This window comes from Cetorhinus maximus, chromosome 13 (assembly GCF_964194155.1).
Source record: "Cetorhinus maximus chromosome 13, sCetMax3.hap1.1, whole genome shotgun sequence".
Lineage (NCBI taxonomy): Eukaryota > Metazoa > Chordata > Chondrichthyes > Lamniformes > Cetorhinidae > Cetorhinus > Cetorhinus maximus.
Window position 1 is genome coordinate 196,130 of NC_135891.1, and position 144,179 is coordinate 340,308.

Consider the following 144,179-nt stretch of genomic DNA (forward strand, 5'->3'; position numbering starts at 1 on the left):
CCTCCCCCTCCTCCTCCCCATCCCCCTGCACCTCCTCCTCCCCCTCGCTCCCTCTCCCCTGCTCCCCTCTCCACCTCCCCCTCCCTCGCTCCCTCTCGCTCTCTCTCCCGTTTCCCTCTCCGTCTCGCTCCCGCTCCCTCTCCCCCCACCCCCTCTCTCTTGCTCCCTCTCTCACCCCCCCCCTCTCTCTTGCTCCCTCTCTCACCCCCCCCTCTCTCTTGCTCCCTCTCTATCACCCCCCCCTCGCTCTCCCTCTCTCACACCCCCCCCTCGCTCTCCCTCTCTCACACCCCCCCCTCGCTCTCCCTCTCTCACACCCCCCCCTCGCTCTCCCTCTCTCACACCCCCCCCTCGCTCTCCCTCTCTCACACCCCCCCCTCGCTCTCCCTCTCTCACACCCCCCCCTCGCTCTCCCTCCCTCTCTCACACCCCCCCCTCTCCCTCTCTCACACCCCCCCCTTCTCTCTCACACCCCCCCCTTCTCTCTCACACCCCCCCCTTCTCTCTCACACCCCCCCCTCCTCTCTCACACCCCCCCCTCCTCTCTCACACCCCCCCCTCCTCTCTCACACCCCCCCTTCTCTCTCACACCCCCCCCCTTCTCTCTCACACCCCCCCCTTCTCTCTCTCACCCCCCCCTTCTCTCTCTCACACCCCCCCCTCCTCTCTCACACCCCCCCTTCTCTCTCTCACCCCCCCCCTTCTCTCTCTCACCCCCCCCTTCTCTCTCTCACACCCCCCCCTTCTCTCTCTCACCCCCCCCTTCTCTCTCTCACCCCCCCCCTTCTCTCTCTCACCCCCCCTTCTCTCTCTCACCCCCCCCCTTCTCTCTCTCACCCCCCCCTTCTCTCTCTCACCCCCCCCCCTTCTCTCTCTCACCCCCCCCCTTCTCTCTCTCACCCCCCCCTTCTCTCTCTCACCCCCCCCTTCTCTCTCTCACCCCCCCCTTTCTCTCTCTCACCCCCCCCCTTCTCTCTCACCCCCCCTCTCTCTCTCACCCCCCCCTCTCTCTCTCTCACCCCCCCCTTCTCTCTCTCACCCCCCCTTCTCTCTCTCACCCCCCCCTTCTCTCTCTCACCCCCCCCTTCTCTCTCTCTCTCACCCCCCCCTTCTCTCTCTCTCTCACCCCCCCCCCTTCTCTCTCTCTCACCCCCCCCCCTTCTCTCTCTCTCTCACCCCCCCCTTCTCTCTCTCTCTCACCCCCCCCTTCTCTCTCTCTCTCACCCCCCCCTTCTCTCTCTCTCTCTCTCTCACCCCCCCCCTTCTCTCTCTCTCACCCCCCCCTTCTCTCTCTCTCTCTCTCACACCCCCCCCCCTTCTCTCTCTCTCTCTCTCACACCCCCCCCTTCTCTCTCTCTCACACCCCCCCCCCCTTCTCTCTCTCTCACCCCCCCCTTCTCTCTCTCTCTCTCTCACCCCCCCCCTTCTCTCTCTCTCTCTCTCTCTCTCTCACACCCCCCCCCCCTTCTCTCTCTCTCTCTCTCTGTTGTTGATTGGGTGACGGATCTTGCCTGTATCTGCGCTAAAGCAGCTGCATCCGGGGACCCTCCAGCGGAAATAGCTTTGCGTCAGTATCCGGGTGAAAGGTGGCCCATGTGAAAGCGGCTGATTGGCTGATTGTGAGGAAGCGGAAGTGGAAGTGACGGAGCCTGCGGAAGCGGCGTTGCCGGGGAGCACGTTGCCCAGAGACCAGAGAGCGACCCCTGACCCCCGGCTCGGCCATGGCTGTCCGCGCCTCCTTCGAGAACAACAATGAGATCGGCTGTTTCGCCAAACTCACCAACACATACTGCCTGGTGGCCATCGGCGGCTCCGAGAACTTCTATGGGTGAGAGGCCCGGGGCGGGGGAGAGGCCCGGGGAGGGGGAGAGGCCCGGGGCCGGGCTGGGGGCGAGGCCCGGGGCCGGGCTGGGGGCGGGGGAGAGGCCTGGGGCCGGGTGGAGAGGCCGGGAGCTGGCGGGCGGGCTGGGGGATAAGCTGTCGGTGCTTAAAGTTGATAAGGCACCGGGACCGGATGAGATGCATCCAAGAATATTGAAGGAAGTGAGTGTGGAAATTGCAGAGACACTGGCCATAATCTTTCAATGTTCCCTGGATTCGGGGGAGATGCCGGAGGACTGGAGAACTACAAATGTTACGCCCTTGTTCAAAAAAAGTTGTAAAGATCTGCCCAGCAATTACAGACCAGTCAGTTTAACTTCGGTGGTGGGGGAACTTCTAGAAACAATAATTAAGGACAATATTAATAATCACACAGACAAATGTGGGTCAATTAAGGGGACCCAGCATGGATTCCTTAAGGAGAAATCATGTTTAACTAACTTGCTGGGGTTTTTGGAACAGATATCGGAGAGGGTTGATGAGGGCAATGCTGTTGATGTGATGTATATGGACTTGCAGAAGGTATTTGATACAGTCTTGTGAGAAAAGTTATAGGTCACGGAAAAGAAGGGACAGTAGCAACATGGGCACAAAATTGGCTGAGTGACGGGAAGTAGTGGTTAATGTATGTTTCTTGGACCAAAGTAAGGTTTGTAGTGGAGTTCCCCAGGGACTCCGTGTTGGACCCACTGATTTTCTTTATGTATTAATGACTTTGCCTTTGTTGTGCAGGAGACAGTTTCAAAATTTGTAGATGATATAGAACTTGGAATGGTGTGAACTGTGGAAAGGATAGTGACTCATAGACATTTACAGCCCATCGTGTCCGTGCCGGTCAACAAAGATCTGACTACACTAATCCCATTTTCCAGCACTTGACCCATAGCCCTGGAGGCTATGGCAACGCAAGTGAAAAATTCAAGAAGGTATAGACAGGCTGGTGGAACAGGCAGACACGTGGCAGATAAAATTTAATGCAGAGAAGTGTGAAGTGATCCGTTTTGATTGGAAGAACATGGGGAGACAAAATAAAGAGTACAACTCTAAAGGGGGTGCATAAATCATCGAAGGTGGCAGGGCAGGTTGAGAAAGTTGTCAACAAGGCAGTTGGTATCCTGGGATTTATAAATGGGGGCATAGAGTACAAAAGCAAGGAAGTCATGGTGAATCTTTGCAAGACACTGGAATATTGTCTAATTCTGGGAAACCACACTCTCGGGAGAATGTGAAGGCATTGGACAGAGTGCAGAAAAGATTCACAATTGTTTTCAGGTTTTTAGTTACTTGGGTAGATCCTACTTAAGTTCTTAAACTGAAACCATTCTCCTTAAAGCTTTTTTATGCAGAGAATAGTTATGAACATATGAATTAGGAGCAGGAGTGGGTCACTCAGCCCCTGAAGCCTGCTCCGTTATTCAATAAGATCATGGCTGATCTGAATGTAACTTCAACCCAACATTCCTGCCCACCCCCCGATAACCTTCATGGAATGAACTGCCTGTGAGTATGGTGGAGGCTGGTTCAATCTTGGTCTCTAAAAGCAAATTAGATTATTAGCTGAGGAGAAAGTAATTCTGGGATACAGGAGAAAGGTAGAGGGTGTAGGGATGAGCTGAATTGCTCTCACTGAGAATCGGCACAGACACAGCAGGCCAAATGGCCTCCTTATTTGCTGTTACCATTCTGTGATTCTAGTCTGGTAACTCCAGCTGCTGAGAGCCAGGCCCTCACCTGAACTGTTCTGGTAGAGGGATATCTGCCATAACCCTCCCCCATCCCCCCCCTCCCCGATTCCCACCATCCCCTTACACCCACTTTTTCCGCCCATCTCTCCCCTCCCCCTAAAGAGGAGGTGCCTTGATGTTTGGCTGGTAGAAAAGTCGCCCAGTCTAGGTGGGATATATCCTTAGTTGTTGAACACAAGAGCAGGAGTAGGCCACTCAGCCCATCGAGCCTGCCCTGCCATTCAATATGATTATGGCTGATCATCCTCTTCAATGTCTTTTTCCCACACTATCCCCATATCCCTTTATCTCATTGGTATTTAGAAATTTGTCAATCTCTGCTTTAAACATACTCAGTGGCTGAGCTTCCACAGCCCTCTGGGTCGAGAATTCCAAAGATTCACAACCCCGAGTAATGAAATTTCTGCTCATCTCGCTCCTAAGTGGCTTCCTCCTTATTTTGATATTGTGTCCCCTGGTCCTAGACTCCCCAACCAGGGGAAACATCTTACCTGCATCTATCCTGTCTATTCCTTTTAAGTATTTTGTAGGTTTCAATGAGATCACCTCTCATTCTTCAAAACTCTAGAGAATACAGGCCCAGTTTCCCCAATCTCTCTTCGTAGGGCAGTCCCACCATCCCCGGAACAAGTCTGGTGAACCTCCGTTGCACTCCCTCTGTGGCAGTAATATCCTTCCTAAGGTAAGGGGACCAAAACTGCATGCACTACGCCAGGTGTGGTCTAACCAATGTTCTGTGCAATTGACGCAGACTTCATTACTCCTGTACTCAAATCCTCTTGCGATAAAGGCTAACATTCCATTAGCTTCCTAATTGCCTGCTGCACCTGCATGTTAGCTTCCAGTGACTTATTGACAAGGACACCCAGATCCCTTTTTACAGCTACACTTTCTAATCTCACCATTTAAGAAATACTCTGCGCATCTGTTCCTCCTATCAAAGTGGATAACTTCACTTGTTTTCCACATTATATTCCACCTGTCATGTTCTTGCCCATTCACTAAGTCTGTGCAAATTCTCCTGTAGCCACTTTGCATCTTCCTCACAACACACATTCCTGCCTAGTGTTGCATCATCTGCGAACTTGGAAATATTACATTTGGTCCCCACATCGAAATCATTGATATATATTGTGAAGAGCTGGGGCCCCAGCACTGATCCTTGCAGTACCCCACTAGTCACAACCTGCCAGTGCTTCGTTTATTCCTACTTTCTGTTTTCTGCCTGTTAACCAATCCTTAATCCATGCCAGTAAATTGCCTCATATCCCATGTGCTTTTATTTTGCTAATCAACCTCCTGTGGGGGAATTTATCAAAAGCCTTCTGAAAATCCAAGTATACCATGTCCACCAACTCCCCTTTATCAATTCTGTTAGTAACATCCTCAAAAACTCCAACAGGTTCATCCAATGTTGATTTCCCCATTCGCTAATCTATGCTGGCTATACCCAATCAGATCATCATTATCCAAGTGTTAGTTTGTCACATCTTTTAGAATAGATTCTACCATTTTCCCTACTGATGTAAGGCTAACATGCTGTAGTTTCCTATTTTCTCTCTCTCTCTCCCTTATAAATAGTGGAGTGACATTTGCTACCTTCCCATCTGCAGGAACCCTTCCAGAATCTATAGAATTTTGGAAGCTGATCACCAATGCATCCACTATCTCCATAGCTACCTCTTTCAACATTCTGGGATGTAGAATATCAGGACCTGGGGATTTATCGACCTTCAGTCCCATTAATTTCTCCAATGCAACCTTCTTACTTATACAAATTTCCTTCAACTCTTCATTCTCCCTAGTCACTCGGATCTCTAATTCTGGGAGATTTTTTGTATCTTCCTCTGAAGACAGACACAAAATAATCATTTAGCTTCTCTGCCATTTCTCTATTCCCCATTATGAATTCTCCTGACTCTGCCTGTGATGGACCCACATTTGTCTTAACCAAACATTTCCTTTTCACATACATACAGAAACTTTTACAGTCTGATTTGTTTTTTGCTAGTTTACATTCATATTCTATTCTCCCTTTCTTTATCAGTTTCTTGGTCCTCCTTTGCTGTTTCTAAAATGCTCCCAATCCTCGGGTTTACTACTTTTTCTGGTAACTTTATAAGCCTTTTCTTTTAATCTTATACAATCCTTGACTTCCTTTGTCAGCCACGGTTGACTGACTTTTCTTTTTGGGTTTTTTGTGCCTTGAAGGAATGTATAATTGCTGTAAACTATGTAATAATTCTTTAAAGACTATCTATTGCCCTGTTTACGGTCATACCTTTTAATGTATTTTCCCAATCCACCTCAGCCAATTTGCCCCTCATACCTTCATAATTTCCTTTGTTCAGATTTAACACCCTTTCTATCATATTATGGTCACTCATCCCTAAAGGTTCTTTTACAACAAGATTAATTAGCTCTTTTTTGTTACATAATTCTTGATCTAAAATAGCCTGTTCTCTATTCAATTCCTCAACATACAGCTCCAGAAAACCACTCCTAACACACTCCAGAAATTCGTCCTCCACAGCATTAGTGCTCATTAGGTTTACCCAGTCAATAAACAAAGTGAAGTCACCCATGATTACTTTATTACCCATGTTACGTACTTCATTAATCTCCCGATTAATACCATCCCCCACATTACCGCTACAGTTTGGTTGCTTATAAACAACTACCAATGTTTGCTGCCCTTTGCTGTTTCTTAGCTCCACCCAAACAGATTCCACATTTTGTTCTTCCGATCTGAGATCCTCCCTTACTAATGCACTGATCCCATCCCTTATTATCAGCGCGAAACCACCTCCTTTTCCTTTTTAAACAGAATTACCTGGAAAAACTCAGCAGGTCTGGCAGCATCGGCGGAGAAGAAAAGAGTTGACGTTTCGAGTCCTCATGATCCTTCAGCAGAAGTCTCGAAACACAGATCAGCCATGCTCTGATTGATTAGCAGTACAGGCTGAAGGAGCTGAATGGCCTCCTCCTGTTCCTGCATTCTTATCAGTTTGAGCTGAGTTTGACCCCAGCTCAAGGGGTAGGTAAGATAAAGATCTGTGTCCAACTCACTACATCATCCAAATCCCATAGAATTGTTCTTGGCCTTTCCTGCACCCTCTCAGCCTCTAGTAGCAGAGACTGAGTGCAGGGATAGTCTGGAATGAAGTGAGAACCATTTTGCCCCCTCAATGCAACAAAGCTATTAATTCCCTCGTAGATACAGTGACTGAGTGCCTCTTAGCTTGTTTCTGGAGCGCTCTATTTAGATATTTTAAAATATTTAACAAACAGTGGTATGTTTGAACAAATTGTTTCCTCTGTTGGAAGTACACAGTATAAAGTCTGCCTGTGACCTATTGTGGGTGTCTCCATGGTGCAGTGTGAGTCATACAGTAATCTGACTACTCACTCAGTCCAAACACTGCACTGGCATTTCACATTATAGTGATGATCTGAGAGACTGCATTTCATCCTCCTGTTATTGCTGCAGGTCTCAGGATAACCTCTTCAGATAATGTGGAGGTTTAAATAAAATTACGTTTTCCTATGCCCTTTTCTCCCAGAAGTGTTGTCAAAAGGCTGGAGTACAGTGAGTGCATGTTGGGCACTGACAGTCGCATCATACTGTTCAACCACAGGGGCATCACAGCTGGATTGGGAGCTGTCTATACAAGAGATTACCAGCTAAAACAAATTGACAGCATTAGAGGCAACTTCATGCATGACCAGGAAACTTGTTGGAAATAGAGAGTAGAGATGGGGTAAAAGGCATGTTCTCAGACTGACGGGCAGTGACAAGCGATGTCTCCAAGGGTTCTGTGCTGAGCCTCTGCTTGTGCCTCTACAGATAAATGACCTGGATTTGGGAATAAATAACAGTAAATCCAACTTAAACTGCAAGGTATTCTTATGAGCACAGAATTGCAGGCAGGTCTGGCATTGGCGAGTGGGTGTAACAAAATGAGGGAATGTACATCTTGTAAGAACAGGTATGTGGGATTACAGTGTAAACAAAGAAGCAATATGGTAGTTAAATGAACATAGGGGCTAGGCCTATCAGTCAGGAGAGCTTTCCTTGCAAAGAGAAAAATAATCAAACTGTAGACCCAGGTAATTTCACTTCATACGGTATAGAATTTAAAATGAAGAATTGGATTTTGCGATGGTCAGCCCTCCTCTCCAGTGTTGTGTTCAGTTTGAAAAGGATATGTAGCAGTATTCAGACTGTCCTGGATAATTCACCAGGAGGATACCTGGGATAAAGGTGCTGTGCTATGATATGAGAACCAGTGAATCGGGTAACATTTGCTGGACATTAAGGAGTGATCTGATTGCATGTCTATGGTAACTTGCAAGATAGGTATTGGAGTCCAGGATAACTGTTTCACAGAGTTGAGAATGTAGAACATCTTGCCAAAGGTCACAGGTGCAAAAACAATGGAGGTGCTTAAGAAGAAGTGATGGCATTGAGGAATATGGGAAAAAAGACAGGAAATTGGGGTTAGAAATAAAGCTCCATGGCTAATAGATGGAGGAACAGCCTAGATAGGCTGAGTGGCTGGACCTGCCCATATTTCAAAAGCCTAAAGTGCACCTTCAAGTTTAAGCTGGCCTGTAAAAGTAGAATATTGGTATTTAACATTTGTTCTGCTGTTTAACAGATGCCCTATAACCTGTCACAAAAACACCATTGAGGAGGAGGACCACCACTGGTGGTGTATCCCAACTTGGTAATGCTCTGGTGTATTTCACATCAGTGCCTGTGCACTGACACCCTCTCAATGCTTGGGCCTCCTCTCCCCGTTTCTGACCTGCAATTCCTAGCCACAGGTTATACTGTATTTTATTTCTCTCAGATTCCATATATTACAAAATCCGGACAGGACATTTCCGCTTTAAAATGGACACTTCTGCTGATTTACAATGGCTATTGCCACCCAATCCCCATCCATCAGTTCAGTGATGACTAATGGACCGATTATGTTTGTCATATGCCAGTTTTATTATGCAGAATTGTAGTATTTCTTTACTGGTGTTTTGGGATTGCATTCTACTGCTTAGTCATATAGAAATGATCAGTAACTTAATGAGAATAACTCCTCCTCCATGTTGACTGGCGCCCGCGCAGCTGCGTTGTGCTGGTTCAGTTAACCCCCCCCACCCCGAGTTTACCTGGGCTCCTCTCTGCTAAGCATTTCGAAATATGTCACTAACTTTGACCCATTGCTCATATCGCAGTCAGGTTCTGTGCTGCTGGATCTGAATCATGTTATTTTTCTTTGCTCCTCTGCTGGTGCAGTTCCGCTGCATCTCTCAAGACCAGTTCCCCTTGTGTGTGCCCGAGCTGCGAATGTTGACAGTTTGTTATTTTTGTCCTCACTAGCATCAATGCTGCTTGTGGTAGGAGTCTCTGAACGATGTTTGGAAGACCTGGCAATGACCATCTCCACCAGAGAATCTAACCATCACCCCATGACATTCAACGATATCACCATCACTGAATCCCCCACTATCAACATCCTGGAGGTCACCGTTGATCAGAAACTGAACTGAGCCATATAAATACTGTGGCTACAAGAACAGGTCAGAGGCTAGGAATCCTGCGATGAGTAACTCACCTCCTGACTCCCCAAAGCCTATCCACCATCCACAAGGCACAAGTCAGGAGTGTGATGGGAATACTCCCCACTTGCCTGGATGAGTGCAGTTCCAACAACACTTAGGAAGCTTGACATCCAGGACAGCATCCCACAAGTCTGGCATCACATCCATAACCTTAAGCATTCACTCCTAGCCAGCGACGCCCACATCCCACGAATGAATAAAATTAAAAACTCCCTCCACCACCAACGCACAATGGCAACAGTGTGTACCATCTACAAGATGCACTGCAGCAACTTGCCAAGGTTCTTTTAACAGATTGATACCATCTAGAAGGTCAAGGGCAGCAGATAGATGGGAACACCACTGCCTGGAAGTTCCCCTCCAAGTCACCGTTCCTTCACTGTTGCTGAGTGTCGCTGGGTCAAAATCCTGGAACTCCCTCCTTAACAGCACTGTGGGTGTACCCACACCACATGGACTGCAGCGGTTCAAGGCAACTCACCACCACCTTGAGGGCAATTGGGGTCGGGCAACAAATGCTGGCTTGGCCAGTGACACCCCCATCCCGCGAGAGAACACTAACTGATTATCCCCGCCCCCAACCCACATTCCATCAAGCATGCTGATATCACTTACCAGTTGCCAAGTGCTACTGAGGCTGAGACCACAGATGAGAGGAGAGCCCATATGGCTTATTGTGCAACAAACACCACTGTAACATGTAGCATAGGTATTCCACATTACACTGGCTCTCTGTGGGTACTGACTCAATAGGTGATTTTTGTAAAGAGTTTGGATCAAAATGTGCACCTTTGAGTCTTCACTCAACAGAGATTAGGGTGGAGGTGATACAGAGGGGTTTAGAGAGTTGTTGTTCCAGGTTGAAGGAGTCAGAAGGCTCTACCATCAGTGGTAGAGGGGTGAAGGGAAGGGGTGCACAGAAGGTGAGAGTGTTAGCAATAGTATCAGGAGAAGACTGTGCGGCCCTTCAAGCCTGCTCCACCTTTCTATTCGATCATTTTTTTTTCAATTCATTCATGGGATGTGGGTGTCGCTGGCTGGGCCAGCATTTGTTACCCATCCCTAAATGCCCTTGAGAAGGTGGTTGTGATCTGCTTTCATGAACCGCTCTAGTCCATCTGGTGCAGGTACACCCACAGTACTGTTAGGGAAAGAGTTCGAGGATTTTGACCCAGCAACAGTGAAGGAATGGTGATATATTTCCAAGTCAGGATGGTGGGTTACTTGAAGGAGAACTTGCAGATGGTAGCATTCCCATGTATCTACTGCCCTTGTCCTTCTAGGTGGTAGAGGTTGTAGGTTTGGAAGGTGCTGTAGAAGGAGCCTTTGAGTTGCTGCAGTGCATCTTGTAGCTGCATCGGTGGTGGAGGGAGTGGGTGTTTATTGTAGTGGATGGGGTGCCAATCAAGCGAGCGACTTTGTCCTGGATGGTGTCAAGCTCCTTGAGTGTTGTTGGAGGTGCACTCATACAGGCAAGTGGAGAGTATTCCATCACACTCCTGACTTGTGTCTTGTAGATGGTGGACAGGCTTTGGAGAGTTAGGAAGTGAGATGTTCACTGCAGAATCCCCAGACCTGGGACAGTATTTATATAGCTAGTAGAGTTCAGTTTCTGGTCAATGGTAACCCCCAGGATGTTGATAGTGGGGGATTCAGTGATGGTAATGCCATGGGACTAATGGGGGAATCTTGAACTAGGGGACATAGTTACGGAATAAGGGGACGCTCATTTACAGAATCTCAGAGTACAGAAGAGGCCCTTCAGCCCATTGAGTCTGCACCGACACAACTGAGATGCGAACAACACAGGACTACTTGCGTGCCAAACAGTGGAAGCAGCATGCTATAGACAGAGCTAAGTGATCCCACAACCAACGGATCAGATCTAAGCTCTGCATTCCTGCCACATGTATCCTGAGATTTAAAACTGAGATGCGAAGGAATTTTTTCTATGAGAGTAGTGAATATCTGGAATTCTCTACCCCAGAGAGTTGTGGAATCTAGATCACTGAGTATTTAAAGAGGGGTTAGATAGATTTTTGAAATATCGAGGAGTTGAGGCCTGGGTCAGATCAGCCATGATCTTATAGCATGGCAGGGTAGGCTTGAGGAGTTGAATGGCCTACTCCTCCTATTTGTTATGTTCTTATCACGTCACTGATGATCAAGAGTAGATTGCGGGGGTGTAATTGGCCGGGTTGGAAATGTCCTTTTTGTAGACAGGACATACTAGAGCAATTTTCCACATTGCCGGTTAGATGCCAGTGTAGGATCAGAGCTTAGATCTGATCCGTTGGTTGTGGGACCACTTAGCTCTGCCTATAGCATGTTGTTTCCACTGTTTGGCACGCAAGTAGTCCTGTGTTGTATCTTCACCAGGTTGACACCTCATTTTCAGGTATGCCTGGTGCTGCACTCTACATTGAACCAGGGTTGATCCCCCAGCTTGATGGCAATGGTAGAGTGGGAGATAGGCTAGGCCATGAGTTTGCAAATTGTGCTCGTATACAATTCTCCTGCTGATGGCCCACAGTGCCTCATGAATGCCCAGTTTTGAGTTGCTGGATCTGTTTGAAATCTACCCCATTTGGCACGGTGGTAGTGCCGCACAACGTGATGGAGGATATCCTCAATGTGAAGGTGGGACTTCATCTCCATAAAGGACTCTACGATGGTTACTCCTACTGATACTGTCATGGACAGATGCATCTGTGGCAGGCAGGTTGGTGAGGATGAGATCAAGTATGCTTTTCCCTCTTGTTGGTTCGCTCACCACCTGCCGCAGACCCAGTCTAGCAGCTATGTCCTTTAGGACTCGGCCCGCTCGGTCAGTAGTGGTGCTACCGAGCCACTCTTGATGATGGACATTGAAGTCCCCCACCCAGAATATATTCTGTGCCCTTACCACCCTCAATGCTTCCTCAAAGTGGTAATCAACATGGAGGAGTACTGATCCATCAGCTGAGGGAGGGTGGTACGTGGTAATCACCTGGAGGTTTCCTTGCCCATGTTTGACCTGATGCCATGAAACTTCATGGCGCCTGGAGCCGATGTTGAGGACTCCCAGGGCAACTCCCTCCCGACTGTATACCACTGTGCCACCACTTCTGCTGGGTCTGTCCTGCCGGTGGGACAGGACATACCTTGGGATAATGATGATGGTGTCTGGGACATTATCTGTAAGGTATGATTCCATAAGTATGACTATGTTAGCCTGTTGCTTGACTAGTCTGTGAGACAGCGCTCCCAATTTTGGCATAAGCCCCCAGATATTAGTAAGGAGGACATTGCATGGTTGACAGGGCTGGGTTTGCCATTGTCATTCTGATGCCGAGGTCAATTCTGAGTGATCCATCAGCTTTCATTCCTTTTTGTAGACTTTGTGGCGGTTTTTGAAAGAACTAACTGGCTCATTTCGCCATTTCAGAGGACAGTTAAGAATCAACCACTTTGCTGACCTATGACTTCAACTCCATTTTCCTGCTTTCTCCCATATCCCTTGATTCTCTGAAAGACCAAAACTTTATCTGGGCCTTAAATATATTTAACAATGGAGCATCCATAACCCTCTGGGTTGGAAAATTCCAAAAATTCACAGCCCTTTGAGTGAAGAAATTTCTCCTGATCTAGATCCTAAATGATTGGTCTCTTATCCTGCGATTGTGTCCCAGATTTCCTGGCAAGGGGAAACAATCTCTGTGTCAAGCCTCTTCAGAATATTTTGTTTCACCTTTCATTCCTCTAAGTCCAGCGAATATTGGCCCTGGTTACTCATACTGTCATCATCGGGCATCCCTCTCATCCCAGGATCCAATCTAGTGAATGTTCGCTGAACCTCCTCCAATGCAAGTTTATCCTTCCTTAAATATGGAGACTGGAACTGTGCACAGTATTCTAGGTGTGATCTCACCCAAGTCCTATACAATTGTAGCAAGATTTCCTTTTTCCTTGTACTCTAATCCCCTTGCAATAACAGCAGACGTGCCTTTTGCCTTCCGAATTGCTCGCTGAACCTGCTATACTAACTTTGTGTTCCTTGTACGAGTATACCCAAAACCCACTGAACATCAACATTTAGAGGTTTGATGCAATTTAAAAGATATTCTGCTTTTCTGTTCTTAATACCAAAAGGATCAACCTCACACTTGCCAACATTCTATTCCATCTGCCACCTTGTTACCCACTCACTTACCTGTCTATATCTCTTTGCAGTCTCTTTGTGTCCTCCTCACAGCTTACATTCCCACCTAAATTGCATTAAATCAAACTTAGACAGAGTGACAGAGAGCACTGTATCCCAGACAGGTAGACTGGGAACAGCTACTTGTGGGGAAATCTACAGACGAGCAGTGGGGGGTTCAAAAAGGAAATGGGGAGGGTAGAGGCTCAACATGTTCCCTCTAGGGTGATAGGAAGGAGCAACAAGCCCAGAGAACCATTGATGACCAGAGATATTCAGGATACAATGAGAAGGAAAAGAGAGGCTTTTAGCAGGTACAAAGGAAGCAAATCAGCGGAGGCATTAGTGGAGTACAGACAGTGCAGGGTGGAGCTTAAGAAAGCAATTAGAGCAAAGAGGGGATATGAGAAAGCTCTGGCTGGTAAAAGTAGGGAAAATCCCAAGATATTCTATAAGTATATCAATGGGAAGAGGATAACCATTTGCTAACTTCCAATCTGCTGGGACCATTCTAGAATCTAAGGAATTTTGGTAAATCATAACCAGTTCACCCACCATCTCTGCAGCTATCCCTTATAGAACATTAAGATGTAGGCCTTAAATCTTGATGATTTGTTAGATTTTAGCCCATTAGATCCCTCCAGTGCTGCTCCTCTGCTGATACTAATTACCTTAAGTTTCTCACTGGCCTGTAGGTTACCCCCTATTTCTGGTATGTAACTTGTGCCTTCTACTGCAAAGACAGACACAAAGAAAGGTGGATCTTTCTTGCTGAGTTTTTATTTTTAATGGAATATATTTTTGAATTTAAGCAAAAGCTTGGCAGTTAACTGTTCCCTGGTGCATTCTCCATGGCAATGCCTCTACCAACCAAAGTCCTCTTACCAACCAATTAGCACCCTCTTTGCATGAAGTATAAATTGTTGTTTATTTTACGATTGGTATTCTTCCGAATTTGTCCTGATGAGTGCAAGACGAGAAACTTCGACAGCATGTGTCTGTTTCTCAGCAATATTCAAATTCTATACTACCGAGTGACCATATAAGTATATTTTTATTGAACACTTTGAATTGTTTTTTTGAAATATTTCCCACTGTTTATTCACCACCATTACCTTTTTAATCTATTTACCCAATCAACCATAGCCAGTTCTCCCCTTGTACCTATGTGACTGGCTTTAAGTTTAAGATTTTTGTTTGTGATTGGGGTGTGTCATTTTCAAACTTAACATGGAATTAAACTGTATTGCGATCACTTTTTCCCAGCGGCTTTTACTATGAGATTGCTGAGATTAGGAGCTTAACCCTGCCTCATTGCACAATACTTGGTCTAAAATAGTTTTGTCCCTAGTTGGGTTCAGAACACATTGCTCCAGGAAGCTGTCATGAAAACAGTCTACAGACCATCTCTGACATTGGTCCCTTAAGAGGCAGAGACAGGAGAAATGATCATGGGGAATGAGGAGGTGCAGAGACGTTGAACAAATACTCTGTCTGTCTTGAATTGTCCAGTCTATGTGAAGGTTAAAGTTCCTACAATTATTACATTGCCCTTGGTACAAGCTCCAATTATTTCTTGCTTAATGCTCTGTCTAACACTATTAGTGCTATTGGGGCACCTGTGAACTACTACTACCAGTATTTTCTAACCCTTATTGTTTCTAATCTCTACCCATACTGATTCTGTTCCTTGACCTTCTGAGCCAAGATCCTTTCTCAGATCGAGCGTGGGGTTGGGGGGTTGAGGAGGGTATGAGGAGTTACAGATGTTAGCATTAGCAATCTTGGGTGATGAATGGGATCTGGGGTTTGACATTCAGCTGTATGTAGCACAGCTTGCTTAAGGTTTCACATGGCCTGACCATGAAAAAATGTTGGCTGAAAATGTTCCTCTTGAGTTCACTTTGTACGATCCATTTCTCTGTTTTCTCGACTGTGTTAGTCAGAATAATGTGTTGATCAACCTGCTGAGGGTTTGCTGCTAACAAACTGTGTTTTGTTTTCAGTGTATTTGAAGGGGAGTTATCGGAGACTATTCCCGTGGTCCACGCCTCCATTGCAGGATGCAGAATCATTGGAAGAATGTGTGTTGGTAAGCTGTTTTTTAAATATGCAGGAGCCAGGTTATTATGACGTATTACAAGACAGAAACGGTCCATGTGGGTATTTATGCTCCACGCAATCCTCCTCCCATGCTAATTCACCTCACCCTTCTATTTATAAGGTGACTATTTTATATTTATGGCCCCTCATTCTGTACTCCCCAATAGGCGTAAACACTTCCACCTCTATCCTAGCGAACCTATTCTTTACCTTATAGACCTTTATCACCCCTCAGACTTCTCTTGGAACTTGCTGCTTACGCGGGCGGTGCAAGCGGAAACCATAAATGATTTCAAAAGGAAGTTGGATAGACACGGAAGTGAACTTGCAGGGCTACTGGGATAGAACAGGAGAATGGGCTGACTGGATTGCTGTACAGAGAGCATGGACCCGATGGGCAGAATGGCCTCCATCTGTGCTGTAATGGCTCTATAAAGAAACAAATCCCAGCCTGTTCAGTCTTTGCTGATGGGTATAACCCCTTAGAGTTTTTGCACAGTATAATGAAGTGTCACTGTCTCAGAAACATTCGTTCTCCTTCCTTTCCCTATTTATCATGACCAACTACACAAGTTGTCAGCTTTGTGATGATGGTTTTGCTTTGCCCTGAAGGAAACTCTTTTGAGTTACCAACAGTCACAGATTGCAACTTCTTTCGAGTACAATCACAGTTCTTGGTTTTCCGGGAGTGGGACATGAACCCACCACCCTCTGATTCAAGGGCGAGGGTGCTATGAACTGAGCCACAGCTGACACCTCCTTGCCCTGAAGGAAACTGCGCTAATCGTTGTTGGTTATAACACAAGATTGACTCACCTGGTAGTGCTCGTGCCTCGGTGTCGTGCACTTAATCCCCCATCCTAATTTGAGCTCATAATCTAGATTGCCTGTCGTTAGTTATATATATATATATATTGTCTGAGGCTCGTTGCCTGATTATATGTCCTGGCCACCAACTTCTCACTCTTTCTCTGGTTGCTGGGGTTACCCACCTGACACTGCCTGCACTATTGACACTGTCTGAAGCCCTGGAATAGTTTTCACCATCTGTATCTTTTGATTTAATGTGTCTCCATTAGTAAGAAGGCTTTCAATTTATAGAAACAGGTAATATTTCAGATAATACAACTGTCAAGCTGTTTGCAGTTAGGGGGTGCTACACCATGTTCCTAATGAGCCTGGTGATTGGACTATTCAATCCTAGGAAAAGTTTTACCCGTTGTCCCCCTGTTGGTTAATGTTATAGCTGTGCTCGCATCTCATAGTCCAGTAACAATCATTATACCATTGTGTGCTATCTGGGTTGCATGTCTGGCTGCTATTGATCATTTCCTGTGCTGGGATGTGTATTTTGCATTGGGAAAAATAAAGGAGGTCTTGCATTTATATAACGCATTTCACAACTCCAGGATGTCCCAAAATGCTTGACAGCCAGTGAAGCAGCTTTGAGGTGTAGTCAGTGTTATAATGTAGGAAACACAGCAGCCAATTTGTGGACAGATTACCTCCTTTGGTTGTTGTCAATGAGGCCCACTCAAGAAATGGACTGCAGCGATTCAAGAAGGCAGCTCACCACCACCTTCTCAAGGGCAATTAGGGATGGGCATTAAATGCTGGCCCAGCCAGTGATGCCCACATCCCGTGAAGGAATAAAAGAAAATTGTCTGCATTTTGAATTGCTGTCCTATTGCTGACCATTATTTTATTGGAGTGTTTGCAGATGGAATGAAGCGGACCTGAAATCAGCTCTTTAAGTGCATCAATCTACTTAACATTTACATGGGAATCTCAGGTTTCACCCGCTCTATGCCTTGACTATTAAATAAGCAACATTCCTGCTTGGTGTTACTGATAGAAAGTATTGGTGTTTTTACTGGTATGTTATCAGAGAATCACAGTGCAGAAGAGACCCTTCGGCCCATCAAGTCTGCACTGACACGTGAGAAACACCTGACCTACCTACCTAATCCCATTTACCAGCACTTGGCCCATAGCCTTGAATGTTATGATGTGCCAAGCGCTCATCCAGGTACTTTTTAAAGGATGTGAGGCAACCCGCCTCCACCACCCTCCCAGGCAGCGCTTTCCAGACCGTCACCACCCTCTGGGATAAAATGTTTTTCCTCACATCCCCCCCTAAACCTTCTGCCCCTCACCTTGAACTTATGTCCCCTCGTGACTGACCACTCAACTAAGGGGAACAGCTGCTCCCTAACCACCCTGTCCATGCCCCTCATAATCTTGTACACCTCGATCAGGCCGCCCCATAGTCTTCTCTGCTCCAACAAAAACAACCCAAGTCCATTAAACTTCTCTTCATAACTTAAATGTTTCATCCCAGGCAACATCCTGGTGAATCTCCTCTGCACCCCCTCCAGTGCAATCACATCCTTCCTATAATGCGGCGACCAGAACTGAACACAGTACTCCAGCTGTGGCCTCACCAAGGTTCTATTCAACTCCAACATGATCTCCCTACTTTTGTAATCTATGCCTCGATTGATAAAGGCAAGTGTCCCATATGCCTTTTTCACCACCCCCACTAACATGCCCCTCCGTCTTCAGAAATCTATGGGCACACACGCCAAGGTCCCTTTGTTCCTGCTTGGTGTTACTGATGTCGTGCCGTTCATTGAATACTTCCTTGTCAAATTACTCCTTCCAAAGTGTATCACCTCACACTTTTCAGGGTTAAATTCCATCTGCCACTTATCTGCCCATTTGACCATCCTGTCTATAGCCCAAGACACACAACCTCACTGTTAACCACCCATCCAATCTTTGTGTCATCTGCAAACTTACTAATCCTAACCCCCACATAGTCATCTATGTCGTTTATATAAATGACAAATAATAGGGGACCCAGCACAGATCCCTGTGGTACGCCACTGGACACTGGCTTCCAGTTACTAAAGCATCCTTCTATCATCACCCTCTGTCTCCTACAACTAAGCCAATTTTGAATCCACCTTATCAAATTACTCTGTATCCCATGTGTATTTGCCTTCTTTATAAGCCTCCCATGTGGGACCTTGTCAAAGGCTTTGCTGAAATCCATATAAACTACTTGAACTGCACTACCCTCATCCACACACCTGGTCACCACCTCAAAAAATTCAATCAAATTTGTTAGGCATGACCTCCCTCTGACAAAGCCATGCTGACTATCCCTGATCAAACCTTGCCTCTCCAAGTGGAGATAGAAACTCTCCTTCAGAACTTTCTCCAATAGTTTCCCTACCACTGACGTGAGACTCACTGGCCTGTAGTTCCCTGGCTTATAAAGAGACACTTTATCACTTTCATTACACAGTGCCATTAAGTGTCAGTACGGAGGGAGTGTGTGATTGGAGGGTCACTTGCTCTTGTGCACACATTCACAACTCAATGTGACTCGCATTGGCAAAGATCTGGAATCCGAACTCCTAACTACTTCCCTCCGTCTGTTTCTGCACCCTGGGCTGGCCGGTGCACCCTGGGCTATGCAGTTGTGCCTTCATGTAACGCACTCCATTTATCTGATATTGTGAGTGGTGTGGGGGCAGGTGCTATCACTCAAAGCTTATCCTCTGCCTCAGCCAGGAAAACTGCTGTGAGATAAATACCTACGTTTAAACTATTCAGTTCATTTGATGCCTTGGGAGTAACAGGGCTAGAGAGGGGGGAATGGAAATCTTTGGGTGGATTGAATGAAAGAACCTGTTTCAGGGAACCTGAAATTCTTCATAACTTTGCCTTTTAAAATGCATTCATTTGCACCCAATCTTATCTGCTCACTAACCTCTCCAATAATGCTGCTTTGCCAATCCTTTCTCAATTAGACATCACCGGTGAAGTTCTTTCACCCTTAAATGAAAGCAAAATACTGCGGATGCCAGAAATCTGCAATAAAAACAGACATGCTCGAAAAACTTAGCAGATCTGGCGTATCTGGAGGGCGAAACAGAATTAATGTTTCGAATCCGCATGACTCTTCAGAGCAAAAGAGAAGTAGAACTGTGATGGATTTTATACTCTTTAAGAGGGGGTGGAGCAGGTGAAGCAAAATTGAAGGTCAGGGATAGGTGGGAACTCAGGAGGTAGTGTTAAAGACTAAAGGTGCTGATCGTGGTATAAAGGTAAGATAGCAGAGTGCCTTAATAGCTGATCAAGGGTCTGCACTCTGTGAAAACAAAACATAAGAACAAGTGACTGATGGCCCTGTGGGGGTGCGGGAAAAAAATGGATGATAATGGGGTCAAGATGGTGGAGAGAGTTTATGACCTGAAGTTGTTGAACTCAATATTCGGTCTGGAAGGCTGTAAAGTGCCTAATCGGAAGATGAGGTGCTGTTCCTCCAGTTTGCGTTGGGCTTCACTGGAACATTGCAGCAGGCCAAGGACAGATATGTGGGCACGAGAGCAGGGTGGTGTGTTGAAATGGCAAGCGACAGGGAGGTCTGGGTAATGCTTGCGGACAGACCAAAGGTGTTCCACAAAGCGGCCACCTGGTCTGCGCTTGGTCTCCCAAATGTAGAGGAGACTGCAATGGGAGCAGCGAATGCAGTAACTAAATTGAGGGAAGTGCAAGTGAAATGCTGCTTCACCTGAAAGGAGTGTTTGGGGCCTTGGACAGTGAGGAGGGAGGAGGTAAAGGGGCAGGTGTTGCACCTTCTGCAATTTCATGGGAAGGGGATGAGGAGTTGGGGTGATGGAGGAGTGGACCAGGGTGTCACGGAGGGAACAGTCCCTATAGAATCCTCACGGCGGTGTGAAGTGAAGGTGTTTGGTTTTGGCATCATGCTGGACTTAGTGGAAATGGCAGAGGATCTTTTGAATGCCGAGGCTGGTGGGGTGAAAAATGAGGACAAGGGGGACTCTATCATGGTTCTGGGAGGGAGGGGAAGGTGTGAGGGCAGAGGTGCAGGAGATGGGTTGGATGTGTTTGAGGGCCCTGTCAACTACCGTGGGGGTGGGGTGGAACCCTCGGTTCAGGAAGAAGGAAGACATGTCAGAAGCGCTGTTTTGCAAGGAAGCATCATTGGAACAGATGAGACTGAGGTAGAAGAACTGAGAGAATAGGATGGAGTCCTTACAGGAAGCGGGGTGTGAGGAGCTGCAGTTGAGGTAGCTGTGGGAGTCGGTAGGCTTGTAATGAATATCGCTAGAGAGTCTATCACCAGAAATAGAGAAGTCAAGGACGGGAAGGGAAGTGTCAGAGATGGATCAAGTGAAGGCGAGGGGTGGAAATCAGAAGCAAAATTGATTAATTTTTCCAGTTCCGGATGAGAGCAGGAAGCAGCACCGATACAATCGTCGATGTACCGGAAAAAGAGTTGTGGGAGGAAAAAAAGAGTTGAGTAAGGAATGTTCCACATACCTTACAAAAAGACAGGCATCACTGGGGCCCATGCGGGTACCCATAGCAACACTTTTTATTTGGTGGAAGTGAGACAAGTTAAAGCAGAAATTGTTCCGTGAGGGAATAAGTTCAGCCAGACGGAGGAGGGTGGTGATGGATGGGGATTGTTCGGGCCTCTGTTCAAGGAAGAAGCAGAGAGCCCTCAGACCATCCTGGTTGGGGATGGAGATTTTTTCTTTATCCATTCACGGGATGTAGCTGGCTGGGCCAGCATTTATTTATGAGGGGAGGCGATGGCGTAGTGGTATTGTCACTGCACTAGTAAGCCAGAGACCCAGGGTACCATGGCAAATGGTGGAATTAAAATTGCATAAAAATCTGGAATTAAAAGGACCATGAAACCATTGTTGATCCTTGTAAAGACACATCTGGTTCACTGATGTCCTTTAGGGAAGGAAATGTGCTGTCTTTACATGGCTTGGCCTACATGTGACTCCAGACCCACAGCAATGTGGTTGACTCTTAAAATGCCCTCTGAAATGGTCTAGCAAGCCCAAGCCACTCAGTTGTATCAAACCGCTACAAAATCACAGTGTAGAGGGATTGGACGCTCATGGTGAAGCGGAGACAGTTAGGGCCAGGGAACTGAAAATTGTTAATATGACGTAGGGCATCAGAGGAATCATGAATGTAGGCGGGAAGAGACTGGACAAGGGGGGAGAGATTGGAGTCGACATAGGAAGAAATGAGTTCCGTCGGGCAGGAACAGGCTGACACGATGGGTCTTGTGGATTTTGGGAAGGAGGTAGAAGCGGGCTGTGTGGGGTTGGGAAACTGAGGTTGAAGCTGTGGAGGGAAGATCTCCAGAGGAGATGAAGTCAGTGGCAGCCCTGGAAACAATGGCTTGACGTTCAGTGGTGGGGTCATGGTCCAGTGGGGGAGGTAGGAAGAAATGCCTGAGAGTTGGTGCTCAGCCTCTGCAAGGTAGAGGTCAGTCCGCCAGACAACAACAGCACCCCACTAACCTGAGAGAATGGAGTGCAGCAAGTTCAGAAGGAGACCGGTAGAAGTGGGTGAGAGGAGAAGAGAAATTAAGATGGCCGATGTCACACCAACAGCTCTCAATGAAAAGACCAAAAGCAGGTAAGAACCCAGAGGGTGGGGTCCAGGTAGAGGGAGAATACTGGAGGCGGGTGAAAGGATCTGTTGAACGGGAGGAGGAATCCTGCCCAAAGAAGTGAGCACGATGATGACGGTGATGGAAGAGTTCAGCATCGTGCCGAGCCCTGAATTCATTGAGGTGAGGGCATAAGGGTATGAAACTGAGTCCTTTGCTGAGTACAGTACGTTCAGCATCCGAGAGGGAAATGACATAGGGCATAGTGAATACACAGCAAGGGCTGGGATTAAGAGGGATGGGGTCAGAGGGACAGGAAGGGGTTGAGGGTCCTGGATTGACGTTAGTATCAATAAATTGTTGGAGCTTGCATACCTTAACACCTGAAAGGAAGAGAAAAATGTCTTAATCCTTAAGGTAGGTTTTGTACAACCTACAGTTCTCAGACCTACTTGATATGCTGCTGATGGGGTGGGACGAGGCTCGTATGGAGCAGAAACAATGGCCTATAACTGCTGGGTTGAATGGTCTATTCCTGTGCTGTGGTGAAGTACATCCTTATTTTGAATCACTTCGGTTAATTTGGCTCTCAACCAAGACTTTGGGTTTGAAGGATCAAATCAATGACAGTTCATTGATTGGGGAGCAGAGTGATGCTGAGAGTCTGCAATAGGCTCAGATCAATGGTTGAATGTGCCTGTAATCATGGAGGCTTATTGCGAGACAAACCAATAATTCATGTCATAAGGATGTTGAGTGTTTCTGCACTGTCTGCCTTTAGAGTTCTATCCAGCATGTCCCCTGGACAGTGAGTGTCACAGTCCTCCCCAGCCAGAGTCTTGAAGGATGCAATATCTCAGAAGTACTAACAATCCGATGATGTATTTGGTGGGTCACGGGTGAAAAATTGCAGGTTCCAATAACCCTTTCAAAGAAAGGTCTGAAATTGGATCCACTTAATCCTGCCAGGCAGGCTGCAGAATTGAGGTCACCTTCTCCTGGGTTTTATCCTGCATGAAGCAGCTGCTCAATCTGCTGCTGCAGTTGTGTTTTATCTTAAATAATAGATGAGTAGCCTCAGACTCTAACCTGCCTGTCTGTCTGTAGGCTGATAAAATTGCAAACTCTGCCAGTGAATGAAGAAAAGCATTTGTTTTCTGTGTTGGTGAAGGAATTAATTTTTTTATAAAGATTTTTTTAACATGCAGTTGGGGGGACCAGTGCCACGCTCTGCTCTTTCCTCATAGCCTGCAGAGTTTCCCTTTTTAAATATATATCCAATTCTCATTATGCTTTCAAAATTATGGTGTTTTTTTCTCTAAAATCACTATTTACCCAGTCCTCTTCCACAGTCTGGCACTAAGGTTGTGTTCCCATCTCTGTAGCAATCACGGGCTTGTTGTGCACTGTGTGTCTCTGCATCTAGCCTGGCTTGCTGCTGTATAATTTATTCCTGCCGATTGCAGCACTACGAACAGAAGCTGATGGAAGTGACAGCCATGAATATTTTATCAATTCTGTTTACAAGGCTCAGTGGCTGACTGGGAAGGTGTGTTGAGAAATTGCATGCGAATTCTCCTCCAAGCTGTGATCAGAATTGGGTTCCACGCTTTCTCTTTTCAATATGTCACTTTTATAAAGATTGTCAATTTGCGCGTACTAAGTGCTTATCCACAGTGAGCGGTTTGAATTTTCTATCCTCGTGCTGCTTAATGGGCAACAGGAATCATTAATACTGTAACTCACTGTTCTGGTGACACTGAACATTCTTCAGCTTCATCAGCTGGTCTACATTAGGAGCCTCGCACACATCCAGTAGAATCTGCAGTGTCATGAGGGCTTCTTCCTCTCCTCAATTCCGAGAGTCAGGCACAGTGCAGTGCTTCTACCTCATTATGAATGTTTAGCTCTTTCTATATAACCAGTTAACAGGAAGTGCTACAGGTTTCAGAGAACATCTGGCCTTATTTGCAAGGAGGGCCTCTGTACTGGGACAAAGGTCCTTGGTTCTATAATCTCTGTAACTGCTGTTAAATATGGTCTGTTGTCCTTTTATTTTCTGAAAATGTTGGATTAAATTAAAAGATTAAAGAAAATTAATGAATAGCAGTATAGGCTGTGTTATGATAAAGCTACAGTACCAAGATGATGTTCAAATTCAAAATTAATTCATATAGGAACAGGAGGAGGGCCATTCAGCCTCTCCAGCCTGTTTGCCTCTCAACTAGATCATGTTGATCTGTATCTTAACTCCATCTACCTTGCCTTAATTCCATATTATTTAATACTCTCAGCCATCAAAAATCAGTCAATCTCGGTTTTGACACTTTCAATTGACTTCTGCTCGATTCTGAAATCTGGCTAAAAACCTAAATATTAAGAAAACAGATTGAGCAATAATGGCCCAGGCATTGTACCATGGCTGGGATGGTGGTCTTAGCCCAGGGAGCCTTCAACATTCGCCAAACCTGTGAAGTCCTCAGCAAGTTCATGTAATTCCTGTAGTGGTGGTATTCGCTGACAAAGTAAATGACCCCGTGGGCAGCCATTGTTTCTTGTGCACAATGGAGCTCTGTTTCTCAAAAGTTCATGAAGTTATTAAGAACAGAGTCCAGTTTAAAAAAAGCAATCACTTCAGATCCAGCTAGTCCAAAAAAACTTTTTGCAGAATAACACTGACTGTACTCCAACAGCTGACATGAGTACTTTATATTGAACATCGTTTAAACATTAAGATAAAAGCAAAAAACTGCGGATGCTGGAAATCCAAAACAAAAATACCAGGAAAAACTCAGCAGGTCTGGCAGCATCTGCGGAGAGGAACACGGTTAACGTTTCGAGTCCGTATGGCTCTTCAACAGAACTGTTAAAGAGTCATACGGACTCGAAACGTTAACTGTGTTCCTCTCTGCAGATGCTGCCAGACCTGCTGAGTTTTTCCAGGTATTTTTATTTTCATTATCGTTTAAACATTGCTTGGGAAGATGCAAGAGCACAGAATGTGCTGTGGGTGGTAAGAGGTTTCCACTGAAAGAGAAGACTTTGAATCGGAATTAACCTGCTTGGTCTCATCCTCGTGGGCATACCTGCCGTAGGTGTGTCTTCAGGATTATGTTGATGGTGGTAGTCACTGCACAGTCCTTGCGAAACCTCTCATTTTCATGGTGCCCTTCAGTTTACGGTGGCACTACAATTGCAGACAAGCGGATCCAGCAGCCTAAACGGTTTTTTTTTCTTTATTCATTCACGGGATGTGTGGCTTCACTAGCTGGACCAGCATTTATTGCCCATCCCTAATCGCCCTTGAGAAGGTGGTGCTGAGCTGCCTGCTTGAACTGCTGCAGTGCCTGTGGTGTAGGTGCTCCCACAGTGCTGTTAGAGAGGGAGTTCCACGATTTTGACCCAGCGACAGTGAAGGAACAGTGATATATTTCCAAGCCAGGAGTGACTTGGAGGGGAACTTCTAGGTGGTGGTGTTCCTATCTATCTGCTGCCCTTGTCCTTCAAGATGGTAGTGGGTTTGGAAGATGCTGTTGAAGAAGCCTTAGTGAATTCATGCTGTGCATCTTATACATGGTACACACTGCTGCTACTGCGTCGGTTGTGGAGGGAGTGAATGTTTGTGGATGTGGTGCCAATCAAGCGGCTGCTTTGTCCTGGATGGTGTTAAGCTTCTTGAGTGTTGTGGGAGCTACACTCATCTATGCAAGTGGGCAGTATTCCATCACACTCCTGACTTGTGCCTTGTAGATGGTGGACAGGCTGCGCATTGAATATCAAGGGGCAGTGGTTGGATTCTCTCTTGTTGGAGATAGCCATTGCCTGGCACTTGTGTGGCACGAATGTTACTTGCCACTTGTCAGCCGAAGCCTGGATATTGTTCAGGTCTTGCTGCATTTGGACACGGACTGCTTCAGTACCTGAGGGTCACAAATGGTGCTGAACATTGTACAATCATCAGCGAACATCCCCACTTCTGACCTTATGATGGAAGGAAGGTCATTGATGAAGCAGCTGAAGATGGTTCGGCTGAGGACACTATCCTGAGGAACTCCTGCAGTGATGTCCTGGAGCTGATGTGATTGACCTCCAACAACCACAATCATCTTCCTTTGTGCTAGGTATGAATCCAACCAGCGGAGAATTTTCCCCCTCATTCCTATTGACTCCAGTTTTGCTAGGGCTCCTTGATGCCACACTCTGTCAAATGCTGCCTTGATGTCAAGGGCAGTCACCCTCACCTCACCTCGGGAGTTCAGCTCTTTTGTCCATGTTTAAACCAAGACTGTAATGGGGTCAGGAGCTGAGTGGTCCTGCCGGAACCCAATCTGAGCGTCAGTGAGCAGGTTATTGCTAAGCAAGTGCTGTTTGATAGCACTGTTTATAACCCCTTCCATTATTTTACTAATGATCGAGAGTAGACTGATTGATGGGGCGGTAATTGGCCGGATTGGGTTTGTCCTGCTATTTGTGTACAGGGCATACCCGAGCCGCCGCCTCCAGTGAGTTGCTTGACTATCCACCACCATTCATGACTGGATATGGCAGACTGTAGATCTGATCTGTTGGTTGTGAGATTGCTTAGCTGTGTCTATCACTTGCTGCTTATGCTGTTTGGCACACAAGTAGTCCTGTGTTATAGCTTCACCAGGTTGACACCTCATTTTTAGATATGCCTGGTGCTGCTCCTGGCATGTCCTCCTGTACTCTTCATTGAACCAGTGTTGATCCCCTGGCTTGATGGTAATGGTAGAGTGGGGGATATGCCGGGCCATGAGATTGTGTTTGAGTACAATTCTGCTGCTGCTAATGGCCCACAGCGCCTCATGGATGCCCAGTCTTGAGTTGCTAGATCTGTTTGAAACCTATCCCATTTAACATGGTGGTAGTGCCACACAACACGATGGAGGGTATCCTCAATGTGAAGGCGGGATTTCATCTCCACAATGTGCAATGGTCACTCCTACCAATACTGTCATGGACAGATGCATCTGTGGCAGGCAGGTTGGTGAAGATGAGGCCAAGTATGTTTTTCCCTCATGCTGGTTCCCTCACCACCTGGCGCAGACCCAGTCTAGCAGCTATGTCCTTTAGGACTCGGCCAGCTCGGTCAGTAGTGGTGCTACTGAACCACTCTTGGTGATGGAGGTTAAAGTCCCCCATTCAGAGTACGTTCTGTGTCCTTGCCACCCTCAGTGCTTCCTCAAAGTTATGTTCAACATGAAGGAACGCTGATTCATCAGCTGAGGGAGGGTGGCAGGATTTTTCCTTGCCCATGTTTGACCTGATGCCATGGAGTCCGGAGTCAATGTTGAGGACTCCTGGGGCAACTCCCTCTCGACTGTATACCACTGTGCCGCCACCTCTGCTGGGTCTGTCCTGCCAGTAGAAGGTAAGGTATCATTCCGTGAGGATGACTATGTCGGGCTGTTGTCTGTCCTGTCTAGTCTATGAGGCAGCTCTCCCAATTTTTGGCATAAGGAGGTCTTTGCAGGGTCGACAGGGCTGTGATTGCTGTCGTCGTTTCCGGTGCCTAGATCAATGCCATGTCTGGCTTCATTCCTTTTTTGTGACTTTGTAGCAGTTTGATACAACAATTTCAGAGGGCATTTAAGAATCAACCATAATTGGTGTGGGTTTGGAGTCACAGACCGGCCTGACAGATTTCCTTCCCTCATGATCCAGATGGGCTTTTACAATAATCATTTAGACTTTTAATTCCAGATTTTTTTATTGAACTCAAATTCCACCATCTGCTATGGTGGGATTCGAACCCAGGTCCCCAGAGCATCACCCAGGGTCTCTGGATTACTAGTCCAGCGACGATACAACTACTAACCAATTCATGCTAGGATGAAGGACCCCACAAACTGCCGTTCAAGATTTAATGGATGGAACATTAACAATATCAGGGACCCAGACAAAGGAATACACACCCTTTGTCAAAGACATAGTGGAGAGGTGGAGTCATGTGACATGAGCTCCTAGCCGATGGAACCAGTAATATTGCCTTGTGGTACTGAAAAATCTCGGTCTGCCATTTTTCATCTCCAAGCAGTAGTATAGAAAAGGAGCTCTTCCCAGGCTTAAATACCTGGCCCCTACCTACACTGTTTCTCTTGGAGCTTCTGCACCCTCACCTACAAGACTGATTCATGCCTGCATGGCTATCGCCTCTTCTGAAGTCAATTCCACTGGAAAAGGTAATTATACAGCATCCGTTTTCAGCCTGTCGACCTCTGTGGAGGAACACCCTTGTTGGATTTTGATTCTGGACTCTGGCCACACGTGAAACAATAATCCTGTGGCCTTTGCCCTGTAAATCTTTATTTCTGTATTTCTGTATTCCTGTCTTACTGTATGAGTGCGCAGGGAGCTACTGAGTGACCCCCGTGAGTGTTGAGTGTGTGCAAATAAACTAACCCTCTGAGTTCACCTATCTCGAGTCTGCTGTGGGGTTATTAATAGAAAATTGGATCATACCAAAACTGAGGGGGTGGGGGGGGTGATGGGAAACCCATCAGTTAAAAAGAAGGAAGCAAATCAAAACACTTTTCTGTTTACAGACAGACAGTGAAAGGAGAAATCAATGCTGTTTAAATTAACCCCTTCCTGTCTGTAACGGTCTTCAGAATCTGTGACCTCCTTACCTGTCAAATCCTTCACATGCCTCTGTCATCAAGCAAGGAACTCCATAGGGATTATAGGAAACCATGTCAGATTTCACTAAGGATGAAGTACCACTAACAGGAAAAGGCGGCTACATGAACTTTCTAAAATCCAGCACGTGACTAGGCTGAAATGTTGGCAAGCAGGATAGGGTGGATAGGGCAATGGAGTTTGAGGATGAGCTGAAAGTAGAAAGTGGAGGAGGGTTGAGAGGAGTAATGCTGCAGGCATGGGTGAGGATTTCACTAATGAAGGAGGTGAATGATGTTCAATGAATACAAGTTGTTGCTATAATCTCCAAGCCTCCATGGAGGTCTGCTGTATTAACATCAACTCACACATGGGAGGCAGGTACCCAATCGCAACCAAAATGGCAATTCATCATCGAAAATGGTGTCAAGACTTTCCCGTCAACAAGAGGAGCCACTGAAAACAAATGGCAAGAGAGGGCAGCTGCTTAAGCCAACAATCCATCACCACCTCTACTGGCTGACAACTGAAAACCTCACTGTGCGAGAGCCTGTAAGGCTAAGATAGGACTCCTAAGACATCTGCAAGCTCACAGCGAACACTGACATCTCACTGAAACCAGCCGTCCACAAGGAAATATCATCCTCAACACAAGGAATTGCTAATGACGATGTTGCTATAGAGATGGAGTAAGTGATTGTTTTTACAGCATGTCGGCATACATCAGTGGGAATTCAGCTGACTGAACTAACAAAGTGTCTGGTTCAAGTGGGGTTGATGATCAGGAAGGGAGGTGAAGCCTGTGGTATGTGCAGAGTTTGTGCTGGGGGTCAATGGGAATGGACCAGCCTTAGCTGGAGAAAATTACGGTTCAACCAAGACTGGATGTTCAAACATCGGTTTGATAACACAAAAACAATGGAGTAATCGGGGAGCAGATAGAGAAGGAGAGCTGGGCGTCGTCAGCATGTTTGGGGGACTCCGTGTCTGGTGATGATGTCGTTGGGGACCACGAGGAGACATGGCCGAGGATGGATCCTTGCGGGATTTTCGAGGCTGAGCAGAGAAGTCTTTGCTTGACATGCTCTGACTATGTTTGGATAGATAAGAGTGGAGCCAAAAAGATGTACTGCCTGCAAGATGCTTTGCAGATGAATTGGATTTATAATCACATCTCCTTCATTGTCATGGGTCAATAAACTGGAAATCTCGGAACACATCATGGAAGCACAGGGACTGCAGAAGTTCAAGGTTGAAGGCCCACCACAACTTCTGAGAAGCAAGCTGCAATTTCTCTATCTCCTCCCCTCTCCACCCTCTCCTACCTCTTTCTCTGCTACCCCACTCCATCTCATCCTTACAGTTTGAGTAAGTGAGATTACCCAATTCACCCTGAATCCTGAGCGTTGGAAGTGCTATGACTATGTTTTAAATTGTTGCAGTTTGACCTTTTTATAATCTTCAGAGAGGGAGAAACTTTTATCACCACGGAACTATTTTTGCACCCCAGTTTTGAAGATTGTGGGGAGTAAATTATTCATTTCAGTACCTGGGAACACCACAAAGACCTGTCTGTAAATGTCGGTTTAATCTGATTTGGCACCTTAGGATGTCTGTTGCAATTTTAAAGTGGAGCTAATAGTTTACATGGAAGGATTTTATATTCCCCTGGTAAGCTAGATACCAGTCTAGTGCCTATTTATAATTGTACAGTGTTACCACCAAGATGGGAGGAGTGCACTGTCTGTCTCTTAATTCCACTACTCCAGGGGTCCCAACCTATATTGAAATGATTTCTCCAGCTAGCTGTACGGCCAAATTTGTGCTTTACCGAGTAATCTCACAATGACCACTCAATGCCCAGATATCTTCAATAAACAACAATATTATTAGTCTATTATAAAAGCCAGTCTTGTCAAGTTGACAGGCAAAGCTTATTAACAATAACAGTATGAAATGTGAAAGTATAATTATCACCCTTTCTAAATACCCTAACTCTCACTCTTGTGCACTGTCTCCCTCACCCTCACTCTCGCACGCTCTCTCCCTCATCGTCTCGCCACCTGAGATTAAAGTTTTTATGACAAGTAACCTGCTCATTGACGCTCAGTTTGGGTTCTGCCACTCAGCTTCTGATCTCATTAAAGCCTTGGTCCAAACATGGATAAAAGAGTAGAGCTCCAGAGGTGAGGTGAAAGTGACTGCCCTTCACATCAAGGCAGAATTTGACCAACTGTGGCATCAAGGAGTCCAAGCAAAACTGGAGTCAATGGGAAGTGGAGGTGGGAGGAACCTCTCCACTGTTTGGAGTCATACCTAGCACAAAGGAAGATGGTTGTGGTTGTTGGAGGTCAATCATCTCAGCTCCAGGACATCACTGCAGGAGTTCCTCTGGATAGTGTCCTAGGCCCAACCATCTTCAGCTGCTTCATCAGTGACCTTCCTTCCATCATAAGGTCAGAAGTGGGGATGTTCACTGATGATTGCACAATGTTCAGCACCATTCGTGACTCCTCAGATACTGAACCAGTCCAAGTCCAAATGCAGCAAGACCTGGAGAATATCCAGGCTTGGGCTGACAAGTGGAAAGTAAAATTCATGCCACACAAGTGCCAGGCAATGACCATCTCCAACAAGAGAGAATCTAACCATTTCCCTTTGACGTTCAATGACATTACCATCACTGAATCTCCCACTTAATCCCAGGATGTTGATACCTTTGGCCAGAAACTGAACTGGGCTAGCCATAGAAATACTGTGGATACAAGAGCAGGTCAGAGGCTAGGAATCCTGTGACAAGTAACTCACCACCTGATTCCCCAAAGCCTGTCCACCATCTGCAAGGCACAAATCAGGAGTGTGATGGAATACTCTCCACTTGCCTGGATGAGTGTAGCTCCAACGACACTCGAGGGTGGACACGTCCAGGGCAAAGCAGCCTGCTTGACTGGCACCCCATCCTTTAGCATTCACTCCCTCCACCACCAACACACAGTGGCAGCAGCAGTGTGTACCATCTACAAGAACTGCAGGAACTCACCAAGCTGCCTTAGATAGCACTTTCCAAACCCATAACCACTACCATCTAGAAGGACAAGAGCAGCAGATGAATGGGAACACCACCACCTGGAAGTTCCCCTCCAAGTCACCCACCATGCTGACCTGGAAATATAAGACATAAGACGTAGGAGCAGCAGTAGGCCGTTTGGCCCATCGATTCTGCTCCGCCATTCATTGAGGTCATTGCTGATCTGATAATCCTCAACTCCACTTTCCTACCTTTTCCCCATAATCCTTGATTCCCTTACTGATTAAAAATCTGTCTATCTCAGCCTTGAATATACTTAATGACCCAGCCTCTACAACCCTCTGCGGTAAAGAATTCCACAGATTCACTACCCTCCGGGAGAAGTTCCTCCTCGTCTGTTTTAAATGGGCAAAACCTTACACTGAGATTCTGGCCTCTGGCCTTAGACTTTCCCACATGGGGAAACAACCTCTCAGCACCTACCCTGTCACGTCCCTTATGAATTTTACAAGTTTCAATAAGGTCGCCTCTCATTCTTCTAAACTCCAATGAGTGCAGGCCCAACCTACTCAACCTCTCCTCATAAGAAAATCCCTCCATACCTGGGATCAGCCCAGTGAACCTTCTCTGGACTGCATCCAATGCTAGTATATCTTTCCTTAGATAAGGGGACCAAAACTGTTCAAGGTATTCTAGATGTGGTCTAACTAGTGCCTTGTATAATTTTAGCAAGACTTCCCTATTTTTATACTCCATTCCCTTTCAAATAAAGGCCAACATTCCATTTACCTCCCCTATTACCCACTGAACTTGAAAGTTAGCTTTTTGGGATTCATGCATGAGGACTGCCAAATCCCTCTGTGCTGTAGCTTTCTTCAGTCTTTCTCCATTTAAATAATATTCATCTCCTCTGTTCTTCCTGCCAAAGTGCATAACCTCACATTTTCCCACATTATATTCCACCTGCCAAGTTTTTGCCCACTCACTTAACCTGTCCATATCTCTCTGTAGACTCTTTGTGTCATCCTCACCATTTGCCTTCCCACCTATTTTTGTGTCATCCGCAAACTTGGCAATAGTACATTCACTTCCCTCATCTAAGTCATTAATATATATTGTAAATAACTGTGGCCCCAGCACTGATCCCTGTGGCGCCCCGCTAGTTATAGGTTGCCATCGTGAAAATGCCCCCCTTATCCCAAGTCTCACTCTTCTATTAGTTAGCCAGTTCTCTATCCATGCTAATATACTACTCCCAACATCATGAGCTCTTATCTTATTAAGTAGCCTTACCTGCGGTACCTTATCGAATGCCTTTTGGAAATCCAAATATATTACAACTACTGGTTCCCCTTTATCTATCCTGCTCAAAGAATTCTAACTCTAGCTCTTATTGTCTGTTTTTATGTTACTTGCTAGTTTATCCTCGATGTTTATTTTCTCCCTCTTTTATTTTTGGTCATCTTTCATTGGTTTTTAAACTTTCCCAATCCTCTGGCTTGCCACTAATCTTTGCCACATTGTATGTTTTTTCTTTCAATTTGACAGTATCCTTAACTTCCTTGGTTAACCATGGTTGGTTTGTTCCTTTCTTGGAATCCTCCTTTCTCACTGGGATGTATCTTTGATGTGAGTCATGAACGATTTTCCCAAACGTCTGCCATTGTTGATCAACCGTCTTATCTGCTAAACTCCCTTCCCAGTCCACTCCAACCAACTCTGCCCTCGTTCCTTTGTAATTACCCTTATTTAAATTTAGCACAGTTGCTTCCGACTCAAGTTTCTCACTGTGAAACTGAATGCTAAATTCTACCATGTTATGGTCACTGTTTCTTGGGGATCTTTTACTCTGAGATCATTTATTAAACCTGCCTCATTACACATTACCAGATCCAAAAAAGCCTGATCCCTGGTTGGATCCACAACATATTGTTCTAGGAAACTGTCCTGAATACACTCCATGAATTCTTGCTCGTGGTTACCTCTGCCAATTTGATTTTTCCCAATCTGCATGAAGATTAAAGTCACCCATAATTAATGTACTGTCCTTTTTACATGCCCTCATTATCTCCTGATTTATTCTCTGCCCTACAGTATAGCTACTGTTAGGGGGCCTATAGACTAATCCCACCAGTGTCTTCCCCTTGTTATTTCGTTCCTCCACCCACATGGATTCTACATAGTCCGATCCAAGATCATTTCTTGCTATCACACTTATTCCATCTCGTACTAGCAAAGCTACCCCACCACCCTTTCCTTCCTGCCTGTTCTTTTGAAAAGCCACACACCCCTGAGCATTTACTGCCCAGCTTTGAACTCCTTATAACCACATCTCCATAATGGCTATAAAGATCATACCCATTAACCTCTCTCTCTGTGCAGTTAATTCATTTATTTTGTTCCAATTACTACGTGCACTTAAGTAAAGAGCTATTATTTTGCCTTTTTACCATTTTTTCCCCTTTGACCCTATTTGCTGCTGTTTTTTTATGTTTGTACACTCTGTCCCTTCCTGTCACACTCTGGGTATCAATTTTTGGAGGAGGCAGTGGCACTAGTGGTATCGTAATTGGACTAGTGACCCAGGGTAATGCCTGGGTTTGAATCCTGCCACAGCAGATGGTAGAATTTGAATTCAATAAAAATCTGGAATTAAAGGTCTAATGATGACCATGCAAACGTTGTCCGTTGTTGTAAAAACCCACCTGGTTCATTAATGTCCTTTAGGGAAGGAAATCTCCTGTCTAGCTGGTCTGGCCTATGTGCGACTCCAGACCCACAGCAGTGTGGTTGACTCTTAAATGCCCTCTGAACAAGGGCACTTAGGGCTGGGTAATAAATGCTGGCCTAGTCAGCAACACCCACATCCCATGAATAAATAACAAAAAGAAAAATACCTAAATAGCTGCCCTGCAATGCTGCCATATCCTTTTTCTTTGTAAGCCTACATATCTCCTCTCCAGAACCACTCCTCCCCCCACCCCCATTTAGTTTAAAGCCCCCTCTACAGCCCTAGTTATTCAGTTCACCAGGACACTGGTCCCAGCACAGTCCAAGTGAAGCCCGTCCCACCAGAACAGTTCCCTTCTGTCAGTGTCCCATGAGCTGAAACCCATTCCTCCCACACCAATCTTTGAGCCACGCATTTGACCCCTTGACTTCATTTACCCTATACCAGTTTGCCCGTGGCTCAGGTAGTAATTCTGAGATTATTACCTTGGATTTTCTGTTTTTTAATTTAGCTCCTAACTGTTCAAACTTTCAGCAGAACCTCCTTTCTAGTCCTATCAACGTTGTTGGTACCAACATGGATGACGACAGCTGGATCCCTCCCCTCCCACTGCAAGTTCCTCTCCAGCCCTGAGGAGATGTCCTTAACCCTGGCACTGGGCAGGCAACACAGCCTTTGGGAATCACGCTCACGGAGAACACTATCTATCCCCCTAATTATACTGACCCTACCACTGCTACCTTCCTATTTCCTCCCCCCACTTGAATGGCTCTCATGGTGCCGTGTTCAGTTCCCTCATCCTCCCTGCAGTCCCCGCTCTCGTCCACACAGCTTGCAAGAACCGTGTAACTGTTGGACAGATGCAGGAGCCGAGGCTCCTCAGATGCTATCCCCTCGGTCCCCATACCTGTCCCACCTGCAGTCACACCCCCCTGTCCCTGATCACAGAACAAATTTGAATTCCCTAATCTGAGGGGTGTGACCGCCTCCTGGAGCAAAGTGTCCAGGTAACTTTCCCCCCCTCCCTGATGTGGCGCAATATCTGCAGCTCAGACTCCAGCTCCTCAACTCGGATCCGAAGCTCCTCGAACTGCAAACACTTACTACAGATGTGTTCGCCCTGGTAACCTTGGGTGTCCAGCAGTTCCCACATGCTGCAGCAGCAACACCTCACCCGTCCTGCCATCGCCATCCAATTTTATTCAATTTATTAATTACTCTAGTATTCCCTGCTTTTTACACTTCATTACAATTATTTACCCACCAGTATCGATCTTATACTTGACGAGCTATTTTTAAGAAGGGATCAAAAGAAAATAGATACTGGAGACTTAAACACAAGACCTTACTTTTACTTTAAAGACTAGAAATACTCACCAATCAGCTGCTCTCTGCACTCTCTAATGGTCTCTCACTCCTTTCGCATTCTCACTGTTAATGGCCACACTGCTCCTCTCGCTCTCTCTCACTCTTAATGGCTCTGCTGCTTCTCTCACGCGCTCTCTCTCTCTGTTAATGGCCAAGCTGCTCCTCTTGTTCTCTCTCACTGCTATAGCCCCACTGCTCTTCTCACTCTCACTTAATGGCCACACTGCTCCTCTTGCACACTCTCACTGTTAATGGCCACACTGCTCCTCTCGCACTCTCTCACTGTTAATAGCCATGCTGCTTCTCTCCCTGTCTCACTGTTAATGGCCACACTGCTCCTCTCGCACTCTCTCGCTGCTAATGGCCCCGCTGCTCCTCTCGCACTCTCACTGTTAATGGCCCTGCTGTTCCTCTCGCACTGTCACTGTTAATGGCCACACTGCTCCTCTCCCTCTCTCACTGCTAATGGCCCCGCTGCTCCTCTTGCACTCTCTCACTGTTAATGGCCCCGCTGCTCCTCTTGCACTTTCACTGTTAATGGCCCCGCTGCTCCTCTCACACTGTTCCTTCAAGCCGCTCACCATCCTGACTTGGAAGTATATCACCGTTCCTTCACTGTCGCTGGGTCAAAATCCTGGAACTCCCTCCCTAACAGCACTGTGGGTGTACCTACACCACATGGACTGCAGAGGTTCAAGAAGGCAGCTCACCACCACCTTCAAGGGGCATTTGGGCAATAAATGCTGGCCCAGCCAGCAACACCCACATTCCATGAATGAATTTTAAAAAAAAACAACCCTGCAACCCTGACTAGTGTGCTGTTGATCACACCATGATTGCTGTTTGAACCTGTTCAGAGTAAGTGGTCCATTATTCATTCTTGACTTAATCCATGCATTTGTCTCCTTCAGGTAACCGACATGGCTTAATGGTCCCTAATAATACGACAGATCAGGAGTTGCAGCATATCCGCAATTGCCTTCCAGACTCCGTGGCCGTCCAGAGAGTCGAGGAACGTCTTTCTGCACTCGGAAACGTAATCGCCTGCAATGACTATGTGGCCCTGGTGCACCCAGACCTCGACAGAGTATGTATGCTTTACTGGGGCTATTTTATGGGGAATACTTATTGAAAAGTGCACAGAAGGATGCCAGTTGATAGAACAGGCAGACAGGGCCTTGGTTTAATGTTTCATCCAAAGCGCACCTTCTGACAATATCAGTTAAATTACATGCTCGACTACTGGAGTGAGACTGGAACCTACAACCTCCTGTCCCTGAGGCATGAACTGGAATCTGCAGGGCCCTTGAAAGCTATCCACTTCACATTGCAGAACCTCCTCGACAGGCAGCCAGGTACCTTTGTCAGTGGATGCATAGAGTGTACATCCACAGTCAACCCAGGGATGGCCATTGCCTCTCTGCCTTCACTCTGGGAAAGCCTGTTGCATTCGAACATGATAGTAAATCTGTGAATGTGTTTACCTGATACGAAAGGAAATGTTGTTTCTGGAGCAAGTGCTGCTTCATGAATAGAAGCAAAATATTGCAGCTGCTGGAGTTTTGAAATAAAAGCAGTGCTGGAAAAACTCAGCAGGTCTGGCAGCATCTGTAGAAAGAGGAACAGAGTTAATGTTTCGAGTCTAGTATGACTCTTCAGAACTGACGACAGGTAGGAATATGATGGCTCCTTCATGAATGTTATTTTACCATTGGAGCCTTTTACCTTTAACTGCTGTCAGTCTATTCAACATGTGGGTTATTTAAAAGAGCTTTGCTTTACACTTCACCTTTGTGTCTCAGCTGAGCAGCCAGCGACCAACATCCTGGAAATATCTGGGACTCTGGTTTTATGTGAAAGTTCCCATCCACATTGTGTGATTTGAGTTATGAAAGGAGCCAGTTTTCTTTGCTTGCCAAATTGATTAAAATGAGTTGCGACTCCTATTCCTTACGCTGATGCTACCTCCTTGAGTAAAAGGATTTGGAGTGTGAAGATTCTCACATTTTTGATGGAAAGTGTTGGCTGTTGTAACCATGACAACTACTTTGCAGAAAACACTTAATTTGGGTTGGGGAGAGGATTCATTCTCCTGCAATCTGAAACTGCACCGAGGAGCTGCTGTTTGGATATGATGCAGGCCCCAGGACTGTTAATTCGGTGAAAATTAGGAGTTTTCATGAGAACACAGACAGAATTATGGAGTGCAAAGTCTCATTAAACTAATGAAAGTAGCATATCCTTGTATTGCAGGCAAAGCTGCTGCTTTTCCAGCATTTACCAAAGTTACAAACTAATCATCTTTCTCCCTGATTGCCATCAAAATATGTAAAAAATTCTACAATACCTCTGAAACTGGAATTTGTCACTAAATGGGCTCCTGGTTATGATGATTTAACTTTGCTTTGTAGCAATGTGCTGTTGTTTCAGTACCCATTAGTGCACTGCTTAAAAGATAGCACTGTGGATATATGTTTGAATGCAGATTTTCAAGACCAGTTTGTTATGACCTGATTTATCCCAGAACTGAATGTGAGTGGAATGATGGAGGATTGGGTCTGATCACAGGCTTGTTGGAATAGTGATTGAACTGTGGAGGAGAGGTGATGCCTCACTGCATCAGCATGTTGGGGATTTGGTGGACCCAGTAGTGTTATTTTTATAGTACTGAACAACCTACCCAGAAATTTGTTCAGATCAGATCAGACCATAGCACACTGAATTCAGTTACAGTTCCTGACCGACCCCAGTAAAGAAAGACCATCATAGATGCTGGTTTGCTGTAAAAACTCAACTGTTTCGTGAATATCCTTCAGGCAAGAGAGCCTGCAACCCCTGCTGGGCCTGGTGTGCACATGATTCAATCCTGCACCATAAGGCTGGCTTAGGCTCGATCTGAAAAGGATCGAACACAGTTAAAACAACTGCTGGAGAAGGGGTTTTGATTTGTGGGGCATTGGCATTTGTACTCAGGGAATGAGGGAGCTTTTCCCTTTGAATTAAGCTCCACTTAAACCAGGCTGAGATCAGTGTCCTACAGAATTGCATAACCAGGGCTGTGGTTAGGGCTTTAAACTAAAAGAGTTGGGAATAGATCAAGTGAAGGGAGATTTAGAAATCCAAAGAGAAAAGTTAAGGCAATAAAGCCTTCAAGGGAGTAATAGTGTATCAGTGAATAAGATCCATGCAGGGAATAGTAAAAAAAAAAATTAAAACTCTTTATCTGAATGCATGAAGCATACAATAAGATAGATTAACTAGAGGGACAAATAGAGATAAATGATTTATCTCTAATTGCCATTATAGAGACATGGTTGCACGGTGACCAAGTTTGGGGAGTGAATATTTCAGAATACACAGCATTTTGAAAAGACAGACAGAATGGAAAATGAGGAGGGGTAGACCTGATATTGAAGGATGACATAAGGGCTTTAGTGAGAAAAGATTTTGGTTCAGAAAATCAGAAAGTAGAATCAGTATGTGTGGAGATTAGGAATAACATGGGTTAGGAAACACTGGTGCAAGTTTTTTATTATTATTCATTCATGGGATGTGGGCTTCGCTGGCTGGGCCAGCATTTATTGTCCATCTCTAATTGCCCTTGAGAAGGTGGTGGTGAGCTGCCTCCTTGAATCGCTGCAGTCCATGTGGTGTAGGTACACCCACAGTGCTGTTAGGGAGGGAGTTCCACAATTTTGACCCAGCAACAGTGAAGGAACGGCGATATATTTCCAAGTCCGGATGGTGAGTGGCTTGGAGAGGAACTGATTTGGAGTAGTTTATATATCCACTAACAGTACGGTTATGACCACAGCCAGTGTTAATTGCTGTGCAAACCAAATCCCAGAGGGAAACTTGGCTTATGGGCCACAACCTTTTTTTTGTATTCTGAAACTGAGAAGATGACATACTGATCTCAGCAGTAAGAGGTCCAGTAACACTTTTAGGATTTTAAAAATTAAAAGTAAAAGTTTTTTATTAACTAAAAATAAAAGAAAACTTAAGCACACAAGATTACAGGTACACAATTAAGGTTAGCCTTACAAAACATTTCCCCAAAACACGCTACTTGGTGAAAGCTACAAGTAAGCACCTTTCAAGCAACACTTCCTTTAAGATACTAACTATGAAATCCAGTAATATTACACAAGGTAAACTGCTGTAGCTTCAATAAAGGCATACTTCACGACCTCTACCCTCTTCCACTGTACAGTGTAATGCGCTTCAGAATAAAACTGCTTGCTGCAGATCAAGATTTTCCTGGCTTAACTGGATGGGTGATTCAACCTGCATCCTCCTCCAGCCCAGGGTTCCAGCTACCTCAATAGCTCCAGCCATCTCTAGCTCTCTCTTCCCCAGCTTAACTGCTATCCACAGTAACGCTAATATATCTTTTCCTGCTTTCATCTTCATTCCATTGTTCCCACGCATCTTTTTGAAACTCAAACCTTTCCAAATATAAGATCTTTCATGTTTCCATCTTGTCTTTGCTTTGGGGTCAATAAAATATATCCCCACTACTTGTTTACCTATGATCTCCTGCAAGATGCAAACATTTTCTTGCTTCCTCTTTGATATTCAAACAAACTCTCAACTTATCTAAAAATGCAAATGTTAGATCTAATCTATTTACTTGTGCCTCAGCTTAACATCTCTATCCTTTTCATGTTTCTAAATCCCCAGACAACCTGATTCCTATTGAACTCTTGTCCAGCGTAATTAAATCTCTCACACACGGACACAGCCACCCAGCCTTCTTTACAGAATAACACAATATTCCCCAAAATATTTTTTAAAATATTCATTCTCACAATAGCTGTACCATTGGACAGAGCATTAAACAAGGTAATTGAAGCTTGTAATTTAAGGCAATGTAATAATTGTTGGGGATGTAATCTCCTGGACAAATCGAATTGGGAAAAACTTTAGTCTGGAAGATGAGTTTGTAGAATGTTTTTGTGACAGTTTCCTGGAACAATACGTTGTGGAACCAACTAGAGATAAAGCTATTTTAGAACTAATATATTCTTTAATTCTTTCATGAGATGTGGGTGTTACTGGCTAGGCCAGCATTTCTTGGCTATCCCTTATTGCCCTTGAAAAGTGGAGGTGAGCTGCCGCCTTGAACCAAGTTCGTATGGTGTAGGTACATCCACAGTGCTGTTAGGGAGGGAGTTCCAGGATTCTGACCCAATGACAAGGAATGACGATGTATTTCCAAGTCAGGATGTGAGTGACTTGGAGAGGAATTTGCAGCGGGTGGTGCTTCCATACTTCTGCTGCCCATTTCCTTCTAGTTGGTAGAGGTCGTGGGTTTAGACAGTGCTGTCGAAGGAACCTTGGTGAGTTGCTGCAGTGCATCTTGTAGGTGGTACACACTGCTCTACTGTGCATCGGTGGTGGAGGGAGTGGATGTTGAAGGTGATGGATGGGGTGCCGATCAAGTGGGCTGCTTTGTTTTGGATTGTGTCAAGCGTTTTGAGTGCTGCTTCCACCCAGGCAAGTGGGGATTATTCCATCACAGTCCTGACTGTGCCTTGTAGATGATGGGCAGGTTTTGGGGAGACAGTGAGGTGCAAAATTCCCAACCTCCAAAGGTGAAGAAACAGCTGAAAGATGGTTGGGCCATAAACAAAAATTGCTGGAAATACTCAGCAGCTGGTCAGAACCCATTTTGAACCCAGTTCTGATGAAAGGTCATTGACCTGTGTTATGGACAGGGGAGAGAGGCAAACCTGAATTCCTTTTCTTATTTCATTCTGTCTGTAAACAGAAGTGGTTTAATTTTTGAACTGGCTGTGGTGAGTTTCCCCAGGCCCTCTGTTTGAGAGGTCAATTTTTAAAAGTGGCTCACAGCAAACTCTCTTCAGGTTAAATCAGAAGTATAGTTTATTCATACATTCAAACCTGGGGGATGATTGCAACTTTATACACGCACACAATAAGAAGATAGGAAGGAGGAGTTATTACATTTATTCTTTTTTTTATATTTTTTTCCCTCACAAAAACCCCCATCCCCAGAGGCCCATCTGTGATTTGTTTCTATGTTTTGCTTTCACAGAGTGCATGGCCTTGTTCTGCTATTAACACATTCTGCCACTACCAGTACCACCTTTAGTCCTTACCACTACCATTAACACTTGCTTTGTCTTGTGTCCATGACATTTGTCAATTTCTCCTGAGCTCCCACATATCCCTGACCTTCTATCTTGTTTCACCTGCTCCACCCCCTTTTAAACAGTATAAAATGCACCGCATTGCTACTTCTCTTTAGCTCTGAAGAAGAGTTATATGGACTTGAAGAGTTAACTCAGTTTCTCTCTCCAGAGATGCTGCCGGATCTGAGTTTTTCCAGCATTTTGTTTTTATTTACTACCATCACCATCCCTGGGTATGTCCTATCCCACCAAAGGGACAGACCCAGCAGAAGTGGTGACACGGTGGTATACTGTCAGGAGGGAGTTGCCCTGGGAATCTTCAACGTTGACTTCAGACCCCATGAGACCAAGCCTAATGGCATCAGGTCAAACATGAGCAAGAAAACCTCCTGCTGATTACCATGTTCCATCCTCCCTCAGCTGATGAATCAGTGCTCCTCCATCTTGAACACCACTTGAAAGAAGCACTGAGGGTGGCAAGGGCAGAGAATGTACTCTTCGTGGGGAACTTCAATGTCCATCACCAAGAATGGATCAGTAGCACCACTACTGACTGAGCTGGTCGAGTCCTAAAGGACATAGCTGCTAGACTGGGTCTGTGGCAGGTGGTGAGGGAACCAACGAGAGAAAAATATACTTGGCCTCATCCTCACCAACCTGCCTGCTGCAGATACGTCTGTCCATGACAGTATCGGTAGGAATGACCACCCCACGGTCATTGAGGCGAAGTGCTGTCTTCACGTTGAGATACTCTCCATCGTGTTGTATGGCACTACCATTGTGCTAAACGGGTAGGTTTCGAACAGATCTCCTCCTAACTCAACTGAGCATCCATGAGGCGCTGTGAGCCATCAGCAGTAGCAGAATTGTACTCGAACACAATCTGTAACCTCATGGCCTGGAATTTTCCCCACTCTACCATTACCACCGAGCTAGGGTACAACTCTGGTTCAATGAAGAGTGCAGGAGGGCATGCCAGGAGCAACACCAGGCATACCTAAAAATGAGGTGTCAAGGAGATGAAGCTATAACACAGGACTACTCGTGCGCCAAACAGCATAAGCAGCAAGTGATAGACAGAGCTAAGCGTTTCCACAACCAACGGATCAGATCTAAGCTCTGCAGTCCTGCCACATCCAGTCGTGAATGGTGGTGGACAAGTAAACAACTCACTGGAGAAGGAGACTCCACAAATATCCCCATCCTCAATGATGGAGGAGCCCAGCACATCAGTGCAAAAGATGAGGCTGAAGCATTTGCAACAATCTTCAGCCAGAAGTGCCGAGTGGATGATCCATCCCAGCCTCCTCCGGAGGTCCCCAGCATCACAGATACCAGTCTTCAACCAATTCACTTCACTCCACGTGATACCAAGAAATAGCTGAAGGCACTGGACACTGCAAAGGCTATGGGCCCTGACAATATTCCGGCAATAGTATTGCAGACTTGTGCTCCAGAACTTGCCGCGTCCCTAGCCAAGCTGTTCCAGTACAGCTACAACACTGGCATTTACCCAGCTATGTGGAAAATTGCCCAGGTATGTCCTGTACACAAAAAGCAGGACAAATCCAACCCGGCCAATTACCACCCCATCAGTCTAGTTTCGATCATCAGTGAAGTGATGGAAGGGGTCATAAACAGTGCTATCAAGCGGCACTTGCTTAGTAATAACCTGCTCACCGACACTCAGTTTGGGTTCTGCCAAGATCACTCAGCTTCTGACCTCATTGCAGCCTTGGTTCAAACATGGACAAAAGAGCTGATCTCCAGAGGTGAGGTGAGGGTGACTGCCCTTGACATCAAGGCAGCATTTATCCGAGTGTGGCATCAAGGAGCCCTAGCAAAACTGGAGTCAATGGGAATTGTGGGGGGAAGTCATACCTAGCATAAAGGAAGATGGTTGGGGTTATTGGAGGTCAATCATCTCAGTTCCAGGACATCACTGCAGGAGTTCCTTAGGGTAGTGTCCTGGGCCCAACCATCTTCAGCTGCTTCATCAATGACCTTCTTTCCTCCCATCATAAGGTCAGAAATGGGGATCTTCGTTGATGATTGCACAATATTCAGCACAATTCAGAACTCCTCAGACATTGAAGCAGTCCATGTGCAAATGCTGCAAGACCGGGACAATATCCAGGCTAGGGCTGACAAATACCAAGTAACATTCTCACCAGACAAGTGCCAGGCAATGACTATTTGCAACAAGAGAGAATCTAACCACCACCCCTTGACAATCAATGTATTGCAATCGCTGAATCCCCCACTATCAACATCCTGGGGATACCACTGACCAGAAACTGAACTCGACTAGACATATAAATACAGTAGCTACCAAGAGCAGGTTAGAGGCTGGGAATCCTGTGGCGAGTAACTCACCTTCTGACTCCCCAAAGCCTGTCCACCATCAACAAGGCCCAAGTCAAGAATGTGATGGAATACTCTCCAATTGCCTGGATGAGTGCAGCTCCCACAACACTCAAGCTTGATACAACCCAGGACAAAGCAGCCCTGCTTGACTGGCACCCCTTCCACAAACACTCACTCCCTGCACCACTGATGCACAGTAGCAGCAGTGTGAACCATCTGCAAATGCACTGCAGCAACTCACCAAGGCTCCTTCCAAACCCGCGAACGCTATCTAGAAGGACAAGGGCAGCAGATGGAGGGGAACTTCCTGGTGGCGGTGTTTCCATCTAAGCCACTCACCATCCTGACTTAAAAATATATCACCGTTACTGCACCATCGCTGGGTCAAAATCCTGGAACTCCCCACCCCCTCAGCAGCACTGTGGGTGTACCTACACCACGTGGACTGCAGTGGCTCAGAAGGCAGCTCACCACCACCTTCTCAAGGGCAATTATGGATGGCCTAGCTAGCACAGCCCACATCCCTTAAATGAATTTTTTAAAAAGCTCACAGCCCTGCATTGTTTGCCAATATCTCTCCAGTTCCCTTTTGAATTTGCCAGCGCAGTTCACCACCTCAGTCTCCGCAAGTAATTTGCTCCACATGTGTCTGCACTCTGTGAAGTGATTCAACATGCATTTCAAGGAGTGTGAAAGTAGAGCTGCATGTTTTGGAGACAAGAATGTTTGTGAACTAATATCCACAGCATTGCACATGATTGAGAGCAACAGTTTGATTTATTTATGGATTGGGATTCTGCACTTGGATTCAATCACTTTATCCACATAGGAGCCAAATTATGAAATATTTGCTTTGAAACCAGTATCAGCAAAAAAAAAGCCAAATCTGTTAATGGACATGCAGCGTGATTCCGGTACTAGATCACCTCAGGGCTGTATCTCCTCAATACTGGCAGAACTCCAGTGACTGTAGCCATAAGCAAGTAGTCAGCACATGTCCAGAGTAGCAGTAGCTGAAGGGTCATGAAGACTCGAAACGTTAACTGATTTCTTCTCCACCGATGCTGCCAGACCTGCTGAGTTTTTCCAGGTAATTCTGTTTTTGTTCCAGAGTAGCAGTGAAGCATTTAAAAGAGACAAACCTCAAGTACTGGAATTCTGAAACAAAGCTACAGGTAGGAAGTAGCTCTGACACAATTAACATGAAGTCAGCATTGGTTCTGATGACTTGCCTTCTGAAATCTCTTTCTTTCCCTCTGATGTCGATGGACTCGCTTTACATTCTATTTCCACATATGTTCTCTATAGTTTATAGTTTAAATATGAGTTCCCCTTTGTGGATGTCGCACTGCGGAAGCTAAGGCCAGGTATAGTGTTCAAGTGAAATAGGGTCAGAGAATGGATGTAATGGGACCACAGCAAGGCAGGAGCGGTGGGGGGGTGTAGGTTGGAGGGCAGGGGTTAAATAAGATTGAGGCAAGGGGGGGGTCAGGACAGATCTAGCACCTCAAAACTGTGCCTCCATAAGGTGCTGTGGGCCATCAGCAGTAGCAGAATTGTACTCGACCACAATCTGTAACCTAATGGCTTGGCACATCCCCCACTCTACCATTACCACCAAGCCAGGGGATCAACCCTGGTTCAATGAAGAGTGCAGGAGCAGCACCAGGCATATCTAAAAATGAGACATCAGCCTGATGAAGCTATAACATAGAACTGCATGCATGCTAAACAGAGTGCTGTAGACAAGGTTAGGCAATCCCACACCCATTGGATCAGATGAAAGCTCTACAGTCCTGCCACTTCCAGTTGCAAATAGCAGTGAATAATCAAACAACTAACCGAAGAATGAGGCTCCACTAATATTCCTACCCTCAACGATGGGAGAGTCCAACATGTTGTGCAAAAGTCAACTCTGAAACATTTGCAACCAGCTTTATCCAGGAGTACTGAGTAGGTGATCGATCACTAACTCCTCCGAGATCCACAACATGGACAAAAAAGTTGAATTCCAGAGGTAAGGTGAGAGTATTGCCCCTGAAGTCCAGGCAGATTTTACCAAATGTGGCATCAGGACTACAAGCAAGATTGAGATCAATGGGAAAACTCTCCACTGTTTGGAGTCATACCTAGCACAAAGGAAAATGGCTGTGTTGTTGGAGGACAAGCCATCTCAGTTCCAGGACATCACTGCAGGAGTTCCTCAGGGTAGTGTCCTAGGCCCTACCATCTTCAGCTGCTTCATCAATGACCTTACTTCCTTCGTAAGGTCAGAAGTGGAGATATTCATTAATGATTGTGCAACGTTCAGCACCATTCACAACTCCTCAGATACTGAAGCAGTCTATGTCCATATGCAGCAAGACCTGGACAGCATTCAGGCTTGGGCTGACAAGTGACAAGTAACGTCAATGCCACACAAGTGCCAGGCAATGTCCACCTTCAATTAAAGAGAATCTAACCCATCACCCCATGCCATTTAATGGCATTACCATCGCTGAAATCCTGTCATCAACATCTTGGGGGTTACCATTGACCAGAAACTAAACTGGACTAGCCATATAAATACTGTGGCTACAAGAGCAGGTCAGAGGCTGGAAGTTATGTAGCAAGTAATTCACCTCCTGATTCCCCAAAACCTGTTCACCAGTTACAAGACCTAAGCCTGAATGAGTGCAGCTTAAACAACACTCAGGAAACATAAACACTATCTGGATCAACACAACCCTATTGATCGACACCTCATCCAGCGCCTCCAATGTTTACTCCTGCCACCACTGTCGCACGGTGGCTGCAGTGTGTACCATCTACAAGATGCACTGCAGAAATTCACTAAGGCTCCTTAGACAGCACCTTCCAAACTCATGACCACTGCCATCTAGAAGGACAAGGGCAGCAGATAGATGGGAACGCCACCACCTGGAAGTTCCCTCTAAGCCACTCACCATCCTGACTTGGAAATATATCGCTGTTCCTTCATTTGCTAAATCAAAAAGCTGCCTCCCTAACAGCACTGGGTGTACATACTCTATATGTAATCCATTTGTTCAAGAAGATGGCTCACCACCACTTTCTGAAGGGCAATTAAGGATGGGTAACAAATGCTGGCCTAACCAGCAACACCTGCATCTCATGGAAGAATTTTTGAAAATGCAATGGACCTCATCGAAGTGGGAAGAGTATTGGGGGGGTGGGGTGTGACAGGTCGGAGAATGGGGTTGTTAATGGAACTGGGAAGGAGGGGGTCTTTGGAGTACGAGATGATAATGGAACTGGGGGGATAGTTTTAGGCAGGTGCACTGAGACTTTGAGGGTGAGGAATAATGGAATCCTATGGGGACCAGAGGGCATTGGGGGTGTTGGAGTTTGTGGATTAATTGGACTGAGGCAGGGGGGTCAGAGGATTGGGTTAATGGAACTGGGCAAGAAGGCAGTTAGTCCCCATGTCCTTACTGTAATATAATTCTTCCTGACTTTATATTAAAGTATGCTCAATGACAGTGGAATGTCTAATTTGAAATTTCAAAATTGCTCTGTAATTTTAATGACTCTGGAATGTTGATTTTTTTTTCCTTGCTGGCTTCTCCTTGTCTTTTCTCTCCTGAAAACCATCCTCTATTTACTGGAAGTAGGATGAAGCAAGCAGTTGAGTTAATATCCCAATTCTTGGCCCACCTGAAAATTTGCTGGCAATGCCTGCAGCAATTGTTAGCTGATGTGGGTCATGAAATTCTTTGCAACAATCACTGAGGGGGGTCTCATATCAACTAGTGAAAGACTAACTGGATTTGAACATTAGACTAAAGTTACTGGCACTTATGCACATTAATGTAAATTCAAGGTTATTGTTGAATGGCAGTACTTTACATTCTAATATATAAATAGTTGTTTAATAGTACAGAACTTGAGTATTGCTGAAAAAAGACATGTTGAAGCTTTTTGTCTTGTGCTCATCTGGACACTTCTGCAAGAATACCAATACAAGGGGAAAACAACAATTTATACTGTATGTGAAGAGAGTGCTGATTGGTTGGCAAGTGGACTCTTGATTGGTAGAGGTGAGAATGCACCATTGAACAGTTAACTGCCAAGCATTGTTTGAAATTTAAACCTTGGCAGCTTGACCCTGATTGGCCAAGGCATTGCCCTGAGGAATGAGTCAGTGAATGGCTGTCACTTATTTTGTTTAGCTGAAGCAGGCATGAGGTGTCTATGTGTTCTTTGCAGACAGAAAAAACGTGTATTAATGTATGTAGTTTCCAGTACATGCAAATGTGCCACATTGCAAGCCCGACTGACATTAAATTGGTTGTCAGTGTAATTCTTAGCGCACTGAGGATTGTTTAGCAAATGTTGTCCAATCACGGAATCACATCTAATGTTGGACACTGTTTTGAATTTTGCAAGCACGGGCTGGTTGGGTACAGCCTGTACCTTGCCCATTGTGAACAGCGGCTGGGACATATTGTTGCTACAATGCGCTAGTCTTTGGGACATACGGCCTAGCACCACACTGGCGCTGAAATTCATATACCACATTACTCATTTGTGTGATAGGCAGAATGTCTTTCTGACTTGACAGTAACATCCTGTTAGTGGTGGATACCACTTGTGTTGCTACTGCATAGTAGCATCGTGAAACGGCTAGCTTTACCTGTTACTCAAATTTTTGAGATCGATTACCCTGGAATGGCAAGGTGAGGTAGATTGGGCGCTTTTCAGGGCCGAAAGTGGCGTGAAAGTGAGTTTGCATGATGTACAGCACGAAATGATCTGATCAGGGTAGCCATTATCCTGCAGGGTATCTTTGATGTGCCCTATTTCAGCATCAAGGTCCACGTGCCAACCAATTAACACTCTCTTAACATATAGCTTAATTATTGTTTTCCCCTTATATTGGTATTCTTGTGGTGTCCTGATGAGTGCAAGATGAAAAACTTTAACATGTCTCTATTTTTCAACAATATTCTAATGTATCTGAGTGTTAACTCCCACCGACAGCCTACAGGAGGTTACTGCCTCCAAGGATGGGGTAGTGGGTGGCTCTTGCTCTGAGGCTTTGGGTGCAGGAGGAGGGCAGCACTTGCTCCAAAGTTGGGGCAGGTGGTATTGACCTCAGTGTAGCTTGTAAGTTATATATTTTTCCTGAACTTTGCTCTGAGGACACATCACTTTCTCCAAGTGCAAATGTGAAGGAAAAATGGTGGGCCGGGGTGGGGGAGGTGAATATCTGAAATCCTGAGTCGCTGCCCCTTAACATTGTTCCCAAGATTTCCAGGGCTTCCCACAGTGTGACAACACCAGACTGGTGGGTGTTAGGCTGTCACTGGCCCCTTGCTTAAATTTTTCTTTCATTGGCGTCCTGCAGCACCCCAAAAATCTAGTGGTGGTGGGGTCTACACCAGAACCACCCTGAGAAGAGAGCTTGGCAGAGAAGGGAAGGAGCTTTTAGCGTTGACTCTCTGGATGCTCAGGTGGTTTCTGGCCATCTCTACTCCCTTATTCGACAGCAAGGCTTTATGGAGATTGGAGCCTGGTCTGAAGGCCTGGCCAAGCTATGTGATTGGTTTAATGGGGCAGTATCCACCACAAGGCAAAGCATAGAGGCATGGCTTGTTTTGGATTTGGTGGGAGGAGAAGTAGGAAAGTTGGCTGCTATTTATGTTGGAGTTGCAGGGATCAGTGCACGGAAATGACAGCAGACACCAGCTGAGGTGCCATTCACAATTAGCAGTGCCAGATCTTGCAAATATATTCCTAGTTACTGTTAATTGTTTTGAGAGCTTCATTTTTAACTTCATGATTGACAGAGAATCAACTAAAAAAGCGATTGTGAAGTTCTGTCCAGTGGAACAGGTGTGCAATAGGTCGCAGGGAAAATCAGGGCAAAATCATCCTTCACATTCACCTAAGACCTGCAGTTCCCCAAGTCCAGGCATGAATCTCCTTATCTCTCTTCTCTGCCCCTCTTTCTCTCCCTATTTTCCACCCTCCATACCCTCCCAGGATCTCTTCCCCCACCCCGTTAGAATAATGGAACTCAGTCCTTCTGAACTGCCTACCAAGCTGCTTCTGATATAGCACTCGGTCAGTTCTGAGCTTGCATGTTCTGAGGTCACCTGCCTACAAGTAGAGAGTATCAACAAATGGAACCCCACAGCCTGTGACCTATTGGTATGGCGAGCTCATCCTTAAACATGCTGACTCTTGGTATAAGGTTAGGTGCCCTGGGAATGCAATAGACAATATGGGTTATGCTGTATTTGGAGCATACACCCATCACTGTGGCAGTATGGCTGACCAGAGAATTCCTTGCTGTTGTTAAAGTATGTCGAAAACTAGGTAGGATTCCACTGCTGCACAGTGACCATTTTCTGGACACGTTTCACTCAATATTTGAAGGATTTGTCTAGTTAAATTTTTTTTAAAAATTCATTCACAGGATGTGGGCTTCACTGGTTGGGCCAGCATTTATTGCCCATCCCTAATTGCCCTTGAGAAGGTGGTGGTGAGTTGCCTTCTTGAACTGCTGCAGCCCGTGTGGTGTAGGTACACCCACAGTGCTGTTAGGAAGGGAGTTCCAGGATTTTGACCCAGCAACAGTGAGAGAACGGCGATATATTTCCAAGTCAGGATGGTGAGTTACTTGGTGGGTAACCTCCAGGTGGTGGTGTTCCCATCTATCTGCTGCCCTTGTCCTTCTAGGTGGTAGTGGTAGTGGGTTTGGAAGGTGCTGCCTAAGGAGCCTTGGTGAATTCCTGCAGTGCATCTTGCAGATGATACACACTGCTGCCACTGTGTGTCGGTGGTGAAGGGAGTGAATGTTTGTGGATGTGGCGCCAATCAAGCGGGCTGATTTGTCCTGGACGGTGTCTAGCTTCTTCAGTGTTGTAGGAGCTGCACTCATCCAGGCAAGTGGAAGTATTCCATCACACTCCTGACTTGTGCCTTATAGATGGTGGACAGGCTTTGGGGAGTCAGGAGGTGAGTTACTCGTCACAGGATTCTTAGCCTCTGACCTGCTCTTGTAGCCACAGTACCAGTTCAGTTTCTGGTCAACAGGTAACCCCCCAGGATGTTCATAGTGGGGGATTCAGTGATGGTAATGCCATTGAACATCAAGGGGCGATGGTTGGATTCTCTCTTGTTGGAGATGGTCATTGCCTGGCATTTGTGTGGTGTGAATGTTACTTGCCACTTGTCAACCCAAGCCTGGATATTGTCCAGGTCTTCCTGCGTTTGGACATGGACTGCTTCAGTATCTGAGGAGTTGCGAATGGTGCTGAACATTATGCAATCATCAGTGAACATCCCCACTTCTGACGTTATGATGGAAGGAAGGTCATTGATGAAGCAGCTGAAGATGGTTGGGCCTAGGACACTACCCTGAGGAACTCCTGCAGTGATGTCCTGGAGCTGAGATGACTGTCCTCCAACAACCACAAACATCTTCCTTTGTGCTAGGTATGACTCCAACCTGGTTATATGTTTTGTGCAGCACAGCCTAAATTCAATCATGCTAAGCAGGTTAGCTTGTCTCTGTTGGTACTGCTTTTGGCTCAGAGTCTGAAATAGGTGGGTTTAACCCTACATTGTGACTTAAATGTCCGTCCAATGCAGTAATGAAGACATTCTACATGATCAGAGCTACTATTCTTTGAACATTGCATTAATTCTTCCGCAGTCAGTTCTACTGAAAATGGATTAATTAGTTATTATTCTATTTGTGGGACAATGTTAAGCACAAAATGACTGCCATGTGCTTCTACATGTTCTGCTTTCAAGTATTTGAAATGTGATATGGTGCCAGATAAATACATGTATTTCTTGCCTTGTCCTTCCCAGGACTTGAGTCCCCTCCCCAATTAAATTGGGATAGTATAATCCAAGTCTGTATGATGTAATGCTATTGATTAAACAGTGCATTATCAAGTGAAAGCAAATGTAAATATTGTAATTTCATTAAATGAATTTTCCAAATGCTGCCTTTTTGACTGAAAGCATGCAGGAACTGGTTGTGTTCTGAGTGAAGCCCAGAGGAAGTGTACTCAGAACTGAACGCTGGCTTGGGGCACAAGATATGTTTTAACCCTTTAATTACTGGACTCACTTCATAATGTAGATGCGCTTAGTCCACAAATGATTCCCGTTTATAGGCTGTCTCGCCATAATAGTTCTGAGATGAATTACATTAGGAGTGCAGTAACTTATTGGAAATTATTTTCTGCTCATTTTTTTTGTTACCCTGCTCTTCGATTATTGTTCCGAGGGTCCCTGCTACAGGTGCCTGACCCTCGCACCAGGCTGGTACTTGATAAAGATATTGGCACTATGTGGTATGGCTAGGATTTCCCCCAGCGACTACCAGGCCCTTATTGGTTATTGAGGGAATATGCTCAACACAAGCGAAGATACAAGTAAACTGGAGGCCAAAGTCTATTGCAGTGCGCTCTCAAACCCCTCTTCTTGGTTTTCTGTTGTCTTCCTTTCTAGAAAATGTCACATTTAATAGCAAATTGAAAGGGCTTTGGCAACTTGCTTAATGCACTGCATAGGTTGGGGCAGGCAGTGAAAATCGTGCTTCTATACTGTGCTGAGTTAGCCAATCTGAGTTTCAGCTAATCTCTACAGTCCTGGACAAGACAAATGAATATTGTGTGAGGGTTGCTGATCATTGTTGCAGGCGTCTGCTGGAAGCACTCTGTGCAGGTGCTTTCTCTAGCAGATAAGGCTAGCTGTATTGGTCTGTGCTCAGAGTGACTGCTAATGAGTCACCGTACTGCGCGGGTGCACGAGGGAGGTTGCCCACCCCCCCCCAAACCACATCAAAGTCTGGACAGTGTACAGGTACAGGACCTTGAAGAGTTTTAGCTACAGACTGATCATCCATCACAGCTGAGGCTTATCACTCTTGCACCACTCTGCCTAGTGTGGTTCTACCTTGAGCTCGCTATAATCTTGGACTGCACTGCCTGGCTAGGTAGATTCTACAAATGTCTTTTGTTCTTCAGGCCTTGAGTAGAATTGAGGGTTGGCTTTGCCTGTACCAGTTAATTTTTTATATACTTCAGTGAATTTGCCCCTGAACTGACTGCCTAAAATGTAAAGCTTCAACTCCTTAATCTCTTTTTATCCCATTTTAGTGCTTGAGATCATCCTTGATGCTTTACCCTTTGCAGCGCATCTGCATGCTTTTTGAAATGCGATGGAAGAATTCAACACGCCAATTTAGCCCATATTTTGGGGAGCCTGTGTCTTTTAGTGAGCTCCTGCCATTGACTGGACCCCTGAGACAGACAAAATCATGGACATAGATTTTGTGCAATACTTTTGCTTTAAACTCTAAGATGATATGCTGCAATTGGACAGAGGAAATCACATCATTGAAAAGGACTTGGATAAATATTTGAAAAGGAGGAATTGTGAAAGATATGGAGTTAAGGATAGAAATATGGAACGAGTGTGGATTGAATTGCAATTAGCGCTGGATTGGCTACAATGGGTTGTGTTGTAGTTTCTGATTTATGTAAAGAAGGAAGATTTAGCTGAAAGACAAACCCTTATCTCCCAGAATCTGGCCCAAGTGGCAGTATCAAAGTATGTGAAACTATCTATCTAATGACCTTGGTAAACATCCGTTCCACAGTTCTGGCTATGTATCCTTATCTAATTTGACATTGTATTGAGGTCAAAGGTGAAGGTGACAAGTCCATTATCACTCCAGAGACACTTTATAAATCTCTACTGATTCCTTTCCCTTGGTTAACCATGTACCCCTGAGGATTTGGAATCATTATTTAGTCAAAGATGTCCTGAAATCTCCAGTCATTCAAATCCAATGATTTTAACAAAATAATTCACCAAAATATTACGGGAAAACTTAATACAGTATCAAGAAAGAAATAATCACTGTTATAATGTTAGGGAATGACACATCAAAATAACTATTTGAATACACGTGATTTAAACTGGGCGCAGTAGAATCACAAACTTTACAGCACAGAAAGGGGCCATTTGGCTTGTTGTATTTGCGCAGTATAAATTGTGTAATGTAAACTTAAATCATTTATTTAAATACCTTCAGCCTGTGTCCACAGAGTATTCATTGCAAAACAATTCATCAGGAACTGGCTGAGTTCTTTTCCAAAGCCTTCTGCCTTAACCTGGTTCCTTAATCTCTGGGGTGAATTTTATAGCCCCTTGGCATATTTAAAGGCAAGGAGGCGCATAAAATAAATCTGGTTGCCAATATACCACCCTCCAGCCCACCCCCGACCTGTCCCCCATATTCGTCAGGCAGTCCACCTGCCCCTAGCTCTATTGAGGCCCTTAAGCGGGCAATGAACTGCCATTTAAGGGACTCATTCTACCTCTGCTGGAATCCAGCCTGCGGGGCAAAGTTTCTTGCAAAGCAACCAACCTAGCTTTTGTTGCACGGGCCAAAGGCTAGCAGAAAGGAAGGGTACCTCCTTTGGGGGACCCTTGTGCCTATCGGGGGCACCCCACCCAATTCCTTGCTAGGGTCTCCCAGCTATGCCTGCCCAAAATCCCCCGATTTACTTAAGTCCGGCATCTGTCTTCTCTTGGGGACTGCAGTGGCCACTGCTGACTTCTGGCACCGCTGAGACTACAGAAGGCAGGACTGCCTGTCCCTGAAGGGCAGAAGACCCACTTTCACCCTATTAAGGCCATCCCCAGGGTATTAGTACTGCTGGGCAGCCAGATTTCTGGTTAGCGAGATGCTGATGGACTTCTAAATCAGGAGGACGGAGTGTGACTTTGCAGAGTGAGCTTCTGGGAGTTTGGTGAGTGAGGGAGTTTTATTCTAGGTTTGTTTGCAGTTAGCATTTATCTAAAAATTAGTGCTAAGGTTAAGTTTAAATTTAAAATCCAGTCTTAAGCAGGGAAAAACAAGCTGTCTACTGGAGAACAGCTGTATTTAGTTAATTAGGTAGCTAGCTTAATCAGATTTCTAGCAGAGCTGACTCACCTTCATCTCAGCTAGTATAAATACAGGGTTCTCAGTGCCACTTGCATGGAGTGTGACTTTAGAGTGAGCAGCTGGGAGCTCGGTGAGTGAGGGAGTTTGGGGAAGAGGGTAAGGAGGTGCTCTTTTTCTACCTTTTTCTGCCTCCTGTATTTGGTTCTTTCTTCGGTACAGAGGAAGAAGCTGTTTGGTGAGTAACTGGTAAATAGATTTGTAAAATTTAAGGTATGGCAGCTTGGCCAAGTGAAATGTGGGAAGCCATGGGCACACCATATGTCCTAGGCAAACACATCAGTCGGAAGAGTCACCGGCCGCAGAAGCTTGAGCTCTGGTTCTCGGAACTTGAGCAAAGTTTGGAGTCACTGTGCCGCATCGACGAGGCAGAGAACTACGTGGATAGCATGTTTAGAGAGGTTGGTCATACAGCAAGTTAGGAGCATGCAGGCAGAGAGGGAACCTGTGATCGCCAGGCAGTCGAAGAGAGCTAGGCAGGTAGTGCCAAGAGTCCCCTGAGTCGATCTTGCTAGCAAACCAGTTTTCGCTTTTGGATGCTGGTGAGGGCGATGGTTCCTCAGAGGAGTGCAACAAGAGCCAAGTCCACGGCACCACGGGTGGCTCAGCTGCACTGGAGGGGAGAAAGAAGAGTGCAAGGGCAATACTGATGGGGGGGGGTTCATTAGTTCGGGAAGCAAACAGGCTGCCTTATACCTGACTGCAGGATGGTATGTTGCCTCCCTGGTGCCAGGGTCAAAGATGTCAGAGTGGCTGCAGGACATTCTTCTCGGGGAGGGTGAACAGCTGGAGATCGTGGCCCCCGTTAGTACCAATGGCATAGGTAGGAAGAGGAATGAGGTCCTGAAAGTAGATTTTAGGGAGCTAGGAAAAAAAATTATAAAGCAGGACCTCAAAAGCAGTAATCTCAGGATTACTCCCAGTGCCACCTGCTAGTGAGCATAGGAATTGGAGGATTGAGCAATTGAACATGTGGCTGGAGAATTGATGTAGGAGGGAGGGCATCAGATTTCTGAGGCTTTGGAACTAGTTGTGGGGCAGGTGGAACCTATGCAAGATGGATGGGTTGCACCTTAGCAGGACTGGGACTAACATCCTTGCAGGGAAATTTGCTAGTATTGTTGGAGAGGGTTTAAACTAGATTGACAGGGGAATGGGAACCTGAGAGGGAGCTGGAATTGGAGGGAAGCAAAACGTAATGGGAAGTAGATAAGTAGTAAGCAAAATTAGAAGGCAGATGAAGCACAGGCAAGCATCAGCTAGTATCGGAATGCAGGGTAATGTGAAAAAGACAAAGTTAAGGGCACTCTATCTGAATGCACACAACATTTGCAATAAGGTAGATGATTTGAAGGCACAAATAGAAGTAAACGGGTATGATTTAATTCCAGAGACATTACAGGGGGACTGAGACTGGAAGCTGAAAACTCAAGGATATCATTTAGGAAGGGTAGGCAAAAACCAAAAGGAGGTGGTGTAGCTAATAAGGGACAAGATCAGTATGTAAGAGAGGATCTTCGATCGAAGGATCAAAATGTAGAATCAGTTTGGGCGGAATTAAGATGCAGCAAACATTGGTGGGAGTTGTTTATCGGCCACCACACTAGTAGTAACGTTGGGCACAGTATAAATCAAGAAATTTAGAGGTGCATGTAACATGGGTAAATACAGTAATAATGAGCAACTTCACTTTACAAGTAGACTGGGTAAACCTAATCACTAATGCTGTGGAGGATGAACTCCTAGAATGTGTATGAGATGGGTTTCTGGAGCAGTAAATTGAGGAATTAACTAGGGATCAGGCTGCTTTAGATTTGGTACTATGTAATTAAAAAGAGCTAATTAATAACTGATGTAAAGGAGCCTTTAGGAAATAGTGACCATAATATGATAGAATTTTACTTTAAGTTTGAAAGTCATAGTCATAGAGGTCTACAGCACATCGAGTCTGTGCCAGTCAAACAAGCACCTAACTATTCTAATCCCATTCCAGCACTAGGCCCATAGCCTTGTATGCCATGGCATCGCAAGTGCACATCCAAATATTTCTTAAATGTTATGAGGGTTTCTCTACCATCCTTTCAGGCAGTAAGTTCCAGATTCCCACCACCCTCTGGGTGAAAAAAATTCTTCCTCACATTCCCTCTAAACCCCCTGCCCCTTACCTTAAATCTGTGCCCCCTGGTTATTGATCCCTCCACCAAGGGGAAAAGTTCCTTCCTGTCTACCCTATCTATGCCCCACATAATTTTATGCACCTCAATCATGTCCCTCCCCCTCAATCTCCTCTATTCCCAGGGAAAATAACCCCAGTCTATCCAATCTCTCCTCATAACTAAAACTCTCCAGCCCAGGCAACATCCTGGTAAATCTCCTCTGCGCTCTCTCTAGTGCCGAGAATATAGTTAATAAGTTATATAGTTAATTCTGAAACTAGGGTCTTAAATATCTGAACAGAGGTAACTATGAAGGTATGAGGGGCAAGTTGGCTATGGTGGATTGGGAAAATACACTAAAAGGTTTGACAGTAGACAGGCAATGGCTAATATTTCAAGAAGTATTACATGGCCTACAACAAATATACATTCCTCTTAGACACAAAAGCTAAAAACAGGAAAGGTGAATCAACTGTGTCTAACAGAAGTCAAATATTGCATTAAATCAAAGGATTTCTGGCTTATAGGTTGCTAGAAAAAGTGGTAAGCCTGAGAATTGGGAGAAATTTAGAATCCAGCAGAGGAGAACCAAGAAACTGATAATGGTAAAAGAGCGTATGAATGCAAGCTAGCGGACTGGAAAAACTTCTTAGATGTGTGAGAAGGAAAAGATTAGAAAGCACATTACAGGCAGATAAAGGTAATTTATAATGGAGAATAGGAAACTGGAGGAGAAACTAAACAATTACTTCCTGTATGTCTATTTTGGAGGAATATACAGGAAATCTCCCAGAAATACTAGGGGACCCAAGGGGCTTATGAAAATAATAACGAAAGAGATTAGAATTAACAAAGAGGTAGTACTCAGAACAATTAATTGGATTGAAGGTTGATGAATCCCTGATGAGCTACACCTCAGAGTGTTGAAGGAGGTGGATATAGAGATAGTGAATGTATTGGTATAATCTCTTAAAATTCGATAGATTCTGGAAAGGTTTCTGCAGACTGGAAAGTAGCAAATGTAACCCCACTATTTAAGAAGGGAGGAAAACCGAAAACAGGACTACAAACCTGTTAATTTGACATCAGCAGTCAGGAAAATGTTAGAATCTATTACAAAGGGTGTGATAACTGGACACTTGGAAAATAATATGATTGGGCTATCAACATGGATTTATGAAAGGGAGTTCATGTTTGAAAAACCTTTTTGAAAAACCTGAAATCTTTTGAGGATATAACTAGCAGAATAGATAAGGGGGAACCGGTGGATGTGGCGTATTTTGATATTCAGAAGTCTTTTGAAGAGGTCCCAAGCAGGAGATTAGTAAACAAAATTAGTTCACATGGGATTGGGGGTAATATACTGGTTTGGATTGAGAATTGCTTAACAGACAGAAAACAGAATAGGAATAAATGGGCCATTCTCAGGATGACATGCTGTTACTAGTGGAGTACAAGTATCAGTGCTGGGGGCACAGCTGTCCACAATCTATATGAATTATTTGGGTGTGGGGACCAATTGTAATATTTGCAAGTTTGTTGATGACACAAAACTAATTGGGAATGTGAGGTGGATACAGGGAGGCTTCAAGCAGACTTGGACAGGCTAAGTGAATGGGTAAGAACATGGCAGATGGAATATAATGTGAATCAATGTGAAGTTATCCACTTCTGTAGAAAAAACAGAAATGCTGAGTATTTCTTAAATAGTGAGAGGCTGGGAAGTGTTGATGTCCAAAAGGACCCGGGTGTCCTTGTTCATGTGTCACTAAAAGCTAGCATGCAGGTGCAGCAAGCAATTAGGAAGGCAAATGGTATGTTGGGCTTCATCGCAAAGGGATTTGAGTTCAGGAGTAAAGATGCCTTGCTGCAATTGTATAGAGCCTTGGTGAGACTGCATCTGGAGTATTGTGTACAGTTCTGGTGTCCTTATCTAAAGAAAGATATACTTGCAATGGAGGTTTACCAGTCTGATCCCTGAGATGGCGGGATTGTTTTATGAGGAGAGATTGAGGAAACTGGGCCTGTATTCTCTAGAGTTTCAAAGAATTAGAGGTGATCTCATTGAAACTTAACAAATTCTTACAGGGTGTGACAGGGTAGATATGGATAGGATGTTTCCCCTGGTTGGTGAGTCTAGAACCAGGGGACACAGTCTCAGAATAAGGGGCAGGTCATTTAAGACTGAGGAATTTCTTCACTCAGCGGGTGGTGAATCTTTGGAATTCTCTACCCCAGAGGGCTATGGAAGCTCAATCATTGAGTATGCTCAAGACAGAAATCCATAGATTTATGGATACAAATAATATCCAGGGATATGGACATAACATGGGAAAGTGACGGTGAGGTAGGTGTTCAGCTGTGATCTAATTGATCGGCAGAGCCACCCCAACGGGTTGAATGACCTACTCCTGTGCCTATGTTCCTAATCCATCCTCCTTATTTACTGGATTTCTTACTTTCGGCCTCACTTCCAGCAGCAGTAGCAACCTACTGTACAATATCAACAATTTCCCAGACAGTCAGCAGGCCATGTAATAGGTTCAAACTAGCTGAAATGAGAATTAATTCATTGAAGCTCAGAGTCATGCATCAGTCCCTGTGTGGAATATTGCTGGTTCCTCTGCTGATGTAATGATTTATTGTGTTAGCACCTGCCTGTCGATTCTGCTATAGGATTTGGACATTTCATACAAGCCCCACAGGTGCCCACCATCAAGGCAATACCAGACTTCAGTTGGGGGTGATGCAGTCATCCCTCAGCACTACTCATCCCCTCCTTTTATCTGTGAAGCTCTATATCCATAGTCAGGCTAACACAAGTTTGTGCCTACTGATGTACCGTTTCCGCTTCAAGCTGCCCTTGTTTTGCTCTGGATTCCCACAGATTTTAGTTTAAGTAGTCTCCTGCCTGAGACTTTGTGAAAGGTCATCTGGGGGTCTAAATGAAGTACACAATAGGGATTTAACGTAGAAAATAGAAGCAGGAGTAAGTCATTCGGGCCTTTGAGCCTGCTCCACCATTCAATATGATCATGGCTGATCCTCTATCTCAACGCCATACTCCAACTCTCTCCCCATACCCCTTGATGCCTTTAGAGTCTAGAAACCTATCTATTTCCTCAAATATATTCAGTGACTTGGCCTCCCAGCTCTCTGTGGTAGAGAATTCCACAGGTTCACCACCCTCTGACTAAAAAAGTTTTTCCTCATCTCTTTGAAATATTGGGGAGCTGAGGGCTATGAGGAGCTGGCATGAAAGAGAAGTTGAGGCCTGGGGCAGATCAGTCATGGTGTTATTGAATAGCAGGGCAGGCTTGAGGGGCCGAATGGCCTACTCCTATTTCTTATGTTCTTATAAATGGCCCACCCTGTATCCTGAGATTGTGACCCCTTGTTTTAGAGCCCCACTGACCACCCCCCCACCCAACCCCAGCCAGAGGAAACATCATCCCTGCATCCATTCTGTCCAATCCCCATCAGAATTTTATACATTTCAATGAGTCATTAAATTTCATTAAATCATTCTTCTAAACTGAATACAGGCCTAGTTGGTCCTCTCGCAATGAAGGCCAATGAACCATTTGCTTAGATAAAAGCAAAATACTGCAGATGCTGGAAATCTGAAACAAAAGCAGGAAATGCTAGAAAAACTCAGCAGGTCTAACAGCATCTGTGGAGAGAAAAACAGTTAACGTTTCAAGTCTGTATGATTCTTCAATGCTCTGAAGAAGAGTCATAAGGACTTGAAGCGTTAACTCTGTTTCTCTCTCCACAGGTGCTGTTAGACCTGCTGAGTTTTTCTAGCATTTCCTGTTTTTGTAAACCATTTGCTTAACTGCTTGCTGCACCTGCATGCTTTCTTTCAGTGATTGGTGTACAAGAACACCCAGGTCCCTTTGTACATCAACATTTCCCAATCTATCACCATTTAGATAATACTCTGCCATTCTGTTTTTCCTACTAAAGTGGATAACTTCACACTTATCCACATTATACTGCATCTGCCATGCATTTTCCCACTCACTCAACTTGTCTAAATTGCCTTGAAGCCTTTTAACATCCTCCTCACCACTCTCATTCCCACCTAGTTTTGTGTCATCAGCAAACTTGGAAATATTACGAAAACAAAAATGCTGGGAAAACTCATCAGGCCTGACAGCATCTGTGAAGAGAGAGAGACAGAGATAAGAGTCCGTATGACTCTTCTTCAGATATAAACGGAGGTAGAGATGTGGTGAAATATATACTGATTAAGGGGGGGTGGAACCGTGTAACTGGATAGAGGGCCAGCGATAGGTGGAGGCAAAAGATGTCATAAACAAAAGGCCAAAGAGTTGTTAATGGTGGTTGTACTAGCTTAAGGAAGTGCTAATGGTGACATTAAGGAAGCAAGATATGATAATGGCCGGACCAGGGTAAGCACTATTACATATTACATTTGGTTCCCTCATCCAAATCATTGATCTGTATTGAGAATAGCTGGGGCCCAAACACTGATCCCTGCGGTACCCCACTAGTTAACGCCTGCCATTCTGAAAAAGACCCATTTATTTCTACTCTCCGTTTCCTGTTTGCTAACCAATTCTCAATCCGCGCCAATATATTACTCCCAATCCCATGTGCTTTAATTTTGCACACTAACCTCTTATGTGGGACTTTATCAAAAGCTTTCTGAAAATCCAAATACACCACATTCACTGGTTCGCCCTTATCTATTCTGCTAGTTACTTCCCCAAAAAACTCCAGTAGGTTTGTCAAACATGACTTCCCTTCATAAATCCAAGTTGACTTTTCCTAATCCCGTTGATATTTTCTAAGTGTCCTGTTATTACATCCTTTATAATAGACTCTAGTGTTTTCCCTGCTACTGATGTTAGGCTAATTGGCCTGTAATTCCCTGTTTTCTCCCTCCCTTTTTTAAATAGTGGGGTTACATTTGCTACCCTCCAATCTACCGGGACTGTTGCAGAATCTATGGAATTTTGGAAGATGACAACCGACGCATGCACTATTTCCATGGCCACCTCCTTTAGTGCCCTGGGATGTAGATTGCCAGACCCTGGGGATTTATCAGCTTTCAGTCCCATTAATTTCTCCAAAACTATTGTTTTAGTAATACTAATTTTCTTCAATCCCTCCTCCTCAATTCTCTAGTATTTTTGGAAAGTTATTTATATCTTCCGCCATGAAGACAGAACTGAAGTAGTTGTGCTGTTTGTTTTATTTATGCTGCCTTCAGAGAAGACATGCCCTGTGATTAGAGTAAGTTACATAAGTCGACAGAGTTAAATAATGATGCATACCAAAACCCCCCAGCAAAGATCGTCCATTTCAACGTGAAGTGTGGATGTTCACGGATGATTGCGCAGTGTTCAGTGCCGTTCACAACTCCTCAGACAAAAAATCAGTCTGTGCCTGCATGCAGCAAGACTTGGTCAAAATTCAGGCTTGGGCTGACAATCAGCAAGTAACATTTGCACCACACGAGTGCCAGGCAATGACCATCTCCAACAAGAGAGAATCTAACCATCATCCCTTGACAGTCAATGGCAACTTGAAGAGTTGCAATTAAGGCCATAGCTTTGAAATTTATCAGAAGTCAAATAGAGATGGAATCCCCTACCATCAACATTCTGGGAGTTACCATTGACCAGAAACTGAACTGGACTGACAAGTGGCAAGTAACATTCGCGCCACACAAGTGTCAGGAAATGACCATCTCCAACAAGAGAGAATCCAACCATCGCCCCTTGATGTTCAATGGCATTACCACCACTGAATCCCCCACTATCAACATTTTGGGGGTTACCATTGACCAGAAACTGAACTGGACCAGCCATATCAATACTGTGGCTACAAGAGGAGCAGGTCAGAGGCAGAGAACTCTGCGGCGAGTATCTCATCTCCTGACTCCTTAAAGCCTGCCCACCTTCTACAAGGCACAAGTCAGGAGTGTGATGGAATACTCTCCACTTGTCTGGATGGGTACAGCTCCAACAACACTCAAGAAACTCAACACTATCTAGGACAAAGATCGATTGATCGGCACCCCATCCATCACTGCCGTGTACCATCTACAAGACACGCTGTAGCAAGTTGCAACGGCTCCTTCAACGGCACCTTCCAAAGCCCTGACCTCTACCACCAAGTAAAACGGGCAGCAGAACCTGGGAGCACCACCCACTACAAGTTCCCCTCCAAGCCCCACACCATCCTGACTTGGAACTATATTGCTGTTCCTTCGCTGTCACTGGGTCAAAATCCTGACCCACCCTCCCTCCCTAACAGTGCTGTGGGTGCACCTACACCACCACATGGACTGTAGTGGTTCAAGAAGGTGACTCAACACCACCTTCTCAAGGTCCATTAGGGATGGGCAATAAATGCTGGCCTAGCTGTCGAAACTTACATTCCAAGAGTAAATCTAAAAAATCCAAGATTAGGTATATTTGTTTTCAACTTCATCCACCAGCAATTTATTTTAAACATTTTTTAAAAAATCATAGTTGGAATGTATATTAGGTAATTGCAATCATTGAGGTTTCCCAGCAAGGTAACAAACTTGGTTTGTAACATAAAGACATAGACTTTTATATTTCTCACGTCTGCATTGAAATGTTTTTAACTATGATTTCAAACAGAGACTTACCCCTCTCTCATAATCTGGGCTTTGTTTCAGAGACCTCTCATAACAATCGCACTTTGTTCAAAGGAAGCTCTACAAAGTAGCAGACAACAGCTCCCATTATGTACCTCAGTGAATGTTCTAGCCCAGAAAGAGACCATTTGGCCCATCATCTCCACACTAGCTCTCTGCAAGAGCAATTTAGCTAGTCCACTCCTCCATCCATTCCTTGTAGCCTGCAAACTTTTTCTCTTCGCCCAATTCCCTTCTGAAAGCCAGTATTGAGTCTCAGACAATGCCTCCCAGATCCTAATCACTTTTTTTTTTAAAGTTTTTCTTAACGTCACCTTTAGCTCTTTTGCCAATCACCTTAAATCTTCATCCTCTGGTTGTCAACCCTTCTGTCAATGGGAAACGTGTTCTCTATCTTATATGGATAGTTGGATCGATTGGAGAAGCTGGAGCTGTTCTCGTTACAGAAGAGAAAATTAAGAGCAGATTTGATAGAAGTGTTCAAAATCATGAGGGGTCTGGGTTTATTAGATAGGGAGAAACTGTTTCCATTAGCAGAAATATCAAGAACCAGAAAACATTGATTTAAGGTGATTGGCAAAAGAAGCAATGGTAACATGATGTTATTTTGCGCAGCAAGTGGTAGGCTCTGAAATGCACTGTCTGAGAGTCAGGTGGAAGCCGATTCAATCAAGGTCTTCAATAGAGAACCTGAAGAGAAAAAATGCAGGAGTAGGTGGCAAAACCGGGGAAGTGGGATTAGGTGAGTTGCTCTTGCAGAGAACTGGCATGGACTGAATGGCCTCCTCCTGTGCTATTGCCATTCTATGATCTATCTATGATATCTTCTCTGTCCAGACCCCTCATGATTTTGAACAGCTCTATAATATCTTCTGGCAACCTTTTCTTCTCTGAGGAGAACAACCCCAGCTTCTCTAAGCTATCCATGGCACTGAAGTCCCTCATTCCTGGAACAGGTCTTGTAATCTTTTCTGCACCCTCCAAAAAGCCTTCATACTTCCTAAAGTGCGACGCCCAGAATCGGGCATAACTCTTTAGTTGAGGCTGAAACATGTTTTATAAATGTCCGTCTTAACTTCCTTTGCACTCTCTCATACTCTTTGCCTCTTTATAAAGCCCAGAATCCCATATGGCTTTTAACTACTTTCTCAACCTGCTCTGTCACCTTCAATGATTTGGCCACATATCCCCCCAGGTCCCTCTGCTCCTGCACCCCCTTTATAATTGTATCCTTCATTTTATATTGCCTCTGCTTGGTCTTCTTACTAAAATGAATCACTTCACACCTCTCTGCATTAAATTTCATCTGCCCATTCCACCAGCCTGTTTATGCCCTCTTGAAGTCTATTATCCTCCCACAGTTCGCAGTGCTTCCAACTCTTGTGTCATGTGCAAACTTAGAAATTGTGCCCTGAATGCCCAAGACTATTTCATTAATGTGGACCAAGAAAAGCATTGGTCCTAATACTGATCCCTGGAGTACCTTCCTCCAGTCTGAACAACAACCGTTTGCCATTTCTCTCTTTCCTGTCACCCAGCCAACTTTGAATCTGTATTGTCACTTTCCTTTTTATTCCATAGACTTCAACTTTGCTGGCAAACCTGATATGGGCACTTTATCAAATGCCTTTTGGATATCAAAGTACAATACATCAACCGCGTTACCCTCATCAACCCTCTCTGTTACTTCATCAAAAAACTAAATCAAGTTAGCTTAATATCTGTCATAGGGAAAATGTTAGGAGCTATTATTAAAGATGTTATAGCAGGACACTTGGAAAACTTCAAGGCAGTCAGGCAGAGTCGACATGGTTTTGTGGAGTTCTTTGAAGGAGTCACGTGCTATGGATAAAGAGGAACCAACAGATGTACTGTATTTAGATTTCCAGAAGGCATTTGATGGAGCTCAGATTTTAGGGAAGCAAAACTGGTAAAGGGAAGTAGAAAAGTAAAAAGCAGAAATAGAAGACAGGCAAAGCATTGGCAAACAGCAAATAGAATCAGAATTGAGAATAAAGTTAAAAAAGCAGAGTTAAAGGCACCCTATCTCAACGCACGTAGCATTCACCAAAAGGTTGATGATTTGGATGCACAAATTAAGGCAAATAGGTATGATTTAATTGCCGTTAGAGACGTGGCTACAGGGTGACCAAGATTGGGAATTGAATATCCAAGGATATTCGGCGTTTAGGAGAGATAGGCAAAAAGGAAAAGGAGGTGTGTGGCACTTTTAATAAGGGACAAGATCAGTACATTGGTAAGAGAGGATCTTGGATCAAAGGATCAATATATAGAATCAGTTTGAGTGGAGCTAAGAATCAGCAGGGGCAGCAGACATTGTTGGGAGTTGTTTATAGGCCACCAAGCTGTAGTGGCAATGTTGGGCACAGTATAAATCAGGAAATTAGAGTTGTACATAGCTTAGGTAATACGGTAATAATGCGCAACTTCAATTTACACATAAATTGGGTTAACCAAATCAGCTCTAAGACTGTGGAGGAGGAATTCCTGGAGTGTGTACGAGATGGGTTTCTGGAGCAGTACATTGGGGAGCAACTAGGGATCGGATTTTGGATTTAATTTTGTGAAATGAGAAAGGGCTAATTAACCTTGCTGTTAAGGAGCCTTTGGGAAATAGTGACCATAATATGATAGAATATTGTATTAAGTTTGAATATAATATAGTTCATTGCTGATAAAAGACATATTTCATCTTATACTCATCAGGACACATCAAGAATACCAATATAAGGGGAAAACAACAATTTATACTGTATGTGAAGAGAGTACTGATTGGTAGAGGCATAATCTTGGAGAATGCACCAGTGATGGTGACTGACACTTAAATGCCAAGCATTGTTTGAAATTTAAACCAGGCAGCTTGACCTTGATTAGTCAAGGCATTGCCCTGAGGAATGAGTCAGCGAATGGCTGTCACTTATTTTATTGAACTGAAACAGGCATAATGTGTGTACATGTTCTTTCTATCTGCAAAGAACAGGGCCTTGTGTATTAATATATGTAGCTTCCAGTACATGCAAATGTGCCACATTGTGAGCCAGACTGACAATCTTAAATTGGTTGTCAGGGTAATTCTTAGCACACTGAGGATTATTCAGCAAATGTTGTCCAATCGCTGAATCATATCTGGTGTTAGACATTGTGTTTTCAGTTTTGCAAGCATAGGCTGGTTGGATACAGTTTGCACCTTGCCTGTTGCGAATAGCGGCTGGGACAGGCTGTTTGATACGACGCGCCAGTCTTTGGGACATAAGGCCTAGCATCACACTGGCACTGAAATTCATATACCACATTACGCATTTCTGTGATAAGCAGGGCATCTTAAATTTAAGGGGGAAAATTTAAAACAGTTTAAATTTTAAACAATGCTTGGCAGTTAACTGTCAGTCACCATCACTGATGCATTCTTCATGGCAACACCTCTATCAATTAGAGTCCACTTGCCAACCAATCAGCACCCTCTTCACATAGAGTATATATTGTTTTCCCCTTATAGAAAATAGGAGCAGGAGCAGGTCATTCGGCCCTTTGAGCCTGCTCCGCCATTCAATATGATCATGGCTGATCCTCTATCTCAACGCCATACTCCCGCTCTCTCCCCATACCCCTTGATGCCTTTAGAGTCCAGAAATCTATCCATTTCCTTCTTAAATATATTCAGTGACTTGGCCTCCCAGCCTTTGTGATAAAGAATTCCACAGGTTCACCACCCTCTGAGTGAAGACGTTTCTCCTCATCTCAGTCCTAAATGGTCTACTCTGTATCCTGAAACTGTGACCCCTTGTTTTAGACCCTCCAGCCAGTGGTGTTCTTGCGAAGTGTCCTGATGAGTGCAAGACAAAAAGCTTCGACATGCTTCTTTTTTTCAGCAAAATTCAAGTTCTGTGCTACCAAATGACTATATTGTTCATTCTGAAACTAGGATATTAAATCTGAAGAATGGAAATTATGAAGGTCTAGGGGCAAGCTGTCTATGGTGGATTGGGAAAATACCCAAAGGTTGACGGTAGACAGGCAATGGCTAGTATTTAAAGAAATGCTACACAGTCTACAACAGATATACATTCCTCTAAGGTACAAACACGCAAAGGGAAAGGTAAATCAACAATGGTTAATGAAAGAAGTTAAAAATTGCATTAAGTCAAAGGAAGTGGCTTATAAGGATGCCAGAAAAAGTGGTAAACCTGCAAAGAGGACCAAGAAACTGATTAGGAAAGGGAAAAGGGAATATTACTCCTAAGCTAGCGAGGAACGTGAAGGTGGACTATAAAAGCTGCTTGAGGTACATGAAAAGGAACAGATTAGCAAGGACAAATGTGGGCCTGGCACAGGTGGGGAGAGGAGAATTTATAGTGGAGAACAGAGAAACTAAACAGTTACTTTGCATCTGTCTTCAAGGACGAAGATATAGAAAATTTTCCAGAACTACTAGGTAACCAAGGGACTTGTAAAACTGAGGATCTAAAAGAAATTAGTACTAGTAAAGCGGTATACTTGAAAAGTCAACTGCACTGAAGGTAGATAAATCCCCTGGACCAAATGAGCTTCATCCCAGAGTGTTGAACGAGGCGGCTAGAGAGACGGTGGATGTATTGGTGATCATCATCTTTCAAAATGCTACAGATCCTGGAAAGGTTCTTGTGGGCTGAAAAATAGCAAATGTAACGCCTGCCAGGAAACTATAATTTTCGTAATGTTATTGGAATTTATTGTAAAGTAGGAATAGTGTGTGTCTGTGGCAGTTGTTTCAAGTTTCCCTCTGGGATTTGAACAGCTCAGCATTTACCATCCACTGTGCCATAACACTCCACTATTTAAGAAGGAGAATGGAGAACTACAGACCTATTAGTTTGACATCAGTCGTAGGGAAAATATTAAAATCTATAATAAAGGATGTGATAACTGGACGTTTAGAAAAGAATGGTAAAATTGGCAGAATCAACATGGATTTACGAAAGGGAAATAGTGTTTGGCAAACTTGTTGGAGATTTTTGAGGATGTTACTTGTAGCATTGATAAAGGAGAACCAGTGGGTATGATGTATTTGGATTTTCAGAAAGCTTTCGATAAGGTCCCACACAGGAAGTTAGTAAATAAAATTAGAGCGCATGGGATTGGTGGAAATATACTAGTACGGATTGAGAATTGGCTAACAGACAGAAAGCAGAGAGTAGGAATAAACCGATCATTCTCAGAATGGATACCACAAGTATCCATGCTCGGTCCACAGCTGTTTGCAATTTGTTGTCATGAAGAGATATTAATGCGTATAATGTTATTGGAAATTATTTTTAAATTAGAATTGTAGTAGGCTCTATGTCTGTGTGTGGCTTAATTGGATTAAAGCCGGTTATTCTGGGTGCTTTGTATAGTAGTCTGAGATGTTAATTAGATAAAAAGAAGTTAAAAGGTAAAATGTACATTTGCATTTTGTTGAATAAACCATTCAAAAGAATGGGTAAAATCTTGCACCTAGCTGGGAGACACCAAGCAATGTGTTTATATTACTAATAAAATTGGTATAATGAAAGGATTATTGTTAGGAGAGGTAAAGATTTTTTAAAAAGAACTAGTAATATAAGGAGAATTCACATTCAAAGGGACGGTTAGATATAAACAGAAAGGAGTTTTGTATGTGCAAGTCAGAGGCATCTATGATCTAAGCAGCCTGTAAGCCAATAACTGCAAAGGAACCAAATTGCAAGGGACCTCATCTGAATTCGTAAGGTCAAATGTGCTTTGCCTGGTGTCTTTTTAAAGTCTATGGGTTATTGTTGCCTTGGTGAAGATTTACCTGGGAGTGATTAATTTGGGGATTTGTTTAAAAGTTATTATGGTATTAGTTTGTAGACATGTGTATGTGTTTAATTTCTTGTTAAATTAATAAATGCTTAATTTAGTGTTATATAAAAAAAACCTCGAGGTTTGGTGGCTTTCTGCTCATTAATTCTCAATCCATGCTAGTATATTTCCACCAATCCCATGCACTCTATTATTATTTACTAACTTTCTGTGTGGGATCTTATCAAAAGCTGAAGTCAGAGCTGCATCTCAAACATACCAATTAAAAATATAGGTTATGATAGTTGTTCAGGTTTCCCTCAATTCAGCCTTTACTAACTACAGTGTCATAACACTATGTAAATGATTTGGATGTGGGGACCAACTAATATTTCCAAATTTACTGATGACACCAAACTGGATGGGACTGTAAGTTTTGAGGCTTCAAGAGGGTTTGGACAGGCTAACTGAAGGGATAAGAACGTGGCAGATGGAATATAATGTGAATAAGTGTGAAGTTATCCACTTTGGTAGAAAAAACAAGGCAGAGTATTTCTTAAATGGGGAGAGGTTGGGAAGCGTTGATATCCAAAGGGACCTGGGTGTCCTTGTTCATGAGTCACTAAAAGCTAACATGCAGCTGCAGCAAGCAATTAGAAAGGCAAGTGGTATGTTGGCCTTTATCACAAGGGGGTTTGAGTGCAGGAATAAAGATGTCTTTCTGCAGTTATATAGAGCTTTGGTGAGACCACACCTGGTGTATTGTGCACAGTTCTGATCCCCTTATCTAAGGAAGGATATACATGCCATAGAAGGAATGCGACCAAGATTCACCAGATTAATCCCTGGGGTGGCGGGATTGTTTTATGAGGAGATTAAGGAGACTGGGCCTGTTTCCTCCGGAGTTTCGAAGAATGAGGGGTGACCTCATTGAAAGTTACAACATTTTTACAGGATGTGATAGGGTAGATGTAGGTTAGATGTTACCCCTGGCTGATGAGTCCAGAACCAGGGGGTCACAGAATAAGGGGTAGGCCATTTAAGACTGAGATGAGGAGGAATTTCTTCACTCAGAGGGTGGTGAATCTTTGGAATATTCTACCCCAGAGGGCTGTGGAAGCTCAGTCATTGAGCATGTTTGAGACAGAAATCCATAGATTTCTGGAAACTAATGACATCAAGGGATATGGGGAAAATGGCGGTGAGGTAGATGATCAGCCATGATCTAACTGGTGGAGCAGCCTCAACGGGCCAAATGGCCTACTCCTGTTCCTATGTTTTCAATGTTCCCATGATATGGTGCCACACAAAGGTTACTGCAAAAAATAAAAGCTCATGGTGTAGGGGGTATCATTTTGGCATGGATAGAAAATTCGCTAGCTAACAGGAAACAGGATAGGCATAAATAACAGGGTAGGCATAAATAGGTATTTTCTGGTTGGTGAGATGTCACAAGTGATGTGCCACAGGGATCAGTGCTGGGACCTCAACTAATAAATGACTTGGATGAAGGGATAGTTGCTAAATTTGCTGATGACACAAAGGTAGGAAAGTAAGATGTGAAGAGGACATAGAGGCTACAAAGGGACATAGGTTAAGTGAGTGGGCAAATGGAGCATAATGTGGGCAAATGTGAAATTGTCCGTTTTGGCAGGAAGAATAAAAACGAGGCATATTGTCTGAATGGTGAGAGATTGCAGAGCTCAGAGATTCAGAGATCTGGGTGTCCTAGTGCATGAATCACAAAAGGTTAGTTTGCAGGTACAGCAGGTAATTAGGAAAACTAATAGAATGTTATCAGTTATTGACAGGAATTGATTACAAAAGTAGGGAGGTTATGCTTCAGTTGTATAGGGCACTGGTGAGATCACATCTGGAGTATTGTGTACAGCACTGGTCTCCTTATTTAAGAAAGGATGTAAATGCATTGGAAACAGTTCAGAGAAGGTTTACTAGACTAATACTTGGAATGGGAGGGTGGTCTTATGAGGAAAGGTTGAACGGGCTAGGATTGTATCCACTGGAGTTTAGAAGAGTAAGAGGCGACTTGATTGAAACATATAAGATCCTGAAGGGTATTGACAGGTTGGATGTGGAGAGGATGTTCCCTCTTGTGGGAGAATCTAGCACTGTTTAAAAATAAGGGGCCTCCCATTTAGGTCAGAGATGAAAAAATTTTTCTTTGAGGGTTGTGAGTCTTTTGAACTCTGGTGGAAGCAGAGTTTTTGAATATTTTTTAAGGCAGAGGTAGATGGGTTCTTGATGAGCAAGGGGATTAAGGTTTTTGTGGGTAGGCGAGAATGTGGAGTTGAGGCTACAGTCAAATCAGCCATGACCTTATTGAATGGCTGGGCAGGTTTGAAGGGTCTGAGTGGCCTACTCCTCCTAATTCGTATATTGATATATTAGTTAAACATGTTTGCTTTTAACAAATCTATGCTGGCTTTCCTTAATCTATATTTACGCAAGTAGCTGATATTTTTGTTCTTGAATGTTGCCAAAGCAAAATATATCAACCCATATATAAAAACAAAAAACTACTGCGGATGCTGGAAATCCAAAACAAAAACAGAATTACCTGGAAAAACTCAGCAGGTCTGGCAGCATCGGCGGAGAAGAAAAGAGTTGACGTTTCGAGTCCTCATGACCCTTCGGCAGAACTGGTTCCGCTGAAGGGTCATGAGGACTCGAAACGTCGACTCTTTTCTTCTCCGCCGATGCTGCCAGACCTGCTGAGTTTTTCCAGGTAATTCTGTTTTTGTTTTATATATCAACCCATGCCTGGTCAGCCAGATATTGCACCTCACATATCTAAAGAAATAGAGGCTCTAGATTATGTTGAGCACTTCCTATACCTTGACAGCTAATCTCTCAAAAGTCCACCATTGACAAGGAGATCCAACATGAGATCAGCAGCTCCAGCTCAGCCTTCTACAAACTATGGCAGTAACTACAAAAACCTCGGCAAGTCAACAGAAGTCCTAGGATGGAATTTTACGACAGTGGGATTTTACAGCCGCGTTCCAACCACAACGGGACCGTAAAATGCCAGCCCTAGTGTAGAGAGCAGTTGTTGCTACCACACACCTGTACTGCAGTGAGACCTGGGCAATGTATCAATGTCAGTATAAGAGGGCTAGAGAAATTCCATTGGTGGCGGCACAGTGCTATACATTCGGGAGGGAGTTGCCCTGGGGATCTTCAACATAGTCTCTGGACCCCATGAAGTCTCATGGCATCAGGTCAAACATTGGTAAGAGAACCTCCTGCTGATTGCCAATACCCGCACCCCAATACCCCTCAGCTAATGAATCAGTGCTCCTCCATGTTGAACACCACTTGGAGGAAGCACTGAGGGTGGCAAGGGTGCAAAATGTACTCCGGGTGGAGGACTTCAATGTCCATCACCAAGGGTGGTTCAGTAGCACCACTACTGACTGAGCTGGCCAAGTCCTAAATGACATAGCTGCTGGACTGGGTCTGCAGCTGTTGGTGAGGGTACCAACAAGAGGGAAAAACATACTTGACCTCATCCTCACCAACCTGCCTGCCACAGATGCATCTGTCCATGACAGTATCGGTAGGAGTGACCACCACGCAGTCCTAGTGGAGACGAGGTCCTATCTTCACATTGAGGATACCCTCCATTGTGTTTTGTGGTGCGACCACTGTGCAAAATGGGTTCGATTTCCAGCGGATCTAGCAACTCAAGACTGGGCATCCATGAGGCGCTGTGGGCCATCAGCAGCAGCAGAATTTGACTCAACCACAATCTGTAACCTCGTGTACCGGCATATCCCCCACTCTACCATTACCATCAAGCCAGGGGATCAATCCTGGTTCAATGAAGAGTGCAACACCAGGCATACCAAAAATGAAGTGTCAGCCTGGTGAAGCTACAACACAGACCTAGTTGCATGCCAAACAGCACAAGCAGCAAGTGATAGACAGAGCTTTGTGCTTCCACAGCCAGTGGATCAGATCTAAGCTGTACAGTCCTGCCACATCCAGTTGTGAATTGCGGTTGACAGTTAAACAATTCACTGGAGGAGGAGGCTCCACAACTATCCCCATCCTCATTGATGGGGGAGCCCAGCACATCAGTGCAGAAGATAAGGCTGAAGCATTGACAACAATCTTCAGCCAGAAGTACTGAGTGGATGATTCATCTCAGCCTCTTCCAGAGGTCCCCAGCATCACAGATGCCAGTCTTCAGCCAAGTCAATTCCCTCCACGAGATATCAAGAAACAGCTGAAGGCACTGGATACTGCAAAGACTATGGGCCCTGACAACATTCCGGCAATAGTACTGAAGACTTGTGCTCCAGAACTTGCCGTGCCCCTAGCCAAGCTGTTCCAGTACAGCTACAACACTGGCATCTACCTGGCTATGTGGAAAATTGCCCAGGTGCGTCCTGTCCACAAAAAGCAGGACAAATCCAGCCCGGCCAATTACTGCCCCATCAGTCTACTCTCGATCATCAGTAATGGAAGGGGTCGTCAACAGTGCTATCAAGCGGCACTTGCTTAGCAATAACCTGCTCACTGACGCTCAGTTTGGGTTCTGCCAGGGCCACTCGGCTCCGGACCTCATTACAGCCTTGGTTCAAACATGGACTAAAGAGCTGAAGTCAAGAAGTGAGGTGAGAATGGCTGCCCTTGACATCAAGGCAGCATTTGACTGAATGTGACATCAAGGTGCCCTAGCAAAACTGGAGTGAATGGGAATCGGGAAAAAACTGGGAAAGTTGGTTGGAGTCATACCTTGCACGAAGGAAGATGGTTGTAGTTGTTGGAGGTCAGTCATCTCAGCTCTAGGGTGTCACTGCAGGAGTTCCTCAGAGTAGTGTCCTTGGACCAACCATCTTCAGCTGCTTCATCAATGACCTTCCTTCCATCATAAGGTCAGAAGTGGGGATGTTCGCTGATGATTGCACAATGTTCAGCACCATTCGCAACTCCTCAGACACTGAAGCAGTCCATGTCCAAATGCAGCAAGACCTGGACAATATCCAGCTTGGGCTGATAAGTGGCAAGTAACATTCACACCACACAAGTGCCAGGCAATGACCATCTCCAACAAGAGAATCCAACCATCATGCTTTGATGTTCAATGGCATTACCATCACTGCATCCCCCACTATCAGCATCCTGGGGGTTACCATTGACCAGAAACTAAACTGGACTAGCCATATAAATACTGTGGCTACAAGAGCAGGTCAAAGGCTAGGAATCCTGCAGCGAGTATCTCACCCCCTGACTCCCCAAAGCCTGTCCACCATCTACAAGGCACAAGTCAGGAGTGTGATGGAATACTCCCCACTTGCCTGGCTGAGTGCAGCCCCCACAACACTGAAGAAGCTGGATACCGTCCAGGACAAAGCAGCCCGCTTGATTGGCACCACATCCACAAACATTCACTCCCTCCACTACCGATGCACAGTAGCAGCAGTGTGTACCATCTACAAGATACACTGCAGGAATTCACCAAGGTTCCTTAGGCAGCACCTTCCAAACCCACGACCACTACCATCCAGAAGGACAAGAGCAGCAGATAAATTGGAACTTCCACCACCTGGAAGTTCCCCTCCAAGTCACTCACCATCCGGACTTGGAAATATATCGCTGTTCCTTCATTGTCGCTGGGTCAAAATCCAGGAACTCCCTCCCTAACAGCACTGTGGGTGCACCTACACCACATGGACTGCAGCAGCTCAAGAAGGCAGCTCATCACCACCTTCTCAAGGGCAAATAGGGATGGGCAATAAATGCTGGCCCGGTCAATGGAATGAATAATAAAAATCCTGCACTCCAGATCCCACTACCTTGCGGGATGTCCTGCCCCATGTACCCAAAGGTTTGTGGGTTGAGAATCAGCCTGTTGAGTAACATGAAGACCCATGGCAGAAACTCTCGCCTCTATGCAGATGTTATCCTTGAATCGAGGGCCAGCTGCTGATAGCAATGATATGGATGATGGGTGGAATGGCTGCATCCTGTGTTGTAAGATTCTCTGATTGATGCTAAATGACAGCAGCAAAGAGCTGGTTTAGATTATTCACAGCAATTCAAAGCTAGCCTTCAACATATTGCTGGAAAAACTCATCAAATCACAAAATACCTAAAATGTTTGAGCTCTCAGTACATTCAAAGGGTTGCTTGATCATGTAAACAGCGCCTCTGCAGGTCAACTTTATTTGTGAAACCTGTATTACAGAGAAAAATGCATTTCACTTGCTGCAGTGCTGAGGAAAACACAATAGATTTGTTCTTCCATCATCCAATCCAAAAACATCTACTTCACTCAAACCCCTTTTCAAATTTTGAATGGCAATGAACTCCCCCTCTTCCCAATCCCTACCTTTGCAGAAGCGTAGTCTACAACTCACTGAACTATAACACGGACTTGCTAGCAATAATGCAGAGCAGTTACCGAGAAACCACAGCCTTCTGAATTCAGCCTAAAACTCTCAGGCACAGTCACTGGGTACGCCATAATCTGAATTCCTTGCTGAGATTGCAGTTCATAATAACTCTCTCACTCACTCTTTCTAGTATTCAAAGCACTGCACTTGTTAAAAATTAATTTTTCATGCTTCAGGCAAGCAGTTGTGTGATTTCCAGGAGTTTAGATTGAAGCAATGTTGGCTTATTTCTTTCCCTTCCCTTGAGCTTGATTCCTGCTTTGGGTTCGGTTTCACTAGCACCAGGCGCCCTCTGGTGTTGCTGTCAAGTGGCTGTTAATTCATGTGTGACAATTACCAGCATATTCAACGATAGGAAGCCTCGCAGCTGTGCCCAACAATGTCTATACCCCCATCCTCTTGACAACAGTATAGACTGCTGATCGAAGTTTCTTTTTTAAAATTCATTTGTGGGCTTCGCTGGCTGGGCCAGCATTTATTGCCCATCCCTAATTGCCCTTGAGAAGGTGGTAGTGAGCTGACTTCTTGAACCGCTGCAGTCCATGTGGTGTGTGTACACCCACAGTGCTGTTAGGGAGGGAGTTCCAGGATTTTGACCCAGTGACAGTGAAGGAACGGGCGATATATTTCCAACCCGTTCCCAAGGTTCAGGGCTGTGCTCAATGCTGGCTTTAAATGAAAAAGCTTTAAGCTAAGTCTACATCGTCCAAAAATCTGCTGCCTGTATTCTAACTCTCACCAAGTCCCACTCACCCATCTCTTCTGTGCTCACTGGCTTACATTGGCTCCCAGTTTGGCAATGCCTCAATTTTAAAATTTGTATAGATGTTTTCAAATCCCTCTGTGGTCTCTCCCCTAACTACCTCTGATTACCTGCTCATAGATTGTTCCCCCTGCTCTCCCTGGTGGCAGTTTTCAGTGAGAGATGCAGCCAGCTTGTCTCAGCCAATATATCAGTTATTATTGTGGCTGATCAAAATCTTCATTGCAAAAACAAACTTACATGGATGTATTTGTTGGTTCCACTGTGGTGTGGGTGGTCAATCTCTATTTCCTTTTTTATTCATGGGATGTGGGCATCACTGGCTATGCCAGCATTTATTGCCCATCCCTAAATGCCCTTGAGAAGGTGGTGGTGAGCTGCCTTCTTGAACCGCTGCAGTTCATGTAGGTCCGCCCACAGTGCTGTTAGGGAGGGAGGTCCAGGATTTTGACCCATTGACAGTGAAGGAACGGTGATATATTTCCAAGTCAGGATGGTGTGCGGCTTGGAGGGGAGCTTGCAGGTGGTGGTGTTCCCATCTTTTTGCTGCCCTTGTCCTTCTAGATGGTAGTGGTCGTGGGTTTGGAAGGTGCTGTCTAAGGAGCCTTGGTGAATTCCTGCAGTGCATCTTGTAAATGGTACACACTGCTATCACTGAGAGTTGGTGGTGGAGGGAGTGAATGTTTGTGGATGTGGTGCCTTTGTCCTGGATGGCGTCAAGCTTCTTGAGTGTTGTTGGAGCTGCACTCACCCATCACACTCCTGACTTGTGCCTTGTAGATGGTGGACAGGCTTTGGGTGTCAGGTGAGTTACTCACTGCAGGATTCTCAGCCTGTGACCTGCTCTTGTAGCCACAGTATTTGTATGGCTAGTCCAGTTCAGTTTCTGGTCAATGGTAACCCCCAGGATGTTGATAGGAATTCTACTGGAACTTCAGGGTATCTGACAAAGCTCCAGGGTTAAATATCTCATCTTTACAGTTGAGAGGTCCAGAAGCTCTGAATAGGGATTATCAGCCTCACACTGGTGATTTTTCCCCCCACTTTCTTCACTTGTTATTCATTAGTGCTGATAACCTTTGTGAGTCCTCCTCTCGTGTTAAAAACAGCTTTGGCATCCACCAGACATTGTATGCTACATCAGCGAAGTTTTTAGTTTGATTCTAAATCATTGTTGTGCTGCTGCTCCTTAAGAATGGGTTCAGCTACACAATTCATGGGTTCAGATTCAGATTTTGCTTGTAGGCTCAAGCTTGCTCTTGAATCTGTTGTCAGGTGTGAGTAAACCTTCCTGCTTTGGAAAGGTTGGAGGAGTTCAGGTCATCTAAAGCTGCAGTTTTCCAGTTGTCTGTTGGTGTGATTTGGTTGTGAATGCATAATCCAGAATTGGGGTCCCAATCTTCAGGGCTGATTAGAAGAGAGGAATGGGAGAGAGGTGCTTACAGCAGTAAAGGGCTGGGAAGACTAACTCTGAATAACGTGTCCACTCTGATCCCATTATCCTTAACTACCAATTGAATTCCGTCACTAATGCAGCAATGTGTGAAAGCTTTTCCATCCCTATCCTGGAAATCTCTTAAATTTAAAATGTTGCCTCATTCTAGACCCACCCCCCCCCCCCCCCCCCCCCAATCACAGATTACAATCTGCTTCTCTTTACTTGGATTAGGATTACTGCTCATTCAACAGCAGCTGGGTCAAATGGCCTGGTTTTGCTGTTGTATTCCCTCCCAGGGGCCATGGATATGTGGCAACCACCCTCGGCATTATTTTTGAGTTCTTATTTTAATCTCTGGAAAACTATAAATGGAATAGTGAAGCTGCATTTCATCCAGTTGCTGAGTGTGCAAGCAGTGTGATATGTGTTTAACGTAATTTGCATTGTGCATTTGTAAAGCAGTGAGACAGTTACTGAATAATGTTTGGAGTAGATGGAACCTCTTTGCAAGTGTTGTAAATTAGTAGTGTTTGTTAGTGCTTGTGGTGAATTATCTCTCCCCTCTCGTGACTGGGATTCATTATTGATAAACTCTTAGAGTCACTTGTGGTAGATCAAATTTTGAAATTTTAATCTTGTGACTTTCCTTATGTGAACCCAGGGACTGCCTGACAGGAGCAGAGCAGAACACAGCCATGGTACTGGTTCAAAACCACAAAACTTTAAACTTATACAGCCTGGTGTTACATTGCTGTTCCCAGCACTGGATGGTTTAACACATGCAGACAAGGCACAAGTGCTAGTGGCATCTGCCTGTTCTCTCTGCACTGGTGGGGCTGCTAAATGTAAAGGTGGAAATAACTTTTCTTCTGCTGGGCTGGCACCATGTTAAATGTACAGGTTGTATAGTGAGTAACTCTAGTCTTTCAAGCTGTTCCTCCCACTTTTCTTGTCCCTCCTCCCAGAAGATGCTATTTGTTCCTTTTTGGTTCCACAAGCACAATCAGCCCTTCAGCCCCCTTTTGCTCATTTCTCTGGTGTGAGTTGAGGCAGTGATTGTTGGTAGCCAGATTGAACAGGAGTTAGTTAGGCTTATTCTATCACACCCAGTCTCCTCTCACCATTTTGCAGTAGTGATGCCTGAATAGATATTAGGATCAGGAACTCTGGCTTCTTCTGTATTCCCCCCAAGTATCTCGGCCTTTCCTACTTAAGATGAGATAAATGCGTGAAACATCAGTTGCACCTACCCAGTCAGTGTGGCACAGACTGGGTATTAAAAGCAAACAATAGTTTCCTTTGAAGAAGATGCACTGGAAAGAAAATACTATGCAAGATCAAAGCTGGTTTATTCAATAACTTGTAAAAATTCCCTTTGAAAATCCTAGCTTTTACCAAGTCCATAGCACAGGAACATACTGATCTAAGCTAGTAAGGACAGTCCAGTGGGGAGTCAAGTTCACAAGGAGGATGGTTCCTTCAGTTGGCACTGTAGACCTTCCTCTAAGTCATGCTTCCTCCATGTACACCTTCACCTCCAGGAGTACAGAGTATCCCCATCATATACAGACGTGGAATGATTTCAGTTTAAACACTGATGACACCAGTAGCACTTCTCAATTCTGCAAGCATTCTCCATCTTGGTGTCATTAGCCTGCCATCTGACCTCGAGTCATGGATAAGACAAATCTTCTTTCATCCATGTCCAAATGCAGCATGACCTGGACAATGTCCAGGTTTGGGCTGACAAGTGGCAAGTAGCATTCGCACCGCACAAGTGCTAGGCAATGACCATCCCCCCAACAAGAGAGAATCTAACCATCGCTCCTTGACACTCAATAACATTACCATCACTGCATGCCCCACTATCAATATCCTGGGGGTTACCATTGACCAGAAACTGAACTGGACTAGCCATAGAAATACTGTGACTACAAGCGCAGGTCAGAGGCTAGGAATCCTGCAACAAGTAACTCACCTCCTGACTCCCCAAAGCCTGTCCACCATCTACAAGGCACAAGTCAGGAGTGTGATGGAATACTCCCCACTTGCCTGGATGAGCGAAGCTCCAAAATCACTCAGGAAGCTTGACACCGTCCAGGACAAAGCAGCTCCGCTTGATTGGCACCCCATCCACAAACATTCACTCCCTCCACCACTGACGCACAGTAGCAGCAGTGTGTACCATCTACAAGATGCACTGCAGGAATACAGCAAGGCTCCTTAGACAGTACCTTCCAAACCCACGACTACTACCATCTAGAAGGACAAGGGCAGCAGATAGGTGAGAACATCACCACCTGTAAGTTCCCCTCCAAGCCACTCACCATCCTGACTTGGAAATATATCACCATTCCTTCACTGTCACTGGGTCAAAATCCTGGAACTCCTTCCCTAACAGCACTGTAGATGTACCTACATCACATGGCCTGCAGTGGTTCAAGAAGGCAGCTCACAACCACCTTCTCAAGGGCAATTAGGGATGGGCAATAAATGCTGGCCCAGCCAGTGACGCCCATATCCCATGGATGAATTTTTAAAAATTGTGTATTGGGGAAAGGGAAGTCATTTCAGTTGGATAAAAGCAAAAAACTGCAGATGCTGGAAATCCAAAACAAAAACAAAAATACCTGGAAAAACTCAGCAGGTCTGGCAGCATCTGCGGAGAGGAGCACAGTTAACGTTTCGAGTCCGAATTAACCCTTCAACAGAACTAAGTAAAAATAAAAGAGAGGTGAAATATAAGCTGGTTTGTGGTGGGGGGGGGGTGGAGAGAGAGAGAGACCACAAGTAGAGCTGGATAGAGGGCCAGTGATAGGTGGAGATAACCAAAAGATGTCACAGACAAAAGGACAAAGAGGTGTTGAAGGTGGTGATATTATCTAAAGGAATGTGCTAATTAAGGGTAGAAAGCAGGACAAGCAAGGTACAGATAGCCCTAGTGGGGGTGGGGGGAAGGGATCGAAATAGGCTAAGAGGTAGAGATAAAACAATGAATGGAAATACATTTAAAAATAATGGAAGTAGGTGGGAAAAGAAAAATCTATATAAATTATTGGAATAAACAAAAAGGAGAGGGAAAAATCGGAAAGGGGGTGGGGATGGAGGAGAGAGTTCATGATCTAAAATTGTTCAACTCAATATTCAGTCCGGAAGGCTGTAAAGTGCCTAGTCGGAAGATGAGGTGCTGTTCCTCCAGTTCGCATTGAGCTTCACTGGAACATTGCAGCAGGCCAAGGATGGACATGTGGGCAAGAGAGTAGGGTGGAGTGTTGAAATGGCAAACGACAGGGAGGTCTGGGTAATGCTTGCGGACAGACTGAAGGTGTTCTGCAAAGCGGTCACCTAGTCTGCGTTTGGTCTCTCCAATTTAGAGGAAACCACATTGGGAGCAACGAATGCAGTAGACTAAGTTGAGGGAAGTGCAAGTGAAATGCTGCTTCACTTGAAAGGAGTGTTTGGGCCCTTGGACGGTGAGGAGAGGGGAAGTAAAGGGACAGGTGTTCCACCTTCTGCGGTTGCATGGGAAAGTGCCGTGGGAGGGGGTTGAGGTGTAGAGGGTGATGGAGGAGTGGACCAGGGTGTCCCGGAGGGAACGATCCCTGTGGAATTCCACCAGGGTGGGGTGTTTGGTGGTGGCATCATGCTGGAGTTGGCGGAAATGGCGAAGGATGATCCTTTGAATGCAGTGGCTGGTGGGGTGATAAGTGAGGACATGGGGACCCTATCATGTTTCTGGGAGGGAGAGGAAGGTGTGAGGGCGGATGTGCAGGAGATGGGCTGGACACGGTTGAGGGCCCTGTCAACCACCGTGGGTGGAAAACCTCAGTTAAGGAAGGAGGACATGTCAGAGGAACTGCTTTTGAAAGTGGCATCATCAGAACAGATGCGACGGAGGCAAAGGAACTGAGAGAATGGGATGGAGTCCTTACAGGAAGCAGGGTGTGAGGAGCTGTAGTCGAGGTAGCTGTGGGAGTCGGTAGGCTTGTAATGGATATTGGTGGACAGTCTATCACCAGAAATTGAGACAGAGAGGTCAAGGAAGGGAAGTGTCAGAGATGGACCATGTGAAAATGATGGAGGGGTGGAAATTAGAAGCAAAATTAATCAATTTTTCCAGGTCCAGACGAGAGCATGAAGCAGCACTGAAGTAATCATCGATGTACCGGAGAAAGAGTTGTGGGAGGGGGCCGGAGTAGGACAGGAACAAGGAATGTTCCACATACCCCATAAAGAGACAGGCATAGCTGGGGCCCATGCGGGTACCCATAGCCACACCTTTTATTTGGAGAAAGTGAGAGGAGTTAAAGGAGAAATTGTTCAGTGTGAAAACAAGTTCAGCCAGACGGAGGAGAGTAGTGGTGGATGGGGATTGTTCGGGCCTCTGTTCGAGGAAGAAGCAGAGAGCCATCAGACCACCAGAAATCCACTGTTATCATGGACCTTGTCCCAATCCCATTGTTGTCAAAGGAGAACCAGACTATTTACAGCCTTGGTTCAATCCTGGAGTAAGAGTGACTGCCCTTGATATCAAGGCAGCACTTGATGAGTGTGGCATCAAGGAGCCCTAGCAAAACTGAAGTCAGTGGGAATTGGGGGGAAACTCTGTACTAGTTTGAGTCATACCTAGCACAAAGGAAGATGATTGTGGTTGTTGGAGGTCAATCATCTCAGTTCCAGGACATCACTGCAGGAGTTCCTTAGGATAGTGTCCTCAGCCCAACCATCTTCAGCTGCTTCATCAATGACCTTCCTTCCATCATAAGGTCGGAAGGGGTGGATGATGGCTGATTATGCTATGTTCAGCACCATTTGCAACTCCTCAGATACTGAAGCAGTTTATGCCTGTATGCAGCAAGACCTGGGCAATATTCATGCTTGGGCTGATAACATTCACACCACACAAGTGCCATCTCCAACAAGAGAGAATCTAACCATCGCCCCTTGACATTCAATGGCATTACCATCATTGAATCCTCCACTATCAACATCCTGGTGTTTACTATTGACCAGAAACTGAATTGGGCCAGCCATATTAATACTGTGGCTACAAGAGGAGGACAGAGGCTGGGAATTCTGCAGAGAGTAACTCGCCTCCTTACTCCCTAAAGCCAATCCACTATCTACAAGGCACAAGTCAGGAATGTGATGGAATAGTCTCCACTTGACTGGATGAGTGCGGTATCCACAACACTCAAGAAGCTTGACACCATCCAGGGCAAAGCAGTTCGCTTGATTGACACCATCCACCACCTTTCAACACCCACTCCCTCCACCACCGACAAACAGTGACAGGAGTGTGTACCATATACAAGATGCCCTGCAGCAACACCCAAGGCTCCTTCGACAGCACCTTCCAAACCCACTACCTCTAGCACCTAGAAGGACAAGGGTAGCAGACACATGAGAACACCACCACTTGGAAGGTCCTCTCCAAGCCTCTCGCCATCCTGACTTGGAAGTATATCAGTGTTTCTTCACTGTCGCTGGGTCAAAATCCTGGAACCTCTCCCTAATAGCACTGTGGATGTACCTACACCACATGGACTGCAACTTGGGTCATCTGTGTAGCATTATTCACAGGCTGCCAGCACAAGGAGAAATGGAGCTGAAAATGGGCTCTGTCCTCTCCTTCCATTGCTCTCCAGGAAGACAAAACAACAGAGCACTTTTAGGATACAGAGGTCACCCCATGATCCAAAGAGCACAAAAAGCACAGCAGTTGCCTATGATTTCAGCATTGGTCAAGAACTTGTTGTTCAAGGAGATGCCCAGCCTCTGCCTTGCTGACCCTGTCATGGAGATTTCCTGACAGCAACACCCCTGCAAGTCCACTGCTTGATACTGGGCCCCTGGATAGAGAGCTAGTGAGTAGCACTGCCCTACATTGCACTTAAATCCCAAACATAGAAGAACTCTGCAGCATTTCCATTTTCCACTTGCGCTAATGTTTTGTTGTAGACAATGAAGTATTTTTGAACTGCACTCACTGTTATGATGTAGGGATCCTGGTGGCCAAGTTGCTCACCCAGAGGGGGCACTTATGAGAGTGCTATGCTCCCTTGGTACTGACCCTCCCACAGTGCAGCACTCCCTCAGTACTGACTCTCCAACAGTGCAGCACTCCCTCAGTACTGACTCTCCAACAGTGCAGCACTCCCTCAGTACTGACCCTCTGACAATGCAGCACTCCCTCAGTTCTGACTCTCCGACAGTGCAGCACTCCCTCAGTACTGACTCTCCGACAGTGCGGCACTCCCTCAGTACTGACCCTCCGACAGTGCAGCGCTCCCTCGGTACTGACCCTCCGACAGTGCGGTGCCCCCTCAGTACTGACTCTCCGACAGTGCGATGCTCCCTTGGTACTGACCCTCCCACAGTGCAGCACTCCCTCAGTACTGACCCACCGACAGTGCAGCACTCCCTCAGTACTGACCCTCCGACAGTGCAGCACTCCCTCGGTACTGACCCTCCGACAGTGCAGCACTCCCTCGGTACTGACCCTCCGACAGTGCAGCACTCCCTCGGTACTGACCCTCCGACAGTGCAGCACTCCCTCAGTACTGACTGTCCGACAGTGCGGCACTCCCTCAGTACTTCACTAGAATGTCAGCCTAGATTATGTGCTCGGGTCTCTGGGATGTGATTTGAACTCATGAGCATCTGACTGAGAGGCAGGTGTGTTTACCCACTCAGTCACAGCAATGAAAATTGAAAATTAATGTACAAACCTGTTCAAACATAGTCCCACATCTGTGTTTATAACACATTCTATATGTATCTTATTTCTATCTTTTATTTATATCCTGTGTTCAATCCCATTTTTGGATCTCGTTCCCCTCCAATTGCTGTGCACTTTGTCCATTGCTGGGTGGAAAGTTGTGATCTGTTGTTTTACATGGGACAGAGCCACTCAGTCGTCATACTAACAGATTCAAGGCCCCACTGGGGAAGCGTTAACAGGTCACTCAACCATAAACGGTCATTTTGAGGCATGGTGAAACTTCACAACGAGGTAAAAGCTGCAAATGGACTGTGCTTGTTCTGAATCACAATGAGCTATAGTAGTGCCTACCATTTTCACCTTTATTGATGGAGTTTAGCTCTGTGTTCCTGAAAGCACTTTGTTTTATAGACCTGTGTCTATATGTAGTTGTCGGGTTGGGGTGTGGAGAGACAAACTGAAGGAATTTGGGGAGTGGAGAAGGGCTGAAGGCACAGACTAAGGAAATACATTGCTTGAAGTCTTTGTCTCTTCTGTCTTTCTGGCAATCAATTTGATATATTCGGCCTCGATGCGAGGTAACTAAACCCAAGCTGCCTCTTGACTTTCCATGTTTCTATGAGTTCTTAGACTAAACACTTTTGTTTTCTTCCTCTTTATGTAGGAGACGGAGGAGATCTTGGCTGATGTGCTGAAGGTGGAGGTTTTCCGACAGACCGTTGCTGAGCAGGTTCTAGTGGGCAGTTACTGTGCCTTCAGTAACCAAGGAGGCTTGGTCCATCCAAAGACATCCATTGAAGACCAGGATGAGCTCTCATCTCTACTTCAGGTTCCTCTGGTGGTAAGGCCCATGTTGTTTCCTTGTTCTCCGCTCTCCATGTGTTGTTTCAATTTGTGTTTCTTGTTCTGAAGATTGTCAGCCAACAGCTGACCAAGTGTTTGACTGAAAGAAGCTGAGATCAGCTATTCCTAGCCTCAACTCTTGTAAACTCTAACTGGGCCGGTGACTGGGGGAACAAGACAATCCCTTGCTTGGCTCAGCTGGTAAACGTACTGCTGACAGAAGAAGTTAGCCATCTGGACCAGGAACGTGCCAGGATTAATCCCTGTAAAATGAGTTAGCTGATTCTAGCTGGGCTGGTGAAAGGATTGTGATAGAGCTCTCTACTCCTGGTTTAACCAGGGGGTGGAAATAGATCAGCCAGGATCACCCGGGACTAGCAGTTGACATCAAGAAACCATTGCTGAGGCATGTGACTAGATTCAGAACAACTGTAGCGTGTCTGTCTGTGCCATGTGCCTGGTGCTGGTCCATGGGGGTGTCTGGACCGAGTATTACAATGATGCCATACATCAGAGTGTTACTACAGGAGTCCAGATACGCTGTGCTGAATCTGACTAAAGCGAGAACATTCTCCTAAAATAACTTTGACAGACCACTTCAAACATTTTTAGGTTTGGGGGGAAGTGTTACGGCCGCAGCTGATGTTATTCGCAGAGCAAGCCTTTTATCCCAGAGGGAAACTTGCCTTACTGATCATAACTTTTTTTTTTATACTTTGAAAATGAGAGAAAAACTACTGATCCCAGAAGCATAGAATCACGGTAACACTTCTGGGATTTTAAAATTTTAAAAATTATTAACGAAGGAAAATAAACTTAAGCACACAAGATTAAAATTACACAGTTAAAACAGTCTTACAAAACCTTTCCCAAAAAAGGCCACTTGGTCAAAACACACAAGTAAACTACTTGGCAACAGCTCCTTTATCGATTTTAACTATAAAAATCCGATAATATTACCCACGGCAAAACTGCTGTCACTTTGTTAAAGGTATACCACACGACTTCTCACTCTCTTCCACTCTGCTGTGGATCTCCCAGAAAGAAAGGTTCAGAACCAGACTGCTTTCTGGAAACAAAGACTTCTCTGGCTTGAAACTGGATGACTGCTTTCTCAGCACAGAGCTGATCTCAGGACATTTCCCCAACACAACTGAACTAAATGCCTCTCCTTAAATATCCTTTTCCCTTTTGTCTTAGATTCCATTGTTCTAAGCACCTCTTTGAACTCAGTTTTTCCAAAATATAAAAATCTTTCATGTCTTCCTATTGCCTCCACTTTTGGGTAAAATAAAATTTAATAACCTTCTCTTGTTTACTTATGAAACCTTTGTAAGTTGTAAAAGTCCCTTGTCGTTTCTAAACTCCCTTTGAAATTTAATAGCTGAAAAAGTCAGGTCCTTACCTATCACCTAATGCAAATTTTTAAACCCAATCTATTTACTTGTAACTCCACTTCACCATAGCCTCTCATTACAAATGCATACATCTAGCACCTTTACCCTTCATCTCTCTGCTTCCACAGACAAGCTATCTTTACTAACTTCCCTCAGTTTAATTACCCCACCCCCCCAACATACACACACACACATTGACAGCCTTCTTTACAGAATACCACCATATTCCCAAAAATATAATTTTTTAAATCCATCTTCACAGGCAGACAGGAAAGTGGAGTTGAGGCCGCAATTAGATCAGCCATGATCTTAGCAAATGGTGGAGCAGGCTCAAGGAGCTGAATGGCCAACTGTTGCTCCTAATTTGTGTGTTCGTACATGTCTGTCTGTGCGCGTGCCTGCATTCATGTCTGTGCGCCTGTATATGTGCACCTGTATATGTGCACGCACATCTGTCTGTGTGTGCATGTTTGTGTATGTGTATGTCCCTGGTGGAATAGCATGCCAGCAAGGTACTGCATCTGAGGACAATTCAGTCCCTCGATGGGAGGGTGTAGAATTGGCATTTTACATTCCTATTTTACTAAAGTGTCCCCATGTGGTTGATGAGGAAAGTAGAGCATGCCAGCCAATCTGTTCTATATATCTTTCACAGACTGACCTGCCTGCCTGCTTGCCCTCTGAAATGGCTGCCATTATATAGGCTGCTCTGCCCCCCTGAACCCACGGTTTGTAAAGGTCAGCACTTAAAACCACGACTCTGAGGGATTTCTCTTCTTTCATCAGCTGCTGGTGAAGTCAGCGACCTTGTTTGAATCTCAGGCTCTGCATTGATATTAATTAGTTGTATCTGTGCAGCTTGCTGCCATGGTAACTGAACAGAACAGCCTCTCTCAATGTCTGTTTATAGCAGTGATGGTATAATCTGTCCCTTTCACTCTGTGCTTCAGGGATGTGAGTGACGCACCAGGGTTTGTGTTTGAAGCAGCTGCCAGCTTTCGATCAACACACTGGCACTGTGATCAGGCAGCAACTGCTCGCAAAGCCACTCAGTCCCCTGAGCAGGACCGGGCAACAATCCAAGTGCAGCGAATCATTGCCCTCCACCACATTCAATTCCCTTTCCTTTGATTCCTGTCCTGTTTTATCCCCTGGGATAACAACAGCAGCGTATTTATATAGCACCTTTAATATAATCAAATGTCCCAAGGCTCTTCACAGGAGCATTATAAAACAAAGCATGACAGCGAATCGCATAAGGAGATATTAGGCCAGATGACTAAAAGCTTGTTCAGTGAGATAGGTTTTAAGGAGTGTCTTAAAGGAGGAGAGTGAGTAGAGAGGCGGAGAGATTCAGGGAGGGAATTCTAGAGCTTGGGGCACAAGCAACTGGAGGCATGGCCACAAATGGTGGAGGATTGAAATCGGGAGGTACAAGAGTACCAAGGCTCCTTTGACAGCACCTGCCAAACCCACCACCACTACCATCTAGAAGGACAAGGGCAGCAGATAGATGGGAACACCACCACCTGGAAATTCCCCTCCAAGTCACTCACCATCCTGATTTGGAAATATATTGGCCGTTCCTTCACTGTCGCTGGGTCAAAATCCTGGAACTCCCTCCCTAACAGCGCTGTGGGTGTACCTACACCACATGGACTGCAGCGGTTCAAGAAGGCAGCTCACCACCACCTTCTGAAGGGGGTAATTAGGGGTGGGCAATAAATGCTGGCCCAGCCAGTGACACCCACATCCTGTGAATGAATTTAAAAAAGAGTAGGCTTATCCAACCCTTTCATTTGCGGGGGGTGCCACATTTCCATTTCCTTCTCACTCAAAGCTGATGAGCAAATTTGGGAAAGGTTTAGCACAACTTTAAACTGAATTTCCAAAAAAATGCTGAGGGCTGAAGAAGAGAACGAGCTTGCTGAGCACAATGTCAAGGCAATAAATTGATAATTTAAAAAGAGTAATTAATAAAGATCACCGTTAGTGTGAGCCGGAGTTTGTTTGTCTAGCTCATTCCCGATCTCTTGATGGTCACTCACTCCCCCTCATCCCGCTATGTGAGTGGGTGTGATTGTGTTGGTATGTGGGGGCGAGGGTGAGTGAGAATCCTGGGACTGCGAGTGACCCAGACACGCGCACACACTCACTCACTCACTCATTCGCTCACTCACATTCACTCTCTCTTCCACACTCTCTCTCTTGCTCTCCCACACATACTCACTATCTCTGGGCGGGGTTGTGAGGAGGATGCAAGGAGACTTCACGGCGATTTAGACAAGTTGTGTGTGTGGGCAAACACATGGCAGATGCAGTATAATGTGGATAAATGTGAAGTTATACGCTTCGGTGTGAAGAACAGAAAGGCAGAGTATTATTTATATGGTGACATATTGGGAAATGTGGATGTACAAAGGGATCTGGGTGTCCTTGTTCACCAGTCAATGAAAGTAAACAGGCAGGTGCAGCAAACAATTAGGAAGGCAAATGGTATGTTGGCCTTCATTGCAAGAGGATTTGAGTTCAGAAGTAGGGATGTCTTACTGCAGCTATACAGGGCCTTGGTGAGACCACACCTGGAGTAATGCGTTCAGTTTTGGTCTCGCTACCTAAGAAAGTATATACTTGCCATAGAGGGAGTGCAGTTAAGGTTCACTAGGGTGATACCGGGGGTTGCAGGACTGTTGTATGAGGAGAGATTGGTTCGACTGGGCCCGTATTCACTAGAGTTTAGAGGAATGAGAGGGGATCTGATTGAAATGTATAAAATTCTAACAGGGCCAGACAGACTGGATGCAGGGAGGATGTTTCCCCTGGTTGTGGAGTCTAGGACCAGGGGCCACAGTCTCAGGATACGGGGCAGGCAATTTAGCACTGAGATGAGAAAAAATTTCTTCACTCAGAGGGTGGTCAACATGTGGAATTCTCTACCACAGAAGCTGTGGAGGCCGGGTCACTGAGTATATTCAAGAAAGAAATTGATAAATCTTTCCATATTAGGAGCATCGGGGTAAGGAGAGAAAGCAGGAATATGGCGTTGAGATAGAGTATCAGCCATGATCTTATTGAATGGTGGAGCAGGCTCGATGGGCTGAATGGCTTACTCCTCCTAGTTTCTGTTTCTTCCCATACTTGCTCTCTCTCCCACACACTCTCTCTCCCTCTCCCACACTCTCTCTCTCCCTCTCCCACACACACTCTCTCCCTCTCCCACACACACTCTCTCCCTCTCCCACACACGCTCCCTCCCTCTCCCACACACTCTCTCTCCCTCTCCCACACACACTCCCTCTCCCACACACACTCCCTCTCCCACATTCTTTCTCCCTCTCCCACATTCTTTCTCCTCTCCCACACTCTTTCTCCCTCTCCCACACTCTTTCTCCCTCTCCCACACTCTCTCTCCCTCTCCCACACTCTCTCTCCCTCTCCCACACACACTCTCTCCCTCTCCCACACTCTCTCTCTCCCACACACTCTCTCTCCCTCTCCCACACACCCTCTCTCTCCCACACTCTCTCTCTCTCCCACACACTCTCTCTCACTCTCTCCCTCTCTCACACACTCTCTCTCCCTCTCCCACACACCCTCTCTCCCTCTCCCACACACCCTCTCTCCCTCTCCCCACACACCCTCTCTCCCTCTCCCACACACCCTCTCTCCCTCTCCCACACACCCTCTCTCCCTCTCCCACACACCCTCTCTCCCTCTCCCACACACTCTCTCTCTCCCACACACACTCTCTCTCCTCTCCCTCTCCACACACTCTCTCTCTCTCTCCCACACACTCTCTCTCTCTCCCACACACTCTCTCTCTCTCCCACACACTCTCTCTCTCTCCCACACACTCTCTCTCTCTCCCACACACTCTCTCCTACACACTCTCTCTCCTCTCCCACACACACTCTCTCTCTCTCTCTCCCACACACCCTCTCTCCCTCTCACACACACTCGCTCTCTCTCTCCCCCACACTCTCTCCCTCTCCTACACACTCTTTATCCCTCTCCCACACTCTCCCTCTCCCACAGACTCTGTCTCCCTCTCCCACACACTCTCCCTCTCCCACACACTCTCCCTCTCCCACACACTCTCCCTCTCCCACACACTCTCTCCCTCTCCCACACACTCTCTCTCCCACACACCCTCTCTCCCACACACTCTCTCTCTCCCACACACTCTCTCTCCCTCTCCCACACTCTCTCTCCCTCTCCCACACTCTCCCTCTCCCATACTCTCTCTCCCTCTCCCACACTCTCTCTCCCTCTCCCACACTCTCTCTCCCTCTCCCACACTCTCTCTCCCTCTCCCACACTCTCTCTCCCTCTCCCACACTCTCCCTCTCCCACACACTCTCTCCCTCTCCCACACACCCTCTCTCCCTCTCCCACACTCTCTCTCCCTCTCCCACACTCTCTCTCCCTCTCCCACTCTCTCTCTCCCTCTCCCACTCTCTCTCTCCCTCTCCACTCTCTCCCTCTCCCACACCCTCTCTCTCCCTCTCCCACACCCTCTCTCTCCCTCTCCCACACACTCTCTCCCTCTCCCACACACACTCTCTCCCTCTCCCCCACACACTCTCCCCTCTCCCCCACACACACTCTCCCTCTCCCACACACTCTCTCTCCCTCTCCCACACACTCTCTCTCCCTCTCCCACACTCTCTCTCCCTCTCCCCCACACTCTCTCTCCCACTCCCCCACACTCTCTCTCCCTCTCCCCCACACTCTCTCTCCTCTCCCCCACACTCTCTCTCCCTCTCCCCCACACTCTCTCTCCCTCTCCCCCACACTCTCTCTCCCTCTCCCCCACACTCTCTCTCCCTCTCCCCCACACACTCTCTCCCTCTCCCCCACACACTCTCTCTCCCTTTCCCACACACTCTCTCTCCCTCTCCCACACACTCTCTCTCCCTCTCCCACACACTCTCTCTCCCTCTCCCACACACTCTCTCTCCCTCTCCCACACACACTCTCCTCCCTCTCCCACACACTCTCTCCCTCTCCCACACTCTTCTCTCCCTCTCCCACACACTCACTCTCTCTCTCTCTCCCTCTCCCACACACCCTCTCCCTCTCCCACACACTCTCTCCCTCTCCCACACTCTCTCTCTCCCTCTCCCACACACTCTCTCTCTCTCCCTCTCCCACACTTTCTCTCCCTCTCCCACACTCTCTCTCTCTCTCCCACACTCTCTCTCTCCCTCTCCCACACTCGCCCTCTCCCACACTCTCTCTCTCCCTCTCCCACACTCTCTCTCCCTCTCCCACACACTCTCTCCCTCTCCCACACACACTCTCTCCCTCTCCCACACACACTCTCTCCCTCTCCCACACACTCTCTCTCCCTATCCCACACTCTCTCTCCCTCTCCCACACACTCTCTCTCTCCCACACACTCTCTCTCCCTCTCCCACACACACTCTCTCCCTCTCCCACACACTCTCTCTCCCTCTCCCACACACTCTCTCCCCCTCCCCCACACACTCTCTCCCTCTCCCCCACACTCTCTCTCCCTCTCCCCACACTCTCTCTCCCTCTCCCCCACACTCACTCTCTCCCTCTCCCACACTCACTCTCTCCCTCTCCACACTCTCTCCCTCTCCCACACACTCTCTCTCTCCCTCTCCCACACTCTCTCTCTCTCTCCCTCTCCCACACTCTCTCTCCCTCTCCCACACTCTCTCTCCCTCTCCCACACTCTCTCTCTCTCCCTCTCCCACACTCTCTCTCCCTCTCCCACACTCTCTCTCCCTCTCCCACACTCTCTCTCCCTCTCCCACACACACTCTCTCCTCTCCCCACACACACTCTCTCCCTCTCCCACACACCCTCTCTCCCTCTCCCACACACACTCTCCTTCTCCCACACTCTCTCTCCTATCCCACACTCTCTCTCTCCCTCTCTCTCTCCTCTCCCACACTCTCTCTCTCCCTCTCCCACACACCCTCTCTCCCTCTCCCACACACCCTCTCTCCCTCTCCCCCACACTCTCTCCCCCTCTCCCCCCACACACACTCTCTCCCTCTCCCCCACACTCTCTCCCTCTCCCCCACACTCTCTCTCCCTCTCCCCCACACTCTCTCTCCCTCTCCCCACACTCTCTCTCCCTCTCCCCCACACTCTCTCTCCCTCTCCCCCACACTCTCTCTCCCTCTCCCCCACACTCTCTCTCCCTCTCCCCCACACTCTCTCTCCCTCTCCCCCACACTCTCTCTCCCTCTCCCCCACACTCTCTCTCCCTCTCCCCCACACTCTCTCTCTCCCTCTCCCCCACACTCTCTCCCCTCCCCCCCACACTCTCTCTCCCTCTCCCCCACACTCTCTCTCCCTCTCCCCCACACACTCTCTCCCTCTCCCCCACACTCTCTCTCCCTCTCCCCCACACTCTCTCTCCCTCTCCCCCACACTCACTCTCCCTCTCCCCCACACTCACTCTCCCTCTCCCACACTCTCTCTCTCCCTCTCCCACACTCTCTCTCTCCCTCTCCCACACTCTCTCTCTCTCCCTCTCCCACACTCTCTCTCTCTCCCTCTCCCACACTCTGTCTCTCCCTCTCCCACACTCTCTCTCTCTCCCTCTCCCACACTCTCTCTCTCCCTCTCCCACACTCTCTCTCTCCCTCTCCCACACTCTCTCTCTCTCCCTCTCCCACACTCTCTCTCTCCCTCTCCCACACTCTCTCTCTCCCTCTCCCACACTCTCTCTCTCCCTCTCCCACACTCTCTCTCTCCCTCTCCCACACTCTCTCTCTCCCTCTCCCACACTCTCTCTCTCCCTCTCCCACACTCTCTCTCTCCCTCTCCCACACTCTCTCTCTCCCTCTCCCACACTCTCTCTCTCCCTCTCCCACACTCTCTCTCTCCCTCTCCCACACACCCTCTGTCCCTCTCCCACACACCCTCTCTCCCTCTCCCACACACTCTCTCTCCCTCTCCCCCCACACTCTCTCTCCCTCTCCCCCACACACTCTCTCCCTCTCCCCCACACACTCTCTCTCCCTCTCCCATACACTCTCTCTCTCCCACACACTCTCTCTCCCTCTCCCACACACCCTCTCTCCCTCTCCCACACTCCCTCTCCCCCACACTCTCTCTCCCTCTCCCCCACACTCTCTCTCTCTCTCCCCCACACTCTCTCTCCCTCTCCCATACACTCTCTCTCTCCCACACACTCTCTCTCCCTCTCCCACACACCCTCTCTCCCTCTCCCACACTCCCTCTCCCCCACACTCTCTCTCCCTCTCCCCACACTCTCTCTCTCTCTCCCCCACACTCTCTCTCCCTCTCCCATACACTCTCTCTCTCCCACACACTCTCTCTCCCTCTCCCACACACCCTCTCCCACACTCCCTCTCCCCCACACTCTCTCTCCCTCTCCCACACTCTGTCTCTCCCTCTCCCACACTCTGTCTCTCCCTCTCCCACACTCTGTCTCTCCCTCTCCCACACTCTGTCTCTCCCTCTCCCACACTCTGTCTCTCCCTCTCCCACACTCTGTCTCTCCCTCTCCCACACTCTCTCTCTCCCTCTCCCACACTCTCTCTCTCTCCATCTCCCACACTCTCTCTCTCTCCATCTCCCACACTCTCTCTCTCCCTCTCCCACACTCTCTCTCTCCCTCTCCCACACTCTCTCTCTCCCTCTCCCACACTCTCTCTCTCCCTCTCCCACACTCTCTCTCTCCCTCTCCCACACTCTCTCTCTCCCTCTCCCACACACCCTCTGTCCCTCTCCCACACACCCTCTCTCCCCTCTCCCCCACACTCACTCTCCCTCTCCCCCACACTCACTCTCCCTCTCCCCCACACTCACTCTCCCTCTCCCCCACACTCACTCTCTCCCTCTCCCACACTCTCTCTCTCCCTCTCCCACACTCTCTCTCTCCCTCTCCCACACTCTCTCTCTCTCCCTCTCCCACACTCTCTCTCTCTCCCTCTCCCACACTCTCTCTCTCCCTCTCCCACACTCTCTCTCTCTCCCTCTCCCACACTCTCTCTCTCCCTCTCCCACACTCTCTCTCTCCCTCTCCCACACTCTCTCTCTCCCTCTCCCACACTCTCTCTCTCCCTCTCCCACACTCTCTCTCTCCCTCTCCCACACTCTCTCTCTCCCTCTCCCACACTCTCTCTCTCCCTCTCCCACACTCTCTCTCTCCCTCTCCCACACTCTCTCTCATCCCTCTCCCACACACCCTCTGTCCCTCTCCCACACACCCTCTCTCCCTCTCCCACACACTCTCTCTCCCTCTCCCCCACACTCTCTCTCCCTCTCCCCCACACACACTCTCTCCCTCTCCCATACACCTCTCTCTCTCTCCCACACACTCTCTCTCCCTCTCCCACACACCCTCTCTCCCTCTCCCACACTCCCTCTCCCCCACACTCTCTCTCCCCTCTCCCCCACACTCTCTCTCTCTCTCCCCCACACTCTCTCTCCCTCTCCCATACACTCTCTCTCTCCCACACACTCTCTCTCCCTCTCCCACACACCCTCTCTCCCTCTCCCACACTCCCTCTCCCCCACACTCTCTCTCCCTCTCCCCCACACTCTCTCTCTCTCCCCCACACTCTCTCTCCCTCTCCCATACACTCTCTCTCTCCCACACACTCTCTCTCCCTCTCCCACACACCCTCTCCCACACTCCCTCTCCCCCACACTCTCTCTCCCTCTCCCACACTCTGTCTCTCCCTCTCCCACACTCTGTCTCTCCCTCTCCCACACTCTGTCTCTCCCTCTCCCACACTCTGTCTCTCCCTCTCCCACACTCTCTCTCTCCCTCTCCCACACTCTCTCTCTCTCCATCTCCCACACTCTCTCTCTCTCCATCTCCCACACTCTCTCTCTCTCCATCTCCCACACTCTCTCTCTCCCTCTCCCACACTCTCTCTCTCCCTCTCCCACACTCTCTCTCTCCCTCTCCCACACTCTCTCTCTCCCTCTCCCACACTCTCTCTCTCCCTCTCCCACACTCTCTCTCTCCCTCTCCCACACTCTCTCTCTCCCTCTCCCACACACCCTCTGTCCCTCTCCACACACCCTCTGTCCCTCTCCCACACACCCTCTCTCCCTCTCCCACACACTCTCTCTCCCTCTCCCCCACACACTCTCTCCCTCTCCCCCACACACTCTCTCTCCCTCTCCCATACACTCTCTCTCTCCCACACACTCTCTCTCCCTCTCCCACACACCCTCTCTCCCTCTCCCACACTCCCTCTCCCCCACACTCTCTCTCCCTCTCCCCCACACTCTCTCTCTCTCTCCCCCACACTCTCTCTCCCTCTGCCATACACTCTCTCTCTCCCACACACTCTCTCTCCCTCTCCCACACACCCTCTCCCACACTCCCTCTCCCCCACACTCTCTCTCCCTCTCCCACACTCTGTCTCTCCCTCTCCCACACTCTGTCTCTCCCTCTCCCACACTCTGTCTCTCCCTCTCCCACACTGTCTCTCCCTCTCCCACACTCTCTCTCTCCCTCTCCACACTCTCTCTCTCTCATCTCCCACACTCTCTCTCTCTCCATCTCCCACACTCTCTCTCTCCCTCTCCCACACTCTCTCTCTCCCTCTCCCACACTCTCTCTCTCCCTCTCCCACACTCTCTCTCTCCCTCTCCCACACTCTCTCTCTCCCTCTCCCACACTCTCTCTCTCCCTCTCCCACACTCTCTCTCTCCCTCTCCCACACTCTCTCTCTCCCTCTCCCACACTCTCTCTCTCCCTCTCCCACACTCTCTCTCTCCCTCTCCACACTCTCTCTCTCCCTCTCCCACACTCTCTCTCTCCCTCTCCCGCACTCTCTCTCTCCCTCTCCCGCACTCTCTCTCTCCCTCTCCCGCACTCTCTCTCTCCCTCTCCCGCACTCTCTCTCTCCCTCTCCCGCACTCTCTCTCTCCCTCTCCCGCACTCTCTCTCTCCCTCTCCCGCACTCTCTCTCTCCCTCTCCCGCACTCTCTCTCTCCCTCTCCCGCACTCTCTCTCTCCCTCTCCCGCACTCTCTCTCTCCTCTCCCGCACTCTCTCTCTCCCTCTCCCGCACTCTCTCTCTCCTCTCCCGCACTCTCTCTCTCCCTCTCCCGCACTCTCTCTCTCCCTCTCCCGCACTCTCTCTCTCCCTCTCCCGCACTCTCTCTCTCCCTCTCCCGCACTCTCTCTCTCCTCTCCCGCACTCTCTCTCTCCCTCTCCCACACACTCTCTCTCCTCTCCCACACACTCTCCCTCTGTCCCCTGGAGTGGGAATAGGATCGAGGGAGGTGGATTTCATGGACAAGTCAGGCTTAGATTGATCAAAAAGGGAGATGGGAGAGAAACTAGAGAAAGATGTGAGTTCAGGGATAGGGCAGGGTGGGACTTGAGATGAATCTCTCACAATCGTTGTTGGATGGTGGATGGGAGAGGGGTTTAAGAAAACGGTCTGCATTCGAGTAAAGAAGCCGGGGATTATCTTTGCTTTCCAGGATGATCCTGGAATTGTGAGCACACACAATCTCAGATTTGTTGCAGTACAGGTGAAGGCCATTCAGCCCATCATGTCTGCACTGGCTCTCCGAATGAGCAATTCACCTAGTACCACTCCCATGTCTTCTCCCCAAAACCCTGCACATTCTTTACAGATAACAGTCTAATTCCCTTTTGAATGCCTCGATTGACCCAGACTCCACCACACTCTCAGGCAGTGCATTCCAGATCCTAACTGCTCACTGTGTGGGGGAGAAAAGTGTACATGTCACATTTTTGCTGCTTTTGCCAATTACTTTAAATCTGTGCCCTCTCGTTCTCAATCCCTTCACAAGTGGGAACAGTTTCTCCCTGCCTACTCTGCCCAGATCCCTCATGATTTTGAATACCTCTATCAAATAGACCATAAGACTTAGGAGTGGAAGTAGGCATTCGGCCCATCTAGTCTGCTTTGCTATTCAATGAGATCATGGCTGACATGATAACCCTCAACTTTACTTTTCTGCCTTTTCCCCATAACCCTCGATTCCTTTACTGATTAAAAATCTGTCTATCTCAGCCTTGAATATACTTAATGACCAGCCTCTACAGCCCTCTGCGGTAAAGAATTACACAGATTGACTACCCTCTGAGAGAAGAAATTCCTCCTCATCTCTGTCTTAAATGGGCGACCCCTTACTCTGAGATTGTGCCCCCTGGTCCTAGACTCTCCCACAAGGGGAAACAACCTCTCAGCATCTACCCTGTCAAGTCCGTTATGAATCTTATAAGTTTCAATAAGATCACCTCTCATTCTTCTAAATTCCAATGAGTACAGGCCCAACCTACTCAACCTCTCCTTATAAGAAAATCCTTCCATGCTCGGGATCAACCTAGTGACCTTCTCTGGACTGCCTCCAATGCCATTATATCTTTCCTTAGCTAAGGGGACCAAAACTGTTCACAGTATTCTAGGTGCAGTCTAACTAGCGTTTTGTATAGTTCTCGCAAGACTTCCCTATTTTTATACTCCATCCCATTTGCCTTCCCTATTACCTGCTGAACTTGTATGTTAGCTTTTTGGGATTCGTGCACGAGGACCCCCAAATCCCTCTGTGCTGCAGCTTTCTGCAGTCTTTCTCCATTTAAATAATATTCAGCTCCTCTATTCTTCCTGCCAAAGTGCATAAGCTCACATTTTCACACATTATTTTCCATCTGCCAAGTTTTTGCCCACTCGCTTAACCTGTTTATATCTCTCTGTAGACTCTTTGTGTCATCCTCACCACTTGCCTTCCTTCCTATTTTTATGTAATCCACAAACTTGGCGATAGTACATTCACTTCCCTCATCCAAGTCATTAATATATATTATAAATAATTGTGGTCCCAGCACTGATCCCTGTGGCACTCCACTAGTTACAGGTTGCCATTCTGAAAATGCCCCCCTTATCCCACCTCTGTTGCCTATTAGTTAGCGAATCCTCTATCCGTGCTAATATACTACCCCCAACACGATGGGCTCTTATCTTATTAAGTAGCCTTATGAGCAGTACCTTATCAAATGCCCTTTGGAAATCCAAATATATTACATCTCCTGGTTCCCCTTTATCTTATCCTGCTTGTTACCACCTCAAAGAATTCTAATAAATTTGTCAGGCATGATTTCCCCTTCATGAAGCCATGCTGACTTTGCTTGATTATATAATGCATTTCTAAATGCTTTGCTATTACATACATTGGCAGTTTTCCAATCCTCTGGAACTGTTCCAGAATCTAAGGATTCTTGGAAGATTATTACCAGTGCATCCACTATCTCTGTAGCTACTTCCTTTAATAACCTAGGATGCAACCCATCAGGTCCAGGGGACTTATCGGCCTTTAGCCCTATAAGTTTCCCTAGTACTTTTTCTCTAGTGTTAGTTGTTGTATTTATTTCCTCCCTCCCTTCTTGCCCCATGATTATTGAGTATTTTTGGAATGTTATTAGTGTCTTCTACCGTGAAGACTGATGCAAAGTATTCAACTCCTCTGCCATTTCCTGGTTCCCCATTATTATTTCCCCAGCCTCATTTTTTAAGGGGCCTATGTTCACTTTGGCCTCTCTCTTCCTGTTTATATATTTAAAGAAGCTCTTATTGTCTGTTTTTATATTACTTGCTAGTTTACCCTCAATGTTTATTTTCTCCCTCTCTATTGCTTTTTTGGCCATCTTTTGTTGGTTTTTAAACTTTCCCAATCCTCTGGTTTACACTAATCTTTGCCACATTATGTTTTTTTTTCTTTCAATTTGATACTATCCTTAACTTACTTGGTTAACCATGGTTGGTTCATCCCCTTCCTAGAATCCTACTTTCTCACTGGGATGTATCTTTGTTCTGAGTCGTGAACTATTTTCTTAAACGTCTGCCTTTGTTCATCAACCATCTTTTATGCTAAACTTCCTTCCCAGTCCACTCCAGCCAATTCTGCCCTCATTCCTTTGAAATTACCCTTATTTAAGTTTAGCACAGTTGTTTCCAACCCAAGTTTCTCGCTCACAAACTGAATGCTAAATTCTATGCTAAATTTATTGTCACTGTTTCTTGGGGATCTTTTACTCTGAGGACATTTATTAAACCTGCCTCATTACACATTACCAGATCCAAAATAGCCTGATCCCTGGTTGGATTCATAACACATTGTTCTAGGAAACTGTCCCGAATACACTATGAATTCTTGCTTGTGGTTACCTCTACCAATTTGTTTTTCCCAATCTACATGAAGATTAAAGTCACCCATGATTAATGTATTGCCTTTTTTACATGGTCTCATTATCTCTCGATTCATTTCTCTGCCCTACAGTATAGCTACTATTAGGGGGCCTATAGACTTCTCCCACCAATGTCTTCTCCCTTTGTTATTTCTAACCTCCACCCATATGGATTCTACATGTCCTGATCCAAGATCATTTCTTGATATCACACTTATTCCGTCTCGTACTAACAAAGCTACCCCACCACCCTTTCCTTCCTGCCTGTCCTTTTGAAAAGTCACATACCCCTGAATATTTACTGCCCAGCTTTGAACTCCTTATAACCACATCTCCATAATGGCTATAAGATCATACCCATTAACCTCTATTTGTGCCGTTAATTAATTTATTTTGTTCCAAACACTACATGCATTTAAGTGAAGAGCCATTCGTTTTGCCTTTTTACCATTTTTTCCCTCTTTGACTATTTTTGCTGCTGTTTTTTAATGTTCAGACACTCTGTCTGTTCCTGTCACACTCTAGGTATCATTACCTAAATAGTTGTCCTGCAATGCTGCCATATCCTTTTGCTTTGTAAGCCTACGTATCCCCTCTCCAGAACCACTCCCCCACTATTTATTTTAAAGTCCCCTATACAGCTCTAGTTATTCGATTTGCCAGGACACTGGTCCCAGCAAGGTTCAAGTGAGGCCCGTCCCAGCAGAACAGCTCCATCCTACCCCAGTTCAAATGTTCAAATTCTTTCAGCAGAACCTCCTTTTTTAGTCCTATCAATGTCGTTGGTACCAATGTGGATGATGGCAACTGGATTGCTCCCCTCCCACTGCAAGTTCCTCTCCAGCCCTGAGGAGATATCCTTAACCCTGGCACCGGGCAGGCAACACACCTTCAGGACTCATGCTCACGGCAGCAGAGAACAGTATCTATCCCACTAATTATACTGTCCCCTACCACTACTGCACTCCTATTTCCTCCCCCCATTTGAATGGCTCCCACGGTACCGTGGTCAGTTCCCTCATCCTCCCTGCAGTCCCCGCTCTCGTCCACACAGCTTGCATGAACCGTGTAACTGTTGGACAGATGCAGGGGCCAAGGCTCCTCGAACGCTACCTCATGGGCCCCCATACCTCCCTCACCTACAGTCACACCCTCCTGTCCCTAATCACAGACCAAATTTGAATTACTTAATCTGAGGAGTGTGACCTCCTCTTGGAGTAAAGTGTCCAGGTAACTTTCCCCCTTCCTGATGTGGCGCAATGTCTGCAGCTCAGACTCCAGCTCCTCAACTCTGAAGTTTCTCGAGTTGCAAATACTTAGAACAGATTTGTTTGCTCTGGGTCACCTTGGTGCCCAGCAGCTCCCACATGCTACAGCAGCAACACATCACCCATCCTGCAACACTATCGTATTTCATTTAATTTATTAATTAATTACTCTAGTATCCCTGCCCTTTACACTTGAAGATTCCCCCACTCTTTACACTTTATTGTAATTAATTTTTTTACACACCAGTATCGATCTTATACTTAACAAGCCATTTTTAAGACAGAGAAAATAAGGACTAGAGACTTAAACTCAAACTGAAGACCTTGGTTTTGCTTTAAAGACTAAAAGTACTCACCAATCAGCTGCTCTCCCCGCTCTTTTTTAAAATGAAGTCTCCACTTTCTCCCCGCTCATTGTTAAAAATCCCCTCTCCACCTTCTCCTCCAAAGAAAACAGTTTCAAATTCTTCAGTCTATCTTTTGTAACTGAAGTTCCTTGCCCCGGAACCATTCTCGTGAATCTTTTCTGCTCTGTCTCCAATGCCTTCACATCTTTCCTAAAGTGTGGTGCCCAGAAATGGGTGTAATGCTCCTGCTGATGCCAATCTAATGTCTTGTACAAGTTCAACATAACCACCTTGCTGTTGTACTCTATGCCCCTATTAATCAAGCATAGGATACTGTATACTTTATTAACCATGTTCTCAACCTGTCCTGCCACGTTCATTGATTTATGCACATATACACCCAGGTCCCTCTGCTTTTGTTGTGCCCTTTATTTTATGTTCTTCCTACCAAATGAATTGCTTCACGGTTCTCCTCATTGAACTTCATCTGAAACTTTCCAGTCATTCAACCAACTTGTCTATGTCCTTTTGAAGTGCTACACTATCCTCCTCACAGTTCACAATGCTTCCAAGTTTTCTATCATCTGCAAACTTTGAAAATGTGCCATGTACACCAAGGTCTAGGACATTAATATGTATCAGGAAGAGCAAAGGTCCCAACACTGACCCCTGGGGAACTCCACTACAAACCTTCCTCCATTTATCACTACTGTCTGCTTCCTGTCACTCAGCCAAATTTGTATCCATGTTGTTATTTGTACCTTTTATTCCATGAGCTACAACTTTACTCAAGTCTGTTGTGCAGCATTTTATCAAATGCTTTTTGGAAGTCCATGTACATCCATATCAACAACATTGCCCTCAACAGCCCTCTCTGTTACCTCTTCAAAAAACTCAAATTAGTTAAACACATGACTTTCCCTTAGCAAATCCGTGCTGACTCTCCTTAATTAACCCACAGTTTTAGCAGGTGAGCAGAACCCAATAGCGTTTTATGTAGCCCAGCCATATTTGGCGATGAACGGTTAAACCAGTTGTCCACCATATCCTTTCAGGCCTATGCCTGATCGTGCTGTTACAATCAGCTTTCGGCTAATGCAGCAATATTCTGTTCCATACCCATGGCACACACCCTGGGCTTGTAGTGAATCTGCAGCTGTTGTGATTAGGTTTTCAGTATTTGAAAATGTAATGTTCCCGTTGACCAATGCTTGAACCTAGAGAAAATATGATGGAGTCTTGGCCATTGATCCTCTTGCCTGTGTCAGCCACACCCCAACTGGACTCATGTCTCAGCTCTGTTTCTCTTTAATATCCCCCCTATTCACTTAAAGGCTGACTCCCATCAGTGTGCAGCCCTACTAGCACCACTTACGTCCATGCATAATTTGCAAGCCTGGGCATTTGGTGTTGGTGAGGTATTGAACCATGAGGTGCAGTGGCTGAACCCATCCTCACTTCACTTTTCCCACAGTGGCTGGAGTCCCATCCTTTCCTGTCCCCAGCAGCCTGGTTGTAGCCTCCTGTCCAGCCCTATCCCCAGAAATGTCAGCTCTGAATCCCAAAATAATAAAACGGTCGTCTCACCATACCCTCCCTCTTAGTTAGCCCTGCCCATTGGCTAGAGAAAGAGGGAGCCCTGGCAAATTGCCAGTGTGTGGGTGCCAAGCCATTGTGTTTATGGTGATGCTTTCATGCTGATGTTGATGTCAGGGAGGTAATGTTTGTCATTGTTTACCTTGCTGCAGTTTTCTGGATTCCCCTTTTCAGTACTCTTCACTATCTGGGAGGCCATCTATTAGACGTTTCTTTTTAAACCAAAATAGCCCAAGTTTTTCCAAGCTTGAGGCTGCCAATGATTTGATGCAGCAAAGTCACTGCAGCTCTCAAGCAGGCCATGTGTAGCTGTTGATCACAGAGACAGGCCCTGGCCTCACTATGTGTTTCCTTTTTTTGTTCCAGGCTGGCACAGTGAATCGTGGTAGCGAGGTGATTGCTGGCGGGATGGTGGTGAATGATTGGTGTGCTTTCTGTGGGCTTGACACTACCAGCACAGAGTTGTCGGTTATTGAGAGTGTTTTTAGATTAAATGAGGCTCAGCCCAGTGCAATTGCAACGAGTATGAGAGACTCACTCATTGAAAGGTAAGTGGTGCTCTGAGGAAACATTCACAAACATACATGATACAAAACGGAAAGGGTTTGAAATAAGTGAAAAAGAGAGATTAATGTTTTAGATGGGACACCTCCGCTAGGGAACTTTCTTCTTTAATTTGGTGAATGTCTAGGTATTTGATAATGGAGTATACACTGCTGGCTTACTGATAAACGTACAGCCTGCTCCCAACCTGAGTCTACTCGCACTCACAAAGGTCAATTTGAGCACCAGGCTCATTCACATAACCATTGATTTGCTACCTTGTGGTGTGACACAACAGGCAACATCCACACTGCAATCCCAGTTATTGAGGTGGGACTAGAGTCACAGGGAGGCCAGGGGCAACAGGTTCTCCTTCCTGGAAGAAATGAGTTAACAACTTGCACTTCCAAAAGAACCCGGGAGTTTCATTCCAAATTACCATATTTATTGTTTTTGTTGTTATTGTCAAGCTGGGATTTGAACACATGTCCAGTCCAGTAACTCGGCTACTGTGCACTCTCCCATTGGGGAGAGCAGCCACCACGCGACACTAACCCTACTACTGTCTTTCTGCCCCAGTCACACCGAGCCCCATTAAAATGAGCCAGCTATGGCTGTGACCCACAGGTCTACATCACCGCTCAGGCAAGCTCGTTACATAGCCCATGTTTCAGACTCCAGCTGATGCCACAAGACCTATGTGTTTGCTGCTGATTTCAATTCTTAAATATAAAAGCCTGTTTGTACAAATTGTGTTTAATTAAATTGAGTGTTTTTTGATGAGGTAACAGAATGGGTTGATGAGGGTAATGTGGTTGATGTAGTGGACATGGACTTCCAAAAGCCATTCAATACAGTGCCACACAACAGACCTGTGAGCAAAGTTGGATTCCTTGGAATAAAAGGGTACATTAGCAACATGGATACAAAATTGGCTGAGTGACAGGAAATGGTTTGTAGTGGAGTTCCCCAGGGGTCAGTGTTAGGACCCCTGCGCTTCCTGGTATATATTAATGACCTAGACCTTGGTGTACATGGCGTAATTTCAAAATTTGCAGATGACACAAAACTTAGAAATGTTAAACTTCAAAAGGGCATAAACAGACTGGTGAAATGGATGGATAAACTTTAATGCAGAAGAAGTGTGAAATTGTTAATTTTGATAGGAATATGGAGAGGCAATATAAAATAAAGGGTACAATTCTAAAAGGGTTGCGGGAGCAGAGGGACTTAAGGGTATATGTCCACAAATTGTTGAAGGTGGCAGGACAGGTTGAGAGGGCGTTTAGTAAAGTATACGAGATCTTGGGCTTTTTATAGAGTATAAAAGCAAAGAAGTTATGATAAACCTGTTTAAAGCACTGGTTCGGCCTCAACTGGAGTATTGTGTCCAGTTCTGGGCACCACACTTTAGGAAAGATGTGAAGGCATTAGAGAGACTGCAGAAAAGATTCACGAGCATGGTTCCAGGGGAACTTCAATTACGTGGATAGATTGGGGAGGCTGGGGCTGTTCTCTTTGGAGAGAAGATGATTAAAAGGAGGTTTGATAGAGGTGTTCAAAATTAAGATGCGTTCGGACAGAGTAGTTAGGAAGAACTGCAGAAGGATCGAGAACAAAGGACACAGATTTAAGGGAAAGCCTTTTATGCAGCAAGTGGTTAGGATCTGGAATACACTTGCCTGAGAGTGTGGCGGAGGCAGATTCAATTGAGGCTTTCAAAAGAGAATTGGATAATGATCTGAAAGAGAAATATTTGCATGGGTAGATGGAAAAGGTTGGGGAGTGGGGCTGGGTGAGTTGTTCTTGCAGATGGCCAGTGTGGGGACATGGACCAAAGATCTCTTCCTGCATTGTTACCATTTTATGATTCTGTGAATGAGGGAAACATTTTGCTGCTTTGACAAAAACACTGCTCATGGAGTGTGAAGGGAAGAGATGTTAGAGAAATAAATTATATTTAAATTGACATTGAAGAAAGCCTCTTAACACAGCCACATTTCAAATCTCACTATTAGCACTCCGGGCAAGAACTCTTGCCTCTATTAAAATTCTCACCCTTATTTTCAAATCCCTTCAGAGCTTTTTCCCTCCTTATCCTTCTAATCACATCACCTACTTCTGGCACCTTGAGCATCCCCCAATTTTAATCATTCCATCATTGGTAGCCATGCTTTGAGGTCTTAGGAAATTCTCCAAAAACTTCTCATCTTTCTATCTCATGACACCATCCAGGATAAAGCAGCCCACTTGATTGGCACCACATTCATCATCTTAAGCATTCACTCCCTCCACCTCTGAAGCACAGTAGCAGCAGTATGTACCACCTACAGCAATTCGCCAAGGTTCCTTCGACAGCACCTTCCAAACCTGCATCCTCTACCTCCTCAAAGGACAAGGGCAGCAGACACATGGGAACACCACCACCTGGAAGTTCTTCCAAGCTGCTCACCATCCTGACTTGGAAAAATATCACCGTTTCTTCATTGTTGCTGAGTCAAAATCCTGGAACTCCCTCCCTACACCACATGGACTGCAGCAGTTCAAGAAGACAGCTCACCACCACCTTTTTGAGGGCAATTAGGGATGGGCAATAAATGCTGGCCTAGCCAGTGATGCCCACAACTGAATGAATGAAAATTATATTCTCAGGATTTAATCAGTGAAGCTATTCACTTCTCTCTACAAGACTTCAAACCCAAGCCTGGTTATACCTGACCACTACTGTTTAGTTTGTTGTTTTTTTATTCTACTCTTTTTAACCCAATATAGCACAGGAGGCGACCATTTGACCCACCATACCTCTGCTGGCTCTTTGAAGGAGCTAGCCAGTTAATCATATTCTTCTGCTCTTTCTCAATACCCTACAAATTTCCCCTGTAAATATTTATCCAATTCCCTTTTTGAAAATTATTATTGAATCAGCTTCCGCTTCCCTTTCAGGCAGCACGTTCCAGATCACAACTTGTGTCAAAAAAATTCTCATGGTGTTTCTGATTCTTTTGCCAATTCCCTCAAATCTGTGTCGCTCTGGTCACCAACTCTCCTGCCAGTGAAAACAGTTTCTCCTTATTTACTCATCAAAACCATTTGTGGCTTTTAACACTTTTGTTAAATCTCCCTTAACCTTGTCAGCTTTAAGAAGAAGAATCCCAGTTTCCCCAGATTAACTGAGCTCCCTCTTCTCAGTTACCATTCAATTAAATCTCCTCCTCACCTCTTCAAGCCCTTGACATCCTTTCTAAAGTGTGGAGCCCAGAATTGGCCACTGGCCTAACTAGTGTTTATAACAATTTAGGATTATTTCCTTGCTTTTTTGTTGTTTAATGGGATGTGGGTGTTACTGTTGCCCATCGTTAATTTTCCTTGAACTGAGTGGCTTGCTAGGCCATTTTGGAGAACAGTTAAGAGCCAGCCACATTGCTGTGGGCCTGGAGTCACATGTAGGCCAGACCAGGTAAGGACAGCAGATTTCCTTCTCTAAAAGACGTCAATGAACCAGATGGGTTTTTTTATGACAATCAGCGATAGTCACTCATGGTCCTCATCACTAAGACTAACTTTATATTCCAGATTTTATTAATTGAATTTAAATACCACAAGGTGCCTTGGGGGATTTGAACTTGTGCCTTCAGATCATTCGCCTGAGTCTCAGGATTACTAGTCCGGTGATATTACTGCTAACCACTGTCTCCCTCTTATACTCGATGCCCCTCTTTTTAAATTTAAGGATCCTATTTGCCTTTTTTAACAACCTTCTCAACTTGTCCTCCGCCTTCAATGATTTGTGTAAATATATCCCCAGGTCTCTCTCTCTACAACCTCTTTAAAATTGTACCATTTAATTTATATTGTCTTCTTCATTCTCCCTAGCAAAATGAAGCACTTCACACTTCTCTTTGTTAAATTCCATCCGCCATGTATCTGCCCATTTACTGGTCTGTCTATCTCCTGAGTCTGTTACTATCTCCTCACTGTTTACTACATTTTGGAATTTTGTTATCATCTGCAAACTTTGAAATGATGCCCTGTCTGTCCAATTCTAGGTCACTAACATATAACAGAAAGAGCATTGGTGGTAACACCAACTCATGAGGAAACCACTCTATACCTCCCTTCAGTCTGCAAAACTGCTTTCTGTCACTCGGCCAATTTCATATCCACAAAGCCTCTGTCCTTTTAATCCCGTGGGCTTCAGTTTTGCTAATGAGCCTATTTTGTGATACTTTTATCAAATGCCTTTTGAAAGTCCATCAGCACAACATCAACCTCGCTCCCCTCACCAACCCTCCCTGTTACTTCATCAAAGAACTTGATCAGGTTGTGAGTTCAATTTTATTTCTCACTAGGCCAAGTTATGAAATTGGATTTAATAAATCTTACATCAAAAGAAAGGAGCAGCTTCTAAAAACCCAACAGGTTAACTGATGTCCATTCTGATGAAAGGTCACTAAAAACATTAGGCCTGTTTCTCCCTCCAGAGATGCTGCCAAACTTACTGAGCATTTCTGACATTTTCTCTTTATTTCTGATTTCCAGCATCCACATTTTGCTTTTGTCCCATTTGATGCAAGCTTTTTAGAAGCATAGAAAATAGGAGCAGGAATACATCATTAGGCCCTTCAAGCCTGCCCTGCCATTCAGTATGATCATCGCTTAACCTCTATCTCAACGCCATACTCCCACTCTCTCCCCATACCCTTTGATGCCTTAGAGTCCAGAAATCCATCTATTTCCTTCTTAAATATATTCAGTGACTGGGCCTCCACAGCCTCATGTGGTAGAGAGAATTCCACAGGTTCACCACCCTCTGAGTGAAGAAGTTTCTGCTCATCTCAGTCCTAAATGATCTACCCCATACTCTGAGTCTGTTTCTCCAGCATTATTTTTTTTTATAATACTAAGTCCCTTCAATTCCTCCTTCTCACTAGACCCTTAGTTCCCTAGCATCTCTGGGAAGTTATTTATGTCTTCCGTGAAGACAGAACTAAAGTAGTTGTTTAATTGCTCTGCCATTTCCTTGTTCTCTATTATAAATTCTCCTGTTTCAGACTGTAAGGGACCTACATTTGTCTTCACTAATCTTTTTCTTTTTACATACTTTTACAGTCTGCTCTTATGTTCCTTGCAAGTTTACTCTCATACTCTATTTTCCCCTCTTAATTAATCGCTTGGTCCTCCTTTGCTGAATTCTAAACTGCTCCCAATTCTCCGACTTATTAAACCCCACCCCCCTTCCTCCCCCACCAGCCAGAGAAAACATCCCTGCACCCAATCTGTCCAGCCCCGTCAGAATTTTATACATTTTCATGAGATCCCCTCTCGTTCATCTAAACTCCAGCGAATACAGTCTTAGTCAACAAAATCTCTCCTCGTGTGACAATCCTGCCATCCCAGGAATCAGTCTGGTGAACCTTCGCTGGACTCTCTCTATGGCAAGTATACCCTTTCTTAGGTAAGGAGACCAAAACTGCACATAATACTCCAGGTGTGGTCTCACCAAGGCCCTGAATAGCTGCAGTAAGGCATCCTTGCTCCTGTACTTGAGTCCTCTCACAATGAAGGCCAATGTACCATTTGCTTTCTTCACTGCTTGCTGTACCTGCATGCTTGCTTTCAGTGATTGGTGTACAAGAACACCCAGGTCCCTTTGTACATCAACATTTCCCAATCTATCACCATTTAAATAATACTCTGCTATTCTGTTTTTCACACTGAAGCGTATAACTTCACACTCATCCACGTTATACTGCATCTGCCATGTATTTGCCCACTCACTCAATCTGCCTAATCCCCTTCAAGCCTCTTAACATCCTCCTTACCATTCACATTCCCACCAAGTTTTGTGTCGGCAGCAAATTTGGAAATATTACATTTGGTTCCCTCGTCTAAATCATTGATATATATTGTGAATAGCTGGGGCCCAAGCACCATTTCTTGCGGTACCCCACTAGTCACCGCCTGACACTCTGGAAAAAGACCCATTTATACTTACTCTGTTTCCTGTCTGCTAACCAATTCTCAAACAATTCCAATATATTATCCCCCAATCCCATGTGCTTTAATTTTGCACACTAACCTCTTATGTGGGACTTTATCAAAAGCTTTCTGAAAATCCAAATACACCACATTCACTAGTTCTCCCTTATCTATCCTGCTAGTTACATCCTCAAAAAACTCCAGTAGGTTTGTCAAACATAGTTTCCCTTTCATAAATCCATGTTGACTTTGTCTAATCCCATTGATATTTTCTAAGTGTCCTGTTATCACGTCCTTTATAATAGTGTTTTCTAGCATTTTCCCAACTACTGATGTTAGGCTAACCAGTCTGTAATTCACTGTTTTCACCCTGCCTCCTTTTTTAAATAGTGGGGTTATATTTGCCATCCTCAATCAGCTAGAACTATTTCAGAATCCACAGAATTTTGGAAGATGACAACCAACACATCCACTATTTCCATGGCTACCTCCTTTAGTCCCCTGGGATGTAGATTATCGGGCCCTGGGGATTTATCAGCTTTCAGTCCCATTTATTTCTCCAGTGCTATTTTCTTTTGTAATAATTTCCTTCAATTCCTCCTTCTCACTAGACCTTGGTTCCCTAGCATTTTTGGGAAGTTATTTGTCTACTTCCATGAAGACAGAACTAAAATAATTGTTTAATTGCTCTGCCATTTCCTTGTTCTCTATTATGAATTCTCCCTGTTTCAGACTGGAAGGACCTACATTTGTCTTCACTGATCTTTTTCAATTTTCATACTTATAGAAACTTTTCCAGTCTGCTTTTATGTTCCTTGCAAGTTTACTCTCATACTCTATTTTCCCCTCTAACTCAATCTCTTGGTCCACCTTTGCTGAATTCTAAACAGCTGCCAATTCTCAGGCTTGTTAGTTTTTCTGGAAAGTTTATATGACTCCTCTTTGGATCTAATACTATCTTGTCACGGTTCACTGGGGATGGTGCACTGTAATATCGACTCACTGGGGATGGTGCGCTGTAATATCGACTCACTGGGGATGGGGCGCTGTAATATCGACTCACTGGTGATGGGGCGCTGTAATATCGACTCACTGGGGATGGGGCGCTGTAATATCGACTCACTGGGGATGGTGCGCTGTAATATCGACTCACGGGATGGTGCGCTGTAATATCGACTCACTGGGGATAGTGCGCTGTAATATCGACTCACTGGGGATGGGGCGCTGTAATATCGACTCACTGGGGATGGGGCGCTGTAACATCGACTCACTGGGGATGGGGCGCTGTAATATCGACTCACGGGATGGTGCGCTGTAATATCGACTCACTGGGGATGGGGCGCTGTAATATCGACTCACTGGGGATGGGGTGCTGTAATATCGAATCACTGGGGATGGGGCGCTGTAATATCGACTCACTGGGGATGGGGCGCTGTAATATCGACTAACTGGGGATGGGGCGCTGTAATATCGACTCACTGGGGATGGGGCGCTGTAGTATCGACTCACTGGGGATGGTGCGCTGTAATATCGACTCACTGGGGATGGTGCGCTGTAATATCGACTCACTGGGGATGGGGCGCTGTAATATCGACTCACTGGTGATGGGGCGCTGTAATATCGACTCACTGGGGATGGGGCGCTGTAATATCGACTCACTGGGGATGGGGCGCTGTAATATCGACTCACTGGAGATGGTGCGCTGTAATATCGACTCACGGGATGGTGCGCTGTAATATCGACTCACTGGGGATAGTGCGCTGTAATATCGACTCACTGGGGATGGGGCGCTGTAATATCGACTCACTGGGGATGGGGCGCTGTAATATCGACTCACTGGGGATGGGGCGCTGTAATATCGACTCACGGGATGTTGCGCTGTAATATCGACTCACTGGGGATGGGGCGCTGTAATATCGACTCACTGGGGATGGGGTGCTGTAATATCGAATCACTGGGGATGGGGCGCTGTAATATCGACTCACTGGGGATGGTGCGCTGTAATATCAGCCCCACTGTTCCCAGAGCCGCGACAAATGTGATAAAAGATTGATCAAACCACCAGATTTCCCCAATTCTAAGTAACTGTTTAATTTAGGTTAACAGAATACGAGCACCAGGTTTGTAAACTTAATAAGTAAATAACTGTTTATTGAACAGATTGTCATTAACCAGCGGCAAAAGAATGAAATATGAGCTGCTAATTTCTGACACTATAACTTAAACTCTACCTGCTTCTTAAATCCCTGTACACACACACAAACAAGTCACATCAGACACACAAATCATGGATGTTAAGGCTGGCATAAAACAGTTCAGTAGCACCAGTTCCGTAGTACAGGATTCGATGGGTTGATTTTGATCGATGTCTCTCAAATTCCTTTCAGTTCTTGTTGATGACACGAGGTGGGTCTTCCAGCACTTTCAGTCTTTAGTTCACTCAGTGGACATGTCCTTCAAACTGCAGCCATTATAATTTTAATTCACAGTCCAACAGGAAATAAAAGATATGTTCTTTACAACAGTCCAACAAAAGTAAAAGATATGTTCCTTACAATATTTCATTTCTCTTGTTAGCTGTGGTTGGGCTGCTTTTCCTGTTTGTTTTTGTGCCAGAAAGGGATGTATAACTGTTGTAATGCAAACGTTCATTCATTCCTTAAATATTAGCCATTGCCTATCCACTATCATACCTTTTAATGAAGCTTCCCAACCTATCTTGGCCAACTCACGCCTCATCAATTCGTAATTTCATTTGTTTAGATTTAGGAGTCTAGTTTTGAATTGGACTACTTCACTTTCCATCCTAATGAAGAATTCTATCATGTTATGATCACTTCCCCAAAAGACCCCGCACAACAAGATTATTAATTAACCCCTTCTCGTTACACAATACCAAACCTAGGGTAGCCTGTTCCCTAGTTGGCTCCTCGATGTACTGGTCTAAAAAAACCATCTCGTACACACTCCAGGAATTCATCTGCCACAATATTATTGCTAATTTGGTGTGCCCAGTCTATATGTAGATTAAAGTCACCCATGATTATTGTAGCACCCTTGTTACATGCATCCCTGGTTTCCCGTTTAATGCCATCCCTCTACCTTATCACTACTGTTTAGAAGCCTATAGACAACTCCCATTAACATTTTCTGCCCCTTGTTGCTCCTCCCAGACTAATTCTACATCTAGATTTTCTGATCCAATATCCCCTCTTACTATCACACTGATTTCATCCTTAACATCTTGATCATCCTGGTGAATCAACCTTGCACCCCCTCCAAGATCTGAGGAGCAGTGCCCTGAACTAAACAGTTATTCCAGATGTAGTCTACCAAAGCTCTTTTAGATGAAGTGTAACTTCCTCACTTTTGAAGTCCAATCTCCTTGAGATAAAGCCAATATTCCATTCACATTTCTGACTGAGTTTTGTACCTGAAATCTAGTTTTTAGTGATTTATGTGCATGGGTACCTAAACCTCTCTTCCTCCACAGCTTGTTTCTCTCCATTTGGAAGATACCCACCCCTTGCTGCCTTTATACTGTAGACTTTTACACTGACACTAGTACCTGTTGTAAAGCAGTGTGAACTTCAGCCCTATACTACCAGCTGTGCCCTGCTTGGGCACAGTGGAGTCTGGCCATGTATATTTGCCAGGCCCCTGATAACCCCAGCTAGAAGCCACTGGAAATCAGTAATGTTCAGGGAGGACCCACTGTTTTAATTGGCTCTTTAATAACATTAAAAATGTAACTGATTCCATACTGACCAGTGTTGTGGTGCTGGTTTAGGGACTGAGTGGAGCCCCTTGTGACTCTGTCATCTATCCAGTCTCTCAATGCTTTCTGTAATTGTGCTCCAGTCGCTAAGTACAGATAGCAATGTTCATGGACTCTTTAGTATTGGGTGACTTGGCATCAAAATTGTGAAGGAGTTTAAATTGGAGGTTTTACTTGGGTCTGGCAAATAGGTGTGAACTTAATTAACTCTGAGTTCAGTATCTTCAATCAGGGAGGCCACAAATGGCCTTGTCACCATCTAATCTCACACTGAAAATGGCCATTGGATGAGGTGCCAACAGGTAGCAGATTTTCATGGAATGTTATACAAGAATGGGGTTGGAGATTTCAAGGCAGGGGAGAAAATTAAATTAAATATCTGGCGCTGGTAACACAGTGAGGAAATAAGCTTCACCAATTTCACTGACACTGATTTCTACATTGCCTCAAATTAGGCCAACGTGCCATTTGCCTTCTGATCACTTGCTGGTACCTGCATGCTAACTTTGTGTTCCTTATACAAGTACACCCAAGTCCCAGTGAATATCAACATTTACAAAATTCTCACCTTTTAAAAAATATTCTGCTTTTCAATTCTTACTACCAAAGTTTTGCTTGTTTATTCAGTTTCAGTTAACAAAACTTCAGTTTTTTTTTACTATCATTTGTATGGTCCTTATTTGATGATGCACTATTACCATTAAACTCTGTTTCTTCCTGCCCCAGCTACTTGTCTTTCCCCAAATCAGTACACAATGTTTGAATGTCTCTACTTTTCTCTTTAGGAATCTAAATCTCCCTTCACCTGAGCCTTCCCCCTTATCCTCCATTCTCCCCTTGCCAAGGATCCTGATTATTCCCCATTTCCATCATCTGCTGTTGGGAATAAAGCACTCTTCCTCAGCAGCTCCCATCATTGGTGCAGGGATAGAGCCAGCAGCTCTGATCCCAATGTTCCAATCTGATACTCCAGCTCTATGCTGTCCAGCAGGAGCAGAGCAGACTTCGTATTAGCAGCAGCTTACCGCTACTTTGGGCCATGCACTTTATTAACAATAAAAAGGTGAACATGCAATCACTGTGCAGAACAAGTTTGTATATAACTCCCACTGCCTTACACCTCCAACAAGTCCACAACAAACACAAATCAGATCATTAAAAGTTGTGAAATCATCCTGAAAATGTAGATAAAGTTTGAAATCCCAAAATGTGCTTATCAGCAATAATCACACTCACATCTTACAATCCACGTCCAGTCTCTTTCCGAGGTGAGGAGTGTAGCGCAGCTTGAAGCCTCACCTACATTTCATTCATTTACGGGATGGGGGCTTTGCTGGCTGGGCCAGCATTTATTGCCCATCCCTAGTTGCCCTTGAGAAGGTGGTGGTGAGCTGCCTCCTTGAACCGCTGCAGTCCATGTGGTGTAGGTACACCCACAGTGCTGTTAGGAAGGGAGTTCCAGGATTTTGACCAGCGACAGTGAAGGAACGGCGATATATTTCCAAGTCAGGACGGTGAGTGGCTTGGAGGGGAACTTCCAGGTGGTGGTGTTCCCATCTATCTGCTGCCCTTGTCCTTCTAGATGGTAGTGGTAGTGGGTTTGGAAGGTGCTGTCATCTTGCAGGTGGTACACAGTGCTGCCACTGTGCGTTGGTGGTGGAGAGAATGTTTAGGATGGTGGAGAATTCATCTAAGTCTCTAGTCACTGCATCAGCATATACATAAGTACAGTAATAGAAAGGAAGACTTGCATTTGTATAGTACATTTCTCATCCTTAAGATGGTCCAAGTATTTTAAAGCCAGTGAAGTAGTTTTGAACGCAGTCACTGTTGTAATGTAGGAAATGCTCCCACGTACAGCAAGGAAATAACCAACAGGATAATGCGCATTTAGTGATGTTGGTTCGGAGATTGAGGTTATTAAGATTTATTGTTAAGGAGGAGAGAGTTCTACAGTGTATTCTACACAGACAATTAAGAGCTGCCATTATGTAGGTGTCGAGAAGGACGAAAATAAATTTTTCATTCAAGCAGAAAATGGGATTTGAGGGAAAGGTCACAGCTGACTGAGAAATATGCAGCAATCTATAACAGGGAGTAAATTCGATAAGCAGTGTGCAGCATTGAATTAGTGTGCTGGGAAATGTATTTTCACTTGTGTAAATCACTTATTAACCTATATTCAGGCTCCAACAAAGTGCCCTGAGAACCAGCTTTCCTATCGGCACTTGGTCTTTGCTTGTTCTCAGTGTGTCTGAACAGGAAGCAATTCAGACACTAATCCAAGGGGGTTGTCATTATTAACAGATGTGCAGGCAAGTTTCATTTTAACCTTTTAACGTCCCAAACCTGAACAATTGCTATATATGTAAATATATATTTCAAACCTCCTCGTGAAAATCTGACCCAATAACCCCGAAGACCTGAGCATCCAGAGAACAGCTTCCAAGATACCAATTGCTCATACTGCCTTTTACTGGGGCACTTAGCTACTGTGGACACTCCAGCTCAGGGCAGCACTGTTAGTGGGTCAGTTCTGAGGGAGCGCCACATAGTCGGAGGGTCAGTACTGAGGGAGCACCGCATAGTCGGAGGGTCAGTACTGAGGGAGCGCCACATAGTCGGAGGGTCAGTACTGAGGGAGCACCGCATAGTCGGAGGGTCAGTACTGAGGGAGCACCGCATAGTCGGAGGGTCAGTACTGAGGGAGCGCCGCACAGTCGCAGGGTCAGTACTGAGGGAGCACCGCATAGTCGGAGGGTCAGTACTGAGGGAGAACCGCATAGTCGCAGGGTCAGTACTGAGGGAGCACCGCATAGTCGGAGGGTCAGTACTGAGGGAGCACCGCATAGTCGGAGGGTCAGTACTGAGGGAGCACCGCATAGTCGGAGGGTCAGTACTGAGGGAGCGCCACATAGTCGGAGGGTCAGTACTGAGGGAGCACCGCATAGTCGGAGGGTCAGTACTGAGGGAGCACCGCATAGTCGGAGGGTCAGTACTGAGGGAGCGCCGCACAGTCGCAGGGTCAGTACTGAGGGAGCACCGCATAGTCGGAGGGTCAGTACTGAGGGAGCGCCGCACTGTCAGAGGGTCAGTACTGAGGGAGGACTGCACTGTCACAGTGTCAGTGCTATGGGAGCACCGCATAGTTGGAGGGTCAGTACTGAGGGAGCGCCGCATAGTCGGAGGGTCAGTACTGAGGGAGCGCCGCATAGTCGGAGGGTCAGTACTGAGGGAGCACTGCACTGTTGCAGGGTCAGTGCTATGGGAGCTCTGCACAGTCAGGGGGTCAGTGCTGAGGGAGTGTCACCCTGTCGGATTGTCAGTGCTGAGGGAGCGCCACTCTGTCAGAGCGTCAGTACTGAGAGAGCATAAGATGTAGCGGTAGAAGAAGGCCATTTGGCCCATCGAGTCTGCTCCGCCATTCAATGAGATCATGGCTGATCTGATAATCCTCAACTCCACTTTCCTGCCTTTTCCCCATAACTCTTGATTCCCTTACTGATTAAAAATCTGTCTATCTCAGCCTTGAATATACTTAATGACCCAGCCTCTACCCACCTCTGCGGTAAAGAATTCCACAGATTGACTACCCTCTGAGAGAAGAAATTCCTCCTCATCTCTGTCTTAAATGGGAGACCCCTTACTCTGAGATTATGCCCTCTGGTCCTGGTTGGTCCACAAGGGGAAACAACCTCTCAGCATCTACCCTGTCAAGCCTCCTAAGAATCTTACATGTTTTAATAAGGTCGCCTCTCATTCTTCTAAACTCCAGTGAGTACAGGCCCAACCTACTCAACCTCTCCTCATAAAATCCTTTCATACCTGGGATCAACCCAGTGAACCTTTTCTGGACTGCATCCAATGCCAGTATATCTTTCCTTAGATAAGGGGACCAAAACTGTTCACAGTATTCTAGGTGTGGACTAACTAGTGCCTTGTATAGTTTTAGCAAGATTTCCTTATTTTTATACTCCATTCCCTTTCAAATAAAGGCCAGAATTCCATTTGCCTTCCCTATTACCTGCTGAACTTGTATGTTAGCTTTTTGCAATTAATGCACGAGGTCCCCCAAATCCCTCTGTGCTGCAGCTTTCTGCAGTCTTTCTCCATTTAACTTATATTCAGCTCCTTTATTCTTGCAGTCAAAATGCATAACCTCACATTTTCCCGTTTTTGCCCACTCACTTAACCTGTCTCTATCCCTCTATAGACTCTTTGTGTCATCCTCACCATTTGCCTTCCCACCTATTTTTGTGTCATCCACAAACTTGGCTATAGTACATTCACTTCCCTCATCTAAGTCATTAATATATATTGTAAATAACTGTGGCCCCAGCACTGATCCCTGTGGCACTCCACTAGTTACAGGTTGCCATCCTGAAAATGCCCCCCTTATCCCAAGTGTCTGTCTTCTAATAGTTAGCCAATCCTCTATCCAAGCTAATATAGTAACCCCCAACACCATGGGCTCTTATCTTATGAGGTAGCCTCATGTGCGGTACCTTATCGAACGCCTTTTGAAAATCCAAATATATTATATCTACTGGTTCCCCTTTATCTATCCTGGTTGTTACCTGCTCAAAGAATTGTAATTAATTTGTCAGGAATGATTTACCCTTCATGAAGCCATGCTGTCTCTGCTTGATATTATTATGCATTTCTAAATGCTCTGCTATTACATCATTTATAATAGACTCTAACATTTTCTCAATGACAGATGTTTAGCTAACTGGCCTATAGTTACCTGTTTTCTGTCTCCCTCCCAGAGCGCCACTGTTGGAGTGTCAGTACTGAGGGAACTGTACCCTGTTAGAGGATCAGTACTGAGGGAGCCCTGCCCTGTCAGAGTGTCAGTCCTGAAGGAGTGCTGCACTGTCGGAGTGTCGGTACTGAGGGAGGGCCGCGCTGTCGGAGGCTCAGTACTAAGGGGGGTGCTGCAGTGTCAGAGGTGCTGTCTTTCTGATGAGATGTTTAAACCAAGGCCCTATCTGCCCTTTCAATGGGATGAAAAAGATCCCATTTGACTAATTCAAAGAAGTACACTGGAGTTCTCCCTAGTGTCCTGGACAATAGAGATTCTTCAACCAACATCACAAGAAAAAAGATTATCTTGTGATTGTTCTAAGATCGTTCTGTGCAATGTGTTTGCATAACAGCTACTACACAAAAGCCTTATTGACTGTAAAGACATGATCTACATGCGAGTATTTCCTCCTTTCTCTACTTCAATGTCTCCCCTCCCTCCACACCCCCAGATCATTGCACACAGCTTTTTCCCCACTTTCTGACCCTTTCAGCTTCTTCCTGTGTTCAAGGTGGTGAGGTTCATACAACCTCCAAACATGTGACCTCCCCAATTAGAAAGATACATGTTTGGAAGGTGCTGTCAAAGGAGGCTTGGCGAGTTGCTGCAGTGAATTTTGTAGTTGGTCCACACTGCTGCCACTGTGCAGCGGTGGTGGAGGGAGTGGAGAGTGAGTTCAGTGGAAGTGCACCAATTAAAGAATGGGATGTGTTGACCTGCTTGAGTTGTTGTGTCTGTACCATTCAGGGCAATGTTACTAACTCAGAGCCATTAGGGTCATTCCTTGGGTGGTGTCTAATGGTGGTGACGGGTTTTGCCTGCCAGCTGGGCAGGAAGGTCCACCAAATTGTACCAATCGGGCACTTAACTGGGCAGTGGAGGGCCTGCCCCAGAATCGATGGGGCTGAGAGCTACAGCCAAGTAGAGGCTGGCAGTGTGCATAGCTGGGCAATACCCCCAGGGGGGTAGTGGCTGCTGACAGTAATGTACCCACCTGAGGCCCAGAATCGCCAAGGGACCCAGGCCACAGGTCAGTGATGCTGGCATGGGGGCTGCTGGGTGGAGGTCACTGTGAGTAAGGGTAGGCTCTCAGCAGCCCTCCTGCACCCCACCCTCCCCTCCCCCCTTCCTTCCTGATGCTGGGTCCCCCAATCAGGCACTGATTGCCTTTGAACAAGGGACAACCCCCCCCCCCGCCACAGACACTTCTGGAAACCCAGCTGTAGTGGGATGCAGCCCTCAGGAGAAGGGATTGAATTGATGGTGGGATGGGAAGGCTGTCCACCAGCCTTCTCATGCTGGACTTAATCAGGGCAGAGGTTGGAAAGTAGCAGAGACCCCACCTGCCTCATTAAATGTCCCCTGCTACCAAACTTGCCTCAGGGAAGGGCATTATATCATTAAATTCCACTGCTTGTCTGGTTCAGTATATTTACATTCACTCCAAGCTGTCACTGATGATCGCAGTTCCGGGATGTCCTCAAGAACGTGCTGTCTAGCCGGGAAGTAGGAGGTTCTGTTTAGTTTTCAGGAATGTAATTACTGTCCAGTGTTGTGTTGAATTGACCCACTCTGTGAATGAGCTAGCTTGCAGCTGTTGCCAGGGTAACACTGACTGACTGATTCTCTTATCTTTTTCAGTTTAACATAAAGGTTCAGGCGTGGACTGCGTTCTTATGGAGAATATCTTGCTCTTCTATATCTGCAGAACGGACGAGAGAGAGAGAGAGTCCGCACTCTGCTCAGAACTGATGGACAATTCTTACTGTAATGCACCCATGTTACTCATAATCAATTTCCAATCACCCCACATCCCCAACCCCAGAATCTTCATTGTACAAAATTAAATAATCCAGGAGAAAAGTCTGAATGTGAAAGAAACAGCACCAGGGAATTGTCTCAATGTGTTAATTAAACAAATCAGACTCCTTATCAATAAATAAATCCTTGCTTTTTAAGGACTTGTTTGTCATTCTTCAGAGCTCGTCATTGTGCAATGATGACCCCATCAAGTTGCACAGAAAATGTCTTGTGAACTGTCCCAAAAATTCTGAGAATTGGCAGCGTTAGAATCCTGATCCTGTGGAGTTTGTGAATGGCAGTGGGAGGGAGCATCGGGAACATGACATCTAAACGTTTGTTATTGTCCCTTCCTCAATATTCTTCTGTGTGCTGCCTTGTTCAAATCACCAACTAATGTATGCTTTATCTTATTTGTTTATAGTACAAACCATTTGACCTGCCTTGTATTCAGACAGTGTCAGAAAGCTGCTGTAGTCTGAGCTCAGCAACACAGTCAGAAAGTGAGGGAAAAGATTGCACAGCTCACTGATGTAACCAGGACATCCCAGAATAATAACCCCATGCCAAGTCATTGGAATCCTCCTGAACATTGCACAGTCCTGGGGAGACCACTGGGAGATGATCATAGAGTCAATACGCACAGAAGGAGGCCATTCAACCCATCGAGTCCATGCCTGCTTTCTGTAGAGCAACCCAATCAGTCCACTCCCCTGCTCCACCCCTGTATTTCTGCAAGTTTATTTCTCTCAAAATACCATCGATTTCCATTTGAAATCATTCATCATCTCTGCTTCCACCACCCTCTTACACAGTGAGTTCCAGGCCATTACCACTCGCTGCGTAAAAGATCTCTTTCTCACATCGCTCCTCATCTCTTGCCCAAAACCTTCAATCTGTGTCCCCTAGTCACTACCATCAGCCAATGGGAACAGCTTTTCTTTGTCTACCTTATCCAAACCTGTCAAAATTTTGTACAACTCATCAAATCTCCCCTCAATCTCTTTTGCTGCAGGGAGAACAATCCCAGCTTCTCCAGCCCAACCTTGTAGCTAAAATCCCATGTTCCCTGGTAAATCTCCTCGGCACCCTCTCAAGGACCCTCACTTCCTTACTCAAGCGTGGCGACCAGGACAGGAAGAAATACTCTAGTTGTGGCCTAACCAGAGCTTTATCAAGGTTCAGCATAACTTCTCTGCTTTTGTGCTCAGCATCTCTATTTATGAAGCCCAGGATGCTACCTGCTTTGCTGCTTACTCTCTCAGTTTACCCTGACACCTTCCAAGATCGATGCACATTGACCCAGGTCCCTCTGTTCCTGCACACTCTTTAGAATTGTGCATTTTGTCTATATCGCCTTTCCCCAACCCTCCAGCCAAAATGCATCACCTCTCACTTCCCTGTATAAAGTTCCACTGCCACTTGTCTGCTCGTACCCAGCAGGAGGGTGGGAATCAGGAGAGAACATTAGAGTGCACGGAATGTTGGGAGAGGCACTAAAATAGAGAATAGTAAGTTAATAGGTGGAGTTGGAGTAAGGGGGCAGTAATGAAGTCTAATTCAGGGTTACACTGCATGTGTGAATGCACAGTATAGTTAATAAAATTCGGGAGTTACAGGCACAGATTGCCTTGTTGGATTATGATAACGGAGACCTGGGTGTTAAATATTCCTGGTTACAAAATGTTCAGAAAAGATAAAGGGGAGGGGTTTTGGTTAAGGAAAGAGGATGTGTCAGGGGATTCATGGACCGAATCGATTTGGCTAGAGCTAAGGGATAAGAAGGGTGCAATTGCATTGCTCGGTGTAATTATAGACCACCAGCTAGTGGGAAGGATACAGAGAAACAAATCTGCAAGGAAATTACAGAGAGGTGTAAACATCGTAGAATATAGTTACAATGGGGGACTTTAATTACCCGTATATAGACTGGGATAATGGTAGTGTAAGGGGCAGTGAGGGACAAGCGTTCCTAGACTGTGTTCAGGAGAATTTCCAACAGCAGTGTGTCCAGTCCAACAAGAAAGGAGGCACTGCTAGACCTGGTTCTTGGGAATGAGGTGAGCCAAGTAGATCAAGTGACAGTAGGGAAACATTTAGGGGACAGTGATCATTGTATAATAAGGTTTAGGATGATGGTGGAAAAGGATACTGGTCGATCCAGAGTAAGAATAATCAACTGACAGAGAACGGACTTCAATGGGGCAAGAACGGAGCTGGGCCGGATAGACTGGAACCAAAGTTTGGCGGGAAAAACAGTAGCTGAACAATGGGCTACCTTCAAAGAGGGAATAGTTTGGGCACAGTCAAGGTATGTTCCCTCAAAAGGGAAGGGTAGGACAAACAAATCCAGAGCACCCTGGATGACAAAGAAGATAGAAATTAAGTTAAAGAAGAAAAAGTGTGCTTATGACAGGTGTCAGGTACCAAGCTGAATACAGAAGGTTCAGAGGGGATGTGAAAAAGCAAATACGAGAAGCAAAGAGGGATTAATAAAAAAGGCTGGCAGCTAACATAAAAGGAAATCCCAAAGTATTCTATAAGCAGGGTGGTAAAAGGAGGAGTAGGGCCGATTAGGGGCCAAAAAGGGGATTTACACATAGAGGCAAGAGGCATGGCTGAGGTGTTTAATAAATACTTTGCATCTGTCTTTATCTACAAGGTAGATGCTGCTCAGGCCATGGTGACAGAAGAGGAAACTCGGTCACTAGAAGGGTTTAACATTGATAAGGAGGAGGTATTGGATAAGCTGTTGGTACTTAAAGCTGATAAGGCACTGGGACCTTTGGGGCATAGATTTATGGTAAGGGGCAGGAGGTTTAGAGGGGATGTGAGGAAGAATTTTTTCACTCAGAGGGTGGTGGGAATCAGGAACTCGCTGCCTGAAAAGGTGGTAGAGGCAGAAACCCTCATAACATTTAAGAAGTATTTGGATGTGCACTTGCGTTGCCATGGCATACAAGGCTATGGGCCTAGTGCTGGAAAATGGGATTAGAAGGATAAAGCCACGGGTAAATGAATAAAAATAAGTGGATAAAAAATGAATGTAGATAAAAGGGGTGAGAATGGAGGAGAGAGTTCATGATCTGAAGTTGTTGAACTCAATGTTAAGTCCGGAAGGCTATAAAGTGCCTAGTCGGAAGATGAGGTGCTGTTCCTCCAGTTTGCATTGAGCTTCACTGGAACATTGCAGCAGGCCAAGGACGGACATGTGGGCTTGAGAGCAGGGTGGTGTGTTGAAATGGCAAACGACAGGGAGGTCTGGGTCATGCTTGCGGACAGACCGAAGGTGTTTCGCAAAGCGGTCACCCAGTCTGTATTTGGTCTCCCCAATGCAGAGGAGACCGCATTGGGAGCAGCGAATGCAGTAGAGTAAATTGAGGGAAGTGCAAGTGAAATGCTGCTTCACCTGAAAGGGGTGTTTGGGCCTTGGACGGTGAGGAGGGAGTAGGTAAAGGGGCAGGTGTTGCACCTTCTGTGATTGCATGGGAAGGTACCGTGGGAGGGGTTGAGGTGTAGGGGGTGATGGAGGAGTGGACCAGGGTGTCCCAGAGGGAACGGTCCCTACGGAATGCCACCAGGGGGGGTGAAGGGAAGACGTGTTTGGTGATGGCATCATGCTGGGGTTGGCGGAAATGGCGGAGGATGATCCTTTGAATGCGGAGGCTGGTGGGGTGAAAAGTGAGGACAAGGGGGACCCTATCATGGTTCTGGGAGGGAGAGGAAGGTGTGAGGGCAGAGGCACGGGAGATGGATTTGACACAGCTGAGGGTCCTTTCAACCACAGTGGGGGGGAATCTCGGTTAAGGAAGAAGGAAGACATGTCAAAAGCGCCGTTTTGGAAAGTGGCATCATTGGAACAGATGCGATGGAGGTGAAGGAACTGAGAGAATGGGATGGAGTCCTTACAGGAAGCGGGGTGTGAGGAGCTGTAGTCGAAGTAGCTGTGGGAGTCGGTGGGCTTGTAATGAATATTGGTCGACAGTCTATCACCAGAAATTGAGACGAGAGGTCAAAGAAGGAAAGGGAAGTGTCAGAGATGGACCATGTGAAGGTGATAGGTGGAAATTGGAAGCAAAACATAAATTTTTCCAGGTCCGGACGAGAGCATGAAGCAGCACCGAAACAGTCATTGATGTACCGGAGAAAGAGTTGTGGGAGGGGGCCTGAGTAGGATTGGAACAAGGAATGTTCCCCATACCCCATAAAGAGACAGGCATAACTGGGGCCCATGCGGGTACCCATAGCTACACCTTTTATTTGGAGGAAGTGAGACAAGTTTAAGGAGAAATTGTTCAGTGTGAGAACAAGTTCAGCCAGACGGAGGAGAGTCGTGGTGGATGGGGATTGTTCGGGCCTCTGTTCAAGGAAGAAGCGGAGAGCCCTCAGACCATCCTGGTGGGGGATGGAGGTGTAGAGGGATTGGACGTCCATGGTGAAGAGGAGGCGGTTAGGGCCAGGGAACTGGAAATTGTTGATATGATGTAGGGCGTGAGAGGAATCGTGGATGTAGGTGGGAAGGGACTGGACAAGGGGAGAGAGAACAGAGTCAAGATAACTAGAAATGAGTTCTGCCGAAGGGTCATGAAGACTCGAAACGTTAACTGATTTCTTCTCCACCAATGCTGCCAGACCTGCTGAGTTTTTCCAGGTAATTCTGTTTTTGTTTTCCATGGGACAGGAACAGGCTGACAGGATGGGTCTACCGGTACAGTCCTGTTTGTGGATTTTGGGAAGGAGGTAGAGCCTCAGTTTTGTTAACAATCTTTCAGGTGGTACTTTGTATAGATTTTAAGGAAGCCTTTGACAACATCCACCGCATTCCCATCATCAACTTTCTCTGTTACTTCATCAAAAAATTCAATTTGATTAGTTAAGTATGACCTGCCTTTTACAAATCCATGCTGGCTCTCCTTAACTCACTCAAACCTCGCCAAGCGCCTGTTGATTTTTCCCTGATTATTGTTTCTAAAATTTGCCCATCACTGATGTTAAACTGACTGGCTGTAAGTGCTCATTAATTATTCTAGCCTTACCCTGTGTCTCTAAGCATATACCATCTCTCCCTAATAGGCCCCGCCCCACCTCGTACTATCTCTATTTACAGATTTTTGAGTTCCCTTTCACATTAACTGATATTCTATTCGCATATTCTCTCTTTGCTAGTCTTATTTTCCTCTTCATTTTCCCTCTTAATTAATGTTATTTGGTCTGGTTCTCACTTAAAGAATTCGCCTGACATGCATCATACATCCTCTTTATTTTCTTTCATCATATTCTCTGATCATCCAAGGAATCCTGGCTTTGGCTCCCTTACCTTTTGATCTTATTGAAGGTACCTAAACTGTCCCTGAAGCATCTCCTTAAAGATCACCCATTGTTATGTTTGTTATTTCTATCAGTCTTTGGTTCCAGTTTACCCTGGCTAGATCCCCTCTCATCCCATTGAAATAAATCCTCTTCCAATTTAGATTTTTGACTTTGGATTGTTCCTTGCTTTTCTGCATTACTGGTCTAAACCTTATAATGCAAAATCATTCTTACCTAAGTGCTCTTCCATGGACACTTGGTCCACTTGGCCCACCTCATTCCTCATCACCAGTTCCTGCAATGCCTCCCTCCTAGTTGGACTGAGGACATACAGGTCAAATAAGTTGTGAACACATTTCAGAAATTCCTCCCCCTTCTTACCCTTTACACTAATATTATGACTCTAACCAATATTTATGTCCCCCAGTATCACCACACTATAGTTCTTGCACATCCCTGTGATTTCTGTGCAGATTTGTTCCTCTCTCTCACTATTTAGAGGCCTATAGAATAACCCCAACAGTGTGATCATCCCCTTTTTGCTTCTCAACTCTAACCAAATGGGTTTTGTTCTTGCCCCCTCAATGACATCCTCTCTTTCCAACACTAGAATGTCTTCCCTTATCAGTGCTGCCACCTCACCTCCCATTTTCCCTTCCTTATCTTTTCTGAATATTTTATATATTAAGCACATAGTCCTCACCATTTTTAAGCCATGTTTCCAGTATTCCCACACGGGTATTGGTGCTTGCAGCTATCAATCCTATTCACCACACTTTGTGTATTTACGTACATGCATTCTAAACCTATCTTTGCATTCCTCATAGTCCTTCTTAGTCTGCTCCTATCTAACATCAGAGAGAATCTCCCACCCAGTGTCTACAGCTTCCTGAATACTCCTAGAATCCCCTTGTCATAGAAAGGGTCTCCGTTATTGCCCATGTACATATATGATTCACCAGGCTGCTGCTAATTACAGCTGGATTTGAATCACACTCCAAGATCTCTTTATGCCGAGTGAGTTACATAGAGTCAGTTCAGTTAATTGATGTAGGGACATAGGACTGAGGAGCAGAAGTAGGCCATTCAGCCCTTCGAGCCTACTCCTCCATTCAATAAGATCATGGCTAATATGGTTGCGGTCTCAACTCAACTTTCCTGTCTGTCCCACCATAACCCTTGACTCCCTTGCCTAACAAAACCCTAATTGAGCTTTGAGTAAGCTCAATGACCCAGCCTCCATTGCTCTCTGCAGAAGAGAATTCCACAGACTAGCAATCCTCACAGAAAAAAATTCTCCTCATCTCTGTCTTAAATGGTAGGCCTCTTATTCTTAATCTGTGTCCCCTGGTTCAAGTCTCCCCACAAGTGGAAACATCTGCCCTATCAAGTCCCATCAGGATCTTGTATGTTTCAATAACACCACCTCTCATTCTTCTAAACTCCAATGGGTATAGACTCAACCTGCTCAACCTTTGTCCATAAGATAAGCCCTTCATCCCAGGAATGAGTCGAGTGAACCTTCTCTGAATTGCTTCTAGTGGAATTATATCATTTTTCAAATAAGGACACCAAATCTACACAGTACTCCAGATGTGGTCTCACCAAGGCCCTGTACAGCTGCAGTAAAACTTCCCTACTTTTATATTCCATTTGCCTTCCTAATCACTTGCTGCACCTGCATACTAACTTCTTGTGATCCATGTACCAGGACACCCAGATCGCTCTGTGCCACTGTGTTCTGCAATCTCTCCATATAAATAAGATGCTGCTTTTCTATTCTTCCTGACAAAGGTGACAAGTTCAGATTTTCCCACATTATACTCCATCTGCCAAACATTTGCCCAATGCTTAATCTGTCTATATCCCTTTGCAGACTCTCTACCTCCTCTTGACAACTTATCTTCCTACCTATCTTGGTGTCATCAGCAAATTTAGCTGCATGCATTCAGTCTCTTTTTAAATAATTGAGGCCCCAACACTGATCCCTGTGTCACTCCACTAGTTACAGTTTGCCAACCCAAAGAAGACCCATTTATCCCTACTCTCTGCTTCCTGTTTGTTAACCAATCCTTTATCCATGCTAATATGTTACCCCCTACACCATGTGCTCTTGTCTTGTGTAGCAACCTTTGATGTGGCACCTTATCAAATGCCTTTTGGAAATCCAATTACACTACATCTATAGGTTCCCCTTTATCCATCTTGCTTGTTATTTCCTCAAAAAATTAATGAATGTATTAAACATGATTTCCCGTTCACAAAACCATGTTAACTTTGCCTGATCCCATTATGATTTTCTAAATATCCTGTTATATCCTCCTTGACAATGGATTCTATCAATTTCCCTATGACAGATGTTAGGCTAACTGGCCTGTGTTTTCCTGCTTTCTGTCTCCCTCCTTTCTTGAATAAAAGTGTTACATTAGCTATTTTCCAATCCACTGGGACCCTTTCAGAATGTAAGGAATTTTGGAAGATTATAACCAATGCCTACACTATCTCTGCAGCCACTTTTTAAAGACCCTATGATGCAGGCCACCGGGTCCTGGGGGCTTGTCAGCCTTAGGTCTAATACTTTTCCCAGCACCTTTTCCCTGGTGATGGTGATTGTTTTAAGTTCCTCCCTCCCTTTCAGCTCTTGATTTTCAAGCATCTTTGGAAAGTTCCCTGAGTCGTCTACAGTGAAGACAGACTAAAAAATACCTGTTCAATGTCTCTGCCATTTCCTTGTTTTCCGTTAACAATTTCCCAGACTCACTCTCTAGGAGAAAACACTAAGTTACTCTTTTCCTATTTAAGTATTCATAGAAACTCATACTATTTGCTTTTATATTATTAGCTAGCTTTCTCTCATACTCTACTTTCCTATTTTTTAGTCATTCTTTGCTAACCTCCCGCTAATCTTTGCAGAATAATCCAGTGTTTCTTTCAATTTGATACTATCTTTAACTTGCGTATTCAGCCACAGACGATGCATCCTTCTCAGAGTCTTTCTTTCTCAACGGGGAGAAAACTTTGCTGAGAGTTATTAAATATCTCCCCTTCAAACTGAACATGAAATTCTATGGTCGCTGTCGCCTAGAGACTCCTTTACCATGAGGTTATTGATTGGACCTGTGATTGTAGGAATTGGCAGGCTATGAACTTGAATCTCAAATTTTGCAGCAATTGTATTTCTGGTTTATTTCCTGATCACATAGTGGTTTCTAAAGTAGATCATGTAACATAGGATTCTCAACTCTGGGCTTACTCCTGGAAGTCTGATCACGTGACATTTGACCAATGTCATGTGACCAATCATATGATGTTTGATCATGTGATATTTACCTGCTGTTTGCAAATGGTATTGTATTTACCCAAGTTGAGGAATTTCAAAAATAAGTTTCCTGGAGATGTGAGTGTCACTGGCAAGGCCAGCCTTTATCATCCATCCCAATTTTCCTTGCGAGGATAGCTGAGATGCACCTTCATGAAACAGCTGGAATTCATTTGCTCAGCTATCCCAAAGTGCTGTTAGGTAGTTCACACAGAGATGATGGAGGAACAGTGATATATGTCCAAGTCAGGCTTGGACTTATGGCCATGTGAAAACATCACAACAGAGACCAATTGTGTTTTTAACACCCAAGCACACGGGGAGCTGGTTAGCTTAGATGGCACATGTGGTTCAGAATAATGACAACAGCGTGGGTTTGATTTCTGTTCTGGCTCAGGTAGACTTGGACCCTGTCCCTGAGAGAGGAAGACAATGGAAAACCATTAATAACAAAAACTACCAAGAAAAATGGCTCAGGGTGAAGCATCAGCAGACAATGAGCCAATGACCTACCTTTAGGAAGAGCACAAGGAATAAATATATGCGTGTACACGCAGACATGCAACTCATTAATGTAACTTTTCCTTTTGCTGGCACAATAGGCCAAGTGGCCTCTTCCTGTGCCATTATGTTTTCTCGATAGTTTCTCAGAGATTTTGCACCCTTTAAACATGCCAACTTTAAAATGCATTTGATGGCCACATGAAATGGCAACTGCCTTCTGATCATGGGGGCTTGGATAGGATTTGGAGGGAAGGAAGAGAATCTCCAAGTAAGCTCTTCTGGGGAATGAACCAGTGGAGTTGGTCAAGGGTAGATAAGATACAGCAGGCTACAGATTGGATGGGAATGGAGAGGTGGAGCTGGGTCCTGTTGGTGTACACACATTTCTGAACGTTAGCATGTAACTGATGAGATCAATAATGGTGTTTTGGTTAGTCAACGGAGGAGAATACAGAGTCTGGGAGACCATTAGATGCCTGCCATATGACAACAGTGCTTCAGAGATGGAGTGTGGCAACCAGACACACAGCAAGGGAGCAGTGAATGGTACTGAAGACAAGAGGGATCGAGAAGGATGGGGAAAGATGGTTGCTACTGGTGAATATAGTATGTTACGTGACTCACTCGCAGTCTCGTTGCTGTGGCGTGAGTGATTGAAGAGCTTCACAAAAAAAGAGAAAGTGTAAGTGAGAAGGATCCTCGTTTGGGAATGTTCACGGTGGACAGAATGCAGGATTTTCAGTTGATATGTTAGACTGAAGGCTTGGGTAGACTGTTGCTGGCCCACATACTAAAGCCTCTTTTTGAAGATCCCAGTACCTCAAGAAAGCACTTAGCATTCCCTTATCTACTTAACTTTGATCCCACTCCCAACAAGTTACAACAAGAGTGTGAGTTACATCGCACCAGAGTTGGAAAATTCTGGGAACTTCTGTGATGATCCCTAGGTAATCACAACATTAAAATTAGACATGAGGCAATGTTGATTAAATTTCTTGCACTGGTATCATTAATGTAGGTGAAAAGCCGAGGGGTTAACACTCCTGAGGTAGATCAATAATTAAATGAGGTCAGTAGATGATTGCATTGACCTCATCAGCAGAAATGCTACTCCACAGAATTTGTGTTGAGTATATTTTTTTCTTCTTAAGTGATCATTAATATTACTCCCCTAGAGACATGAATTAAGGCAAGTCGCATTAATTTCTCCAATTCCTGAAGGTTATCTCACTGAGGCAGAGTGTAATGGAAATAATCACCTGTAAGTCTACCCCTTTACAATTATCTCCCCCTTTATGTACTCAGAAGGTACTAACACCCAGACACTGACTCTCACTGCAGAACCAGTTCCACAGACACTTGACTCCCAAAGGTGATGCAGCAGTAAATCCAGGGAATTAACAGGTGAGAGAAGAAATAGTAAAAGGATGAAAGAGAAAGTTCAGAGAGGTGAGAGAGAGAGAGAGCGGGGGAAGACAGGCAGACAGAGATAGAGTCAGAAGGGGAGAAAGATGTTTTTCAGTTATACCCAGCAGGGTAACGATTAACATTTTGAATTTTCTTTGATGTGGAAAAGAGATTTTTTCCATTTCAAACTCAATCAACTTCTTAATGCCTGTTGTCAATTTAATAGACATTTTTCAAAAGGAAAGGTTATTTTTTATTTATAACTCTGGAATTATTCATGTAGAAATTACATTTTCAGCAGCTTTACACTGTTTCTCAATTCTTTTAGCCTTGCTTTTTAAAAATGTGTTATTTTTCTTCAGTGGTTTACATGAAGCAGAGAATCTACAGCTGGGAATTTGAGGCATTACTGCAGACAGTCTCTAGCTTGAGAATTGGTGGCTTTACCTCAGGATGGGGCCATTCTAATGATGCTCATTTTCTTTATTGGTTTTCTTCTCTTGCTGGGTCCTCCTGTCTCTAAATGCTCCCAGAATGAGCAACTACTGGGTGAGGCTGAGTTTTTTAATTCTTTCATGGGATGTCAGCATTTATTGCCCATCCCTAATTGCCCCTTGAGAAGGTGGTGGTGAGCTGCCTTCTTAAACCGCTGCAGTCCATGTGGTGTAGGTACACCCACAGTGCTGCTAGGGAGGGAGTTCCAGGATTTTGACCCAGTGACAGAGAAGGAACAGCGATATATTTCCAAGTCAGGAATGTGAGTGACTTGGAGGGGAACTTCCAGGTGGTGGTGTTCCCATCTATCTGCTGCCCTTGTCCTTCTAGATGGACCCTTGGTGAGTTCCTGCAGTGCATCTTGTAGATGGTACACGCTGCTGCTAGTGTGTGTCGGTGATGGATGGAGTGAATATTTGTGGATGGGGTACCAATCAAGCGGCTGCTTTGTCCTGGATGGTGTTGAGCTCGAGTGTTGTGGGAGTTGCACTCATCAAGGCACGTGGGGAGTATTCCATCACACTCCTGACTTGTGCCTTGTAGATGGTGGACAGGCTTTGGTGAGTTATTGTGCTAAAGGTGCTATATAAATATCAGCTTCTGTTGTTGTTGAAAGATCATCGACCTGAAATGTTAACTGTTTCCGTCTCCACAGAGGCTTCCAAACCAGCTGAATATTTTCAGTGCTCTCCCTCAGTGCCCACTATGCCCAGCGCTGAGGGAGCGCCGCGCTGTCGGAGGGTCAGCGCTGAGGGAGCGCTGCGCTGTCGGAGGGTCAGCGCTGAGGGAGCGCCGTGCTGTCGGAGGGTCAGCGCTGAGGGAGCGCCGTGCTGTCGGAGGGTCAGCGCTGAGGGGGCGCCGCGCTGTCGGAGGGTCAGCGCTGAGGGGGCGCTGCGCTGTCAGAGGGGCAGCGCTGAGGGAGCGCCGCACTATCGGAGGGTCAGCGCTGAGGGAGCGCCGCGCTGTCGGAGGGTCAGCGCTGAGGGAGCGCCGTGCTGTCGGAGGGTCAGCGCTGAGGGAGCGCCGCGCTGTTGGAGGGTCAGCGCTGAGGGGGCGCCGCGCTGTCGGAGGGTCAGTGCTGAGGGGGCGCCGCGCTGTCGGAGGGGCAGCGCTGAGGGAGCGCCGCACTGTCGGAGGGGCAGCACTGAGGCAGTGCTGTACTGAGGAGGGGCCATCTTTTGGGTGAGACATTAAACTAAGGCCCCATTTGTCCCTTAGCGGACAACAACAACTTGCATTTATGTAGTGCTTTTGATGAGGAAAAATGTACTAAGATGCTTGACTGGAGCATTAACTGTACTTAGGTTCCATGCTGCTTGCACTGAGCTCCACAACTGGAGATCCTGGGCTTATTGAGGTGGGAATCAGCCCAAGGATCCTGGTCTCAGTCATGGCACAGTGACTCCCGTGGGTGAATGCGTTTTGTCTGGACAGGATTGAGCTGGGAATTTACCCTCCAACGTGGAGCCTGAACAAAGCAGGACAATTACTTTGACATGAAAGGAATGAGGCAACTATTCAAATAGAGGCCTGTCCAAAGTGATTTTGAGTTGGTGAGAATGTGTAATCCCCATGGCAGAGTTTAGTTCATGTGACAGGAACAGATCTCAGGTCAAATTTGCAAAATATTGTCACTAACTTGATCTTTTAAAAAGTAGCACATTTAATCTCAGGAAATTTATTACAAAGAGTTTAAAAGATTATAGAAGATAAGCGCACACACCACACAGAACCCACCCCCCTCCTGCGCACACACAACCCCTTCCATACCCAGCCCTTTTCACAAGTTGATAAACTGCTCCTGGTCCAACTGAACAGAGCCAAACTCTGAACTAAAATAAACTTGTACAAGTTATTGCCAAAACCAAACTGTTAATGCTGTTTAAGAGAAGGTTACCTCCATACAATCATGGCAGTAATGACAAGGCTACTGGAATTTTGGAATTAACAAATAGAAAAGACTAGAAAAATACATTCCAAAAAAATGAACTGTATTATTTGACATAACCAATCAATCCCCTGGGCAAAAAATAGCAAAGTTGAGAATGAGGTGGGAGTGGGGGGGAGAGGTGGGGGTGGGGGTGGGGGGGAGAGGTGGGGATGGGGGTGGGGGTGGGGTGGGGGCAGGGGGGAGAGGAAGCTCCAAGTTTGATGCTTCATCAGTATTAACTCACCCATCCTGGCTCCAGTGTCAAAGCTCCCTCTGCAGCACAGATTCAAACACAGTCTGTGCCAGGTTAGCCACTCCCAACAAGGCACAGTTACCCTCAGGACCCTGGGCTAGGTTAGGGGTATTAGCCATGGTTCCTGCTTGATTGCTATTCAGTGACTCCTGGGACACAGGATCCAGTTAAGATGTTGTTTCCTCCATTGTCACACTGAAAAAGTGATGGATTCTGGGTGGGGTGGGGGTCAACAACAATTAACCCTTTCAGAAAGCAGGGAGCCAATGGATCAGGGCAGGGTGAGGTCAGAGATGATATTGTGTGTTTTGAATGAGGAGCAGGGGGGAGGGGGGTCAGTGGGAGCTGTGGGGGTGGGGGGGCGGTCAGTGGGTCAGTGGCAGGTGAGTTGGTTGGAAGGAGGGGTCTTTCTTGCTGCAATTTTCAACCCCGCTTTGTGTTTACGCTGCATCCACACTGACCTGTGTACACACAGGCCTGCACACGCGCACACAGCCCCAAACACACACAGTAACACTGTGTACTCAGCTGTCAGAGTCTCTTACTGGTTACTCGCCTTGTCCATGGGTTATGTAATGAAGAGATTGTCCGACTGGCTTGATGAATTCCCAAACTCCTGAAGTTCTGATGAAGTCAACTCCAGGTTTCTAACCCTCCAGCTTGCTCTGTATAGTTAAGGTTATTGATGATCAGTATAATAAAGGCAACTCTGAAGCTGATAAAAGCTCATTGGTCAGTTCCGAGTGTCTCAGGGTAAACAGCGTGACCCCTGACCTGTAGGCAGCTGGAATGACCACGTGGTCAGAAACTTCACCAGGAACATCGCTGCAAACTATCCGTTCAACCTGACCTGAGGAGGAATAAACATTCACAGTCAATACTTCAATCACCGAGTTTATTAATCTCACCTCTGCACGCCATCACCACCTCCATAACATATATTCCCAAAAATGTAGAATTCATCACCTCCCTCAGTCTTTCCTCTCCTGCAATTAACAAGATGTATCCACCTGATAGGTCTGCACCTTCACTGCTGTCCGGGAGGTACTCCCAGGATTTTCACCCAGGAGGGAAAACCGGACAGGCTTACGTTTGTGTAGTGCCTTTAATGGCCATCGGAAGCCTTAAGGCACTTTACAACCAATTAAGTATTTTTGAAGCATGGTCACTGTTGTGATGTAGGAAACCTGGCAGCCAACTTGCACACAGCAAGATCCCACACACAGCAACCTGATAATGACAGATCATTGTTTCTCTGTGATGTTGATTGAGGGATAAATATTGACCAGGGCACCAGGGTGAATTCTCCTCCTCTTTTTCAAAATAATGCCATGTAATTGTTTACATCCACCCAAGCAAGGAGATGAGGCCTCAGTTTAGTAGTTTAATACCTAATCTGAAAGACGGCACCTCCAACAGTGCAGCACTCCCCCAGTATTGCACTGGAGTATCACCCAAAAAACGGCGATACATTTCCAAATCAGGATGGTGTATGACTTGGAGGGGAACTTGCAGGTGGAGATGTTCCCATGTATCAACTGCCCTTGTCTTTCTAGGTAGTAGGGGTAGTGGGTTTGGAAGGTGCTGTTGAAGGAGCCTTGGTGAGTTGCTGCAGAGAATCCTGTAGACGGTACACACACACTGCAGCTACTGTGTGCCAGTGGTGGAGGGAGTGAAGGTCAAGTCTGGAGACAGGGAACTTGAACAACTGAAGTGCTTAATCCTGGATGCTATCAAGCTTTGAGTATGTACTGTTGCAGGGGAGTGGAGAGTATTCCATCAGACTCCTGACTTGTGCCTTGGAGATGGTGGACAGATTTCGGGGATTCAGAAGGTGAGTTACTCACCATTGAATACCCAGTGTTGGCTTTGCTGTTAAGGCAGTGTAGGGTGGACAGCAAGTTTCACACACTGGGAGGTTCAGTGTAGGAGGGTTATATTTGGTATTTCTGGTGTTTAGGACTCAACTGGAAAGCTCAGGTAAACCCTATTCCACTCACCCACAACATCCAGCTGCTCCCACAGGGATTGGTCTGGGAGCTGTGTGAACACGGAGAAATCGGAGCCGTCCGAGAACCGAGACAGAACATCCTGGCGCCGGACCAACAGGAGCGATTCACTGCACAGGCGTCGTTTCACAAGGCTGCTCTTCTCTGCAGAGAAGGGAGGTATCATTACACTCGGGGGTTAGTCAGGCACCTCTGGTTGTTCAGCTAAATCCCCACATTGAAACCTGAAATTCAGCCCCGGGCAGCCAGTGACATGAGGACCAATATCAATAGTCAGCAGAAAATCCCAAATCCCAGTTCAGTCCCTGTTACACCCCAAACCCCAACCCCTCCCCCACTGTGGGTAAGCAGCCCACCAACAAGTTAGAAAGTTGTGTTCGAGCCCAAATCGTCTGGCACTCCAATGCCGGATTCTCCCTCAGAGCGCCCGGGGGGGAGGGGCAGTCCCTCAGAGCGCCCAGGGAGGGGAGAGGGGGGGGCCGTTCTCTTTCCCTCTTTCAAGCAACGCGATCCAGATTCTACAGCTCACTATTTCCTTCCCTCGCCTCTGGTGTCGATCACCTTCAATCGGTGTCCTCAGGTTACAACATTCCCGCCACTGTAAACAATTTCTCCGTATTTCTCCCCTTAATAAGTTTCTCCATGTTACCGAAGTCACCCATCTCTGGTGCCGTTCTCCCAAACCACCTCCACAGGCTCTCCAAGATTTTGATATCTTTCCTAAATTGCGGCGAGCAGAACTGAACACAATGTTCCAGCTGAGGCCTAACCAGAGTTTCATGGAGATTTTTAGCATAAATTCCTTACTTTAAATCTCTATGTTGCTCCAAAGCCAGGAACCAATGTGTCTTTTAAACAGCATTCTCGACATGTATTGTCACCTTCAAAGATTGTGCACATACACCCCCGGTCTGTCTGTTCCACACCCCCACCTCCTTTATATTGCCTCTCCTGATTCTGCTTGGTTTGTACGTACTGTGCAGTGCCTGTAACTAGTCTGTGTTTCACATCATTAAAACTATAAATCCTGAAATACACAGCAATCCATCACTGACTTTCATCTCCTTAATCCAAGCACTTTTAGAGTAAGTAACAATTTGACAGGCTCTGAGTTCAATCTGACACTGCAAACTACCTGTCCCTGCAGTATTAGCCTGGGCCTCTAGATTGCTAGTCCTGTGAATTCACCATTATGCATTTGTCTCACACAGAACCACAGAGTTCAGTCTGAAACTGCAAACTGCATCGCGCCAGACAACACTGCCCCAGAGATGAAAGGGTATTGAAACTGGAAACTGCAGGGGGTCAATCCTTGAACCAAAATGAAAAGGGACAATTTCATTTTATTTTTTAAACTTGTTCAGATAATAACACGAATATGGTTCTAAAAACAGAAAAATGCTGGAAAAACTCAGCAGGTCTGACAGCATCTGTGCTTCTCACTCCACAGATACGGTCAGACCTGAGTTTTTCCAGCATTTTCTGTTTTTATTTCATATTTCCAGCATCCGCAGTATTTTGCTTTTATGAATATGGTTCTGTTCCATTTTATAGTTTGCCCCAAAAAATGTATTTCTGGATGAATTGCTGAGCAATGGTGATGACCGATATTCTCGGACTCTTCCACTGGACCTGGATTTGTTGGTAATCCAGGTTCCAACAGGAAACCAATCTGTATGGCACCGGGACAGGGAGGGGTTATTGATGGGAATGAAAAATCTCCTGTACCCACCAATTTCTAAGGGATTGGTCATGTAAATCCCTTCAGTGCCCACTCCGAAGATCATCTGATGGTGCCATGCATCTGGGATCTCCTGGCCCTCTGGCACCGCTACTTGCATGTTCATGGTCACTACAGGAACAGTTCCTTTCCTCATCCAGCTTGCCAGCCAAGATGCCAATTCCACACTTCGTTCAGGGTAGAAACTGAAAAACCTCCCAACAACCCTTCCTTCACTCGCCTTCTCCGCTCCCTCAATCAGCTGCTGGTGGGTGGCACCTGGGAAGCAGAAAACAAACTGCAGTCACTGACTAACCAATCCACTGGGATCCCATTCCCTATCCCAGCCCGTTTCTGCGTTCATCAAACTCCCGGCCATCTCAAACATCACAGAGCATACTCATGCCCACCTTCTGCCCAGTGTGAAGCCTCAGCCACCTCTCCCTTGCTTTTGATCGTAAGTGAAGCCTCATCCTGTATGGTGTAAGCGTCACTGACTAAGCCAACATTTATTGCCCATCCCTAATTGCCCTTGAGAAGGTGGTGGTGAGCTCCCTTCTTGAACCGCTGCAGTCCATGTGGTGTAGGAACACCCACAGTGCTGTTAGGGAGGGAGTTCCAGGGTTTTGACCCAGCGACAGTGAAGGAACGGCGATATATTTTCAAGTCAGGATGGTGAGTGGCTTGGAGGCGAACTTCCAGGTGGTGGTGTTCCCATCTAGAAGGGCAAGGGCAGCAGATAGATGGTAGCAGTTGTGGGTTTGGAAGGTGCTGCCTAAGGAGCCTTGGTGAATTTCTGCAGTGCATCTTGTAGATGGTACACACTGCTGCTCCTGTGCGTCGGTGGTGGAGGGAGTGAATGTTTGTGGATGTGTCAATCAAGCGGGCTGCTTTGTCCTGGACCGTGTCAAGCGTCTTGAGTGTTGTGTGAGCTGCACTCATCCAGGCAAGTGGGCTGTATTCCATCACACTCCTGACTTGTGCCTTGTAGATAGTGGACAGGCTCTGGGGAATCAGGAGGTGAGTTTCTCACTTTTTCAGAATTTCCAGCCTCTGACCTGCTCTTGTAGCCACAGAATTTATTTGGCTAGTCCAGTTCAGTTTCTGGTCAATGGTAACCCCCAGGATGTTGATCGTGGGAGATAAGCAATGATATCATTGAATGCCAAGGGGCGATGGTTGGATTCTCTCTTGTTGGAGATGGTCATTTCCTGACACTTGTGTGGCACGATTGTTACTTGCCACTTGTCAGCCCAAACCTGGATATTGTCCAGGTCTTGCTGCATTTGGACATGGGCTGCTTCAGTATCTGAGGAGTTGTAAATGGTGCTGAACATTGTGCAATCATCAGTGAACATCCCCACTTCTGACTTTATGATGAAAGGAAGATCATTGATGAAGCAGCTGAAGATGATTGGGCTGAGGACACTACCCTGAGGAACTCGTGCAGTGATGTCCTGGAGCTGAGATGATTGACCTTCAACAACCACAATCATCTTTGTGTTAGGTATGACTGCAACCAGTGGAGAGTTTTCCCCCCACCCTCCCCAGAAGGGTTCCTCGATGCCATGCTTGGTCAAATGCTACCTTTATGTCAAGGGCAGTCACTCACCTCACCTGTGGATTTCAGCTCCTTTGTTCATGTTTGGACAAAGGCTGTAATGAGGTCAGGAGCTGAATAGTTCTGGCAGAACCAAAGCTCAGCATTGGTGAGCAGAATTATTGGTAAGTGTCACTTAATAGCACTGTCAACAACAGTACAAACAGTGCCATAGAATCTTTAACATCCACCTGAACACGGAGATGGCGCTTCGGTTTAACATCGCAGCCAAAGGAGGCATCTCTGACCGTACAGCACTCCCTTAGTATTTGCATTAAGTTATCAGTGTAGATGACATGCTTCAGTCCTGGAGTGGGGCTTGGTCTATGATCCTAGGACCCAGATTTCAGGTGTGGTGTTATGTAAAACACGTGATCTGGTTATCCCTGCAATTAACTGACAATACTCCCACCCTGGATCAATTCATGACATTCACATTTAATTACTTTTTTTCCCCCACTTATGTTGGGGCTGTTGAGCCTGAAGGCGATTACCTGACGGATGACCCAGGTGTAGGATCTGGTGACTAACAATTTTCTTCTGCAGTCAGAAAGGTTCTGTGATGACACCGTGCAACAGGAACAGTTGACCTGCATGCCCTTCATGCTGAGTAGATGTGAGAATTCACCATAAATAGCATGCTGACATGTTGGTACATTGACAACACACTCTGCTGACAGAAACTAGTGAGCTGTTGTGTCCAAGTGGATGTAGCAGACAGCTACTCTCTCCCCTCACAACAAATACCAGATCAGACTGTCCACTTGTCAGATTCAATGCAAAGAGAACATTTACTAAGTAACAAAAAAGAAAAAGTCTTTACACCAGACAACAGTAACTGTTGTGCTTGTGAAAACTCTGAGCAAACACCAATGGACATTCGTTGATCTGTGAATCTCTGTTTGACCATTTCTGCAGGTTTGATGCTTAAATTGTTTTATTCAACACATTAAACATTTTCTAGTAGATAGTCCACACGGCTTCAGCAAGGGTAGAGGCACAACTGATATCATCTTCACGTCCACAGTGCTCAAAGAAAGACGTAGAGAACAAACGTAAACCTCTCCTGTGTCTTTGTCCTGATTGTATCCAGGCACTGCTGTTCTAACAATCCTGCTTCATGCCTGTAAAACTCTGGCAACACAATCAGGCCACTTTACAAAACAGCATTACTTTCACCTAAGCTGCCTTAGATACCTGGCTGAAAATCCCTGACACAGAGGCGCTATCAGAAAGGCACAGCTACTGGTCAGACTATTTGGTGAAAACGTCTGGTGAAGAAATCCCAAAGCAGATCTCTTGCGACACACTGATAAGTGAGAAGCCATTTTGAGGTGGTCAGTAAAAGAAATACAAAGTTATAAGCATAATGACAGAGGAAGTACAGGGGGAATTGACATCCTTGAAATCACCAGGGCCAAGTGGATTGTACACCGGGTTGCTAACGGAAATCAGGGAGGAAATAGCGGATGCTCTGATGATCATTTTCCAATTCTCACTAGATACAGGTGAGGTACCAGAGGATTAGAGGTCTACGAACCTTGTACCTTTATTTAAAAAGGGTGCGAGGTATAGGCCAAATAATTATAGGCCGGTCAGTCTGACTTCGGTGGTGGGCAAATTATTAGAATCAGCTCTGAGACACAGGATAAACTGTCACTTGGAAAGGAACGGATTAATCTTGGACGGTCAGCATGGCTTTGTTAGGGGAAGATTGTGGCTTACAAAGAATTTTTTGAGGAAGTAACAAGGAGGATTGATGAGGGTAGTGCAGTGGATGTTGTCTACATGGATTTCAGTCAGGCATTTGACAAGGACCCACATGGCAGACTGGTCAGAAACGTGAGATCCCATGGGATACAGGGGAAGGTGGAAAGTTGGATCCAAAATTGGCTCAGTGACAGGAAACAAAGGGTAATGGTCGATGGATGTCTCTGCGAATGGAAAGTGGTTTCCAGTGGTGTTCCACAGGGCTCAGTGTTAGGGCCCTTGTTGTTGTTTGTTGCATATTTTAACGATTTGGACTCAAATGTGAGAAGCATGTTTGGGAAATCTGTAGATGACACAAAAAATGAGCCATGTAGCTGATAGTGAAGAGGATAGCTGTTGTCTCCAGAATGATATCAATGCTTTGGTTGAATGGGCGGTGAAGTGACAGATGGAACTCAATCTGGAAAAGTGTGAAGTAATGCATTTGGAGAGGGCAAACAAAACAAGAATACTCAATAAACGAGAGGATATTGAGAGGAGTTGAGGGAGTAAGAGACGTTGGAGTGCATGTCCACAGGTCCCTGAAGGTGGCAGGACCGTTGGATAAGGTGGTCAAGAAAACATATGGAATGCTTTCCTTTACTGGACGAGGTATTGAATACAAAAGCAGGGATGTAATGATGGAACTGTATAAAATGCTGGTTAGGCCACAGCTGGAATTTTGTGTACAGTTCTGGTCACCAGACTACGAGGACATAATTGCTCTGGAGAGGGTACAGAGAGATTTACAAGAATGCTGCCAGGGCTTGAAAATTGCAGCTATGAGGAAAGATTGGATAGGTGAGGGTTGTTTTCCTTAGAACAGAGGAGGCTGAGGGGTGAGCTAATTGAAGTGTACAAAACTATGAGGGGCCTAGATAGGGTAGACAGGAAAAACTTGTTTTCCCCTAACTGAGGGGTCAATTACCAGGGGGCATAGATTTAAGGTGATTGGTAGAAGGATTAGAGGGGACATGAGGAAAACCTTTTTCACCCAGGGGGTGGTGGGTGTCTGGAATTCACTACCTGAATCGGTGGTTGAGGCTGAAACACTCAACTCATTTAAAAAGGTACCTGGATCTGCATCTGAAGAGCTGTAACCCGCAATGCTACGAGCCAGGGGCTGGGGTGAGGGATTAAAAATGAATGGCGGAACAGACATGATGGGCTGAATGGTCTCTTTCTGCACCGTAACTTTTCTATGGTTCTAAAGTCTTCAAGACCGACACTGAAACCATCAGATGTCAATCTTCTTGAGTGTTGCGGGAGCTGCACTCATCCAGGCAAGTGGGGAGTATTCCATCACACTCCTGACTTGAGTCTTGTGGATGATGGGCAGATTGGTGAAACAATAACGTAGGTTCTTTAGTTGAAGACAAGTCTATAAACAGATTGAGTTAACCAGGAGGCTAAATATAGTACATCTGATCTCTACCCTGCCTCCTGCAAACTGCCTACAATTCATGGGACTAATACATCATGTTCTGTCAATGTGTGGAATGGCTGACAGCACTTTAGGATACACCCTCTTTAAAAGATGCACATATCATAGAAACACAGAAAATAGGAGCAAGAGTAGGTCATTTGGCCCTTCGAGCCTGCTCCACCATTCAGTATGACCATGGCTGATCCTCTATCTCAACGACATACTCCCGCTCTCTCCCCACACCCCTTGATGCCTTTAGAGTCCAGAAATCTATTTCCTTCTTAAATATATTCAGTGACTTGGCCTCCACAACCTCTGTGGTAGAGAATTCCATAGCTTCACCACCCGTGAAGAAGTTTCTCCTCATCTCAGTCCTAAATGGCTTGCCCGGAATACTGAGACTGTGACCCCTTGTTCTGGACTCCCTCAGCCAGAGGAAACATCAACCCTGCATCCAGTCTGTCCGGCCCTGTTAGAATTTTATACGTTTCAATGAGATCCCCTCTCATTCTTCTAAACTCCAGTGAATACAGGGCCTAGTCAGCCCAATCTCTCCTCATACGACAATCCTGCCATCCCAGGAATCAGTCTGGTGAACCTTTGCTGCACTCCCTCTATGGCAAGTATATCCTTTCTTAGGTAAGGAGACCAAAACTGCACACAATACTCCAGGTGCAGTCTCACCAAGGCCCTGTACAGCTGCAGTAAGACATCCTTGCTCCTGTACTCAAGTCTTCTCACAATGAAGGCCAACGTACCATTTGCCGCCTTCACTGCTTGCAGCACCTGCATGCTTGCTTTCAGTGATTGGTCTACAAGGACACTCAGGTCCCTTTGTACATCAACATTTCCCAATCTATCACCATTTAAATAATAACTCTGCCATTCTGTTTTTCCTACCAAAGTGAATAACTTCACGCTTATGCAAGCCATGTATTTGCCCACTCACTCAATCTGTCTAAATTGCCTTAAAGCCTCTTAACACCCTCCTCATCGTTCACATTCCCACCAAGTTTCATGTCATCAGCAAACTTGGAAATATTACATTTGGTTCCCTCATCCAAATCATTGATATATATTGTGAATAGCTGGGGCCCAAGCACTGATCCCTGTGGTACCCCACTAGTCACCACCTACCACTCTGAAAAAGAAATTTATTCCTACTGTTTTCTGTCTGCCAACCAATTCTCAATCCCATGTGCTTTACCCCCAATCCCATGTGCTTTAATTTTGCACACTAACCTTTTATGTGGGACTTTATCAAAAACTTTCTGAAAATCCAAATACACCACATCCACTGGTTCTCCCTTATCTATTCCGCTAGTCACATCCTCAAAAAACTCCAGTAGGTTTGTCAAACATGATTTCCCTTTCATAAATCCATGTTGACTGTCTAATCCCACTGATATTTCCTAAGTGTCCTGTTATCACATCCTTTATAATAGATCCTAGCATTGATGTCAGGCTAACTAGTCTGTAATTTGCTGTTTTCTCCCTCCCTCCTTATTTAAATAGTGGGGTTATATTTGCCACCCTCCAATCTGCTGGGACTGCTCAGAATCTACAGAATTTTGGAAGATGACAACCAATGTATCCACTGTTTCCATGGCCACCTCCTTTAGTACCCTGGGATGTAGATTATCGGGCCCTGGGGATT

At 45.7% G+C, this 144,179-nt stretch overlaps 2 protein-coding genes across 2 annotated transcripts in view; one reads left to right on the forward strand and one right to left on the reverse strand.

The window, feature by feature from the left end:
- Positions 1 to 1,646: 1,646 nt before the first annotated feature.
- eif6 (eukaryotic translation initiation factor 6) lies at positions 1,647 to 120,958 on the forward strand. Its single transcript, XM_078554762.1, has 6 exons — positions 1,647 to 1,828; positions 15,438 to 15,523; positions 36,669 to 36,844; positions 85,915 to 86,091; positions 104,260 to 104,441; positions 120,642 to 120,958. The coding sequence occupies exons 1-6, from the start codon at positions 1,722 to 1,724 to the stop codon at positions 120,649 to 120,651; spliced, it is 738 nt and encodes a 245-aa protein (XP_078410888.1). The 5' UTR covers positions 1,647 to 1,721; the 3' UTR covers positions 120,652 to 120,958.
- An 11,947-nt stretch (positions 120,959 to 132,905) lies between these two features.
- The window catches only part of LOC144688333 (uncharacterized), a 17,340-nt gene continuing 6,066 nt past the window's right edge, over positions 132,906 to 144,179 (reverse strand). The window contains exons 3-5 of the mRNA XM_078554763.1: positions 137,760 to 138,026; positions 136,019 to 136,171; positions 132,906 to 134,868 (exon numbers count right to left, since the gene is read on the reverse strand). Of these exons, the coding sequence (XP_078410889.1) occupies positions 134,708 to 134,868; positions 136,019 to 136,171; positions 137,760 to 138,026 (581 nt within the window). The 3' untranslated portion in view covers positions 132,906 to 134,707. The remainder of the gene's footprint in view (positions 134,869 to 136,018; positions 136,172 to 137,759; positions 138,027 to 144,179) is intronic.

What these genes read in the sequence shown, in the direction of transcription:
- eif6 (XM_078554762.1), top strand. Translation starts at nt 1,722, where the DNA reads ATGGCTGTCCGCGCCTCCTTCGAGAACAACAATGAGATCGGCTGTTTC. An exon ending in TGCACCCAGACCTCGACAGA is followed by an intron (nt 36,845 to 85,914) that starts GTATGTATGCTT and finishes CTCTTTATGTAG; the next exon opens with GAGACGGAGGAGATCTTGGC. An exon ending in TACTTCAGGTTCCTCTGGTG is followed by an intron (nt 86,092 to 104,259) that starts GTAAGGCCCATG and finishes TTTTTGTTCCAG; the next exon opens with GCTGGCACAGTGAATCGTGG.